General features: G+C 47.7%; 3 protein-coding genes across 4 annotated transcripts; 1 reads left to right on the top strand and 2 right to left on the bottom strand.

Moving 5' to 3' along the window:
- Positions 1-4927: 4927 nt before the first annotated feature.
- On the bottom strand, positions 4928-15591 carry CCDC116 (coiled-coil domain containing 116). The gene is made up of 4 exons (XM_051973281.1): positions 14563-15591; positions 10601-11197; positions 8809-10356; positions 4928-6471 (listed from the first exon to the last, which is right to left on the bottom strand). Exons 1-4 carry the CDS (start codon positions 15361-15363, stop codon positions 4981-4983), a joined length of 4437 nt encoding a protein of 1478 aa, XP_051829241.1. The 5' UTR covers positions 15364-15591; the 3' UTR covers positions 4928-4980.
- A 14095-nt stretch (positions 15592-29686) lies between these two features.
- On the top strand, positions 29687-32556 carry YDJC (YdjC chitooligosaccharide deacetylase homolog). 2 transcript variants are annotated; one of them, XM_051970138.1, is made up of 5 exons: positions 29687-30112; positions 30439-30598; positions 30698-30797; positions 30944-31121; positions 31442-32556. In XM_051970138.1, the coding sequence occupies exons 1-5, from the start codon at positions 29745-29747 to the stop codon at positions 31758-31760; spliced, it is 1125 nt and encodes a 374-aa protein (XP_051826098.1). In that variant the 5' UTR covers positions 29687-29744; the 3' UTR covers positions 31761-32556. The 2 variants fall into 2 exon arrangements, with proteins under 2 accessions (XP_051826098.1, XP_051826108.1); XM_051970148.1 differs by lacking the exon at positions 30944-31121 and having other exon boundaries at positions 31442-31558.
- An 8204-nt stretch (positions 32557-40760) lies between these two features.
- Positions 40761-98051, bottom strand: UBE2L3 (ubiquitin conjugating enzyme E2 L3). Its single transcript, XM_051973280.1, has 4 exons — positions 97943-98051; positions 73036-73131; positions 50647-50833; positions 40761-43375 (listed from the first exon to the last, which is right to left on the bottom strand). Exons 1-4 carry the CDS (start codon positions 97967-97969, stop codon positions 43221-43223), a joined length of 465 nt encoding a protein of 154 aa, XP_051829240.1. The 5' UTR covers positions 97970-98051; the 3' UTR covers positions 40761-43220.
- Positions 98052-113006: the final 14955 nt, after the last annotated feature.

Here is a 113006-nt window from a genome sequence, read left to right as displayed (position 1 = left end):
AATGGGATAGAGGTAGACTCTGAATACCTTAGATCTTTGCCCTCCCTGAATCATAAAAGAGGAGCTCATCCCCAATAGTCTTTATCTCCCTTCTGATAGTCAAGAACCAACTCTCTCTAGGAAGTTCTGGAAGGTAGAGGAAGGCGAGAGTTCACAGATTGGAGCCCTCTCTGACTTGACTAGGAGCTCATTTCTCCACAAGCATCCAGGGCTAGAATCTCTACTGGTCAGAGAGTAATCCATAGCGCCAAGCTAGGTAGAGGAGACAGAATCTATGACAGAGACCTATGAGGGCAAGGCTAGGGCCCCCTGTTCCAAACCACTGAATAGTCAAGGCAACTGAGAACCTGGTGTGTGTGTGTGTGTGTGTGTGTGTGTGTGTGTATGTATGTATGGTGGTGAGCCGGATTGAGACATGGGGGGTGGGGAGGAGTGGGGGAAAGACCAGGAAAAGCAGCTTTCTCTTCAAATGAAATGACCTCTGCACAGTGGATTTGTGGATCTCTCTGATGATGCTTTTCCTCTGTTGGTGCTGATCTCAGTTCATTCACTGTCTTCTCCTCCCATGCTCCTTTTGTCCATGTCCTCCCATAAATCTTGTGCAGGATGTCCCAGATCTACTCTGGTGCTCTACCTAGAATTTTGCTAGATCTTGGGCAGTCGTGATCGTGGACCCGTGATACTCAGATTGTTTCTTTTTGACTGCTTATTTTCTTAGCAACTTGGGTAGTTTTCCTTCATAAACTAAGTTCTTTTTTGTTTATGACTTTTAAAAAGTCCAATAATGACTAACTTATCTTTCCTTGATCTATTTTTGGTCAGTTCTTTTTTCTATGAGAGATTTTGCATTTCCTTTTAATTTTTTTCAGTCTTTTGACTTTGCTTTTTATAATTTCTTGAATCTCAAAGTCATTTGGTCAATTCTAATTTTCAAAGAGTTGCTTTCTTTATGTAGGTTTTGCGACTCTTTGATGAAGCTATTCTCTTTTCATAACTTTAAGAACTTTCATGTCACTCCCCAATTTTTCCTCTGCAGATAGTTTTTAAAATAATTTCTTTGCTCTTAAAAAAAGGAAACAACTTTTTGGTTCCTCTTGGAATTCGTCTTGGACTTGTGTCTGCCTTTTTCTTTGAGGATTTGCTTGTAGATGTTTTCAAATCATTGTCTTCAGTAAACTGTCTCTTGAGCTTCCCTGTCACCACAGTAGCACATTATTTTCAGATTTTTTTATTTGTTCATTTTTTCCAGTCTATTTCTTGACTTTGGACTTTATGTTAAAGTTGATCTTTTTTCATTTCTGAGGAAAATGTAGCTTTTGACTTTTTTTTTGTCCCGTTACTGCTTTCACAACTCAGTCTTCAATCCTGAAACTTTTCAGTGCTTACAAAATTGTGTGCTCTGTGGGGAAGGTCTGTCCACTCCCAGTCTGATCTTTTTGAATCCCTGATGCAGATTTGGGTCTGTATTTGAGTTTTGGTGTAAGCTCATTGGCTAGTCCAGGAGAAGGTTCTGTAGTTAGTTTTCCCTGGGTTTGGAATCACGCGTTGGAACCACTCCTGGGCTCAGGACCACACACAGCCTTGCTCAGTCCTTGGCTAGACTTCATGTTCTCTCACAACTGTTCCTCTTCACTCTAGATCTCTGATCATGTACTGAGTAATGAGCCAACATCAATGGTAGTAAAGAGGGCCTCAGGATCTCTCTTTGCTCTGGGGATTCCCATTTTGATGGTATCTTTCAGCTCCCTTCCTGCTTCTGTTTCTGGAATGTCCTGGTTGCAGCTGGTGGGCTGCTGGACAATCCCCACCCCAGTGTCCACCGACCTCTCAAGTTTGTCGTCTTTTGGTGCTCTTGGCTGGAAAAATGGCTTGCTGTGACTTTTTCCTGGCTTTCTGGATCAGAATTAAGTCCAATGCTTTTTCTAGATTGTTGCAGTGTACTGTGTGTTGGCTGAGTTGGGTAAAAGATACTTCTCATTCCACCATCTTGACTCCGCCTCCCCAGTAGAATTTCCTAAGAGAGAACAATGAAGGGAGGAAAACCTATCTGTTAGGTGATCCAGCTTCCCCATGTTCTTCTTTGGCAATGGAACCCAACAGATAAGTCCAAAAGTGCCTCTGACTTGAAGCAGCCCCATTACACAGGGCCTCATCTCACAACTCTCTTGAGCCTCCTTCCAGGCTGCCCAGTTACTTTTTGATCTATCAGCAGCAAGTTAGTGCTGAAGAAAAGGATTGTGGGCAGAAACTTGAAGAGGGATGTGAAGACCGAGTTAGCACCCTGGATAACTTAGAATCAGCCAGAGTCAGGATAAGCAAAAGTCCTTGGTCTTTATTCTTGGTCTTTAGGGGTAGGAGTGAATTGGATGGACACAATCTCCATGACCTTCCTTCTCCCTTATCTGCAGCCAAAGTGACTCTGGCTAGTCTTACTCTGCCCCCAGTCCCTCCTACAATTCTCTGTATTATCGAGCCTGCACAGAATAGTGGGAAGGGCCATTTTCCAAGCATATGCCCATAGAGTATTGTCCAATTGATAATTAGCCTTAAGTGCTCGGTTGTCTGACCTCAATGCACTTAAGAGTTTCAGCCCTTTTCAGGGGGAGATTGTGGTCTCTCCTCTTCTGGGTGGGTTCCCTAGTCTCCATCTGTGGCCTTACTCCTCGGAAAATTGATCCTGGGGGTGGGTAGGGGGCAGGGGACACCTAAATTGGCCCAATGGGTTAGTTGGGCAGATGCTGCTGGATCGTGGCCCAAGATGGAGTCATGCTTTTTTAGTTTGACCCTTAAGAACTTTGGGTTGTAGAAGGGAAGACAGATCCAGGGGTACCTTGGGGAGTGACTCCCTACTTCCTGCTTTTGGGAAGATAGCAATATTTGCCATTTTGAGGGGAAGAATTTGGGAGGAACAGGAAATACCCTTCGTTTGTGGGGGCAGGGGGCAAGCTGGCCATGTGATGAGCCCAGAAACCCTGTTAGAGAAATTCATTCAGGAAACATTTATCAAGTGCCTACTGTGTGCCGAACATCATCTAGACACTTTGGATACAAAAGGAAGCAAAAGGCAGAACTGCCCTCAAGGAGCTTATGATCCACCAGTTGAGACCCCAGGCAAACAAACGTACAAATCTGTCAATAGCCAATAAATAGGAAATCATGAACTGAGGGAAGGCACTGGAATTGAGGGCTTGGGAAAGCTCCCTGTTGGGACTTAGAGGAAGCCAAGGGCATCGATAGTTGGAGCAGAGTAAGGAAAGGGTTCCAGGCAAGGTCAGAGAGCTGAGAGATGCTCGTGTTTACAGGATAGCCTTGAGGTCACTGTCACTGGATTGATCACATGCCTGGAAATAAGGTTTGGAGAAGACTGGAAAGGGGGGAGAGGGCTAAGTCGGGGAGGACTTTGAAGGCCAATCAGAACCGCAGGGCAGCCACTGGAGTATGAGTAAGAGCCACCCGGTCAGAACCGAGCTTTAATGGCCCAATGGAAGATGTATGGCAGTGGGGAGCGATGGGAGGCAGGCCCTGGCAGCTTTTGCTATAGTGTGAGGGCTTGAAAGTAGCAGGAGGAGATGCTGCAAAGGTGAAGACAGGCTTTGGATGAAGGCAACTTGGATGTGGAGGATTAAGGGGGGCTCTCCATAGCAGGGACTAAGGGGCTGAGTGGCAGTAGAGTAAGACATGTCTCAGTCACAGCTGGGACTCCTCCCAGGGCCGACACAGGACCCAGGCCCTGAAGCTTAATGGTAGATCAGGGAGGCCCCTTCACTTTAGAGAGGAGGAAACATGGACGGCGGCTTGTCAGAAAGCAGGACTGTGGTGGACGAGACTGCGGTCTGCCCAAATGATGGGGGGTGCTCTCCCGGAGGCCGCTGCCGGGATCAGAATCAGGCTCAGGCCATGCTCTACTGTGTTCAGGATGAGTCTCCACATGTGGGGACTTGGACTTCTCACCCAGGCCCCAGGAAGATCATTATGGGGAAAACTTCCAGGTCCTGCAAGATCCCGCCTTCCTTGGGACTCCCCCCATCACCCTCGCTCCCTCTGTCACTACTCAGCTTCCCCTTGAGAGCCCGAAGTTCGGGCTTCTGATTTTCCACCTGGTTCCATACTCTGGGATTTCTTCTCTGCGTCCTACCTTGTTCCCCTTCTCCCTCCGATGGGTGAGCGCACTGCGCCCTCCGGTACTTGGATGCCCAGCACTTTGGACAGCGCCTAGCACAGAGTGGGCTAACTGCTGGCTAAGTGGGTGAAGGCCCGAGTAGTTTTCTGAGCCTTCTATGCTTGGCCATCTTCTGCCTGTTCCCTGAGCCCCGGCTTTTGGAGGCCCGGCCTTAGTAGCAAAAATGCTTGGCAACACTGCAAGCTGACAAAGCATGCTCCAGGTATCCTCACTCCCTCCTTACAAGCACCCTGGGAGATGGGCTTTATCCCCAGTTGGCAGAGGAAAACTCAGCAAGGTAAGTGACCTGTCTAGTGTCACACAGCGTGAGACAGAAATGAACTCAGCTTTGCTCTCTACTTCCATCCATCTGCGCTGCAGACCCCCTTCCCCCTCCCCACCAAGCCAGCCCACTTGGAAGGGCCCAGATGTGGGAGGAAGCAATCCAGAGGGGGAGACTGAAGCTTACAGGGGGAAAGGGATGTGCCCGCCATGTCCCACAGGTACTGAGAGAGCTCTGATCCTAACACAGGTTGTCTTAATGAGTTTTTGGGATCCCCAATACCTAGCACACAGCAAGAGCTTAATGTTCATGCATTATCTGTCCCCCTAAAATGGAACCACCTTGAAGGCATGGACCATTAAAAACCCAATCCCTGTGTGCAATGCAGTAGAGAGCACTTAATGCTTGTTTGACTCCCACACCTGACACTTTTCCCAAGGTCCCAGAGTGGTCTCCGACCAAGTGAGGAGCAGGGGAGTAACCTAAAATAACTTTATTAGGAACAGTGGGATGGGGCAAGGAGAGCTGGCAGAGACTTCTAGGCCATTTCCTGCTCGTAGGCCCTTTCCCGCTCAGTATCCTCAGAGGTCTGATAGATGTCCTTGAACACTATACTGTTTTCCTGTTCAACATCCTCCCCATTTTGCATATACAGGAAATCAAAATCCTCAAAGTCCCCCACGCCCTCAGGTTTACTTTCAACCTCAAAGTCATACACCTTATCTATAGTTTCTTCCTCTTCCTCATGCTCCTCTTCTTCTTCCTCCTCTTCCTCTTCCTCCTCCTCCTCCTCCTCCTCCTCATCCTCTTGCTCCACTTCATGTTCCTCCTCTTGCTCATGCTCCTCCTCCTCTTGCTCATGCTCCTCCTCCTCCTCGACGACCTTGTGTTCTTCCTCCTCACCCTCGTATTCCTCATCGTATACCTGATCGTATACCTGGTCGTATACCTGATCGTATACCTGATCATACACCACCTGATAATCTTCACCCTCATATTCTTCACCCTCATACTCTTCACCCTCATATTCTTCACCCTCATATTCTTCACCCTCCTCCTCCTCCTCCTCCTCTTCAGCCTCCTTTTCTTCATATTCTTGACTCTCTTCCTCACCTCTCTCTTGTTCAACACTCTCATACTCATCTCCCTCCTCATACTCAACCCCCTCCTCATACTCATCCGCTGCTTCATATTCTTCTTCATCATGGTCCTCAAAGTAAGTCCCTGTCGTTTCGGAGGGCCTGGAGACTTTGGATGATGTTCTTCTGGAGTAATCCACCGAGAGTTCTTTGGACAAAATCTTGGACTCCCGACTTTGGCTCTCGGAAACCGGAAGGTAGGACGACACGCTCGTGGTGGGAAAGGACATCCTGTGGGAGCTATCTGGCACCATGGAGGGCCTGGAAGAGCGGGGCGAGGCCCTCCGCGAGGGGGGCGAGGCCCTCCGCGAAGGGGGCGAGGCCCTCCGAAAGGGGGACGAGACCCTCCGTAAGGGGGACGAGGTCCTCTGCGAGAGCGGTGAGTACCGGCTGAGAAAGGGTTTGGGGGAAGACTTGGGGGACAGCCGAGAAGAATGGCGGCTGGACGAGGAGGAGGTGGTGGTGGTGGTGCCAGTGCCGGTGCCAGCACCGGCGCTGGGGCTGACACTGACACCTGGGATGCCAGTTTTCTTCTTGAGGGGTTCCAGGAGAGAAGCCCGCTCAGCTGCCTCCAGCTTGTCCAGCACGCAGGGCCAGTTGATCTGGGAATTGAGGTGTATACTTGGGCCCTTGACTTTCTTGAAGCCGATGATGAGGTCCATGAGGGTGTCGGCCACGGAGAAGGAGATGAAGCCGAGCCTCTCCGCCAGGGTCTTCTCGTAGTTGTACTTGTAGAGGAGAAGTTTAATGGCTTGGTCCATGAGGAACTGAATCATATACTCCTTCTTGGGGTTGAGGAGTGAGAAGTGAGACATGAGGGACTTGTGGGACTTGGGAGAGATTTCAGGGGGCAGCTTCTTGAGGGTTTTGCTCAACTTCTGGTACCTGGCCTAGGCAGCAGCCCAGGAGGGAAAAGGAGAGCTATTATGCCAGGGAGACCACACCAGCCAGGTGCCAGTCACAACCACTGCTGCCATACCCATTATATCCACCATCAAATGAGGTCTGGCGCAAGTGCTCAGCACCTAGCTTGCTCCTGACCCCCCCACCCCGGCACTCCTGCCGTGCCCATCCTTATCGTCTCACCCAGCACTGCCAGACCGTCGCGCTCTTATCAAGCCTACCCACTCCCAAGAGACGCACATGGCGCCACTCCCTGCAGTCACTGCTGCTGCGTGCCCATTGCTCCTGTCGCACTCACCACCTGTCAGCCCAACACATCCATCACACCATCCCTTTCATGCCCTTCACTCAATTCTGGGAGCCCCATTTTAGTGGGGAGAGTGATCACCTAGAGAACACGCAGAGGGGACAAACGGGGCAGGTAAAGGTCTTGCGTTCACGCCACGGGCGCGCTGATGGGAGTAACCCTGGATATTTACCTTGGAGAAGACTGGGGTGGGGTAGTTGTCTTCAAGTAAGTGGAGAAAGGACCAGGCCTGTTCTCCTTGACCCCAGAGGACAGAACCAGGAGCCGTAGGGAGAGGTGCAGAGAGGCCCACTAAGGCTAACAATGAAAACTTTCAATGTGACATGGGCTGCCTCTAGCATCCTAATAGCACCCACCTCCCAGCGTTGCAACATCAAATGAGATCTTTATAAAGTGTTTAGCATAGTACCTGGCACATAGAACATAGTAGATGATTAATAAATTCTCTTTTTCCTTTCTCCCCTCCCCTCCTTTTATCCCTCCTTCCTTCTTTCCCTCCCTTTCTTCCTTCCTTCTTCCCTTCATTTCTTCCCTTTTCCTTTTCTTCTTCTCTCCCTCCTTCCCTTCTATTCCTACCTCCTTCCCTCTTCCTCCTTCCTTCCTTTCCTTTTTCTTCCTCCCCCACTCTCCCTCCTTCCCTCCTCCTTTCCCTCTCTTCTTCTGTTCCTTCCTTTCTACTTCTCCTTTCCTTCTCTCCTTCCCTCCCTCTTCTTCCTTCTTTCCTTTCTTCCTTCCCTCTTCTTTCCTTCTTTCCTAGCTCCCTTTTCCTTCCTTCCTTCCTTCCCTCCTTTCCTCCTTCCTCTCCTTGTTTAGAGGTAGAGAATGTGAAGTCCTTGCTGGGGGCGTTAGAACACACAGCCTTCCAATTTTTGAGACTCCCAGGACAGCACTCCCAGGAGCAATCACAGCCAAACCCCAAAGTCCCTTTCTCTAGACCCTTCACTCCAAACACTGTTATATAGATTCTAGGTGTCACACCAATCACTCCTGCTATGCTGGACAGCGCCAATAGCCCCAGGTCACATCCCCACTCTTCACACACAGAACATGGCCCAAGGGGCAACCACTTGTGCGCTCTGACCTCTTGCAGACCCAAGTCCAGAGCCTAGTAAGTGTGTTAGGAGGACTGGTTTGGGGCCAGAAGGTTTTAGAACATCAGGATATCTGCTCTCTACATTTCTGCGCCCTTTGCGGGGAGAAGTACTCGATGCCCTTAAAAGGGCGTTTTCAATGCCCTCAGGAGAGAAGCCCTGCTTTCACTCCCGCCGCCCCCCCAGCTCCATTTCTCCCGAGAGACTGGACAGAGAGCAGCTTGACTCATCTCCCCAAGGGGCCCAAGACTCCTTCCCTTTGTCCGAGGAAGGGAACATGCCTAAGGAGAGCCCAAGGAGCTTTCTAGGGGTACAGCTCCCCGTTGAGTCCCACCTGAACGTCAGGGCTGCTCCAGGGAGCATTCACTAGAATCATTTGCCTCGATAAATACTTCCATCACCTCTCCCCACCCAGAAGCCCCGATGGCCTTGGCTCCAAGTCAGCTGGGGAGGGGGGAGAGGGACCCAGGGGATGGGCCAGTCACAGACCTCAGGGCCTGGAGCCTGGAATGGAAATCTTTAAAAGATTACAATTTTTTAAAAAAAAGTTGCTTTTTAAAAAAACCAAGAAAACCTTTATTGGTGTTTGTGAAGGCGGTGGGGCATGGCCTCCCACCGCCACCCCCCCCTTCAAGGCCGGATGGATTCTAGTCCTCCTTGTAGGAGTTGTGAGTGGGGAGGAGAGGGAGGGCTGCGGCCTAGGGGACTCCAGGACCCTGCCCTCCTCCCCTCAGCGACTGGCCTGGACACAGCAAAGGAGCCCCACGGGAGGATTGGGGAGCAGCAGGAGAAAGGAGAGAGGGGGAGGGTGGGGGGCATCCTGCCCATGGTGGGGAGGGGGAGGGAAGGCTGGAGCCGGGGGGAGGGGGCAGGCCGTTCCTTCCTCCCCCCCCTCCAGCCTCCTAAGCCTGGGCAGGCTAGGATACCTTTCTCATACTCTCGGAGTCTCTTCGGACTCTGGCTTTGATGTGAGACAGGGATCTGACCTCCTGGGCATGGGCCTTGGCCTCTGCCAGGGCCCTGGCTTCGGCCTGGGCCTTTTCCCGCTGCATCCGGGCCGAGGTGGCGCTGTGTATGGGCATGGTCACGGACAACAGGGCCCGCTTCTCCTTGGTGTTGAAGGGCTGGGTGATGATCGGTTTGGCCTCCTCCTTGATGGTGACCTCGGGGAGGTACCAGACGGACTTGTGGGTGACGTGCTCCCAGCGCTTGGGGTTCGTGGGGCTGGCCGCCTTCTCCTCCTCCTCCTCCTCCTCCTCCTCCTGCGGCAGCGGCTGCTGCTGCTGCTGCTGCTGGCACTGCTGCCGGGCCTGGCTGAAGTAGCGCTGCAGCGCGGGGAAGAGCGGGACGCCGTTCCTGCGCCGGGCCAGGCTCAGCCGGACCACGGCCTGGCTCACCACGTCCTGCAGGGCCGGGAAGAGCTGGTGCTCGGCCAGGAAGTCCAGCGTGTGGAAGGGCTCCTTGGCGCAGTCGTAGGCGGGCGCCTTCAGCGAGGAGGAGGAGGAGGACGACGACGACTTCGGGTTCAGGGAGCCCAGCAGCAGCTCCAGGAGCTCCCTCTCCAGCTCCTCCTTGATGAAGTCCAGCTCCTGCTCCATGCAGCTGGGCTTGTCCTTGGAGGCCCGGGTCTCCGTCTGCATGCCCTTTTCCATGACGCTGCTCCGGCTCACGGGGATGGGCTTCAGGGAACTGGACCTTTTGAAGTAGGCCCATTCTGTCTGGGAGGACTTGTTGGCCAGGCAGGGGAGTGACGGAGGACTGGGAATGGAAGATGGACTGGGCAATCGGACTGGGCTGGGTATCTGCAATGGGCTGGACACCCGGGGCGGGCTGGGTACCCGGGGTGGGCTGGGCATCTGGGTCAGGCTGGGCATTTGGGGCAGGCTGGGCATCTGGGTCGAGCAATCTATCTCAGGTGGGCTGGGCATCTGGGTCGAGCAGGATCTCTGGGGTGGGCTGGGTATCTGGGTCGAGCAGGATCTCTGGGGTGGGCTGGGTATCTGGGTCGAGCAGGATCTCTGGGTTGGGGGGGGCATCTGGGTCGAGCAGGAGATCCTGGTCGGGCCGGGCATCCCGGGCGGGCTGGCCATCTGGGGCATGCAGGGCATCCAGGCTGAGTTGACCATCCGGGACGAGCAGGGCATCCGAATCTGGCTGGCCATGTGGACTGTGCAGGGCATCCGGGGCGTGCAGGGCATCCGGGGCGTGCAGGGCATATGCGCTGGGCAGGGCTTCCAGGCCGTGCTGCTTGTGGCTCGCGGGGGCTCCCCAATCTTGGTCCTGCTGACTTTGTCCAAAGCGTTGAAGATCTCCAGCAGGCTGGGCATCTCGGAAGACTTTTTTCGGACGGGTTCCAGGAGCTTGGACAGCCACTCCAGCCTCTGTTCTTTGGACCAGACCATGTCCACTGGGTCCAAAGACTTCTTCCAGAAGAAGAAGTCCTCTCTGCGAGAAGTCACGGGGTTTTTCCCTTTCTGCAAGGGAAGGAGGAAAAGGTTGAGGCCCAACTCGGCTTCCAGCTCCCCTCCTCCCAGGTCATCCCTAGTTAAGCCCCAGCCTATAGACCCCATGATGTCTGGGATTTGAGCAAGGACCTTCTCGCCTCTTGTTCTGATCTGATCTGGGTTGGGAGGGGGGAGCAGGAGCCTGAGCTCTGTCCAGCTTCCTCCCAGAGTCAATCCCCCGAGTCCCCCCACCGGGGCCGCTGCCAAACGGTACCTTCCGAAAAACGTGCTTCAAATTTTTTTCTATCTGAAACTTCTCTGGGATGGGTGGGAGGTGGGCCAGAGGATTCCGCGGCTGAAAGCGGGAGACCTTGGTGTGCAGCCACGGAGGATTCATGAAGATTCCGCCCAGGGGACCTCGGCCATGGCCGTGAGAGTGCCCCTTGCACTCATCTCTGCCGTAGTAGAAGTTGGATTCGGAACTGGAGCTTGATGGGTAATTGTTAGGGAAGGCAGCATACAGGCGAGGGCGGCCCCTCCGGAGTCTCCGAGCGACTTCTATGGCATCCCTCTGCTCCCTCGCCTTCCGACTGGGGCCCTTATCCACGTCGAACAGGGGCAGACCAGTCTCTGTGTGCATCTGGGTCATTTTCTTGGTTGCCTCATCCATCACTACCTGGAGGCTGTCTAGGATGGGGCCCGTGGCCAGGAAGTCCAAGAATTCAGAGAAGGGTTCTGACTTGGGGGGCTTCTTGTGGCCGTGGGCCCGGGGAGGCATGGGAACGTATAATGGACAGGGGGGCCGCAGAAAACCATGCACTCTGCCCACGGGTCCCATATTGGCAAACGCCGGCCTCTTGTGTACCTGAAACTAAAAGCAACGAGAATAGTTACGAACGAAAACCGGCCTCTTGTGTGCCTGAAACTAAAAGCAACGAGGATAGTTACGAGCGAAAACCGGCCTCTTGTGTGCCTGAAACTAAAAGCAACGAGGATAGTTATGAACGAAAACTGGCCTCTTGTGTGCCTGAAAAAAAAAATCGAGGGTAGTTAATGAGCAGCTAGGGTGGTACTGAGGAGGGTGCTCTCCGGGGTAGAAAGAAGCCCCCCAGAGTTCTTATCCTGCACTAGGGAACCTTTGGGCCCTTCAGCACTCCATTTCTGGCAACTCTCTGAGATGAAATGTTGCTGAGCTGTTTTATTTAAGGAAGTTTCCCCAGCAGGCACTCCACCACAAGGCCTGAAGCAAACCTCGCCTTCTCCTCAGGAAGCTTACGTTCTAGCAGAATGAAACATTCAATGTTTCCCCGGCCATGTATTAAATGCTTTCTATGTGGCAGGCACCTTGCTTGATGTTGGGGATAGGAAGGACGAAAGGAAGGAGAGGATGAAAGAAAAAAGGAGGAGGGGAAGGAAGGAAAGAAGAGAAGAAAGGATTGAGGGATGAAGAAAGCAATAAAAGAAGGAAGGGAAGGAAAGAAAGGGAAAGAAAAGAAGGAAAGAGGAAAGACAGGAGGAATGAAGGAAGGAATAAAAAGGAAAGAAGAGAAAAGAGGAAAGAAAGGAGTGAGGGATGAAGGAAGGAATAAAAGGGAAGGAAAAGGAAGAAAGGGAGGGGAGGATGAAAGGAAGGAAGGAGGGGAAGGAAAGAAGGGAGTGAGGGATGAAGGAAGAATAAAAGGAGAAAGGGAAGGAAGGAAGAAAGAGGGAGAAAGGAAGAAAAAGAAAGGAGGAAAGGGAAGGGAAAAGGGAGGAAAGAAAGGAAAAGAAGAGAAGGAGGAAGAAAGGAAAAGGCAGGAAGGATTCAATTGCCTACTACATTCCAGGCATGGTGCTACCATTGGGCCAAAGGCTAAATCTTGGAAACCTCTGGCGTCCTGGGGTATTGGGATACTTGGACAGAAGTTAAGTTTCCAGTGGGTTCTCCAGAATCCAGAATACTTTCATTCTCTTCTGTGATGAAGCTCAGAACAAAACACTGCCCATGTGGGGATGCCTACGTCCACTTCTAACCCCAAAGGGAAAAAATCAGCAGCACCTAAGGAGCTATTTTAGATTTTGAAGAAGGAAGTCTGGCTGGGTGTTGGGGCAAGTACATGAACCATGTGCCGATTCCACACATGCACTGTCCCATCCATAGGCACACTAGAAAGATCCTTCCAGGATCCTAGATCTGGAGAGCGATGGGTGGGGACCCATGCTACTTCTTGGTAATGGGGAGAGGAACTCCCTAATTTCTAGGGCAATACACCATCACCCGAGTCCAGCAAGGCCCCCAGAGCTTCCATACTTCTTGGACCCTCTTTGATGAACATTTCCCCTCCAACGATGGTGACCACTCAACACTGTGAGGAGCCTTCTTTCCACCACCCCCCCATTTAGCATCCTGAGGTCTGTCTTTCCAAAGGGTCTCCCTGACTTCAAATCTTCATCCTTGCAAGGCTTGGGAGAACCATCGGCTCAGGGAAGCAGGTCCAGTGAAGGAACTCCAAAGTGCTTTTGCAAGCCACATTATAATGAAAGGGGAGCTTGTCAAGGATAGAGGCCGTTTTTTCCAATTCGCCCAGCACAAGGGCCAGCACAAGCAGGGATGGGCCAAAGACCTAGGATTTCCTTGGAATAGGAAGCTCCCAGGTGAGGAAATTCCCACCACAAATTTAAGTTGCAGGTTGTAGCTTCTCTACAGGCTATCATCTTAGACAGGGTTAAGTGTCACATAGGGTCTCCCAGTTATGAGTTGAGGTGAGACTTGAACCCAGGTCTTCCCAGTTTATACCATCCCACAGTAGGCAATAAATGTTTAAACAGAATTGATTGGCCTGTTGACCTGTTTGTATCCCCTGGAAGAATGTAAGGTTCTTGAGGACAATTAATGCTTTTTATGTTTGTCTTTACATCCCCAAGACCAAGCACTTAGCAGATGTTTAAACCAGGTTTAATTGAATTCTAGTCATCACTGTAGCTACTGGGTTGTTGCCTTTTTAAATGGCATTTCTCATATAGGACTTGACATTTTTTACTTCATTTGATGGATTGTAAGTTTCTTAAGGCAGGAACTTTCATTTTTTTTTTTTTTTTTTTTTTTTTGTTATTGTATTCCCAGGACCTTGGATAGCAACATCACCCCCTATCCCTCCCCACACAGCTGGGCTATATAATTGCATTGAATCAGGGAGCTCCTATTGGAGAAACTTCAATACAGACCAGGACAACTTCTTTGCATCTTCTTTGTGTCTTGAGGGATTCATAGACTTAAGCAGTGAAAGGTCCAGTGACTTTCGCAGGGTCACACAGCTACCTTATGTATTAGTGACTCCAAGATCAAGAGGGAGGATGGCTTCCTATGTGCTCTTTATCCAGCTTAATGATCGTTTCTCCCCTATGGCCCTGAGACAAAGAGCTGACAGTGGTCCTTTCCTTAAATGGTCAGAAAGATGACCGGACACCCCTCTGGTCCCAGGCAGTGAGTGGCCCAAAGAAGTGAAATTCTAATCCAGGTTTCCTGACACCAAGTCTAAGGGGATTTTCCTGAACCTCAGCTACTCTTCCCAAGAGGGCTGGCTTTGGGGGAAATGGGCTAGTTTTCAGAAGGGGCTGCTTGGCTTTAAAAGCCCAAATTCAGGCTTCCTGGTCCCAGCATGGGGCCACATTAAGGGGCAGGCTGCTGATGAGGGAATGCTGCCAAATTAAATCGAAGGGATTCCCAGAGTGGGAAGGAAGGTCAGGGCTCTTTTGGAAGAGGAAAGAGAATGAGTGTAGAGTGTGGTGGTCAGATGTGGAACCTGAGGCACTGAGGCCTGTAGGGAATCCAGGCTGGCCAGTCTTATGGAGTTAGGTGGAGTGGGGGTTGGTGGGCCGGGCTCACGTGGGAGTATGCCCCAAGACCTGGAACTCTACTGAAGTGTACAATGTGAGCCTAGAAGGGTGTGGGATCCCTGGATAGGGAGGGGGAAGCCTCTTATCCCGGAGCTCTTGGGTGCCCTGGTCCTCCAGAAGGCATGGGGAGGAGAATAAAGAAGCAAGGATTCCTGTAGAAGGTGTGAGCGGGGAGAGGATTGGAAACTGAGGTCCTGGGCCCGCTGGGGGAGGAAGAGCTAAGAACCTACAGCATCGGGGATCGGTTGAGATCGGGTTCCCAGTATGGTGGGGAAGGTTGTGTCGGGGGAAGCTGAAGGCCGGGTCTCTGCTGCTGCAAAGTGAAGGGCAGTTTTCCAGGAAGAGCCCAGCGCCTCTTACCTTCGAATGCTTCAGGGTGCCTTCATCGTCCGCCAAGTAACCTGAGTGGTGACGGTGACCGCCCCCAGAGCTCTTGTAGTAGACGGGGCCCAAGCCCTCGCTGCTGCGGGACGCCTGGGTCTCCAGAGTCTGAGCGATATTGTCGGTCTCGGAGGTCTGAGGGATGGAAGTCTCGGCGTCCTGGATCACGACGTTGCTCTGGGAGCCCAGAGGGAGGGAGGTCCTGACTGAGCTCTGGCTCAGGGAAGTCTGGGCCTCCGTGGTGAGGAGGCTCTGCGAGACCCGACGGATGGAGGTCCCTGAGCCCTGGCCACTGGAGCTCTGCGAGGGCTGCTCGCCTCCAGTCATAGTGGTGGTTTGGCCGAAGGAGGTCTGCGACTCGCGAGCTTCGGAGGACCGCGACTCGCGAGCCTCGGAGGAGCGCAAGGTGGTGACCGAGGATCGCTGGGCACCCCAGTCCACTGAGCTTCGCTTGTAGGAGGAGCCCCGCGGGGTCCACTGCTCGGAGCCCCGCGGAGTCCACGGCTCGGAGTCCCGCGGAGTCCACTGCTCGGTGCCCCGCGGAGTCCACGGCTCGGAGCCCCGCGGAGCGATCACAGAGTCCTTGGAGGTCCTCATTTCGGAGCCCCGCGAGTACAGGTCGAGGATGGAGCTTCGGAGAGTCTCCGAACCGCGCGCGGACTGGAGCAGAGAGGTGGCGGGCGAGCCCTCCACTTGGGAAGTCCATGACGACTGGGTGATGGAGCCTTGCGGTGTGTGGACCCCAGGGCTTTCCTGGCTCGAGCTCAGCTCGCCCTCCATCTCCGGTCTGGGCTCCCGGGCCGACCTTCTCGGGCTGCAGCTCGGTCTCCAGCTCTCGCTGGCCAAACGCCTCGGTGCTCGGCTGCGGCAGCTCTGCGGGGGGCAGCGGCTCCGGCTCGGCTGGGCCGGCTAGCCCGGCTCCCTTCCCACTCTTCGCGCTCGCCTCGCCCCGCTCCCGCACAGCCTGCAGAGGTTCTGAGACCTCCGCAGCGAGCGCCAGCAGCCTTGGCCCGCAAGTTCCACCACCTGCGCGCCGCACAATGAACGTCCGCTCCTTCGGAAGCTGCCGCCCCATTGGGTGAGGGCGTTCGGAGCCGCGCCCCATTGGTCTCCACTCTCCCAGCGGACAAAGGACAGCGAGACATTATTGCGCAAGACCGAACCCGGGGCCCCAGCCTTGGAACGGGGCCGCGAGGTCTGTCCCCGGACCCCGAGAGCAGCTTAGTTGATTTCTTCGTCAATTCCGGGGCTGACTGGGCCAAGACCCCAAGGCAAACGGCTTCCAGCCTCAGCCCCTTGGGGGCAGGGACTGGGCTTTGTAGTCAGGGCCGGGGACCTGAAAAATCCTCTGGATCTGGCTCCCGTTAGCCTTCCCGGTTATCTTCCCCCTAAGAATGAATCTAAGCTCCTCGGGCACAGGGACTGGCTACGGAAGGAGTGCTGGAGATTCACATCGTGTGACTTCTGTAATGCTAATTAATTAATGGGGAATCCGGAGAGGAACTTAACGCTTCGGGATGGTCATGGAAAACATTTCCATGTTAATATTGACCGACCACCTCTCTCCTCCAGTCTGTGCACGAGACTCCGCGGGGTTTTCTTGGTTCTGCTCTTTTCACTCCGCAAGAGTTGGTGTCGATCTTTCAAGGTTTTTTCTGAGAGCATCTTGCTCATCATTTCTTTTTTAATTTGATAGTTTATTTCCCCCAATTACATACAATATTCGTTTTATAAATTTTTTCGAGTTCCGAATTCTTTCGCTCCCAGAAAAGTATTTTGGTATAATTTATTCATATACAATCATACAAAGCATATTTCCATGTTAGTCACATTGTAAAATAAAACGCAAACAAACAAACAAAGAAACCCAAGAAACAAAAAAGTTCTTGATTTACATTCAGACTCATTCAATTCTTTCTCTAGAGATGGGAGAGCATTTTTTAAACATAAATCCTTCAGAATTGTCTTGGATCATTATCACCAAGAGTAGCTAATTCATTCACAACATCATCCGCTATTGCAATTACTTTATACAATGCTCTCCTGGTTCTGCTCATCTCACTTTGGATCAGTTCATGCAAATCTTTCTAGGTTTTTCTGAGAGCATCCTAATCATCATTTCTTATAGCACAGTAGTATTTCAAAACAATCATATACAACAACTTGTTCCATTATTCATCAATTTATCCCATCTCCTTAATATCCAATTCTTTGCCATCATAAAAAAAAAGCTGCTATAAAAGTTTTTGTACATATAACCCTTTTTCCTTTTTGTTTTTTATCTCTTTGGAATACAGACTCAGTAGTGGTATTGCTAGGTTCAAAGGATATGAAGGGTTTTATAGCCCTTTGGAAATACTTCCAAATTGCTCCATAGATTGGTTGAATCGGTTCGCAAAGCCATCAACATTGCATTAGTATCTCCATTTTCCCACATCGCCAACATTTGTCATTTTCCTTTTCTGTCATATTAGCCAATCTGTTAAGTGTGAGATGGTATCTCAGAATTACTTTAATTTGCATTTCTCCAATCAGTGATTCCATGTAGAGGGCCAATATTGAATAAGTCCTTGTACAGGAAGCATCCTGTTCAGGTGTTGCTTGAGTCTTGCTGTCTATAAGTGCTACATGCAGTTCAAAGCATTGACTCACCATCTTCCCTGAGTGATATTCCCTGACAGTGATATTCCCTAAGATAAACTTAAGATATCTAGGTGAACAATGTATGTAATAGGAGCAAAGCATCCCAAATCAATTTATGATTCTGTTTCAACAAATAGATTGTTACTGCTAGTTACTGTTTCCCCCACCCTGAATCAGTTGAGGTTAAGTGACTTGCCCAGAGTCACACAGCCAGGAAGTGTTAAATGTCTGAGACCTGATTTGAACTCAGGTGGTCCTGACTTCAGGGCCTGGTGCTCTATCCACTGAGATACCTAGCTGCCCCCTAGTTCTGTTTTTTTTTTTTTTAATCAGAAATCCTTGAAAGTTCTCTATTTTATTGAATGTTTATTTTATTTCCTGAAAGATTATATTCAGTTTTGCTAGGTAGATGATTTTTGGTTATCCAGCACCTTTGCTCTCCAGAATCACATTCCAAAACCTCTGATCCTAATGTAGAAGTTGTTAAATCTTGTGTTATCCCATGCTCCATGATATTTGAATTTCTTGTTTGTAATATATTCTCCTGGGAGCTCTGGAATTTGGCTATAATATTTCTGGGAATTTTCATTTGGGGATGTCTTTCGGGTGGTAAGCCATGGATTCTTCTAATTTCTGTTTTATTTTCTGGAACTATGCTATCAGGACAATTTTTCTTCATAATTTTTTAAAACATGACATTCACACTCCTTTTTAAATCATAAATTTCAATTACACTGATTTTTTTTGTTGTTTTATTAAAACTTTTTATTTTCATCTAGGGGAGGGAGTAGGGAGAAGGAAGGAAAATTTGAAACAGAAGGTTTTGGAAGGGTCAGTTTTGAAAAATTACCCATGCATATGCTTTGTAAATAAAAAGCTATAATTTTAAAAAAAGAAAGCAAAAAAAACCCCCTTTTTTTCAAAACATATACACAGATAATTTTCAACATTCACCTTTGCAAAACTTTGTATTCTGAATTTTTTTCTCTCTATTCCCCCCGTATAGAATTTTCTTTCTTCCCTAGATGGCAAGTAATAATCCAATATAGGTTAAACATGTGCAATTCTTTTATATATATTTCCACAATTATCTGCTGCACAAGAAAAATCAGATCAAAAAATAAGAAAATAAAATGCTAGCTAACAACCATAAAAGAGGTGAAAACACTATGTTTGTGATCCACACTCAGTCCCTACAGTCTTATGTCTGGATGCAGATGGCTCTCTTTATCACAAGTCTATTGGAACTGGTCTGAATCGCCTCATTGTTGAAGAGCCACATCCATTAGAATCGATCATATGCTGAGTGAAATGAGCAGAACCAGGAGATCATTATATACCTCAACAACGATACTGTTTGAGGATGTATTCTGATGGAAGTGGATCTCTTCGATAAAGAGAGCCTTAATTGATCAAAGATGGACAGAAGCAGCTACACCCAGAGAAAGAACACTGGAAATGAATATAAACTGCTTGCATTTATGTTTTTCCTCCCGGGTTATTTATACCTTCTGAATTCAATTCTCCCTGTGCAACAAGAGAACTGTTAGGTTCTGCAAACATATATTGTATCTAGGATATACTGCAACCCATTCAACATGTAAAGGACTCTTGCCATCTGGGGGAAGGGGTGGAGGGAGGGAGGGGAAAACTCGGAACAGAAGTGAATGCAAGGGATAATGCTGTAAAAAATTACCCTGGCATGCGTTCTATCAATAAAAAGTTATTAAAAAATTAAAAAAAAAGAATCGATCATAGTATAATCTTGCTGTTGCCATATACAATGATCTCCTGGTTCTTCTCACTTCACTCAGCATCAGTTCATATAAGTCTTTTTAGGCCTTTCTGAAATCAAGCTGGTCATCGTTTCTTACAGAATAATAATATTCCATAACATTCATATACCACAATTTACTCAGCCATTCTCCAGCTGATGGGCATTCATTCAGCTTCCAGTTTCTTGCCATCACAAAAAGGGTTGCCACAAATATTTTTGCACATGTAGGTCCCTTTCCCTCCTTTAAGATCTCTTTGGGATATTAGCCCAAGTAAAAATATTGGTGTTTGATACTTTTTGCGCATAGTTTCAAATTGCTCTCCAGAATGGTTGGATCCCTACAGTTCCAGCAACAATGTATCAGTGTCCCAGTTTTCCCACATCCCTTCCAACATTCATCATTATTTTTTCCTGTCATCTTAGCCAATCTGACAGGTGTGTAGTGGTATCTCAGAGTTGTCTTAATTTGCATTTCTCTAATCAAGAGTGATTTGGAGCACCTTTTCATATGACTACAAATAGTTTCAATTTCTTCATCTGAAAATTGTCTGTTCATATCCTTTGACCATTTATCAGTTGGAGAATGGCTTGAACTATTATAAATTTGAGTCAATTCTGTATATATTTTAGAAATGAGGCCTTTATCAGAACCTTTGAATGTAAAAATGTTTCCCCAATTTATTGCTTCCCTTCTAATCTTGTCTGCATTAGTTTTGTTTGTACGAAACTTTTTAACAATATAATCAAAATTATTTTATGATCAATAATGATCTCTAGTTCTTCTTTGGACACAAATGCTTTCCTCTCAGATCTGAAAAGTAAACTCTCCTATATTCTAATTTGCTTATAATATCACCCTTTATGTCTAGATCATAAATCCATTTTGACCTCATCTTTGTATAGGATGTTAGGTGTAGGTCAATGCCTAGTTTCTGCCTTACTAATTTCCAATTTCCCCGGCAATTTTTGCCAAATTACACTAATTCTTAAATTTTTTCTCCTCAATCTATTTTCCAGATCAGTTGTTTTTCCAATGAGATATTTCACATTTTCTTCTATTTTTTGATCAAAAAAAATTTTTTTTGCCATGTCTCATGGCGTAATTAGCTTCCCCTCCCCCAGTTCTAATTTTTAAGGGTTTATTTTCTTAATTAGGCTTTTGTATCTTTTTCATTTGATGGAGTTCTATTTTTTTTAAGGTGTTAATTTCTACAGAATTTTTTGTGATTCCTTTACCAGACTGATAACTCTCATTTCATGATTTTTTTGTATCATTCTCTTTTCTTTTGCCAGTTTTTCTTCTACCTCTGTGATTTGATTTCTTGAATCCTTTTTTTTGTTGTTGTTGAACTCTTCCAGAAGCTTTGGATATAGCAGTTTTGACTTGTCTTCTTGTAAGTTTGTGTTTTGATCTTCCCAGTCACCATGATAACTTTCTATGGTAAGATTCTTTTGGTGTTGTTTGTTCCACTTTATCCAGTCTACAATTTGTTTATCCATAGCTGTTTGCATAATTTTTTCCATTATACTGGGAACTCCTTGAGATCAAGCACAGTCTTCTGACTTACTTTGTATCCCTAATGTTTAGCACAAAGCTTGCAACATAGTAGGCACTTAATTTATTGACTGATCATAAACCAAATAAACTCCTTCATTGTGTCTTTTCTCTTTCTATCTCTGTGCTTCGGTTTCTTCTGTCTCTATCTCGCTCTCTGTCTTTTTTTCTCTGTCTTTCTGTCCTCACTCTGGCTCTGGTTCTCTCCCCCCCCCCTCTCTCTCTCTCTGTTTCTGTGTCTCTGACTCTCCTCTCTTTACTTCTCTCCCTCTCTCTGTCTTTGTCTCTGTCTGTGTCTGCCTGTCTCTATTCCCCCCTCTATTTCTCTATGTCTGTGTCTGTGTCTGTGTCTGTCTGTCTGTCTGTCTGTCTCTCTCTCTCTCTCTCTCTCTCACACACACACACACACACACACACACACACGTCCATCAGCTCTGGCAGTAGATAGCACATTTCATCATGAATTTTCTGGAATTATGGTTAATTACTGTGTCGATCAGAGTTTGTTGGTCATTACCATATTATTTTCATTGTACAAACTGCTGTCCTGGTTCTGTTTGCCTTGTTCTGCATCAGGTCATATAAATTTTATCTGGTGTCTGAGAGCATCCTCTTCTTTATGAGGTTGCATTGTGTTTGTTCAGGTATCAGATATGTGTCCTGGTGTTGCCTCTGAAAGAATGCAAGCTCAGTCTCTATCCAACTCAAGCAAAGGCATTTCAATGAGATTTACACATTCAGTGGACAGACCACGTTCCCTGAAGGAGCTAGCAGCCCAACAAAGCGAGACAAGGATTTTTATAGAACAAATGGCGCTCATCACATCACAAGATACATAATTTTTGAGGTTAAAGGAGGAGTTTGCTAACATGGCTAAGTCCTAAAGCTATGGTGGACACGTGGTTACCCAGAACACATATGGAAAAGCCCGTTGGGGGATATTAATTTATAGTAATGATATTGTAGCTAGCATAGATTCACCCAAGGAAAGCAAAGAAGGAGGAGCTATGAAGGTGCCATGATAGGGGAAAGATTTGTTGAGGGCTGCTATCCAATGTCCTGTTCTGCATCCTGTTGATGCTACTTTTTATTGGCTGATTTCTGTGTTATGTTTTGTGGTAACTCTCATATGGTAACCTATTAATGTGATTACAGAATGTGCTGACCTGATCATTGTTCTAGTGAAACTCATAATGATTTCTTTGTGGCTCAAGGGTGGGACCAGATTTGGGCTGAGCTGGGCTGAGGGTAACAGTAAGAATCCCATGACCATCACATCTGAGAAGCATGCTTTTCTATTCCCATTTAGCAATTGCTAGATAACTATCAGAGCTAAATATTCTAAATTTCTATTCAGGTTCTCACTTTTTTTTTTTTTTAGTAATATGTCTAATTTGTAAGAGGTACATTAAGCTCTTCCACATTTATAGTTGGACTTTCTATTTCTCTAATTAGACTAACTTCATTTAAATATTTAGTTGCTATAATATTGGGTGAGTATATGTTGTGTTGATATTGATTTTTGGTGTCTTCAAAGCATAATAAAAATAATACTTTTTCTGCTTTTCTCTTTTTATCATGTCTACAATTTAGCTTAGTCTGAAATCATGATTGCCACCTCTACTTTTTGAGTTCAACTGAAATATGATAGATTTTACTCCTGTCTCTAATTTTAACTCCATATGAAAGGGAGGAAAATGATCCTGGAGCAAATATTTTTAAATTTTTTTAAAAAGACATAAATAAAAATTTATTTGAAAAAGTTTTAAGGTGTTTCTCCTATAATTTTTTTTTACCACCTAATCCTTTCCTCTCCTTGAGTTTATAATGACTTTTCAATTTCCATCCAGTTTCTCTGAGTTTCCTCTCAGAAAGTGATTAACCCTTTAGTAAGAATAAAATATAAAAATGAAAAAAAATTAAAATAGGATTCTTGTGAAGGAGATTCTTTTGGAATTGATAGAAATTGTTCAAGTTTCTCATTCAAGTGTGCCTCAGGTCTTCACACTCAAGTATTGTCCTAATATTTTGCACTATTCGGCTTAAAGGAGGAAGGGGGAGGATTTCAGCATGCTTCTATGTCAACTCTGTGAAGCTAGAAATGATTCTTGCTGCTTATATTTGTATCTCCAGTTCTTGGCACAGTGCATATCACACAGTAAATGCTTAATACCAAGATTCCCAAACTATGTGCAGTCACTGAAGTGCTTCAGCAAACTTACAGGACATATAAAATTTCTCAGAGAAAAACAGTGATACGGAAACTGTCAGACACCATGTCTGGTTCCATGGGAATGGTTCCAAGGCAGTTCGTTTTTTGTTGCAGCTTTGGATTTCGATACATTTCTTTCTAGGTTTTCCAATATTTGAACTATAGGTGTCTGATTGCTGTTCTTTTCAACGACCCTCATAAACTCTCCAACATTCTCATATGTTACATTGTATCTTTGAGAAGTTTGATTTGAGTCGGGATAAAAATTGAGTACTTTGTAAAAAATCAATGTGGAGCAAGAAAGGATAGGGCGGGGAACGAGAAAGTGAAATAAACTATCATTTTTTTCCTTTCAATTTGTTTACGAGTATTTTTTTTTTCAAATAGCTACTAACATTACACTGTTGTGATCTATGCTTTTACTCTTCAGTCTGACACTTTGTGACCCCATTTGAGGTTTTTTTTGGCAAAGACACTGGGGCAGTTTGCCATTTTACAGATGAGCAAAGTGAGGCAAACAGGGTGATTCTGTCTGAGGTGGGATTTGAACCCCCGATTCTAAGCCCAACACTCTGTGTACTTTGCGCCGCCTAGTGGCCTCTGATCTTAGAATGACTCCAGCCCAATCTCCACTCCCTGGACCTCAATTTTCTAGACCATAAAAAGAGGGGCGGTCCTGGTCTTAAGAGTCCTTCCAGTTCCAGCCTTCCCCAAACCATTACCCTTTGGGTATGTCCTCCTCGATATTGTTCCCCAAATGTGGTGCCCATCCAAAAGTGAGCATAGTACCCCGAGGAGGGGGGATCTAAGAGGGGTGAGGGTTACTCTTGGGAGCCCGAGATCCCTCTGGCTCCCTGGGCAGTGAATAGAGCACAGTCGATAGGACTTGGGGATCCAACCTCAGATGAGAAAGGCACTTAAATCTCTGCCTCAGTTTCCTCAACTGTCAAATAATCCACAGTGTTGTGAAAAGTGAGATATTTATAGAGTGCTTAGCACAGTGCCTAGTATGTGATAGGTTTGTAATAATTTTCTTCCCCTTTTTGGCTACCCTATCACCCTATTGACTTACATTGGGGCCTCAAGCCACTAAAATCCCCAACCTATGGCTCATCTAGCCTCTCAGTCTTGCCCTTGTGACTACCAGGTGTGGGACTTTTTACTGCATAGTAGCCCTCTAGGGCCAAGATTTGGGCTAAGATTCTTTCTTTAGAATGCTGACCTTGGCACCCAGGATGTTTGTTAAGCTACCACCCGAACTGTGCCACCTGAACATTTGATAAGCAGGCCATCTGTTCTTCTACCCAAATCACTGGCAGCGATGTGAGCTAGCCCAGGGCCAGCCCTCGCTTGAGAAGGGAGATGGTCACCGAGTGATGACTCTGGGGCTGGAGGAAGGGTAGAGTCCTTGATAAAATTCAACTGCATCTTGGGTTCTGGAGTGTGTTGGAGAAGCTTGTGGATGGGTCTCTTACAATCCTAGTTTTAAGTGTGTAAAACAAACTATGCAGGATTAAGGTAAGCAATAATACTGACATATGATGACTTCTTTTTTAGAAAATATCACCCATTCCAGGGGGAGAGATGAAGAACGAGTTTTGTTTGGGACGTGTCTCCATGGAGATGATCATGAGGTAGTTGCTAATTAAAGATCCAGACTCAAAAGAGATGAGGACAGGAGGGACATCAAGGAAAGATGGGAGGTCCATAGATTTGTGCCATCTAGTTCAGCCTTCTTATGTTACAGAACAGGGAACTGAGGCTCAGAGAGGACCTGTTCAAGGTCACAGGATCTGAACTCAGGTCTTGTGATGCAAAATCTAGGGCCCTAAGAGTGCTGGGCTGGAGCGAAGAAGACTCTTCCTCCTGAATTCAAATCTGGCCTTGGACACTTAATAGCTGTATGACCTTGGGCAAGTTATTTCACCCCTGTCTGCCTCACTATTCTCCAGATGAACTTTATTCTTTTTCCTGGCTCTATAATTTCTTGGCAGTTTGGTATGGCACTGAAGAAATAGATTAATTTAGGTAAATTGTCATTTTTATTATATTATTTCAACCTAACCTTGAGCATTTGATATTCTTCCAATTGTTTAGATCTATCATTACTGCTTCAATTTTCTCAACTGCAAAATGAAAATAAAATAGTACCTACCTCATGGGGTTGTTGTAAGTAGTTGTTAAGCATATAGCACAGTTTCTGGCACTCAATAGGTAATTAATAAATGTTTATTCTCTTCCCTTTTCATTAAGGTATCGAAGTGATGTCCAAAGCTATTCAGAGTGCTCAAGGAGGAAAAGGAATGAGAAAAGCCCATTTGAATTTTGCATTTAAGATGTCTTTGGTGATCTTCCATCCAATGGAATGGAAAGAGAATCTGTAAACTTGAATGTCACCTATATTAGAACTGCAGTTATCTGCGCTGTTTGAAGCCTTGAGAAAAAGAGGGAAAAGCTGAGTGCTGGAGGGCACAGCCAAGGCCATGTGACAAAATACTGGTTTTAATACTTTTCTCCCCTAGGTTGAAACTAGGGCAGCAAAAGCAGGAAAACAAGGAGTGAAGGAAGAAAGGAAGGCAGGAAAGAAAGAAAGAAAGAAAGAAAGAAAGAAAGAAAGAAAGAAAGAAAGAAAGAAAGAAAGAAAGAAAGAAAGAAAGGAAGGAAGGAAGGAGGGAAGGAAGGAGGGAAGGAAGGAGGGAAGGAAGGAGGGAAGGAAGGAGGGAAGGAAGGAAGAAGAAGAAAAGAAAAGAAAAAAGGAAGAAAAGAAAAGAAAAAAGGAAGGAAGAAAGAAAGAAAAAGGAAGGAAGGAAGGAAGAAAAGGAAAAGAAAAAAGAAAAAAGAAATACATCAAATAAAAGAATAGTGATATAAGTGGATGACAAGTGAGCAGCCACTTTGACCTGAAAGCCCAAATCTGGTGAGGCTGGATGTTATTAGGGGACAAACACAGGCTTTGGTTTCCCTCTAGTGACCAGGAAGGGTATTGCTTCCTGTTGGAAGGTGGAGGGGTGACGGATGAGTCAGGCAACCAGTTAGTAAACCAAGTCTTTGCTCAGCATTTCCTCTTGGCAGGCTCAGTGCTAAGCACGAGGGACACAAATAGAAGTTCCTGTTCTTCTAAATCATACATCCTTTTAAAAATTAAAAAAAAATAGATTATACACGCATATTTACTTTTTATACAATTCCATACGAGTCATGTTGGTAGAGAAAAATCAGAACAAAAAGGAAGAACCGCGAGAAATTTTAAAAAGGAAAAAGGTGCAAATAGATCCACATTGTCTCCATAATCCTCTCTCTGGATACGGATGTCATTTTGCATCCAAAGTTTAATGGGCTTGCTTTACCGCTGAAAAGAACCAAATCTATCATAGCTGATCATTGAACACTGGGGCTGTTGCTGTGTACGATACCATGTACTGTTTTCCTGGTTCTGTGTACTTCACTCATGTTCATGTAAATCTTTCCAGGCTTTTCTAAAACCATCCTTTTCATCATTTTTTACAGAACATTACCATCATATCCCACAACTTTTTCAGCCATTCCCCGATTGATGGACATTTACTCGTTTTGCAGTTCTTTGCCACCGCAAAAAGAGCTGCTACAAACACTTTTATACATGTGGGTTCTTTTCCCTCCCTTATGATTTCTTTGGGATACAGACTCAGTAGTGAGACTGCTGGATCGAAAGGTATGCACAGTTTTATAGTCCCCTGAATATAGTTATAAATTGCTCTCCAGAATGGTTGGATTCATTCACAATTCCACCAATAATGTATTAGTGTCCCAGTTTTCCCACATCCCCTCCAACATTTATCATCATCTTTTCCTGTCATCAATCAATATGAGAGGTATAAAATGGTACCTCAAAGTTATTTAATTTGCATTTCTCTAATCAGAATTTTATCACCTTTGATATCCTCTCTCCCTAAGTAGAACACATGATTCAAGAGTTTACTCTGTTCTCTAAAGCTACTTTTCTTGTTTTTGTTTAAATAATTGTAACTTCCTTTACTGGCCAGCGACATCTGACCAATCTAACTTCACCTGATTATTTAAGAACAGAGTGGGGAGGTCTAGCTAGAAAGATCCATAGAGATAAAGGACCAAGGTTCCAGTCTTGTTCTCTTAAAATAGCAAGCTTTCTGGGGAGAGGAGCGTATGATTTTGCTTTGATTTGGGATGAATTTCCCCAAAGATATGAACTGGATCCAAGGCTTCCCTTCTGCCCCTTAGGCCAAAATGAATCAGAGTACCAAATTTTCCATCTGGAACGTGGCAAGGCTGTCGGGTCACATGGCCTTACTCCTTCGCCCTTCCCTTCCTCCTGCAACTCATGTGCAGAGGAAGAGCCCCTGGTGGCAGCTGGCCAGGAGGAACTGCCTGATTGTAGGAGGAAATAGAGGGTAGACCTCGATGACAATACCCAGATCCAAGGGTGGGAGCCACAGTAAGGGAGGGAGAGAGAGAGGAAGGGAGAAAGGGAGGGAGGGAGGGCTTTCCCCTTTCACTGCCTCCTCAAGCCTCTACAAAGCGGGCACAGAAGGCTAAGCAGAACTGCCTGCTCTTGAGTCTACAATTTAACAAGAAATAAGCCAGTCATTCTAGAAAAGGAGCCAAAGCGTTTCTACCAGATCCATTCAGGTCTGGCCACCGCTACTCCATCTGCTGGCTGCCTAGGGAATAGCGCTCCTCCCCATTTCCACTGGCTTCCCAGGTCAAGCAGCAGCTCCATGTCCTGCCCAACTCCCTTTGCAACAACTCTTGAAGGTTTTGCTCATCCTCTTCCCCGCACTGCTTCCCCGCTGGATTTTCCTGTATCTTTCCTTGTCTCTGAACTTGTCCGGCACCAGCCGTTTAGGAGAAATCTGTCCCCAGCCTCCCTTCTCCTATTTTTTTTTTTTTTTTTTTTTTTTTGCTGAGGCAGTTGGGATTAAGTGACTTGCCCAAGGTCACACAGCTACCAAGTGTTAAGTGTCTGAGGCCAAATTCGAGCTCAGGTCCTCCTGACTTCAGGGCTGGTGCTCTAGCCGCTCCTCTCCTAGTTTTTCATCTCCACCTTCCTCTCCCCTCCGTTGTCCTATATTTCTCTTCCTTCTGTCAACCAAACTCCATATAAAAAGCTGCTTCTACTCAATCTGCTCTCACTGGTTCCTCAGCCCTCTGCAATGGCCTTTTCTCCACCTGCATCCCTCCTGCCGTCTCCCCACTGGACATTCTCTTCCGATATTCTCTTCCACTACTCTTGAGCTCCTCCTCCTCCTCTCCTAATTGGTTCCCCTTCTTCGATGGCTCACTGTCCCCCCCCCCCAAGCATAGGAGTGTCCCCCAAGGCTCTCAGATTTCTTCCATTCTCAGTGACCTCCTCAGGTTCTTTGGGCTTAAATCTAAACTGTGAATGATCCAATGACTCCCAGGCACGTTTTAGTGCCCCAAACCCACTGATTGTCCTTCATCTTTGACCATCACCAAATGTCCCAGAGCCCCTTCAGATTCAGCATATCCAAAACTCAATATTTCTTCCCTTCCCCCACCCCTCTCCGCCTTTTGAGCTTCCTCATGTTGGCGGAGGGCACCAGAATTTTTAGCCACTTCAGCATTTTATTGGGCTTCTCCCCCCTCCCCCCACATAACCAAGCAGTTGCCCACACTTGGCGTTCTCAGAGCTGCTTGTGCTCCCACAGCCGGCCGCCTTCCCGATTCAGGCTTCCATTATTTATTATTATTTTTGCTGAGGCAGTTTGGGTTGTGACTTTCCCCCATCCTGCTACCTCCTCTATTTGTCTCAAGCTCTTTGGGCTTTTGGTGCCCTACTTGTCCCTCGCTCCACAGTCCAGCCAAACTGTTCTCCCTCTTCTGTCACCATGTCTTTGCCCTAACTGTGCCCCCTTCCTGGAATGCCGTCCCTCTTCCTTCGAGATGCCTCCTTCCCCCAAAGCCTTCCTACCTTCCCTTTGTGTAAGAGCCCGGACTTGCCAGGTTTGTGCGCTCCCAGTTGTTCGTGACCTTTGCAGACTTCAGTAATGAGCTGCCTAAGTCCATCATCAGGCATAATTATCAAATAAGACTCTGACGATTAGGATTCTGGGCCAAGAGCTGCCAGAGCAGGAGCTACCTCAGAGGCGGTGAAAGGAAGGCAGTGGGGGACGCCTTAGCCGCCCTGGGACCGCGCACAATTTGCCGCCAATCAGCCTGGAGCTGGACGGGGTTCTGTCCCAAGTGCTCGATGGAGCGACAAAGGCCAAAGCGGGAGGCGACAAGGAGCAAAGCCATTTGGTGTCTGACTGAGGCAATAACCCACAGAGGGGAGGCCCTGAATTCAGGGGGCCCGGAAAAGGCTTCCGGGATTCGGAGGGGTTTGAGGGGGACCATGGAAGCACCAGCGGGCCGAGGTGAGGGGGGACATTCCGGATGGGGGGATAGCCAGGGACAAAGGCCGAGGCTCGGGAGATCCTGTCCCGTGTTCGACTGGAGTGTGGGGCCTCCGGGGCGGCTCCGTTCTAGAAAGGGCCTTGAACGCCGAACAGGATTTCGTATTTGATCCTGGAGCTGAGAGGAGCCACGGGAGCGTTACATGGCCGTTCCCCTTTTGAGTCATACTGAGTTCAGGACGAAGGTGAGTCGCCCGGGAGAACTCCAAGGACAAGACTCTGGCGAGAGCGCCGGCACCGACCCCTAGGCCTGCCCCAGGGGAGAAGTGCCGAGAGGCTGAGGACGCAGCCGGGCTCCCCTGAGCCCCAAGGCCTTTGTCCAGATCGCTTCCACCTCCCGCAGGCCCACGGTCTACTGGCCACGTCCGCAGCGGCCTCAGGCTCCAGGTCCCGCCCCGGACCCACCAAGCCGGGCCTCCCGGCCCTCCCGGCCCCGCCTCCGTTCCGCCCCGTCTCGGCCCCGCCCCGCTCTCCCCACTACATCCCTCCTTCTGGCCCACCCCGCATCCTACACACGTCCCACCTCGGCCCCGCCCGCCCATCATGCTGCCATTGGCTCCACCCCGGCCTCGCCCTCCCGCCCCGCATCCTCCTGGCCCCGCCCCCACCTGGCCTCTTTCCTCCCCCCCAGCCCAGGAGACTGTTTCCGGGCCCAGCTTCGGACCGACCCTCGTTGTCCCCCCTCCCCCCGCACCGAGCGGCCGCTCAGCCATGGCCAGCCCTGCCACTCTCTCCTGCCCGCCTGCGGCGAACGGGCCCCGCGTGCGGCTCGTCGTCACCGGGGATGACTTCGGCTACTGCCCGCGGCGGGACCAGGGCATGGTGGAGGCCTTCCTGGCCGGGGCGCTGACCGGGGTCTCCCTCCTGGTCAATGGCGCGTCCGCCGACACCGCGGCCCAGCTGGCCCGCAGGTGGGGGGGGGCCGGCCCGGCCACGAGGGGGAGGGAGGAGCCGGGGGCGGGGCCCTGAGAGCGGGGAGCGTGGGAGGATGGCCGGGGGATCCAGGTCACCGGCCCTGGGAGGAGCCAAGATCATTGGGGGGTGGGGGTGGGGGGGCAGGGACGGGCCCTGGGAGGGGGAAGAAGATGCTGTGGGTTGGTAGGTGACCGGCCCTGGGAGGCGGGAGCGTGTTCAGACCTGGGTTGGAGAAGGGGGACCCCTCGGGGGAAGGGACTTGTCAGGGCCAGGGCTGGGCTGGGGGCTGCCCCGGCTTCCCCAAGAGCCTCGCTCCCCGCAGGCACCGCATCCCCGCCGGCCTTCACGCCAACCTGAGCGAGGGGCGACCCGTGAGCCCCAGCCTGGGCTCCGGGGCCTCTCTGGTCGGCCCCGGGGGCTTCTTCTTGGGCAAGATGGGCTTCCGCAAGGCGTTGGCCGAGGGCCGGGTGGCATTAGGCGAGGTAAGGCCGCCCCCCCACCCCGGGGGGTTGGCAGAGAGGGGGTGGGAGAGGCGAGAGAAGACCCCGCCCCAAGCCCGCCTCTCCCCCCTCTGGCCGCAGGTGCGGGAGGAGCTCCGGGCACAGCTCCGCTGCTTCCTGGACCTCTTGGGCTGCGAGCCCACCCACGTGGACGGCCACCAGCACGTGCACGTGCTCCCAGGTAGGAGGCGGGGCTGGGGAGGAGGTTGGGAGGCGTCCCGTCTGTGCCCCGACCTTGGGTGGGCCCCTCAGTGCCCCAGTTCCCCGTGGCCCCGCTTCCCCCTTCCCCCCCCCCCCAGGTTAGATCAGGGGCGGCCCTATCCCCAGGTGTGCGCCAGGTGTTCGCCGAGGTGCTGCAGGAGCACGGGGTCCAGTACACGCGGGTGCCGGTGGAGTTCGGCCTGCGCCGCTGCGAGTGGCTGGAGCCCCAGCTGCGGACCTTCGCCTTGGCGGTGGAGGAGGATGCCCGGGCCGCCAAGGAGGCGTTCGAAGAGCTGGGCCTCCGGTGAGGTCCCGGGGAGTCTGATCCGCCCCAGCAGGCCCCGAGGCAGCGGGGGCGCCCCGCTCGGGAAGGGAATGGCTAGCGTGGTAGAGGCCCAGAGACCTTGTCCAAGGGGCCGATGAAGGACGGCGGCTAGCCTAGAGAAGCTTGGGCCACTTATGGGAAGTCAGTCAGATTTTGGTCCAGTCGGAGGAAAACCGTGACTTGTTCCCGAGTGGACCGGGCCATAGGAGGTGGTGGGCGGCCCGCGGATGTCGGGGCCACCGTCCAAGTGAGGGCTGGCCAGGTAGGGGAGCCCCGGGTCACAGCCTCTCTCCCCGCAGGTGGCCGGATGCATACATTGGTTTGAGCACTATGGGCAAAGACATGTCTGTGGGCAGGATCAAAGCTGCCATTGACCAGGCCGTGCAGAGCGTCCTGGGCCCGGAGGACATCCTGCAGGGAGGCCGAGCCGTCACCCTGGAGCTCATGACCCATCCTGGCTACCCCAGCGTGTCACCCACCAGCGGCTGCGGGGAAGGGCCCGACGCCTTCTCCCGGTCCTGGGAGCGGCTCCATGAGCTGCAGATCCTGCTGGACCCGGCACTCCACAACTTCTACCGGCAGAGGAGCATCAAGCTGTGTGCCTTCGAGGACTTCTGAGGCTGGGGGAGGGGGGTGGGCAGAATGGCACAGGCCCCACCTAGGCCACAAGGGCCTGCGGTGCCATCACTCGAACAGTGGGAAATCCCGGACAGGCCCCTTCTGTCTCCTTGGCTGCAAAAGGGACTCAAATGGGAGGACTTGGGAGGACTTGGGAGTCCCCGTTTCCTTCTGACATCCATTGCGCTCACAGGGTGCACTACCTCTGGAATCTGGGGGCCTGAATTCAAATCTCTCCTTGTGACTGTGGGCAGATGCTTTGCTCCATGGGCAATGAGGGGCTCAGACTAGAAAGCCCCCAAAGCTTCCTTCTAGCACCATACTGACAGTCTCTACATAAACCATGGGGCAGGAGGGAAAGCTCCAGCGGAACTTGGAGGCCTGGGGCGGAGTCTTGGCTCAGGCTGTGACTACCTGTGTGACCCCAGACAAGTCATTTCACCAAATCTACCTAAGCTTTAAAAAAATGGGAATAACAGCCCCTACCTCCCAAGGTTGTTAAGAGGATCAAATGTTACAAATAATATTTGTAAAGTGCTTGGCATACAGTAGGCACTTAATAAGTGTTCCCCTTTTCCCTGTTTGCTAAGAAACAAACAGGATCCAGAGTGGAACCCTGGGTAAGGAGCGCTTTAAAGAACAGAAGATTTGATATTTGATCCTGGTGTTGGAGTAACTCCCAGAGGGACGAGTGAGGTGGGGTGAAAGGTCGTTCTGCACTTTAGCAAAATCATTTTGCCAGCTGAATAGAGACCGGATTGTATTTTTTTAATTAAAAAAATTTAACGAACAAAAATCTACTTAGTCTCCCACTCTTTCCCATGAGGGAAGAAATTCCCCAAATCTAACAAAAACGCATACACAAGCCCAACCAATTTGCCCAAACATGGCCTGCCTTCTCTGCCACCCTGAACTGGGATCGGTCTTGGATGAAAATGTCTTGAAGGCGTAGGAGTAGAAAAGGCAGGTAGGTGGACAGGGCAAGGCTGATGGAGGCAGGGTCCAGTGGCCACAGCTGGATATCCGACCCCTGGGTTTCTCTGGAGAATGAGGTAAATCCAGACAAGGCTACTGCCATAAGGGAGGGAGATCTGGAGCAGGAGGGGCTTCCTCCATTGTGGGGACTGTCAGCCAAGGAAGGTGGGCAGTTACTGGAACATTTTAAACAGCAAGCATATGACTAAGATAATGACTAATGAGGGCGTGGCCTAACCCTCCCAGAGTTCCATCTGCTGGTAGAACTTCCTCCTGGGCCAATGGGCTGGGAAGGATTTGTTCTTATAAAGGCTGCTGGGCTTTTGGATGCCATAATGGGATTTGTCAGTCGTCTCCAGAATGGTAGAATGAGGGCTTCAGCACACCTGGCCTGATAAACTCTAGTGGATCAGCAGAATGGGTTAGGTTCACAAAACCCAAACTACTCCAGCTTCTTTGATAAGAACTCACTAGTTGACAAAAATTGCTGGGAAAACTGGAAAATCGTAGGGCAGAAAGTAGACATTGCCCCAAATCGAGCATCCTATAACAAGAAAAGGTGGGAATAGGTTCATGACTTAGACATAAAGGATGATTATCAGAAAATTAAGAAAAGGAAGGAATTTATGGCCAAAGAACTAGAGAATATTATGAGATGCAAAATGGATAGTTTTGATGACATTAAATTAAAAAGCTTTTGTACAAACGAAACCAAGGCAGTCATGATTAAAAGGAAAGCAGGAAGCTGGAGGAAAAAAATTTTTTTGTAACCAATGTTTCTGGTAAAAGCCTCATTTCTAAAATTTATAGAGAAATGACTCAAATTTATAAGAATACAAGCCATTTCCATTTGATAAAGGATATGAACAATTTTCAGATGAAGAAATGAAAGTCATTTCTAGTCATGAAAAAATGCTCTAAATCCTACTGATCAGAGAAATGCAAATTAAAACAACTCTGAGATACCAACTCACACCTGTCAGCTTGGCTAAAGTGAAAAGGAAAAGATCATGATAAATGTGGGGAAACGGGAACACTAATGCATTACTGATGGAGTTGTGAACAAATCCAATCATTCTGGAGAGCACTTTGGAACTATGATCAAAGAATTATAAAACTCTTTGATCCAGCAGTGTCTCTACTGGATCTGTATTCCAAATAGATCATAAAAGAGGGGAAAGGACCCACATGTGCAAAATTGTTTGTAGAAGTCTTTTTGTAGTGGTGAGGAGCTGGAAACTGAGTGGATGCCCAACAGCTGGAGAATGGCTGAATAAGAGACTGACAGGAACTGATGCTGAGGGAAATTACTTTACGGAATAGGGGAGGGGGAAGATGGGGAGAACAACTTGGAATCCAAGATTTTGCAAGGGTGAATGATGAAAACTATCTTTGCATATGTTTGGAAAAATGAAAAGCTATTAAAAAAAAAAAAGATGAATTCTCTACAAGACCCTTCCTTGCTGTTCTCCAGCAGACCTTGTACTTAGTATGCTCCAAGGAGGTTCCTAACATATGGCAAAGCCTCAACTCAGACTGCTCTGTATGGAGAGAGACTTGTAAGAATATGGGCTTCCACAGGGTCATAAAGGGACTTAGGGAGAGACAGAAAGAAAGGGGGTCTTGCAGAGTTCATCTTCATCAGGCCAAGTTTTACAAGTCTCTACAGAGTCTGATTCAGCAAGGAACAGGGTGAAAATGTCCAGAAAAATGGGCTTAGTGGACTGGGTTTGTCGTCTCCTCACAACTCCTCTCACAGGGAAAGGCTGCTGCCCTGGTAGTTTAGTTCAGTATTGGAAAGAACTGAACCACTCGCAGAAGACCTGATGGTGAACAAAAAGGATTTCTTAGTAGCACAGCTTGCGAGGTAAGGCCGGGGAACAAGAATCCCACGGTGCTGCCATGGTGGACAGCTCCCTTACCTGGCTGGTCCATGACATTCTTTCAGTCAAGCATCAAGCCCAATTCGTGGTTCTTTAAATTTGGGAAACCAGAAAGCCATGTCAAGGATCTGAGCCCTAGTTCTCTGAATTGATTAAATTTCAGAGCCTTTGAAGGAAAAGCCGGCCCAATCTGCCTGGGAGTGGGGTGAGGGAGCTCCCCAACACAACCTGCTCCCCATAATCACACTGTTTCCAGTGCAGCGATATATTGGGTCCTACTCGAACAGCCTCAGGCTGTGTCCGTGGGCTTTCCTTGCCCGGTCACATACACAGGCAGGCCATCTGGCAGCAGGACAGGCAAATAGGGCTCAGGGGATGGGAGGTGGCTGAAGGGTAATGGGAATCTTCCCCGTCAGCTTTCTGAGCGGGGCTTTCCAAATGTGAGGCAGTGGACAAAAAGGTGACAGGTGACCGATGGTCAGCCTGTGAAGGCGCTAGTAAAACTTTATTTGCATATTCGGAATCAGGGCTTAATGAAACCACCGGAGAAAGTTAATGATACCTACAACCTATCGTAGATTAGCAGGAGCTGAGTAAAATGACGCCCATTGCTACTTCTTGCCCTCCTCCGTGTGGAGCCGGTAACCCGGAATTGGGGTTAACTTCAGGTGCGTGGAAGGTGGATTGTGGGAAGCATTTTCCAGTGCACAGGCTGAGGCTAGCCGGGGGTGGTTGGCTTTTATACAAGTTCGTTATATCGTCACTTTCTGAAGGCAGGGATATCTACTGACATATTGACAATATACTGTTGCCTGGGCTGGAGGAGGCCATCACGCTGGCAAAGGTCCTAAATTGCACGCTGGCTCATCTAAGACACAAGGGACAGGTCGGCCCTCAAAGAAGTCAAGGTCTGCTTCCTTTTGGCCTGGACTGGAAGAACACAGATGATACCGATTCAGTCTGCAAAGAGCTCCAGATAATTTCTCCCCAGACACCAAAATAAAAAGCCCCGAGGCTTCTTGAACTTGTCTGGGAGAGCCCGTATTCCTCCCTTGAGTACTTTGATGGCTCTTACATCCCAGGTCATTTGCAAATCTGCCTCTTTCAAGGCTGCAGCCTGCCCAGCACCGTCTCTCCTCCAGGCTCCTTTTGATCCTGTGGAAGCCCATATTCTTAGAGGTCACGGTCCATAGAGAGCAGTCTGAGTACAGCCTCTGACATATCTGGAACATCGCTGGGATGTACCGAGTGGAAGGTCTGTGGAGTTCAAAGTGTCATACCAATTCTCAGGTAAACACGACTGCACCCGGCCGTAAGCATAGGGCCCGCAATCCTGGAGGGGGAGGCGGTGAGGGCTGTTCAAGGAGACCAGATCCTAGAGGATTACTTTGTATTTATTAACGAGAGATCCCAAACTCCTGAAAGCTCAGGAACATCTATGGAAAAGACAGGAATTGGGTTCCAGACTGGCCCTGACCAACAGACTTACCTTATCTCAGTGATTTTTCTCCCCAGTTACATGGGAGAAGGTATGAGAAAATGGGGAGATCTGAACCTTAAAGCTACTATTGGATATACTTGGTTTATAGCCTAAACTAGAGAAGACTGAAAATTGAGAAGGATATGAAAGGCTCGCTATAAACTTGCTTATGATCTTGAGGCAGAAAAGAGTTTAAAGAAGGGCTCGATATTTGTTTGAAAGCGTTTGCCCCGGGGCTAAGAGTCCCTTGCCAGAGAAGGCTAGCGGCTTCAGCAGGCAAGACGGACAGAACAAGGCAGTGCGGGCTTTTTTGCTAGTCCCAGACTAAGTAAAGCAAGGGTTCTGCCTTCTCTGAGCTGGGAAAAGCCTGCGCATCTGGGCTTTATCCCAAGAAAGCCTGGTTATTGGCTCTTTCTTTGAGAAAGGGTCAGTCAAGGATTTCAGTGGAGCTGGACGCGGCTAAGCCCCCTCCACAGGCAGCAGCATTCGGCGGCGAGCACGGGGCCACCGAGAGGAGTAAGCGGCAGCCACGGGGGAGTGGAGCATCTTTTTCTCCACCCTGAACGTGTTTTCCTTGGGCGAGACCCTCCTTTGCTGGGCTCAGGCTGCACTTCTTCCCACATACACCCCTTATATTCCTGCTCTTCTCCCTGATGCTGTATTTACTGGGGAAATTTTGTTGCTACTTAAAACTGCTTCTCTTTAAAAGGCTTTGCTTTGAACTCACTGCATTTTCTGGCTGGTTATTACAGCCAAGGCACCCTGGGAGAGAATGAGCTTATCAGCAGCCCAGTTAAACCAGAGGCCCCACTCTCCCAGTTAGGGGAGACCTTCAGATATATACGTTGGGTAGGCTCACGTGTGGAGCCGTTTCCTGTTAAAGGCAGAGTCGTTTCACTTTTGGGTCTCCGTCCCCAGCACACAGTAGGTACTTGGCAAGTGCTTTTGGTACTAATGCAGCAGAAGTCCAGTTTGCTCCCCCACAGGACCTCGGTGTTGGCCAGTCCTTTCCAAGACCAAGCCTAAGAACAGCTTAGGTGTCAACCTGGTGAGGAATGACTTGGCTGTCGGCTGGGGTTAACTCAAGGACTCTCAGGACAAGGGTCAAGGAAATTCCACACCTTGCTGTTTTTGTTTTTATTGCTTTATTGATGTCCTTCCTTTTTACATGAGTCATTGCTGAACTTATAGCAACTCCCACCCAGAACAACCTCCCGTTAATAAAAAACAAGAACCACACTGACACGACCCTGGGCAAGGATCACAATGGCTGCCCTCATCTTGACCACCTCGGCCAAGAGGTGCCATCTTGGGGGCAGAGTCAGTGAGTATGCGGTTCTTTTGCTTCTACATCAGTTCATACAAATCTCTCCATTCTCTGGATTTCTCTGCTGCTTCTTTTCTTTTTGCACAATGATGTTTCATCACAGTCACAGAGCGCAGCGTACTCAGCCCACCCACATCAATGGGCCCTTCCCCCATCTTCTTTCCAGTTCTTGGCTATCACACACACACACAAACACAAATACTGCTATGGATATTTTGGTGCAATCTGAATGTTGTCTCTGTCCTTGGTCTCCTTGGGGCAGGGGAAGGGCTCCTGGCTAACAGGACAGGAACGGTTGGGCCAATTCACAGCCTTCCCAACTGTATTTGTGTGATTATCTTCCCAAAGATCTTCCAACACCGAATCTCATACCTCATTAAGGAGCATCAATGTCAGAGAAAAGTTCTCATCGGTGGGAAAACGAGAACATATGAAGAGAACTTCCCCATGGACCCAACGCTTGGGCACACCTACTAGACTTGTTTCCAAAGGAAAGGTGGGGGGACACAGAAGTTAGAGAGGCAGATTTGACCTCCCTAGAGGTCACTAAGTTCTTGTGTGGGATGCTGTAAAAGGGACTCTTGTAATTCTTAAATTCTTAAAATTCGGGAAAGTGTCTTCCCCTCCCACTGGCTTTCTCCTCTGTAGAAGGGGTTTATTTGAATCCTCCAAAATCATTAACTTTCTTTTTTTTTGTTATTCTCAATTTCATTATCTTTATTTTTTTTTATAATAACTTTTTATTGACAGAAATCATTAACTTTCTTCAAGAGAACCTGCTTCACATCATGTTCATATCTTAACAGAGAAGCATTCTGAGAATGGAAATGGAGATCTTTTCATCCACCTTATAAATTCCTGTTCTCTTTAGCTTTAGACTTGCCTTTAAAGGGAAAGTTTTATTCTGGGTTTAAAGTTTTTTCTTTACGTGTTCTTGCTTTATAAAATCAAACCAAAACCTAACAATCCCTTCCCAGTAATGCTCTACTCCTAAAAGAACTCTGCTTTCCTCAACTATACTTTTTTGTAGTTGTAAAAAGGAAAAGTGTCACCTACCGACTTCCTCTGGCAAGCAGAAAAGTGCCCATTTCATCACGCTTGGCTACTGCTTAGGGCCGGGAGCTCTCCCGTCTCTGGGCGCTGACTTTCTTTGCATTACTGGGGTCACTAACTACACTGCTCTCTTGCTTATATTTCCTTTGCTCTGTCGCATCGGACCTAGTCTTTTCAAGTGTCTCTGATTTCTTCCCGTCTGCCAACAATCGACACTATCAGCAGAGCCATTCTTGAATCGATGGGACCTTGTCCCACCACAAGTTGTGACAAAACCGGCATGGAGGCGTCCGGGCCAGAGGATCCAACTGCTAGCACATAACTCTGCTCCGACCGAGGACTTGTGGACCTGGAACCGTGTTGTCCCCTGCCTCCTCAAGCCTCCTGACCCAAGCCGCTCTCACCAAGCAGATTTAGGAAGAACCACCTGGTGCTTCCTCGCGTCCTCAGCCTCCTCTCGGCCCAGCGACTGCTTCCGTTCCTCTGCCCACCCAGACACCCTTCCCTGCACAGACGACAGTCTCCTAGCCAGGCTTCCTGCTGCAAAATGCTGGGTGGTCCATCACCACCTTCTTCCTGACTTTCCTGTTCCAACCTTTCAATGGCCCAAGTGAGATGAAGCCCTTACCTTTTGGTTTGGGATTCAAGGCTCCTCACCAGTTTAGCGACTTTTGGGACAGTTCCAAATGGCTTTCCAAAATGGCTAAACCAATTCACAGCTGCACCCATGGTGCACGGATGGTCCCAGTCTTCCCCTAGCCCCTCCAACATCACCTCCCTTTCTGTCACCTGCCCTGCTCTGCTGGGTAAACCCAAAGGTTCTCCGGGTCTCGAATTGTTCCTGTCTTGGAGCATTTTGCATATGGCTGCTGCGAACTGGATGTCTTCCTCTGAGAAGGCTCAGCTGAACTTGAATGCAAAGCCATCTGGGAATTGAGTCACTTTACCTGACTCCAGGACAGACTGGCTAGGACAGATGTGGATGGACGGAGGTGGAGGACACTAACCCTGGGCAGGCCAAGAAGCCTTTACTTCCCCAACCTGCCTTAGATATCACCTGCCCTGCTCCCTAGAGCTTCGGGCTTCTTGCCAGAGGGAACTACTTCCCTGCAGAGGCTGAGCCAAGCTGCCCAGATTCCAAACCCCGAGTGAGCCCTACAAGCCCAGGGACCTCACAGCCACAGGCGTGACCCCACAGCCACGGAGTGACCCCAGCAGTGGGAGTGACCCCACAGCCACAGGAGTGACCCCAGCAGTGGGAGTGACCCCACAGCCACAGGAGTGACCCCGCTGCCACGGGAGATGCTGCACAGAGTCCAATCGGGATTGAGGCCTTGGGGAAGACTCTCAGACTGGGACAGGGCTCCAGCTGCCAGCTATGGAGTCGGGAGCTGCAAGGTGGGGCCTCCTTTGGCCCAATCACTGCCCTTCAGAAGGGAGTCCTGCCAGGATGCTGGCTGCAAAGGCAGGGTTGTGGGAGGCTATTCTGTGCTGGTGACATGACTGTCCATCAGTGAGTCAGAACCTCTCTGAGCCCTTTTCCTTGGGAGTCAAATGAAGGGGTGGGAGGTGATTTCTAGTCTTTGGGGGATCTGGAGAACTCTTGTGATCTATCCCAGGCAGCTCCTACGGGGCAGAAAAGCCTATTTCAGCCAAATAAGGAAAGAGGGCAAGCTCTGAAATGAAAGGCTGTGAGTTCAAATCTCAGCTCTGTCACTTACTAGCTGGAACCATTGTCAAAGTCCTCCCCTCTCTGGACCTATTTTTTCATCTGTAAAAAAAGGGGTTTGGACCAGTGGAGAGTCCTAAATTGTGAGGAGCCCAAGGGGAGGGCTGGGGCCTGCTGGGTTCTTCTTCTGAAAAGAAAAGCACCTCGTGCAGGGTTCTATCAATGGCACAACCATTGGTAACCCCCACCCCCACCCCCGCCCCTTGTCATGTGTGTTTAAGGACTGGATTTCTCAAAGCTGCTGAAACCTTTGCTTCAGATGACCCGACTTCTGACTTCCTGCCTCAGGTTAAAGACCACAAAGCGAGGGCCTGGAAGGCAGCAGACCTTCAACTCAGGAGCCAGTGTGGCCACCCTGGGGGAAAAGACCCAGATTGGGCTCCTTCTGGGGGGTGGGGAGGGGAGATAGCAGGGAGGATGTAACCTCGGGGCATCCCTGGAGAAGCCCTCTCCAGACTCAGAGAGGCCCCTTACCCAGAGACTGAGACTGTTCCAGGGGTTCACCGTTTCTAGATCCCGCCCTCCGTCTGACGACAAAAAGCCAGGCCACAAAACCTTTGAGATCATTTTTATTGAGGGTAGCAGAATGGAATTGCAGAACCTTAGAAAGTCTACACCACGACGAGGTGGCGGGGGGAGGGGGGGGAGTATGCTGTATTGGGGAAGGGAAGGGATGCTGAGAATTCAGCACATTGTCAGGGAACAGTTAAGGAGCAGGAGTGAAGTCCTGAGTGATCCAAGGACAGCCAGCACCTCCTCATCACCATCATACACAACGATTTGGTTCTCACTATGGCAGCTTCTCCCCCCACCCCCCACCCCCTTTCACAACTCCCCTCGTCAGCTCTTTACAGAAAAGCCACAGTTTTGGAGGCAAACAACAAAACCCACTGTTCTACATCTGTTGCCCACCCGGCGGCCGGAACAGCATCGAGTGAGCTCCCGTCCGCACGCTTCCCGAGTGCCCGGCCACAGAGGTTCCCTCTCAACGGCATTAACCTGAGAGGCTGACAATCAGAAAAGTCTAAATACTATGAGAGAAGCAAGTGGTATGGAAAGAGGAAAGGACCAGACAGTTTCAGAGAAAGGCCACCATTTCCCGTTCAGAGGCAGTAACAGGGCAAACAGTGGCTTGGTCTAGGCAGGAGTCTGATGCAGGAGTTCAACACGCTTTTGTTTGACAGAATTTGGCATTTTATTACAAATCCAAAGGAGGGGAACAAAAGTCCATCCCAGATCTCAGCCAAGGAGGAGACGGTGGCGGTTGTGCTGATGACGTGCGCTCCTCCGCCCCCGGAAGACGCGGGCAGCTCCCACACGTGGGCGTGCACCCCATTTCCTGGAGAGGGCTGAAGAAGCTGGGGATATTTACAGGGCAGCGACGTGGTCACTGACAAATGAACATTTCATAAACCTCTCACTTTTGCACGACACAAAGCAGAGAACCCTACATATCTCAATGCCCCGGGGGGGTGGGGAGGGGAATGGCAAGTTTTGGAATCGGCCCTTCCTCCATGGCCCGGTCCTACTCGGCAACTAGATGAGGCTAAAGCTCTGAGAGCGTCTGGGACGAGATTTTAAAAACTGAGGAAAAAGGCGATCTTCCATCACCATAATGACCACGGCAAATATCTGGGTAACAACAAATGGATATTTTCTAGGCTCTCATTTATTTGTTTATTTATTTATTTATTGGGGGGGGGGGAGCGGTGAGGAGGGGTGGAATTTTTAAGAGACAGCAACATTTTAATCCTTTTAATTCCATATGATTGCAAATCTATAATCACTTTTTATTTCTACCAAAAAAAAAGCAGTCAAAATGTTTATAATATTAAAAACCAAACCAAACCTAAACAGCCATCATCAAAGGGCGGCCAAAGATCTTCCAAAATGAAACAGGCTTGTCTGGAAGGAGGGGCAATGCCTTGTTTCGGATTCTTAAAAAGGGGACTGGGGGGAAGGGAGGAGGGGAATGACCTTGACCCAGAACAGCGACACCTCTAGGGGTTATACAAGCAGAGTCCCCAACTCCAATTTTGTTCTCCAGGAGAATTGCAAAATTCAATATTAGGGGGAGGGGGGACTCTGCCAAAAATCTCCAATTCATTCTGATGCAAAGTTTTCTACTGGATGGAAAACAATGTCAGCAGAATCGGCTGGCCAGTGTCCCGGGGACATCTGCAGGTAGCATCGGGAGGCATCTGGGGGGAGGGGTGCCCTCGGTCTGGGAGCCCACTTCTTCTTAGCCCAGAGCTGGACGCTCACCGCTCTCCCCAGTGCGGGGCGGCCCCGGAGCCAGGCTGTAATTCAATCACACACACAAGCAGACAGTCGGGGCTTTGCCCATTTAATCGACATCATTTTGATAACATCAGCCAGATTTACACGCCAGCCGGGCTCCTTCCTCATCACAGGCTTCGCCCTTGGGTTTGGCCTCTCGGGTTTCTTAGATGTTACAAACTCACAACCCGTATCACAAAGCAGATACCGCAGGGAAGGAAGGGGAGAGGAGGGCGCTGCTGGATTGTAGGCCATTTTTTGGAGGGGAGGGGAGGTGGGGAAGGGAAGAAGGTAGGGAAAAGGGGAGTTCCAAGGCATTGTTCTGGGGGTAGGGAGTGTGATTAAAATGAACGCAATAAAATAAGAGCTACAAAGGGGAAGGGAGGGATCGGGAGTGTGCACCACTCACTAACTCTGTTTTAAACCTGAAGAGAAACCGAAGATTTGGGATAGATTTGGGCAAGAAAAGAACACACCATCCTTGAAGGTAGATTGAAGCAGTGATTTTTAAAACAAAGAAATCAGAACTAGAACATCTTAAATTTTTAATCCTTTCTTTACAGGTTTACCTAGACCACTTTTGATTAAGAAAACTGTAGAAAGTTAGTAACTGCCACAAGTTAGCGCCAGGAGGTGGCCCCTGTCAATTTCCCAAAGAGTCCTGGTGGCGGGGTGTTGGAAATGCACTGCTCCGGATCTCCGCTCGCCCTGCTTGGAGTCAATCACGGAAGATTTAGTCCACGGGTCGCTTTTCCCCATATTTCTTTGTAAACTCTTCAGCGTTCTTACAGAATTTTTTACGGTCCTTAGAGTACTCTTCAGCTAGGTCAGCCCGGAGGGGGTGCTCAGGCTGGGGGTCGTTCACCAGTGCTATGAGGGACTGGATGACTGCCAAGAAAAGGACAAGGGCGGTCAGTGCTGAGAACACGCGCCTTCGCATCGCTAGCCCGGCAGAGCCACTCCCCAGAGAGCTCCGCGCGCTCGGTCCCCGAAAACACCACTGCCACAAGAGGGCCGACGACACTCCCGCCCCGCGCCAGCAGTCGGGGACCGGGGACCGGGGCGAGTGGCCGGCCGAGCGCTCCAGAGGCTCCCGGAGCCCCCGACCGTTAGTGTGAGAGGGGACCTCGGGATTCAGCCCGGACAGCAGAGCCGGAAAGGGCCTGGGCGGTCACGGATTCCCAACCAACCCCCTCATTCTACAGACTCAGAAACTGAGGCCAGAGAGGAATGCAGCCAGCAGGTCAGGACTTGAGGAGGAGGTACTGTTCTGAACCACCCACTCTAAAGGGCCGTGATCCCGGAGTCCCACAACCTCACGGACACAAACAACGGTCACAGAGTCGCCGGCGCCAGATGGGCCGGAACGCGCCCGCCGCCCCTCCGAGGACCCCACGTTTCACTCTGCTCGGGGGAGGGACGACGGGGTCCGGCTCCGGCAGAGCCCGAGCCCCGGGAGGCCGAAGCAGGAAGAAGCAGGGAGAACAACGGCTTCCACAACCAGGCGACTCCCGCTCTGGGCCTCGAGGGAACGTCGCATATCCCAGTCGTCACAGTCAGAACGGGACGTGGGACCCGGGGGGCCAGAGAGAGTCTCTGCCTCGGACCCCGAGGGACGAGAAGCCCTGAAGAGGGAGAGCCCACCCCGGCCACAGGCTGGCAGAAAGGTCGGGCAGAGCCAGGCCTTGGCACGGGTGGGGGCCTGGAAGGGCACGGAGAGGAGAGATTGGAAGGTGGCACAAGGACCTGGCAGTTGGCATGAGGGTGCCCTCCACGGGGCCCGCCCAATGAACGTAATACATCAGAAGGACACGGCCGCAGATCTCAAGTGGGCGGCTGGATGGCTATCTGACAGTTCTTCCTAAGAAACATGGCAGGGAAGGTGCGGCACAATGGGCTCAAGGAAAGGCTCGAGAGCTTCTCCCGCCATCGTCCCACAGACCTCGACTCTGTAAGCTGGGCACAAGAGAGGGAGGCAGGAAGGAAGGGGGCCTCCCATCCCCACGGAGGGACCAACCCAGGCCTTAAGGGCCAGAAGTGAGAGCACGGGAAGGAGCAGGTCAGCAGGAGCCTGGCTGGAAGCAAGAGGAAGGGGGCACGAGGAGAGGACGGGGACTGGGGGGGGAAGGGGAGGGGTTAAGAAGGGACAGAGATTTCTAGAGCCCCCTGCTGGCCGTGGTCTCTCTTGCTTTCACTTGGAGTTTCAGCCCATCCCCTACAGTAAGTTAACTGGGGGGTGGGGGGTGTGGGGGGTTGGGAGGATGTGGATTTCTTTTCAGAACTCTTTATGGGAGAGTCTGCACGATGCAAATTTATGGAGAGTAAGAACTATCCGGACATGGCGGGGTCCTGCCCTGGAGGCCAGAGGAAGTGGGCCCCAGCAGGGGGTAACGGAGGGCTGGTGGGGGGGGGAGGGAGAGGAGAAAATGCAAATTAAAGGACAGCAGGAGAACCCGGGTGACCAGAGAGGGCCCCAGTTAGCGGCGGACTTGGAGAACCTCGAAGCACAGTGGCTTCCTCTGAGAGAGATCCGAAGCTGGGGGAAGGGCCCGCACTCCCATGGCGGCCACAGCCGGAGACGGAGGAACAGGTGAAGGGAAAAGGCGGGCACGTCACGAGACAAGATCAGACCCGGGAACAAGGAGTGAGGGAAGCCACTGGAGGAGGAAAGAGCCGGAAGAGGGAGCGCAGGCCAGAGCTGGAGGCCGGGCTACAGGAAAGAGCAAGGCCTCCAGAAGCAGGAGTCACTGACACTGACTGGTGAGCTGTGCAACCACTGGGGTCCCATTCGAACCCTCTGGACCTCAGTTTCCTCATCCGTGAAATGGGACAAACACAATGCACAGAATCTCAGAGTTTGCAGAACCCCGGGAAGCCCCACTGGAAGGAGCCTCCTCTTCCGCCACACCTGGCCTTGAGCTGGACTTGTGCAGCCGCCCTTCTGGACCCCAAAGGAGGAGCTGACATTTATCCCAGCAGCATGTGATCAGCCATCCTGCCCCAACCGGGCGGAACGTGCTGGAACGCGCGCTCTGCTGCCCCGGTCCCGTCGCTAGGTTCTCTCCCAAGCATTTTTCAGACGTGAACCCCGCATTGCTGCTCAATGTGGCCTAGTTCTAGGACCGAGCTCCCGGGTGCTCTAGGATGACTTTGGAAGCCTCCCCACCTGCTCCCTCTGCAGGTCTAAAATTTGCTCCCAGGGAAAGGGCCGGGGGTGGGGGCCCAGTCCCGCCCCTGCCTCGTCTTTGGCCACCAACAGTTCCCGAGCGGCCAACGGTTGGGGAAGCTGCCAGCCATGGGAAGGGGGGTGCGGTGAACAAAGGGTGCAGGGCCGCAGAAGAGCTGGGCGTCAGGTCCCCTACTTTCTAGGCAGATGGCCAAGGCCAAATGACCTCTCGAGGCCCTGCTCTCCTCATCGTGTACCCACAGAGATGCTGTGGAGTGGAGAGTCAGAGATGGGCACGACGGGAGCCAGAGACATTAAAGAAAGGGTTTCCATCTCGGTCACTTGCGCCCCAATCCCTGAACACAGCCAACCTCAGACACTCTCCTGTGAGCTTCACTGGTCCAGCCTTCGGGGTTCGGGGCGTCCTGCCATGGTCCGGAGGCATAGCAGAGGCCTAAGGGGATGTACTTCAGGCAGGTGTGCCCAAATTCAAGAGGCTGGGCATTGGCTGCCAGCTGCTGCTAGCAGAAGGGCCAGGGGATTGTTTTCTCCCCAATTAGCAGCCATTTAAAAAGATGGATGCCGTCTGTGTCAGAAGAAAGGGAACAGACGGAGATCTCTGATCCTTGGAGCAGAGCTGCTTTCAAGGAAATAAGGGGCATCTCCAGAGAAAGGGGGCAACAGTGGCAGAAAGACCTGCTCGGACAAGGAAGAATCGAGGTGTCTCCTCTTCCCACCTCGGAAGCCTTCTCTGCCCCAGGGGGCTCCTTCCTCTCTGGGATCAGACAATCCCTATTCACCAAGGAGCTTCCTCTTGGGAATGGCCAAGAGGGGAACATTAGCTCTCTCCAAAGCCGACCCTCATTCATCATCTCCCCCTTTGGGGTTTAGAAGGCTCAGCCAGAACGCCGTTTGGGGGAGCCATCTTCTCAGAGAGCGGAAGAACCTCAGAATATTCCAGAGCCGTCATGACGGTTTCTCCCCCCAGAACACAAAGGCCCCAAAGATGGGCTTTCTTCTGCCGACACCTTGTGGTCGGCATCGAGGTCCAGGAGGACAAAGAACCGGAAAGGTGCTTGGCCACTGGGCACTTGGGGAAGCTGGGGAGCAAGCAAGAAGTTCCCTGGGGAGAGGAGGAAGGACGGGCGCTGCCCAGACGTGACAAGGGCGCTCTGCGAGGTGCACACTCACTGCTCCCTCGGACTCATCTCATTGCCAGCCCCCACCTGCCCCCTTCCATCCGGCCTCCACGATCTCCCAAATACCCTTCCAATAAACCTGGTACTCGGGTCCCTCCTCTCGTCACAGACCCGGGCTAGATCCTGCTCTCGACACCGCCCCACTCCAGCTAGCAGGCTCACTCCCCCGATCACTGAGAACACGGCTCCGGATGCCTCCCAGCGGGCCCCAGTCACATACAGGAGCGCTCTTAGCCCATCTCTCCTGGAGGAGCCATCCACAAGAGGTACTTCCACTGCCTCTCCTCTCACCTGCTGCCCTCGCCTGTTCTCAGGGACCACTTAGCCACCAAATCCAATGGCCCTTTCTCCTCTGGGCACCACGGTCCATCGCTGTCTCTCCGAGATCTCTCTCCTCGTCCTTCTCCCACCTGTCTGACCTTGGCTCCTCCTCCGGGTCATGCGCCATCCTGGGCCCTCTGCTCTTCATCTGTCCTACGTCCCCTGGTGATCTCATTGGCTGCCATGTTCCAAATGATCATGTCTATGCAGATGACCCTCAAATCCCCACGTCTAGCTCTAATCACTCTGCGGACCTCCTCTCTTTCATCTCCACGTCAGTGTCCGGTAGACATTTTAAGTCAAAATACCCCAAACTTCGTGTTTCCCCCCCATCATTTCCACCTTCTGATTTCTTCTACCTGCCTCCTCCTCCTCCCTGACAGCTCATGTCCCACCCCATCTCTGGCCATCCTCAAGTCAGCCGTCACAGCGATCTCGATCTGTTACCTAGTGTCCCAACTTAGCCCCCTTCTACCTCTCCTGGAGCTTGCCACCTTAATGCCTCCTAGGTCCCCTCCAACCCAGGAGCACTGGCCTCTGCCAATGAACCCGAGGCGCCACTCCTGAGCTTTCTTCCCACGGCTTCCCCTTCGGTTCTCTTGTGTGTACCCTCCTTCTGACTGCGAGCTCCTGGAGAAGAGGGCCAGGTTTCGGCCTCTTTCCATCCCAAGGACTTAGCCATCCTGGAACAGAACAGGCGCTTCCTAAGAGCTACCTGACTAACTACTGAGTGAAGAGAGGATCAAGATCCCGCCTCACCTGGCTCCCTCACACCTTGAATGGCTCCCTCATTCCTTCAGGCCTCCAGCCTGGGCCCTGAAGCTGCCGAAAAGCCACGGTTTTCCCCAGGGCCCACCCGGGAGCAGCAGTTACTGTCTGTCTGTCCTTGTCTCTCAGACGACTGGCAGCTCCTTAGGGGAAGGGCTGGCACCCTTTTTATCTGTTTCCTGGGCACTAAGCACTACATCTTGCACAAAGGGCGAAGAGCATCAATGTTCCTCTCAGAACGGAGGGAAGAAAATGGGCAAAGTTGGCTTGGAGAGTCTGAGGGGCTCAGAGGAATCGGGGGACAGGCCATGACTCAGCAGAAAAGTCCCCGAGGTCTGGGGCCCCAATGATCACGACAGCGAAGACTGCGATTTCTAATGCTATGGTCGGTGTGGTTGTGTCTGGCTCTCCATGAGCCCACCTGAGGACTGCCCCAAGACCCTGGAGGGACTGGCCATCTGACAGATGAGGAAACTGAGGCAAACAGGGTAAAGTGACTGGCGCTAAGAAGTATCTGAGGTACGATTTGAGGCCAGGAAGATGTAATCTTTCTGATTTCAGGTCTGGCACTCTATCCACTGAGCCATCTAGCTGCCCTCAATTCATAAGTATATTGGTCCAAAGATGGAACTGGAAGCCTGATGAAGTAGCGAGTGCCCTGCCCATGAAAAAGCCGGATGGTCCATGTGTCAGGGATACCACGAAGCAGGGCAAAGGTCGAATGAGGGGCTCTTAATGTCCTCTGTGTCACGATCTCACTGCAAGTCTGGGAAAGCCTTAGGGGCCCCTTCTCAAAAAGCTTTAAAGCATGGAAAATAGTTTATGGAATTACAAAGAAAACCAATTACTGTGAGATAGAGTTAGCGATATGGTCCCTAGGTCCCTTCTTCCAGCTCAGGAGTCAAACATTTGGACACATGAAGAGCAGAGGGAATGGCCGAGGGGCAGGATGGGAAGCAGGGATGCCCCGCGTGGTTTCCTTTAAACTGTTAGCAGTCAGTCACAGGAGACGAGCCCGGAACCCTCCCGGCCGGGCAGATGGGCACAGAGGCCGGGCACCTGCTAAGGCTGAGCCCGCCTGGCCAGACACCCCGCAGAAGGTTGGGCTTGTGGTTTCCCTAGTGCCGGCTGAGGAAGGCCCGATGCCAAGGCCAGCAGCACCGGAGAGCCGGCCGGTCTGTGGCCCACGGGTCGACTCTTACTGAACCGGGGCCGGATTTCTTTCCAGTCCGAGTGGGAGGCCCTCCCGGAGCTCGTGGCCCTGGCAAAGGCTTGGAGATGGGCTCTCCTCATCCTCAGCTGGGACACAGGGATCACCCACTGGCCCGGCCCCTCTCCACAGGGGGCTTATGAGGGGAGGAGCCCAAGAATCGTGGGCTGTTGCGGCCCTGTCAACACTGACGGTCAGCAGGCTAACCAAGCGCAAAGCCAGGCCCTGCCTGTGGCCCTCCCGGCATTTACTCAGGTTTCCCTGCAGGCAACAGGGTGGAAGACATGCTTCTAACAAAGAGGCATGTGGCTTCTCAGTGGGGGAAGGGAGAAGGAAAGAATCTGGAAAGTTTTAAAAACAAATGTAAAAATTGTTATATGTGTAACTGGGGAAAATAAAACAAGGAAAGGGGATGAAGGATTTCAGGCTGTGCAGGCCTTGGCTCAGCCAGTGAAACGAGCAGGAGACAGTCTGCAGGCCCCTGACTTCTCATGCCCCGGGCGCCACGCCAGGCTGGAGGGGAGGAGCTCGGTCTCCAGGCCCTCGTCTCCCGGGGGCTCCCAACACACCCAGTTTTACTTTAAACAACATGAGCCCCAAAGACGAATCTACGGGAATGTTACAGCTCAAATTCTGGGGACTAAGGAAGGCTCAGTGATTCCGAAACGCCCGCCAGAGGTCCCGGGTCACTCGGTGCTGGAGCGGGAGGCCCTGGGGAACTCGGAGTCCTCCCCTCCAACTCGCTCACAGCGAGGGAGGGCTGGCATGGTGACGTCACCAGCAGAGCTGGCACGATCGGTCAGCTGACCCCGGCTCAAGCCTCGCTCCATCCACGGAGCAGACTGCTAACCGAGCTCCGGGGCCACTGCTTGGGCCAGCGCCAGTTCAGGGACAAAGAGGCCAACCTTGGAGGCCAAAATAGGAAACGGCCTCTTTGCCATCATCCACAGCAGGCTCTGGGGAAGCATCTGCATGTGCCAGTCGCCGTGAGAGGCAAAGAACGGCCCCTGCCTCGGAGGAGCTCCCGGGCCAGCGGAGGGAGACAAGCAGCTCAGGACCAGAGAGAGGGGACTAGCTCCTGAGGGAAGGCCTTGGGGGGAAGCCCACAGCCCTTCTGTACTTGGCCGGTCGGCCGGGAGGCCTGGCTTCACCTGCCATTCCCGTGGGAGTCAAGATGCCCGGGAGAGGGAAGACCAGGAAGAAATGGCACAAGTGCCCGGGGCCTCCATCACTTCCTGGGGTACCACCAGAGTCAGGCCTCTCCCCCTTCAATATTCTTGGTCTATACCAGATGTAAATAAAGTGGGTGCAAAATCCCCACTGTGGTCCGGCCAGATTAAAGTGTAATGAGTGTAATGAGGGGTGCTAAGCCCCTATGTGACAGTGGGGCCCTCCTTCTACTCCACGCGACACCGGGGCCTGGGCCACTCGGTGCCCGCATCCCGGCCGGCACGTTGGAGGGAGGGGGCCCACGGAGGAACTGAGCTGCTCTTACCTTGGTCAGTTTTGGTTGCTGGCTTCCAGTTTTCAGCACTAATGACCGGCAGACAGACCTGCCCTTTTTCATCGATGTTCGGGTGGTAAATCTTTGTTTTAAAAGTGATCTTAGGTGGTTTGAATGGATACTCTGCTGGGAAGTTGATTTCGATTCTGAAGGCTCCCTTGTCATACGGAGGGTTGTCCTGTGAAGAGAGACAGAGAGAATGAGGGAGCGGCCGGCCGCCAGACTCCACCCGACGGAGCTGACACGTGGGTGACAGGGGGACTTGAACCTGCCAGTGGGGAAGGCTTGGATGAAGGCGCTTTGAAAGCCAAACATTAAATAATTCAAAGGCAGCTACTTCATAGAAACCCACACTCACTGCCAGATCTCCGCCATCACGAGGCTCAAAGCGAAGTGGTGGAGCCACGGAAACAAGATCTCTGATTTTCCAAGTGTTTTCAAAACCAAGAGAGCAAGTGTTTGAGGGCAGGGGCTTCTGAGCAGTGCCAACTCTCTCCAGAAGATGCGCCGGCTCTCCCTGGCCAGAAGTTCACTGCCAAATACTTGCAGACCACCCGCTTGCAGCACTAGCCAGAGTGGATGGCGCTCCCGGGTGCAAGACCTCTGGGGTTTGCTGAGAGCTTTGGGACGAGCACCCGAGGAGGCAGGGCCCTCCCAGGCCCACGTCCATCCCTTCTGTTGCCGGCCCCCGGTCCCAGTACTAGGCCCCCACAACTGGGTCCTATTTCATGAATGGAGATCATTATGAACTTGAGCGGTCAAAACCAAGACAAGGAAAGTGGGGTGCCAAAAGCAAATGCCCTGTGTCTGTCACATAGTTAGTGAGCACTGCAGCCAGCACCCAAGCCCCAGCTTTTTTTCGAGGACCCCATCTTGCTGCCCTTATGCTCTGGCTTCCTAGTAAAGACTGGCTCTAATAACTCCACAGACACAACAGGACCCCAGGGGATATGGGTAGCCCGTGCTGGGGCCATCAGCTTTCCCCTCCCAACATGGGAACTCCCCTGAGAACCATTTTTCCCTCCTTCGGCCCGTGAGATTGGATGCCAACTGCTTTCTTTAAGGCATCCACCATCATGATCGTCCCATCTGGGAGAGTCTCCTCTCAGGGAGCACAGCTCAAAAGGAAGAACCCCGAACCCCAAGTTGGAACGTCCTGCAGTATCTGAAGGGCTGGCTCTGGGTTTGTTGTTACACCCGGCCCCGGGGGCTAGAACCAGGAACGTGGGGAGAAAGTTCCCAAGAGGCAGATTTAGGCTTGAAGTCGGGCAACACTTTCTAACAATTAGCATCAGCCCAGAGGGAAGCGGACTGTCCCAAGGAGATGCTAGGCTTAAAGCCTCATGATCATCATCTTGTTAATAACCACAATGTTAATCATAATTCCAAGAGTTTATTTAGTGCTTTATGGTTTACAGCTTTACAGATGAGGCAACTTGAGGCATAGAGTTAATGAAGCACCTCCCCCAGGGTCACCTAACTAACAGGTGTCTGAGGCCAGATTATGCTGGGTCTTTCTGTCTCCAGGTCCAGTGCTCCATCCACCCAACTTGGGAAGAAAGAAGGCTGGGTGACAAGGATATTGTCAGGGGGACGGGCTAACGGCTTCTGAGGACCCTTCCATCTCCGATTCGGTACGCCTGAGCATTTCCACTGGGTGAAGACATGGGGCAAGTCCTGTTCCCTCTCAGGATACCTGACTCCCATCTGTGAAAAGCCACCCTAAGGTCTCATCCAGCCCTCAGTCGCACACTCCCCTGCCTTGCTGTCTCTGAGAAAAAGCCAGAGGCTTGCAGCAGGTCTCCTCGGTTTTTCTGTGCCATCATTAAAGACAGCAAGCGGGGAAGACAAAATCCTAAGAACTCTTAAAAGCCTCGAGAGTTCTTCGAGCATTCGTGAATAAACTATCAGAGAGTAAAGCACAGTGTCGACGGAACAGTGTACTGCTGTGATAACACACAGAAGACACCTCACTCTGCATCTTGGATCCCGTTTCCAAAGTCCAAATTCCCGATTACGGGCCCAGATCCCTCTCCCGCTTTGGGGCGTCAGCGTGCGCCAGCGGCCAGGTCTGTCACCTGCCGAAAACCTGCAGGTGCTCTCTCACATCAAGGCGACAAGTCCACTACGTCCGGGCCTGGCTGGCCCGGGCTCTCACCCAAGGGAGCCCGGAGCACAGAAATGGCCTGTGGGGCCCAAGTCACCTGATGTAGCCTCAGGTTCTGCCATAAAAAAACCACTGAACTAGATGAATAAGCTCTGGCTGACCAGGTCACTGCTCGTCTCATAATCTTTCTGCTAAATGAAATGCCAATTCTTGGTGACGGCAATGAAGGCCCTCCACAGTCCGGCACCATCCTACTTTTCCGGCTTTACGGTGACGTTACTTTCGTATAGGAAAGGAAAGAAAGGGCACAAGCATTTATTAAGGCCTCACTAGGTTCCAGGCACTGTTATGTAAACTGGTCCCCATTTCATAATTGAGGAAACTAAGGCATGACTTGCCAAAGCCAGAGCCGGTCTGGAGGCCACACAGGAACCCAGGGCTTCTCGCACCCAAGGCCGGCAGCTCCTTAGCTAGCTGCCTCTAAGGCAAACCGGACCATCTGGTTCCCCTGATCTAGACGTCATGCAATAGCCCCCCTCCAAGCCTTTGCTCGCCATTTCCCATGCCCACGGCACATTGATGGAGCAAATGTTTCCACACGGTCCCATTTCCAGATTCCCCTCTCCACCTCCAAAGTTAGTCATGACCTTTCTCCCTCTGACTCAGAATATACAGGAACAGCCCCAGCAGAGTTCTGAGCTAAATGACAAATGGGAGGAGCAAGGCCACGTACAGCTGTGGTCTGAGGGGCTAAAAAGAGACGATCTGAGCTCAGCCAGGAGGGGAAAGCAGGCTAAATTGGGGGGAGGGGGGGAGAGGAGGAGGGGGAATCCCCATAACTGACCAAGTTCACTTTATCTGAAAAAGATAAAGGGGAACTGAGACACACACTCACCCACACCCACAAACACCCCTATTTGGGTAGAACAGTATCAACGAGGGAGGATAATGCCAGGAAACAGTCACAAGTAAACTTTCTGACCTGACGGGTGGATTAAGAAGAAAAAAGGGAAAACACGATGTCTATCTATGGAGGAATGGCTGAACCAACTGGAGAATACAATGGTAGATGGGCAATAGAATGGGTATGGCACACAGCCACCAAAATGATGGGGAAAAAAGCTAGCAGGGAATCCTGGGCAGTATTGACCGAGATAAAAAAAAAGGACAAGGAGGGAGCAATTCATACAAAGACAAGGAAAGTTGAAGCCCAAAGCCTGTGACTCCCCTCCCGAAACAGGGGGAAGGAACCCCAGGTAGACAGAGACACATACGTTTGGACACGGCCACCTCCTGAACTCTACTTGCTTCCTCTAGTTTTTCTCTTTTTTTGGGTTTTAAATTAGGGATGGGGGAGGGAGATGTTATCCAGATGATCATGCCAAAGGAGAGAGACTGTAAGAGACAGAGCCAGAAAAACAGATGGCACCAAAATGTTTCTCTTTCCTCTTGAAAAGGAAACAGAGGAAGTTCAGAAGGAGCACAAACAAACAGGACAGTTTTGAAAACAAGAGATCTAAATGCATTAAAAAAAAAAAAAAAAAAAAAAAAGCAGATTGCAGGGGCAGTAGGTGGCGCAGTGGGCAGAGAACCAGCCCTGAAGTCAGGAGGACCCGAGTTTAAATCTAGTCTCAGACACGTAAGACTTCCTGGCTGTGTGACCCTGGGCAAGTCACTTAACCCTAATTGCTTCAGCCCCCCCCCAAAAAAAATAAAAGTCGCTCATAAGACACAATAATAAATGATAATAGTAATTTACTGTTTGATGAACCTATAGACTCTAGCTTCTGGGATAAGAACTCACTATTTGATAAGTTCCAGCTAGAGAACGCTGGAAAAAAATAGGGCAGAAACTAGGTGGAGGCCAACATCTCGCACCCTATACCAAGTTAATATCAATATGGGTTCACAAATTAGACATAAAGGGTGACACCATAAGCTAAATGGGAGAGCAAGAGACAGTTTATCTGGCAGATCTTTGGAGAAGGAAGGAATTTATGGCCAAAGAGAGAACATTATGAAACACACAATGGATGATTTTGATTATATTAAATTAAAAAGGTTTTACACACACACAAAAAAAATAGCCATGATTAGAAGGGGAGCACAAAGTTGAGAAACAATTTTTACACAGTGTTTCTGATAAAGGCTCGTTTCCAAAATGTAGAGAGAACTAAGCCAAATTGATAAGAACACAAGTCATTTCCCAACTGGTAAATGGTCAAAGGATATGAGCAGACAATTTTCAGACAAAGAAATTAAAACCATCTCTATATGAAAAAGAAAGTCTAAATGACTGATGATGAGAGAAATGCAAATTAAGACAACTCTGAGATACCCTCACACTTATCAGACTGGCTAAAATGACAGGGAAAGATAATGATGAATGTTGGAGGGATGCGGGAAAACTGGGACACTGATACGTTGCCGGAGTCATGAAACAATCTGAGTAGTCTGGAGAGCGATTTGGAGCTGTTGGAAATTATCTTTACATGGATCTGGAAAAAGAAAATACGACTGAGAAAAGAAGAGGAAGTATTCTCAATGAACCCGTAACTGGTTCGAATTCTAATCTACGATACTAATTTCCAATAAGAAACATAACCAATAACTAATAAAGCAGGACTCCAGCTTTCTAGTATCATGACACTGTCAAATGTGTAACAATAACTGAGGGCCCCTCTCCCCAGAGAGTTTCCGTGTGGGTTACACTTGGTAGATTTGTGACATTAGAAATTAAAATGTCTTAGCATTAGCGTGGAAATAGTTCTGACCCCTGAAACAGTCTAGGGGAACACCCTTTGCCAGTGGCTGCTACCTGGAAATAATTTGCACATCAGGCACTAAGGGGAGAGCCAAGACAGACGGAGGAAGGGGACCAGGATGTCTGGAAGCTCACTACGTGTAACACAGAGGACTGGTTCTGCACAGTACCCGTGCGAGCCCTTGAGGTCACATGACAGACACAGAGCAAAGGGCATCTTCATGAAGGAAGTGGCACTTAAGGAGTGGAAAAATTCAGGGGACAGAGAAGCCATGAGCTCACTCCCCGTGCAGCAGCCCGACCAAAGGAACAATGGCTAACAGCCCTGCCTCTCGGAGGGGGACTGCGAGGACTGAGAGGGATTCCCCCCCCCCCAAAGGGAAGCCAAGACAGAAGCATCCCAGTGCTGTGTGCTTGTCCAGCAGAATAGGGGAGAGCCACGAGAGCCAGCCAGCTTGCCCCTGGGGGACCACAGTGATCTCTAAGGCCGGTAGGGTGTGAGTGCCGCGAAAGCACCAGCAGGGAGCAGCTTCTCCCGGTGGCTCTGCAAGCCCTTTGGTTCAGGGGCAGTCTCCCGGATTGCTGCTGCCTCTTCCTAGGTCTTGTGCTTCCTCCCTCAGTGTGGAAGTGAGAGGACTGGCTGTCTAAGGCTTCTAACTATGGGCCCAGCTCCAGGCCAGAGGAAATGCTCAGTGAATCCCGTTTCACTCCTTCCCTGCAACGCCCCCACATGCTCCCTATTCCCCCTGGGAAGACACAGAAGTCCTCTTGTCCACAGGCAGCACATCACCGGCCTAAGCCCTCTGTAATGCTGCCTCCCGACATGGCCGCTATCAAGGGCCATGGGAGCTTTTGGCAGGGAGGAACGGCCCCAGGACCTGGCCAGCAGCATCACAGGCAGAGGGGCCCACTTCCCTCCAATCAACATCCTCAAACTCATTTCCCTGCTGTTTATACCAAGGACCTTTGCATTCTCCCAAGACTTGGCTGGGCAGCACCTGGAAGAGCTTCAGTGGGCCTAAGAACAGCCTTCCATGCCCCTGGGTAATGTGCTTCCTGGAGGATCCCCTCCTCCCCAGAGCCCCACTAAAAGAGGGGGCCCAGGCCAGCCAAAGCTTCACTTGGCCCAGCTGGGCCTTGCCGCGCCTGCTCCCTTCCCCTCTCAGGCCCTACTCTTCAGCTTCCTTTTGTGTCGTCCTTTTTGGCCCTGTGTGGTCTGACATCATCGCCAACATCTTAGAAGGCGGTGGAGATGGTGGTTTGCCATGAAGGCGAAAGAAAAGGGGAGGATTTGGGAACCAGGCCGGAGAAGTCAGGGGTGCGAGGACCCGGGAACCAGGCCGGAGAAGTCAGGAGAGGACCTGGGAACTAGCCGGAGAAGTCAGGAGAGGACCTGGGAACTTGGCCGGAGGAGTCAGGGGTCTGAGGACCTGGGAACCAGGCTGGAGAAGTCAGAGGAGGACATGCGCATTTCTGCTGAGCTCTCCCAAGTCTGCCCTCCAAACAACTTAAAATTGTCTCCAGGTGAATTCTGAGAAAGGTTCCATCCCCGCCACCAAGTGACAGCACTTCTTTGTCCAGTTCTGGTCAGCTTTCAGGATGCTCAGAAAGGCCGGCCTGGTGACAGGAGCGGTAATGGTGGCGCAAATAGCCCTCGATCAACAAGGTCTTGGGCAGGGCCTCTGCCCTGGCGCTTGGGGCAGAACCAGGACCAAAACCAGGGCCGTTACTGTTACTCAGGGTGGAGGGAGCAGTTCCAGTCTGTGGCCACAAGGGGGCAGAGGCCCTCCCTGGGTAAGAACCAGAGCCCAGAGCAGGAGAACAGCAGCCAAACCTACAGGCCTCAATCTAGCCTTCCGGATATAACAGAACGTCTAAAAGCAAGAAATGAGCTGGAAAAATGAACAACAACAAAAATAAGGAAGCTAAAAAAAAAAAAAAAAAAAGCTAAGATGATAACAGGAAAACATCTACAAGTAAAACCTCAAAGAAAAGAGTAAAAATCAATCATTTACAGGCAAGCAATTAAAGGAAAGTGCCGATCCTGGCCGGCAGCCCCTTCATCGAACTTTTTGCTACGTTCTTTCCTGTTAAATTCTTATCCGATTCAAATGCCACAGCTTTTTTCTATTTTTCAAACAACAGCCTTTTATTTTCAAAATGCACGCCAAGATAGTTCTCAACGTTCACTTTTGCAAAACCTTGTGTCCCAAATATTTCTCCCTCTCGCTTTCCCCAACAAGAATATATGTTAAACACATACAATTCTTCTGTACATATTTCCACAATTATACTGCACAAGAAAAATCAGATCAAAAAGGAAAAAAAAGGAAGTAAAGAACAATAAAAAAGGTGAAAATGCTATGTTGTGAACCACCCTCAGTTCTCACAGTCCTCTCTCTGGATGCAGACGGCTCTCTCCAAAACAAGACCATTGGAACTGGCCTCAACCATCTCATTGTTGAAAAGAACCACTTCCGTCAGAATGATCCTCATACAGTACTGTTGTTGAAGTGTATGATGATCTCCTGGTCCTGCTCATATCACTTAGTATCATTTCCTGTCACTCCAGGCCTTTCTAAAATCATCCTGCTGATCATTTCTTACAGAAAAGTAATATTCCATAACATTCATATACCACAATTTACCCAACGATTCTCCAATTGAGTTTCTCAGTTTCCAGGTTCTTGCCATTACAAACAGGGCTGCCACAAACATTTTTTGCACATGGGGATCCTTTCCCTCCTTTATGATCTCATGGGGATACAGGCCCAGTAGAAACACTGCTGGATTAAAGGATATGCACAATTTGACAGCCCTTTGGGCAAGTTCCAGATTCCCCTCAGAATGGATCAGTTCACAATTTCACCCACAATGTATGTGTCCCAGTTTTCCCACACCCCCTCCAACATGAACCATTATCTTTTCCCATCATCTTAGCCAATCTGAGAGGTATGTAGTGGTACTTCAAAATTGTCTTAATCTACATTTCTCTAATCAGCAGTGATTCAGAGCATTTTTTCATATGATTAGAAATGGGTGTAATTTCTTTGTCTGAAAATTGTCTCAAATCTTTTGGCCACTTATCAACTGGAGAAGGGTTTGTATTCTTATAAATTTCAGTCAATTCTCTCTATATTTTAGAATCTTTATAATTTATAAACTTTTACCAGAACCCTTGGATGTAAACATTTTCCCCCAGTTTTCTGCTTTCCTTCTCTTGGCTACATTGATTTTCTTTGTGTAAAACTTTTTCAATTTAATATCAAAATGAACTATTTTGCATTTCATAATGTTCTCTAGTTCTTTGGCCATAAATTCCTCCTTCCTTCTCCACAAATCTAAGAGGTAGACTATCTCTTGTTCTCCTAATTTGCTTATAGCATTATTCTTTCTGTCTAAATCATGAACTCAATCTGACTTTATCTCGGTATGGGGTACTGGGTATTGGGCAGTGCCTAATTTCTGCCATACTATTTTCCAATTCCCAGCAATTTTTGGCAAGCAGTGAGTTTTTATCCCAGAAGCTGGAGTCTCCAGGTTTCTCAAGATACTAGATAATTGCAGTCATTGACTATTGTGTCTTGTGAATCAAACCTATTCCACTGAGCAACTATGCTATTTCTTAGCCAGCAGCAAATGGTTCTGATGACCGCTGTCACATCCTTCATGAAGTTTTTCCATATTGGTGCTAATGAATTTCCCATTTAGACTTCACTGCGGCCTTTGTTTTGCTCTTTCTGGGCAAGTATTCTAGTTAGCTAGCCGAGTTCTGGTATATCGTAGAACCAAAGAGCAAAGGAGAAATTGAAAGAATTCATCAATCATGTCCTGGAAAAGATCCCTAAGAAAAAACTCCCAGGAACACTAGATCCAAGTTCCAGCGCTCTTGAATCGAGAAGAAAATACTCTAAGCAGCCACAAAGAAACAATCTAACTACTACGGACCCACAGTCAGGATGACCCAATATTTACCAGCTTCCATGGTTAATGGAGCAGAGAGTTCAGATATTCTGGAAGGCATAGAAGATGATAGGTTACAACGAAGAATAATCTACCCAGTAAAACTGAGCTTAAATCCTACAGGGGAAATAAGAGCATTTAATGAAATCAAGACTAGATCAGCACATGGACACTTAATGAAACGGAAGACTTTCAACCATTCCTGATGAAAAGACCAGAGGTGAACAGAAAATCTGACCTGCAGACAAAAGACAAGAGAAGCATAAAAAGGGCAACATGAAAGGGAAATCATAAAGAACTTAATGTAAACTATTTACATTCCAAAGTAGGAAAGATGATACATGCAACTCCGAAGTATTTCTTTAGGGCAGCTAGGAGTCTGCATAGATAGGGAACATGGGTAAGAACTTGTCGGTTTAGATCATCTGAAAAAAAAAAAGAAAAAGGAAATGTAAAGGTAAGAAAGAAGCATTTACTGGGAGTAAAGGAAAAGGAGAGGAATAGCAGGAGAGTTCAATGGAGGCAAAAACTGGAGGAGCACACAAGATGGGAACCTCACTATCATCTGGACTAGCTCAAAGAAGGAACAATAAATACACCCTCCCCCCCAGATGGGTGTAGAAATTCATCTTACCCAACAAGGGAAGTAGGAGGGGAAGGGACAAATTAAAGAAAAAGGGGTAGTAAGAGATAGATTAAAGGAGGAAATGATCAAAAGCTGACTCAACACTTAACCTCTCCTGGGGCTGGGTATACTCATTTGAAATGGCGATTAATACCTACACTAATTCGAGAATTCCTGTAAAGACAGGGCCGGTAAACTGTAAATTGCTTTAGAAAGTGAGGAATCACGCCTTTTGCATCAGAGAGATGACATAAAGTGACCGTTAACATGTCATATGAAAGAGCAGGAATCTCAGATCATGGGCAGACAGGATATTACTTCTAAAATTGAAGGGAAATTGAAAGGTAAATGAAAGTTCATAAAATCAGCTACACAAACTAGAAAATGGGGTTAGTGTGCACATGGTTACCGCTTATTTGAACTGGAGAGCTATAGCTCCACTAAGTAGCTACACTCCACTAAGCCAAAGGAAAACGCTAAGGTGATTGGGAGCTCCATTCCCAGCTGCATCTGGAGGGGGGTGAGCAAACCTAAGCAATGGCAGTGTTCAGATGGGATTTTACAGTTTGGGGGAAGAAAAGCTTTAGAAAATGTGCTGTCTCCCTGGTCCTCACTGCAAGCCAATATAATCGATGCGATTAATCTCTTCATTTTATTAATGGAAAAACTTAAAGCTGAGAGAGCTACATTTCTAGTAAGTGGCTGGAAGGCAAAGTGTGAGTTTGGGTACCCCAGATCTGTGCTGCCTGGGAACCTCATGGAGCTACAAAGGACCTCATGTCGCCTTGGAGGCTCCACAGTCCAACTGTTCCATTTTAGAGATGAGAAAATAGAAGTACTGGGAAGGTTACATGACTGCTGACTAGTCACACAGGCAGAGAGTGGGAGAGCTAGGATTTGAATCCAGGTCTTTGATCTCAAGCCCAGTGATCTTCTCACTACACTGTATAAGGCAGAGGTCAAGAGTGGAGAGGGGAGAGACCAAAGAGCGGGGCTGGCACTAGGGTGGTGGCCAGGGGGAGGGACAGGAGGCAAACAGGGCCAGTGATGGGAGGAGTGAGGGGTTGACTCAACAGATGGCACTATGGTGGCAAATTTGGATGACAGAACAATGGCGGCAAAGCTGACAAAAACAGGCAAGTTCCAAAGAGAGTAGACTTGGGGTGAGAGACATCCCTACAAATACATGCGATACAGACCCTGCCACCCTCTCCAGCTGTGCTGCCCTGCATCCCTTTCTCCCCCTTTCCAGCCAAATCCCAGAGGAAACCATTTGTCCTGGCTGCTTCTGGTCCTTGTCCCTTCGCTGAGCAGAGCCCAAGCACTGGGGCTCCCCGCTCCATCACCCAACCGGAACCGCTCTTTCCAAAGTCCCCAAAGATCTCTCTAACATCCAGCCGACAGCTGCTCTTCAGCCTCGTTCTGTGAGGAGTTACTGACTGCCCTTTTCCTCCTGGATTTTCTCCCAGCTGACACTCCCCGTCCACTCCACTGCCACTGCTGGTTGTTCTCTCCCCTTCCTCCTGCCATTTGTGGACCTTCCTCAGTGCTCCTGAACCGTCCCTCATCATTCTCCCTTTGTGACCCGATGAGCGCCATCTGATCTATAGACCCTGACCTCAGTCTCTCCAGTGAGCCTCAGGGTCGCCTCATTCACTGCACACTGGACTGAGCTGTCAGCTGCTCTAGTCACCCTGAAGAGCTGCAGGGAGCTAGTTCTCCAAAGCTATTACCTGTGTGCACCTTTTGATGCAGTGATACCACCTAAAGTAGGGCCAGAGAAAGAGAAAAGACGCACATATTCCCAAACTCTGAGGGCAGCTCTGTGGCAAGTCTGAGGAACTGGAAACTTGAGGAGACGCCCATGGCCGGAGAAGGATTCTCCAAGTGAGGGTACAGCAACGTGATGGAACGCAACTGAGTTGTAAAAAATGATGGAGATGATGAGGACACTTTCAAAACAAAACACCTGGAGCTGTATAGCAATGACTGCGGAGTGAACTCGGAGAACAACCCCCACAGTAACAACAGTGACGGAAAGACAAGTCGCTCTGGAAGACTTCGAACTCTGCTCAATGGCCAATCTCCCCTTCAGAGGACTCATGACCTCCCAAGAGAGTTAATGGAGGTCAAAACCACACCTGCCTCCAGCTGCCAGGAGCACCCGACATCACTGTGAAGCCCCCGGCTCACGCCCGGCACATAACAAATACTGTCGATGTCTGTCGATGTCGTTCAGTCTTCTCAGTCACGCCTGCCTCTGCACGACCTCTTTGGGGGTTTTCTCGGCAGGGATACCAGAGCATTCTCTTTTCTAGTTCATTTTACAGATGAGGAAACTGAGGCAAATAGGTGAAGCAGCTTGCCCAGGGGCACGCTCTTAGAAATTGTCTGGAATCAAATTTGACCTCAGGTCTTCCTGGCTCCAAGTTTGATCCTCTTATTAATTTTAACTATTTGGGGGGCAGCTAGAGAGCACTACAGTGAATAGAGCACTGGCCCTGAAGTCAGGAGGATTCGAGTACAAATCCAGTCTTAGACATTTAACATTTCCTAGCTGTGTATACCTGGACAAGTCACTTAACCCCAACTGCCACACACACACATACACACACAGAGAGAAAAAAAAATTGATATAAAAAATTAATGTTAACTACTTTTAACACTAATTAACAATGTTATTGGACATGGCCAACCAGGAATTTATTTGATTGACTCTACATGCCTGAAATAAGGGTTTGGTTTTGCTTTTTCCCCATGTTTTCCTGATTGGAGGGAGAACAAAGAGAAGGCAGATCTTCATTTGGGGAAAAAAATTAATTAAAAAATTAACAGAGAGACCTGAGATAAACTGCATGAAGTGATCCAGAACAGAACTTGGAGAACAATTTACAGAAGGATATTGTAAAGGCATAAAAACTTTGAAAAACTTCAGAATCGATCAATGGTGACAATTCCAGATTTAAAAGAGCCTTCAGAGAGGCAGTGAATTCAAGCTGCAGTACAAGGCATATATTTTCTGGACACGGCCAAATACACGAACTTGAAGGTCATCCTCATGCAGGGGCCACACTGTTCCAATTTCAGTAGATGTGCTGCGAAAGCAAGCACCAATATGATCACTCTTTTAACTTAATTATACATATTTATTGCAAGGGCTTATTATTATTTTTCTTTTTTCAATTGGAGGGTCAGGGTAGAAGAGAAAATAAATGTTTGTCAATTGAATATAAAATAACATTTTAAAAAAATTGCCTTCCTTATCAAAAATAATTTTTTAAAAATTGCTTTCTCTTTTCTGGGCCCATTGATCTCCGAAGTCTGTTCCTGTGAGGATTCAATTCCAAGAAACACATGGCAAACACTTATTCCATCATTCAATGAATGCCCAGCTGGCCGACTTGGGTTCTCAAAGGGAATAAGAGATGTTTAATAAGAAGCAGAATAACAGACAGAAATAGGAAAATGGAACAAGACTACTCTAGAGAAAGGGAGGTTAGAGTGGAAAAAGGAGAGAGAGTAGGTTATCCAGTCACTGTCCAGGAAAGCTTCAAAGGCCTTTTGATCTGGGCCTCAAAGTCAGCAGGAATGGAAATAAATCAAATTGAGAGAGAAGGGTCACTGCAGGCCGACCAAAAAAAGGACATGTGAACCAAGTGGAGATCGCGAGGGTGGGGTGTTCCTGGGGAGCAGCAAAGTCACACAGGCCGGCCTTGGCTCACTCCCCACAAGCCACTGCTCTTCTCCCCCCTAGACCAACGCTAATGACTGAGGAATGCACAGGGCCGCTGTTTCATGCAGAACTCGCTGGTGGAGCCGGATTTGGGCCAGGAGGCAGGATTCCCTGGAATTCCTCTAAAGTGCCAATGAATCCTTTTCTTCCAAAGGGAACGACCTCATCCTCTCACTGGATTGTAAAGAGCACTTGTGTCTTTGCTATTACAAGGGAGGAGCACGGGGTTCTAGGCCCACTTCAGCCACTGGATAACTTTAAGCAAACTGTTGTCTCTCCACCCTCAGAGAGGAGATGCACTTGTGAGATCAAAGATGGCTTTCTGGCTCTGACCTGAGACATTATCAAGTCAAACAAGCCTGGTCAACCAAAGTAGCAGAATTGTCAGGGGAGTGGTGCAAGGGGCAAAGAGCAGGGAGGAAGGCGCTCAAAGGCAGACTCGGGGCAAAGTGCTGCTGGGCTGGGGTGGCAGACTACGTGCAGGGGTTCAGGGTGGAAAAAACTCTCTGATACCAGGACAGGGAGAGGTTCAGGATTTCTTCCAAGGTCAGGGGATTCCAGAAAGTGGACGGGGATGGGGGATAGAGAGACATCACGAACAGACCAGTTTTAATGGAGCCAAAGGAGCTGCTGCGGGGCTCTGAGTGCGCCATTCCAGCTGGGATGAAGAAGACGCTTTCCCTTCCCCCAGAGCAGGTTGCTCTTGTCTCCTCTGCCCAACCCGTGCTGCCCCTGATGCAGAGCTCAGAGCAAGTTCTCCAGAGCAGTTTATGGTGAGCCTTCCTGCTTCAGTAGAAGCTGCTCTTTCAGGAAGGAATTTATGACCAAAGAAGAATTAGAGATCATTATTGATCACAAAATAGAAAAATTTGATTTTATCAAATTCTAAAGTTTCTGTACAAACAAAACTAATGCAAACAAGATTAGAAGGGAAACAACAAATTGAGAAAACATTTTTACAGTCAAAGGGTCTGATAAAGGCCTTATTTCCAAAATATATAGAGAATTGACTCAAATTTATAAGAAATCAAGCCATTCTCCAACTGATAAATGGTCAAAAGATATGAACAGACAATTCTTAGACAAAGAAATTGAAACTATTTCTAGCCACATGCAAAGGTGCTCCAAGTCATTATTAATCAGAGAAATGCAAATTAAGACAACTCTGAGATACCACTACACACCTGTCAGATGAATGACAGGGAAAGATAATGCAGAATGCTGGAGGGGATGTGGGAAAACCAGGTTACTGACACGTTGTTGCTGGAACTGTGAATACATCCAGCCATTCTGGAGAGCGATTTGGAACTATGCTCAAAAAGTTATCAAACTGTGCATACTCTTTGATCCAGCAGTGTTACGACTGGCTTCTATCCCAAAGAGATCTTAAAGAAGGGAAAGGGACCCGTATGTGCCAAAATGTTTGTGGCGGCCCTCTTTGTAGTGGCCAGAAACTGGAAACTGAGGGGATGCCCATCAATTGGAGCATGGCTGAATAAATTGTGGTATATGAATGTTATAGAATATTATTGTTATGTAAGAAATGATCAACAGGAAGATTTCACAAAGGCCTGGAGAGACTTACACGAACTGATGCTGAGTGAAACGAGCAGGGCCAGGAGATCATTCTGCACTTCAACAACAATACTATATAAGGATCAATTCTGATGGACCTGGCCATCTCCAGCAATAAGATGAACCAAATCAGTTCTAATGGAGCAGTAATGAACTGAACCAGCTAGACCCAGCAAAAGAACTCTGGGAGGTGACTATGAACCACTACATAGAATTCCCAATCCCTCTATTTTTGCCCACCCGCATTTTGGATTTCCTTCACAGGCTAATAGTACATAATTTCAAAGTCCAACTCTTTTTGTACAGCAAAATAACTGTTTGGACGTGTATACATATATCGTATTTCATTTATACTTTAACATGTTTAACATGTATTGGTCAACCTGCCATCTGGGGGAGGGGGTGGGGGGAAGGAGGGGAAAAGTTGGAACCAAAGGTTTGGCAATTGTCAATGCTGTAAAATTACCCGTGCATATAACTTGTAAATAAAAAGCTATAATTAAAAAAAAAAGAAGAAGAAGAAGAAGAAGAAGCTGCTCTTCCAGCTTTGAGCCAGTAACTGGAGAAGGTATGAGCAGAAGGTGGAGCTTATACAGAACCTTATCAGATAATTTTGTTTACATTACAGTAAAAAGTTCTTTGCACAAACAAAACCAAATGCAGCCAAGATTAGAAGAGAAGCAGGAAGCTGGTAAACAACTTTTATAACCAGTATTTCTGATAAAGGCCTCATTTCTAAAATACATAGAGAACACAATCAAATTTACAAGGCTACAAGTTATTCCCCAAAAGACAAATGGTCAAAAGATATAAACAATTATCAGATGAAATAAAAGCCATCTATGTAACGTGGAAAAAATACTCTAAATCACTATTGATTAGAAAAATGCAAATTAAAACAATTCTGAGATGCCACCTCATGCTTATCAGAAAGGAAAAGATCACGATAAATGTTGGAGGGAATGAGGAAAATTTGGAAACCAAAGTTGGTGGAGTCGTGAATGGATCCAGCCATTCTGGTGAGCAATTTGGAACCATGCCCAAAGAGCTAGCAAACTGTGCACACTATATGATCCAGCAGTGTATCTTCTGGGTCTATATCCCCAACAAGATCAGAAAAAAGGGAAAAGGAGCCACATGTGCAGAAATGTTTGTGGCAACCCTTTTTGCAGTGGCAAGGAACTAAAAACTGAGGGGATGCCCATCAGCTGGAGGATGCTGAATAAGCTATGGTATATGAATGTTATGGAATATTATTGTTCTATAAGAAAGGATCAGCAGAATGATTTTAGAGAGCCCTGGAGAGACTTACATGAAGTGACGATGAGTGAAATGAGAAGAACCAAGAGATCTTGTCCATACTAACAACACTATGTGATGATCAACTATGACAGACTTAGCTCTTCTCAGCAACAGTGATCCAAAACAATTCTAATAGACTCGGAATAGAAAATGTGATCTGCATCCAGAAAGAGAACTATGGAAATTGAATATGGATCAAAACATACTCTTTACAACTTTTTTCCCCCCTTGTGGTTTGTATAAGCTAGATCTTACCTTGGAGAGAAGGGAGGTTAAGGAAAGAAGGGAAAAAATTTGGAACTCAAAATCTCACAAAAATGAATGTTCAAAACTATCCTTAGATGTAATTAGAAAAACAAAATCCCATTGAATTCAGAAAAAAATCCCTTCCCCATTCTCAACGTATTTCCACATTTATCATGCTACACAAGAAAAATCAGATCAAAAAGGAAAAAAGAGAAAGAAACAAAAAGCAAGCTAACAACAATAAAAAGTAAACAATTATGTTGTGCTCCCTAGTCAGTCCCCATAATCTCTTTCTGGATGGAGATGGCTCTCTCCATCACAAGTCTATAAGAATTGGTCTGAATCATTGTTGAAAAAAGCCATGCCCATCACAACTGATCATCCCATAACCTTGTTGTTGCAGGGTTCAATGCTCTCTTGGTTCTACTCACTTTACTTAGCATCAGTTCATGTGCATCTCTACAGGCCTCAGGAAAAAAATAAATAAATAAATTGAAGGAAGTAGAATCATCAAAAATAAAATAAAATAAAAATAGTTATCAAAATAATCTGGCCTGAGAAAATACAGATTTGATTTAGTGTGGTAGCAATGGGGTTGGAAAGAGACAGGAAACACTTCATTTTAAGATGAAAATCTGACCTCATTTAAACATCAACTATTGGTTCATTTCTTCAGAAAAAGATAAAAAGAAAGAACACAGTTAAAACCTTGATTACAGTTTAAATACTCTGGCAGTTACGATAAGTGGGATGATTACAAAGGTTTCAAATAATAGAAGAGAATGTGAGAATTAATTATAAAATTACTATCAACCAGGGCCAACTGATGTTTCACATGTCTAAGTTATGTCAGTAGCAGAACATGTGTATGGAGAAAAAAGCTCTGCTATGAAATGTAGAAAACGGAAGGGAGGAAACCTACTTATGGTCCTTGCACAAACTGGCCATCTCGTCAGAGTGGGGAATCTGTTCTATAACATTTGTGCAAGAATGTTTGGGGCAGCCTTTTTTGTGGTGGCAAGAAACTGGAAACTGAGTGGATGCCCATCAGCTGGAGAATGGCTGGATAAGTTATGGTATATGAATGTTATGGAATATTGTTGTTCTATAAGAAATGATGAGCAGGATGATTTCAGAGAGGCTTGGAGAGACTTACAGGAACTGATGTTGAGTGAAATGAGCAGGACCAGGAGATCATTATATACTTCAATAACAATACTATATGAGGATCAATTCTGATGCAAGTGGCCCTCTTCAACAATGAGATGACTTAAACCAGTTCCAATTGTTCAATGATGATGAGAGCCATCTACACCCAGAGAGAAGATTGTGGGAGCTGAGTGTGGTTCACAACAGAGCATTTTCACTCTTTTTTTGTTGTTTGCTTGCATTTTATTTTGCTTCTCTTTTTTTATCTTGTGTGGCAGGATAATTGTATAAACATGTATGCCCTATATTGGATTTAACGTATATTTCTACCATGTTTAACACATATTAGATTGTTAAGGGGCAGGTCAATTCTCCGAGAGCCTCCCCAGCTGTGGATCACAGCATCTGAAGGAGCTGCAGGGCAGCCTTTGCCGACATAGGCGTTGCGGACTGGGAATGAGATAAAATGGAGGCAGAGAGAAGAGAGAGGTCACACATGCAACAACCTCTCAGTCAGAGAGGTCAGAGAACAGCAACTGCCTCTCAGTCTCCTTGTGTCACCCTCTCACGAGAGGAGATCCATTCTGGGTTGATCTCCAGCAGCCACTGTCAGGTGGCTCCCGTGTATTCCGACATTAGACTACTTGCCATTTAGGGGAGAGCATGGGGGAAAGGGAGGGGGGAATTGGAACACAGATTTTGCAAATGCTAATGTTGAAGAATTGTCCATGCATATGTTTTGAAAAATAAAAAGTTTAAAAAAAAAAAAAAAAAGGAAAAGGAAAAGGAAAATGCTTTAATAAAACAATAACAACAACAACAACAAAAACCAGAGATCTCACACTCCTTGGAGCCAATCTGCTGTCAATCAGAGCAGGCATGCTGGTTTTGCCTGTTATATCTGTTTCATTAAATAAAACAATAATTCTAAAGCATTTGGCCCAATGCCTGGCAGACAGTAAGTACTTTATAAATTCTTTTTCTTCCTTTTTTCGGGGGCGAGGGGGGAAGGGGGCGAGGTAATTAGGGTTAAGTGACTTGCCTAGGGTCACATAGCTAGGAAGTGTTACGTATCTGAGGCTGGATTTGAACTCAGGTCCTCCCGATTCCAGGGCCAGTACTTTATCCACAATAGTGCCCCCTAGCCGCTCCTACTCTATACAACTAAAATGAACCTCCCAAAAGCCTTTCATAATCCCCCTGAATTCTAATGTGGATGGTTTCCGATTTACCCTATAGATCATGTTTGCCCAATGTTGTCTCCCCGACAGCATGAATTATGCTTCCCAAAGGGAGGTTCTGCCTGTCACGATGGAGGATCAGGGCAGGGTGCAAATGGAAGTGGGATCCCACAGGCGTAAGGACAGAAAACCGCCCGTGGCATGAATTCACAGAGAAAAGAGTTCAATATGACGGCCTGTGAAAGGGAAGGCATTAGCCACTGGAGGGACAGAGGAAAAAGCTGGTGCCCAAGCAACATCTTAAGGGGAAGACAGGCTCTCTGTGACAGAGGGAAGGAGGGAACCCGTCCCAGGCGAGGGAAGAGTCGGGAATAAGCAAGAAAAGGGCCGGCAATCGGCAGAAACGGGGAGCAGTCCTGTCCAATGAATCTGGAAAATGAGTTGGAGCAGGCAGCTAAGATTCAAAAGCTCCCAGAAGAGACTTCATCCCCCCACCCCTACCCCCTTTCTTCTCTTCCCAGCCCCAGGTCTGGAATGCTCTTCCTCCTCCCTTCCACTTTCCTTCAAAGCTCAAATCAAGCACCAGCTCCAACATCGTGCCTTCTTGAGGCTCAAAGCTGGGGGAGCTGGCTAACACTGCCTGAGAGAGGCAGCATCTGAGGGTCTCGAGAGGCTAATGCCCGCAGCTCAATGTAAAATGACACTCAGAAAGGACCGATTAAAGTCTTCTTCCATTTAGTACCAAAAAATCAACTCTGGCAGAAGAAGGTGGGAGAGCCGCAGGTCAGAAAGTAGTTGTTCTGCAAAAGAGATGCTGCCGGGGCTGCTACAAGCAAACGGAACAGCTGGCACTCGGGTGGCACTCTGCCTGGCTCCTTATATCGCGCTGAAGCCTCACGGCTGCCTTTGGGCTATTTGGAGTACCCCTATTTTCAGATGAGGAAACCAAGGCAGGCAGAGGTGATATAGATGTCACCCAGGCTCAGTCAGCTGCTACAGGTCTCTGTGACCCACCTTTCTGCCAGTCACCTTGTAACGTATGGATCCCAGTGCTCTCTACATGTAAGGAGCATCCATGAGAGCCCCCAGCCTACATCTGGCACATCACTCCTCATCCTCCGTTCCTTTCCCAGGTCTCCCATTCTCCAAATGCAGCTCACGTCACTTCCAACATCCTCCTGGGCTGCCCTTCCCTGCTCCAAAAGATCAGACAGCTCTGCCCTGCTGAAAGCCTTAATGCGCACCTTCTCTCTTCTACCAGGGGTCTTGTCCCCCTCCTTCCTCCCTGAGTCTCCAGGAGACCTATGCAAGCCATCTCACTTCTGAGCAGGGCAAGAAAGAGGCGGCCCCGGAGTCCCTGCCCTGACTGTATCCCCCAGATGCTTAGTACCTGCTGCACCAACGAGGCTGAGGGGAGGGAAGGGCTCTGCTAAATCCAACCATCAGACTGACTACTAGCAAGCAATTGGAAACCAAGTCAATGTCCACAGGCCAGGGAAGGTAGCTGGCCCACAGCCGGCATGGAGACAAGGGAGCAGAGGCCACCCCGCAGAAATGGGCATCGGTCGGGCCAATGGGTGGTGACACTAAAAGGTCTGGAGCTGGAGGAGTCTCAAGGCCTCGTGCTCCAGGAGGGGAGGCCCAAGCCCAGGGGCCCCTGCAGGAAGGAGGGAGGCGGGATGAAACCCTGGCCAGTGCAGGGCAGGCAGATCTACCTCCTCTTTCTATTTCATTTCCAGCTGTCCCCCTTTATCCAAGAGAAAGCTGTTCACTGAAATTCAGGTCTTCAAAAAATAGACATTTGTTTTTGTCAACATGCTCTCTGTCTTCTTCAACACAAACTGCCCCCGAAAATGAATGGGCTACCCTGAAAGGAGTGAGCTTCCGAGGAACAAATGTTTCCAGTGAAAGCTGGATCTCCACCTGCCAAGAATACCGTCCAGGGGCTCAGCCATAGGCAAGAGCCACGCCTCTCTGCAGTCAAGTACCACAGAAGGCAAACAAGCCCAACGTCCAGGGAAGAGGAGCGCTTTCTCTAAAGAATACCGAACGTGAAGCCGGGGAAGAAGTGCCCGGGGATAGGGCAGGGGGTCCCCTTCCCAGGGAGTGAGCAGGGCTGCTTCACCAAGCCTGGGTCTTGGGCCACCCTGGGTAGGCAGGACCAGGGAAGCCCTGGATCCTTCTCAGAATCATGATTTTAAAAGTATCAGAGACAGTACAGAGAATAACAAAGAAAAACAATTACAACGAAATACAGTTGTCAAGAGCTATCCAGAATTTTTCAGAGGTTTTATCCAGCTGTGGTTCCTCCAGAGCCTAGGAATGCAAACTTACTGGGGGAAAGGGGCCGCCAGCCTGTTTCAGATGGTGAATCTCAATACCAGGCCTATCACTAGTCGCCCAGGTGATCCCAAAGCCCCACATTCTGAGTCAGAAGCGCCCCCGGGGAGGGGGGACGAAATGTATCTAGAAGGGTAATGGGACCTCACTGTGTCATAAAAGTGAGAAGCCAACGCTCCTCGGTGAGGGAAGGGCTGAATAAGTCATGGGATATTATTGTTCTCTAAGAAATGATGAGCAGGATGATTTCAGAAAGGCCTAGAGAGACTGACAGGAACCGATGCTGAGGGAAATGAGCAGGACCAGGAGATCATTATACACGACAACGAGATTATACGATGTTCAATTCTGACGGACGTGGCTCTTTTCAATAATGGGGTGATTCAAGGCAATTCCAATAGACTTGGGAAGGAAAGTGCCATCCACATCCAGAGAATGAACTCTGGGGACTGAATGTGGATCAAAGCACAGTATCTACACCTTTTGTTGTTCTTGTCATTTGTCTGCTTCTTTTGTTTTATTTTCCCTTCTGATCTGATTTTTCTTGTCCAGCATGACGAATGTGAAAACATGTTTAGTGCACGTGTTTGTCCTGCATCCCATGGCTCACTCTACTGGGGAGGTAGGAGGAGAGAGAACAATTCGGAGCCCAAGGCTTTGCAAAGGTGAATGTCGAAAACTATCTTGCGTGTAACTGGGAAAACAAAATGCCATTTAAAAAACGAGAAAGAATTCAAGTGACGGAGACCAGAGGAAGCAGAATAACAAGTCATACCTTACACAGACACACTGCACACACACACTGTACGTACACACACACACACACACACACACACACACACACACACCCCTTTTCAAGATATCTGAGCTTCTGACTCTGTGCCAGCAAACTCACCCACTCGATCGAGGCTGCCCCATGATCCCAAAGTATCGGAGCTAGAAAAAGACCACCAAGCACCTCACCCAGTTCTCTCTTTTTGTCTTTTTTGTTTGTTTGTTTTGGACAAAAAACACAACCAAGGCCAATAGAGGGAAGAAGTGACCCTCGGGCCGTAGAAGCAGGACCCACAATTGAGCCCCACAAGATTTCTTGTCTCCCCCGGGTGTGCTGTGACAGGGCAGGAGGAAATGGGACAAGAAAGGCCAGGGGGTGGGAAAGGAAGGGGGAAGGAGGGAAGGAGAGAGAAGGAAAGCACCATGGAGCCAGCAGAGTGCTGCCCAACCCACCCCCCCAACCAGGCAGGAACCCAGCAGAGTCACCCACTCCAGCCCTCGGCCGCCGTCCTGTGAGCGTTGGACATGGCCGGGGCAGGAGGGCGCCCGCGGGCAGGGCCAGAGCTCGGACGGAGGTGGGCAGCCCCCGGGTATGGTCCAGAAGGACAGCCTCATACTCACAGGAACGATGAGCCCTTGCCAAGTCAATAAATTAGCTTCATCAACCTGGATGTTTCGGAAGTTTTTCATCCCACACTTGCGGATTTCTTCCAGCTCCTGCGGACCAAGGAGAGAGAGAAATCAACAGGAGGCCAACAGACACCCTCTGTGTGCCCTGATCTCCCCACCCCAGCCCCGGGGATCTGGGTGGTAGGAGGGCAGGGGCTTCTAAGACCCCCCACACAGCCGGGACAGGACAGGGCCTCATCTCTAGGCTTCCCGAGCAAACCCTGGAGTCCAATAACCCTCAAATGAGCCAGGAAGGCAAGGGAAAGCACCCTTCTGATGGGTGGGGGCCAGGGCAGTTAAGATGCCAGGAAAGGAAAGCACAGAGACAGGAGTTAGCGCGCAGCCGGCGGGTCCTGGTAGCCACGGGCCTGTCTGGCAATCACCGTAAGGGGGGTGTAATCAAAGACGGCCAGCAGATCGTGGCAGATCTCTACACGTCAAAATCCCTCTGACTCTCAAGAATGAATGTACCCCAAGCCAGACTGAGCCAGCGCAGAAGAGAAAACAGCGAGACGATCTCCAAGTGGTGACATTTTACTATGTTGCTCTAGAAGCCTAAGAAAAGGCCTCATGTTATTTATTCCAATAACGATCTATTCTCAATAAACGAATTGAAAACCTTCTGATGGAGCTAGCAGTAACAAGAGTAATTTGCAATTTTATAGCACCTACTATGTGCCAGGTATTGCGCTAAGTGCTTATAAATATTATTTCATTTGATCCTCAGGACCTCAAGAACATGTGTTTTAATTAAGCCCAAGGAGAGAGGTTAAAGACACATCCGGAATCACAGAGCTCGTGTCTGGGGCTGGATCTGAACCGAGGCTTTCTGGACTCCGGGCTCAGCTCCTGACCCCCAACACCATACGAAATCCCTCTTGTTCACAGTTAACTGGAGGTTGAGATTCGATAACAGATCTCCCGGCATTCTAGAAGAGTGAACTCCTTTCTAGCCCACCCGCAGGGGGAAGAACAGCCCGACACAGCAAATGCTGCCCTAGAAGCCCGCAGCCTTCAATAGCAAGCTGGCAGGGAAGCCTCGGGCGGCCTGCAGCCAGTCACCAGCCTCCCCAAGCCAGCGTCTCACCTGCTTGGGCTCCTGATCTCATGAGCAGATACATGCAAGTTCAAGGCAGGCCAGAAAGAGCCTTTATCCCACGTGGGAAAGACTCAATGCCAGGAGATCCTCAGCGAGGCAGCTTCATCTCGGAGCCCAGTTTTCTTCACCTGTCATTCGAGAATTCCATTTGCCCTAGCTATGTCCCAGGCCTAGCATGGATAAAATGCTTAGCAAACCCTTAAATTGGGAGGTGAATGTCTTTTAAGTGTGCAAGACAACTCAAAAAAACAAATATTTATGCTTTTCAAGCTCTCTGCTTTGTAGCTTGTTTCTTTCCTAGTTCTTTATCCCTGTTCTGGTCCCAGGTTGGCAAACCAGGTTCAAAATCTGGCCATCCTGACAAACAAGTTCTGTTGATGTCCCCAAATCTGCTTCTCTTCCCAATCTGTGCCTTTCTGTCTGTGCTACTCCCCTTGTTTTTCTGTCCTCGGGCCCTGGCCTTGCTGGGAAAGGAACATTCTTTTCGGGGGCCCCCTGAGCAGGGCTCCTCCTTCTGGCCTCGACATTCTATTCCCGGAGGCCTCGCCCAGCTTTTCCCAGCAGCCGCCTCTGCCCCACCTCGAGCTTCTCTGGCTGCAGAGAATCCCACCAGCTGCCCTGTCCTTCAAGCATTTCTCTCTTCCCTCCTCCTCACATTTCTGCAGTCTGCTCTACCACTCGCTCTTTCCGTGGGCCTCATCTCTGAAAGCACCACGCCAGTCTCCTCTCCACACCCCTGCCTGCCCAGTGAGCGTCCTGTGCCATTTGCACCCCGTCCTTCCAGGGGCTCACCAGCCCCTTCTGAATTTAGGACACAATCCCGTCCAGGCGTGCTAGCTCCCTGCACCTTTCCGGCCTTCTCCCGTCCAAGACGGACCTCTCTGACCTGCCTTCAACCAGCTCGAGTTCCATGCCCAGTGAGCCCGCCTCCGGAGCTCCTTCCTCAAAAGCAATCTCTCCCTTCTGCTGTCTCCTGCTTGCAGGATGCCCGATTCCCGTTTGCACTCACTCACTCATCCTGGGGCTGAACGCTTTGTTTTGCTCTTGCTTTTGAGGAGTGATACATTCTACAATCACCTCCCAGTAAAGGTTAGGCAGCCTCTCATTTAGAGATGGATTTAGGGAATTCATTTATAAATCCTTTATTTGGAATGCCGAAAACGATTTTCTCCTTAGAAATAAGTTGCAAATGGTAGTCAGGTTCCCAGAATACCTTAGAAAAGTATATGCTATAAGTGAAATTTTAAATTTCAATGAAAACTAGTCAAAACCTGTATTCTCTTTGGGGTTCCCACTGCTACTAAATTGTCCAGCAACCACCCAAGGCTGTGACCAGAGCAGCCTCTTCCAGGGGTCTTCCGAGTCCTTCTTTTAGTCTGCATTTCAGCTTCTACTGAGGCTAATATGGGATCATTTGTCTCCTTGAATGACCTAGAACCTGAGGCTTCTGATTCCCAGTGCCCTTCCAAGCCAAACCAGTACATTAATGATCACATGGCTGCTACATGAAATCAGCACAAGCAGAGTCGATATGAATTGTTTTTAAAGAATGAGAGATAAAATTTTTAAAACGAATGTTAAAAATTGTTTTTATGCATAATTGGGGGGGGGGGGAAATCCTAAATTTTTTTAAAATGAGAAAAAAAGCCACATAGAGCAGGATATACCAGAAAAAGAACCCCCTCCCTCACCTAATAGTATAAAAATTTATAGTAAATGAAAATTTACAACTGCCTCTTAAAAAGGTCAAAGCACTATGTCAGGAGGAGAGAAGCCGGGAAGGAGTGGAAAGAACCTGGCTCTGCTCTCAGAAAGTTTACAGTCTGGAAGGGAGGCTAAGCCATCGAGAATCAGATTAAACTACCATGTAATCAAAGGTATTTTTAATCCCTTATGATCCAACATGAATCTGGTCCTCCCACCTCCTGCTTTCAGCCAGTGTACTTAGCAGATTAGATTTTAAATACTCATCTAAGCCAACTAAAAAGACTCAGTGATTGGGCACACACGGGGGGCAAGGAGACAAAGCCAGGGGCCCGCTGGCCTTAATCAAAGAGCAGACGTATAGGAGGGCTGGGAGGGCAAGCCTGACTTTCATGTCAGACAAGCCCTAGCAGATGCGACACAAGCGGCAGAGTAACAATGTCCCGCAAGCAGCTGGCCAGGTAAGGCTGGGGCTCGGGAAAGAGGCCAGGATAAAAGACAGATGTGGGAATCACCGGAAACTAGTGCCAGGGAAGAGGGAAGAATGCTGAAGGGAACCGGAACCAACCCTCCCCCAGCCCCGCACCTGGGATGTCCAAAGCAGGGGTGTCAAATAAAATGCCAGGAGAGCCCAGAGACTTATAGCTTCCGCAAACGAACAAACAGAACGGGACGATTTTCTCAGGGCTGGACCCTGACACTGGCACCCTGCTGGGGTGAAAAGCCTTTCTAGGGCAACGCTGATGAGGAAGAGAAGAGAATAAGTATTTCTATAGCGCCTACTATGTGTCAGGCACTGTGCTAAATGCTTTTTACAAAGACTGCCTTTTGGAATCTTCCAATGATACCTAATTAGATGTGTTATTATCTCCATTTTACAGCTGAGGAACCCGGGGCAAACGGGTTAAGAAACGTGCCCAGGGCACACAGCGAGGGACCGCTGGCAGGCCCAGGATTCTAGCCATTGTGGGAATAGCTACCTCTGCAAGGAAGAGATTCTTTATTTACAAAGTCATCACCCTCACCCCAAATATTAAAATAAAAAGAAAGTAACCTTAAAATGGTCATCTAGAATGTAAAACAACTTTAGGCTTATACAACACTTTACAATTTTTAAAGCCCTTTCATATTTATTATTGAAATCTCTTTTACAAACAAACTGAGGATCAAGAAAGACATACCTAGCACATAGCAGGTACTCAATAAATAAATGTCTATTGATCGATTTGTCCAAAGTCCTACAACAAAGGGAGCAAAAGAGCCAGAAGCACAGTGTGGATCTAGGTTTCAAAAGATGGACAGTGGAATAGTGGAGGGAGGTCTTGGAAACAAGATGACCTGGGTTCAACATGTCTCTAATATACACTGTGTGACCCTGGACCCTCTCCAAACTACTCATCTGCAGAGTGGAGAGAGTTCCTTTCCAAACCAATAAAATCTCAGGTTCTACTTCCCTATCCTGGGGGAAAAAAAGAGTAGAAAACACAAAATCAAAGACATTTTACCTCTTTTCTATTATGATTGACTTCTATATTATCAGCTCTCCGGCGAGCCAGCCCTAGATCTTTCCTGGCTCTTATTCTGGGCAAATCATTTAACCTCTCTTTGCCTCCATTTTCTCAAGTATATAAAATGAGAACAGCAATAGCACCCACCTCCCAGGGTCACTGTGAGAACCAACTAAAGCAACATTTGTAAATGCTTAACACAGTGCAGCCCACGTTGGTGCTCAACAAATGCTTTACAAATCTCCCTTTCTCAATATCATTTACAATGGGGAAAGTGCTTTGATCTTTTCCAGTTTAGGAGTCTCCAGTGAAGGCTTCTCTAGAGTCAATCATTCTGCAATCCTTGGCTTCCACCAAGATGGCTATTGGTCATTTAAGGTCAGGGGGCAAGTCGCCCCAATAACACCCTCAGTGAGCCATAAGGTTCCTCTGGACACTAGATGGAGACTTTGTTTTCTCTTAATGATCTTGTCCACTCAGACTCAAGGAAATGCAAACAGGAAAGAAAAAAAAACAAAAACAACTCATCATGTTATTCAATAAAGTTAAAATGTTTATAAGCCCACATAGGAAAAAGATACTTGTAACTCTTAAGAACTGTATTTCTATTAGGACAGGTAGAAGGAATATACTGAGAGGGTATGAGTATAAATTGACTCTGATGTGATGATTAAAAAAATTATGGGGACAAAAAGAATTGTACTTAGAGGAGAGGAAGGAGGAATAGCGTAAATCACATCACATGAAGAGGCATGAAAAACCTATTACAACAGAGGGAAAGAAGAGAGGAGTGAGCATTGCTTGAATCTTAACTCTAATGATTCATCAGATTAAGCTCAAAGAAGGAATAACATACATAATCAGTTGGGTAAAAAAAAAATTATCTTACCCTATATATAGAAGTAGATGGGGAAGGGAAAAAGAAAAAAAAGGGGGGGGGGAGAAGAAACTGACAGAAGAGAGGACAGATTTGAGAGAAATGGTAGTCAGAGAAAACAGGATGGAGGGAAACACTCAGTTGGTAATCATAACTGTGAATGGGAGCAACTCTCCCATAAAGGAATCAGGATCTGAATTCAAATTTGACCTGACACTTGACACTTACTAGCTATGGGCAAGTCATTGAAATTAGATCTCGAAACTACAACAATAACCGAAAAAAAAAGAAGGAAGCAGACAGCAGAATGGATTAAAACCAGAATTCTACAATATATTGTTTATAAGGAACACATATGAAACAGACAACAATCCTAATCTCAGGTAAAACAAAAGCAAATCTTGGATAGGCCGAGTGAATAGAATAAAGATGACAATACTCCCTAAACTGATCTATTTATTTAATGCTATACCAATTGGACTCCCAAAAAACTATTTTAATGACCTAGAAAAAATAACAACAAAATTCATATGGAAGAACAAAAGGTTGAGAATTGCAAGGGAATTAATGGGGAAAAAAAAAATCAAATGAAGGTGGCCTAACTGTACCAGATCTAAAACTGTATTATAAAGCAGCAATCACCAAAACCATTTGGTATTGGCTAAGAAATAGATTAGATGATCAGTGGAATAGGTTAGGTTCACAGGACAAAATAGTCAATAACTATAGCAATCTAGTGTTTGACAAACCCAAAGATCCCAACTTTTGAGATAAGAATTCATTATTTGACAAAAACTGCTGGGAAAACTGGAAATTAATATGGCAGAAATTAGGCATGGACCCACACTTAATACCATATACCAAGATAAGATCAAAATGGGTCCATGATTTCGGCATAAAGAACGAGATCATAAATAAATTAGAGGAACATAGGATAGTTTACCTCTCAGACTTGTGGAGGAGGAAGGAATTTGTGACCAAAGAAGAACTAGAGATCATTATTGATCACAAAATAGAAAAATTTTGATTACATCAAATTAAAAAGCCTTTGTACAAACAAAACTAATGCAAACAAAATTAGAAGGGAAGTAACAAACTGGGAAAACATCTTTACAGTCAAAGGTTCTGATAAAGGCCTCATTTCTAAAATATATAGAGAATTGACTCTAATTTATAAGAAATCAAACCATTCTCCAATTGATAAATGGTCAAAGGATATGAACAGACAATTTTCAGATGATGAAATTGAAACTCTTTCCACTCCTATGAAAGAATGTTCCAAATCACTATTGATCAGAGAAATCCAAAGTAAGACAACTCTGAGATACCACTACACACCTGTCAGATTGGCTAAGATGACAGGAAAAAATAATGATGAATGTTGGAGGGGATGCGGGAAAACTGGGACACTGATGCATTGTTGGTGGAGTTGGGAACACATCCAACCATTCTGGAGAGCAATCTGGAATTATGCCCCAAAAGTTATCAAACTGTGTATACCCTTTGATCCAGCAGTGCTACTACTAGGCTTATACCCCAAAGAGATACTAAAGAAGGGAAAGGGACCCGTATGTGCCAAAATGTTTGTGGCAGCCCTGTTTGTAGTGGCCAGAAACTGGAAAATGAATGGATGCCCATCAATTGGAGCATGGTTGGGTAAATTGTGGTATATGAAAACAAAAGCAAAAGTAGATCTAATTAATAGACAAAGAAGAAAACTACATCTTGTTAAAAGGTACCATAGAGTAAGAAGTATTATCAATACTAATCATATATGCACCAAGTGGTATAACATCCAAATTCAAAAAATGTCAGAGGAAGAAATAGATAGCAAAATTATATTAGTTCTCTAAGAACTAGAAAAATCTAACCACAAAATAAACCAAAAAAAGTTAATGAGAATAGAATTTAGAAAATATAGAAATGACAGACTTTGGAGAAAAATGAAAGGGGGTTAAAAAGAAATATACCAGTGGTTCATGGTACCAATGCAAAAATTAACCCTATATTAGGGCATTAAAACCTCACAATGAAATACAGAAAAGCAGAAATATGAAATGCATCATTTTCATATCATGATTCAATAAAAATCACATGTAATAAACAACCAGGGAAAGGCAGATCAAAATTAATTGGAAACTAAATAATCTAATCTAAAAAATGAATGGGCCAAACAAATCATGGGAACAATCAATAATTCCAAAGAGAATGACAATGAGACTAACATACCAAAATTTATAGGACACGACCAAATCAGTACTTTAGGGAAATTTTTATATCTCCAAATGCTTACATGAATAAAATAGAGAAAGAGCAGATCAATGAATTGAGCATGCAATTTAAAGCTAGAAAAGGAACAAATTAAAAATCCCCAATTAAATAATTTAGAAATTCTGAAAATCAAAGGAGAAATTAATAAAATTTAAAATTAAGTGTTGGTTCTATGGAGGGGGGGAGAACCCAATAAGATAGATTCAAAAAAAAGAAAAAAAAAAAAAGAAAATCAAATTAACAGTATCAAAAATGAAAAGGATGAATTCACCACCAATGAAGAGGAAATTAAAGCAATAATTGAGAACTATTTTGCCCAAGTGTATGCCAATCTAAGTGAAATAGATGAATTGTCCAGATTAACAAAAGAGGAAATAAAATACTTAAATAACCCCATTTTAGAAAAAGAAATTGAAGAAGTCATTAATAAAATCCCTAAGGAGGAAAAAACCTCCAGGGCCAGATGGAATTACAAGTGAATTCTACCAAACATTTAAAGACCAATTAATTCCAATATTTGAAAAAATAAGTAAAAAAAATAGGTGGAGTCCTACTAAATTCCTTTAATGACAAAAATATGATGCTGTTAACCTAAACTAGGCCGGGTTAACGGCTGTCTTTCTTTCTCAAGAGGACCAAAATGACATCACTATGTTAGAGCTGAGTTACGGTGTGTCCTACTGTGGCTGATCAGATCAATATGAGCTCAGAGTGCTCTGCCAAAGATTGGACACAAATAATGCCTAAGAATCTCACGTTTCTTCTGAAAAGTCCATCGCTATATGGTATGTCAGTTTCATGATGACATTCTTGACTGGGTTCTGCACAACAGACAAGGCTCTCGAGCTTTCCCAGTCACCAAAGGAGTGAAACAAGCCTATGTGCTTATTCCCATGCTTTTTAGCATGACGTTTTCAGCCATGTTGGCAAATGTCTTCAATGAGGACAAATGTGGTATAAAATCAGCTATGGAAGTGATGGTTAAATCTTCAACTTGAAAAGGCTACAAAACAAAACTAAAACAGAGAGAGTATTGATACATGATTTTTTGGTCTACACATGACTGCACTCAATGCACCCTCTGAAGCTGAGAAGCAACAAAATCCGAATCGATTCTTTGCTGCTTGTGCTAATTTTGACCTAACAGTTAATACCCAAATCGAGAAGAAGTGAAACAGAGACCAAAAGTTAAAAATTAATTTCCTTAATGAATGTTGATGCAAAAATATTAAATAAAATATTAGCAAAGAGATTACAGCAATTTATCACCAGGCTAATATATCACCAGCAGGAATGCAGGATTGGTTCAATACTACAAAAACTATTAGCATCAAACATATCAATAATGAAACCAACAGAAATCATAATTATCTCAATAGATGCTGAAAGAGCTCTTCACAACATACAGCATCCATTTCTATTACAAATATTAGAAAGATGAAGAAAATGGGAGTTTTCCTTAAAATGTTAAGTCATAGCTATCTAAAACCATCAGCAATCTGTCTGAAATGGGGATAAGCTAGAAGCCTTCCCCATAAGATCAAGAATGAAACAAGGATAACCATTATCACCAATATTAATTTTTCAATACTGTACAGAAATGTTAGCTTCAGCAACAAGAAAACAGAATTGAAGAAATTAGAAGAGGCAATGAGGAAACAAAACTATGACTTTCTGTTTATAATATGATACTTAGAGAATCTTAGAAAATCAACTAAAAATACTTGAAATAATGAACAACTTTAGCAAAGTCAAAGGCTATAAAACAAATCCACACAAATCATCAGCATTTCTATATATTATTAATAAAGCTAGCAGCAAGAGATAGAAAGAGAAATTCCACTTAAAATAACTGTAGAAAACATAAAACATTTGGGAGTCTACTTGCCAAAACAAATCCAGGAACTATATGAACATAATTGCAAAATCCTTTTCACATAAATAAAACCAGATCTAAACAAAGAGAAAAATATTCATTGTTCGTGGATAGGCCAAGCTAATATAATAAAAATGACGATTCTACTTAAATTAATTTACTTATTCAATGCCATATCAAACTACCAAAAAAATTATTTTAGAGAGCTAGAAAAAAAATTCATCTAGAAGAACAAAAGGTCAAGAATATCAAGGGAAGTTTTTTTTTTTTGAATGCAAAGGAATGTGGTAGGCCACACCAGATCTAAAACTAGTATTCTAAAATGGCACTCATCAAAACTATTTGGTACTGATTAAGAATCAGTATATCTGTGGAACAGATTAAGGACACCAAGACACAGCAGTAAATGACTATAGTAATCTACTGTTTAAGAGCCAAGGACTCCAGCTTCTGGGATGAGAACTCATTATCTGATAAAAACTGCTGGAAAAATTGGAATAGTATGACAGAAATTTAAAAATTAAACATAAAACAGTATCTCACACCTTATACCAAGATAAAGTGAAAATAGATATGTGATTTAAAAAGTGATACTATAAGCAAATCAAAAGAGTAAGGAATTGTTTACCTGTCAGATTTATGGAAAAGACAGAATTTGAGAACATTATGGAATGCCAGAATGGATAATTTTGATTACATTACAGTAAAAAAGTTTTTGCACAAACAAGATGAGAAAGAAAGCAGAAAGATGGGAAACAACTTTTACAGCAAGCGTTTCTGATAAAAGATCTCATTTCTCAAATATAGAGGAACTGAGTCAAACTTATAAGAATGCAAGTCATTCCTCAACTGATAAACGGGTCAAAGGATATGAACAGGCAGCTTTGAGATAAAGATAGTTATGTAAAAAACTGCTCTAAATTACTACTGAATAGAGAAATTTGGATAATTTAAACAATGGCCCCTGCAAGGGACAAACCACTTCCCCACAATTTTCTTCAATGACCTTCTCGACAATCCAGAGACATTAAGCAGAGGAAGCCTACTCTTGGGCTTTAGCAGGAAAGTAGTTTGTTTAAACGAATTAAAAGATGTCAAAGGTTGGAAGGGACTTTCAGGTATAGCTGTCCTGCAACTCAGGAGAAACCTGAGATCCAACCAGGCCATCAAGTCCAAGTCCAAGAACGTAACTGGAAGGAACTAATTAACCCGGAGAGAAAACAGCTTGGGTGGCATCAGGGGAACATAAGCCATCTTTAGGTATCTGAAAACTTGTACTGGCAGAGGGGAGCCTCGTTCTGTCTGATCTGAGAAGCAGAGCAAGGGAAAGAATGAATGGATGTTGCTAAAAGACAGATCTGGACTTGATTTAAGGGGAAAATGGTTAACAATGAGAGCCCCCCCAAAGTGCAGGAAGCACTCTTCCATTCACTGGAGTTCTCAGGACTTCTCAACACAGATAGATGGCCACTTGGGCACATTCTATTTAAGGCAGTGCCATCCAGCAGGATTCCGGCCCTAACTCAATTTCACACTGAACTGACCCTCCCTCTCACACAGCCCTTAAACACTAGTTGTCAATCTTGTTCCCTCCTCTCCCATCCTTCTTGGTTGCTTTCTTTCTATCTCTCTGTTTCTGTCTGTCTCTCTCACACACAAGTATCTGTCATCCTCTCTCCTCTCCACAGCCTCCCCTTAGTTCAGACACTCATATCTCTTGCCTGAACTATATTTGGCCTCTGTCTCAAGGCTCACCCTTTCTAATCTATTTTCTGCATAACCATCAAAAGGCTTTTCCTAAAGTCCCCACTGAGTCATGTCACTGCCCTGCTCAATAAACTCCAGAGGCCCTCTAGACTCTAGAATCAAACCTTTTTTCATTTTTATGATATTATAACATGCATAATTATTAATTCAGTTTTCAAGGCATGCCACTTATAAATAAATAGACAAATATTGGGGAAAATAGACGGTCTTTTTATTATTGGGGTATGTGAGAAATCCACAGAAAGCTTCAAATCCCCCCCCAAAAAAAGAAAGCTTCAAACCCAGGCATCAGGGTCTTCATCCAGCACTCTGAAAATACCCTAAGTCAGAGGTGCCCCAAAGAGAGTTAGCTAATCGGGTAAGAAAGAACAGCTGAGCAATCACTGAAAGCTTTTCTGCCGATTTCAAAAGAACCAGGAGGAAAAAAAAGATAATTTTATTTCTAAAACCACACGATTGCTCGTTTTAAATCTGACCTAGAGTCAGGAAGAACTGAGCGCAAATCTGGCCTCAGATATTTGCTAGCTGTGTGACCCTGGGCAAGTTACCTAATCTATATTTCCCTCAGTTTCCTCATGTGTAACTGGGGAAAATAATACTACCTACATTAGGAGGATCAAATGAGATAATTATAAAGCACTTAGCATAGTACTTGGCACATAGATACTATAAATTCTTAATACCTACCCCTATTCCCCACGAGAAATCCTTCAAGTCCCTCTCTCTAGATCAGAGCTGCCCCACTACCTATTTTTTTAAATTTCATTCATTCATTCATTTTGTTGAGACTTTGTATTTACAAAGCACATACGTGAGTCATTTTTCCAATACTGACCCTTGCAAAACCTTTTGTTTCAACTTTTGCTCTCCTTCCCCCCAAGCCCCTCTCCTAGCTGGCAGGTAGTCCAATATATGTTAAATCCAATATATGTATACATATTTATACAGTTATCTTGTTGCAGAAGAAAAATCTTAACAAGAAAAAGAAAAACTGAGAAAGAGAACAAAATGCAAGCAAACAACAACAGAGAGAGTGAGAATGCTATGTTGTGGCCCACACTCAGTTCCCCAGTACAATTCTTAAGCACTATAACCAGCACTGGAGTGGACAATGAGGAATATGGCATATCCAGGTTTAGGAGGAAGAATTCACTTATAATACGAAGACTAGGGGTCCCCCCCCCAAAAGGACAGTGGGAAAGCTGGGTAGTTCTAGTTAGAAGAGGAAGAATTCACTCATAATACGAAGACTAGGGGTCCCCCCCAAAGGACAGTGGGAAAGCTGGGTAGTTCTAGTCAGAAGAGGAAGAATTCACTTATAATACGAAGACTAGGGGTCCCCCCCAAAGGACAGTGGGAAAGCTGGGTAGTTCTAGTCAGAAGAGGAAGAATTCACTTATAATACGAAGACTAGGGGTCCCCCCCCAAAGGACAGTGGGAAAGCTGGGTAGGTCTAGTCAGAAATAAGCAGACAAGGAGAACTAGTGGGGAAAGAGTTTCTGCTAAAGGCAGCAGCTCTGGCTGAGAGAAGCAGAAATGGGGAGACAGCTGGAAGAACAAGCTAGCGCCCCAAGGAATATGAAATAAGCAGAGCTTGCAATGGCAGCTGCTGTGGTGAGCAGCAGAGGATACCGGCCGGCACCTCTAAAACTCCCGGCCCCTAATGAATTTCCCTTGGCTGAAGGTTTAGAGCTAAGGGACGATCTTCTCCAGGAGAAGCAATGAGCCAATGCACGAGCGATGCTGTAACAACAGGCTTGACGGGGTACTCAGGAGAGACCCTACCAATCTGTGATGGCGGAGTCAATGCAATTTCCCAGATTTAGAGCTGGAAGGGGCCTCAGAGGCCCCGGAGCCCAAGCCCCATTTTACAGATGTGGGAAGTGACCCAAGGAAGGGATGTCTTCTGGCCCAAAGTCACAGGGTAGGAGGCGAACAAGATCTCTTCCTCCCAGTATTAATTCAAATCGTGAGCACTTCAAAAAGCAGCAGCTTGTGACATGCAAAAGAAGGCTGCTAAGGGCCAGGCAGGACAACTGTTCCTGCTTAAGGAGAGGAAGGCCAAGGGGAGTCTGCAGTTTCTTCTGATACTAGATTGATCTTCCCCCATGGCCCTTTCTCCACCATAGTTATGACTTCAATGACATTCAAGGCTGTCCTTAGTGGACCCAGCTAACAGAACAGCCTCCCCCAGACTGTGACCCCCTCTCCTTTTGTCCCTATCTTCACCGATGCCCCCCGATCTGTCAGAAGCAAAGCCCACGGCACTCTTTCATAAAAGTGCCCATAAAACGACCCACGTAAGCTAATATGTGTACCAGGTGAGACAGACAAGGGAGAGCCCCTTCCCTCAACAAGCCAGCGTTCTGCTGAGACAGCAGCAAAGCGAGAGGAGTAAAAACCAGCTGTTTGTGGATGGAGGAAACTAGGAGGGCAAGCGCTCTTGCTCTTCAGTCACTGCAGCCCCGACTCCCGGTGGGGCTTTCTTGGCGGAGATACTAGAATGGCTGCCATTTTCTATTCCAACTCATTTTACAGATGAGGAAACGGAGGCAAACTGGGTGAAGTGACTGCCCGGGGTCACACAGCTAGGGAAGTGTCTCAGGCCAGATCTGAATTCGGGAAAATGAGTCTTCCTGAGTCCAGGCCTGAAACTTGGTCCACTCTGGCCCCAGCTCACTGGCAAGCTCTTTGCTGGAGGACTTAAGGAGACCTCGGACAGATTACAAGAATTCCATGGATTTTTTTAATGTTAATAGCTTTATTCCACAAAATTAGTTTACTTTGCATGTTTTATTTTGTTTGTTTTTTGGGTGTGTGTGTTTGTTTGGTTTTTTTGCCGAGGCAAGTGGGGTTAAGTGACTTGCCCAGAGTCACACAGCTGGGAAGTGTTAAGGTCTGAGGCCAGATTTGAATTCTGGGCTGGTGCTCTAGCCACCGCACCATTATTTATTTGGAAACGTTTTGAGGAGGGCCCAGGTTTCGGCAGATTTCAGGGCGTGTGAGACTTGGAAAATATTAAGAACTCCTGTTCCTGAAGAGCAGGAAAGGCTTCCCACAGAAAGTGGCTCATGAGCTCTCCAAGGGGAATCAAGAGAATGCCAGGGGAAGGGAAAGGAACCCAAACGCTTCACCCAAATCATCTCCTTTGACCCAGGCAGTAACAGTAAATTTCTCCATTCCAGGGAATCCCCGTCAATGTGCAGCTGACCCAGAATTCCTTGATGCCAGGGACGCTGCCCCCCCCCCCCACTCCACCTCTGGACAGCTCCAAGTTTCCCAACTAACCAGTGAAAGTTTGCCCCCACTCCCACCAGCTCTGACAGCACTTTGCACCTAAAGCACAAGCCACTTTCCAGAGGAAGAAGCCGGGGCTGCCTCAAGTTACAAATCTGTAGAATTTGAACCCTGGTTTTCAGAAGCCTACATGCCCCGCAGAGGTCAAACAAAAAGAAGCTTAAGCTGAGCTTCCAGCTGATTTCTCCACAGAACAAGCACCCTCTCCGCTGCATTTAAAGAAGTGGAAGTGGGGGGCTCACTGCCCAGCCAGCTCCTGCTACAAAGGCCTGCCCAGCAGCAGCATTTACTCAGCCGGGGCTTCCCAAGCCCTTGGGTTATGGGGCACAACAAGCAGGTGCAGTGTTTGGTGACCGAGTAAATGGACACCAGTCTAACTCCTCAGAAGAACTGGGCTGCCAGGAAGTCACCTCCAGGACTAGCCCTTTCCTCCCCAAGGTCAAAGCCAGCTTTCCTACCCAGGGCTGGGCCTTCCACACAGACCCCCAGGCCACTCTGACTCAACCATGGAAGAATGGCAACTGATCTGATTTCTATCAGGAATCCTTTCCCCAAGGGAAAAAATTCTGGTTCCCTCAGTTTCTTCATCTGTCATACCAGCAGGGACTGGGAAGGGCTATCAGGAGGTTCCAAGAGGTAAGAAATGCAAAGCGTTTGCGAGCACTGGATGACTATTTTCACTTTTTCTATCAAGACCCAGTAGCCAAAAGCCCTCCAAAGACTGAAGGCCCGAGGAGCTGGCCTTAGTCCTGGCGGCTGCCCTTCCCAGGCTCAGCTGGACCCTGACTGTCTATTGTAACCACTTCCAGGGTTTTATTTAACCCTTTTATTTAAATATTAAATTAAATTAAAAATAATATTTTTTATTTAAATAAAACCCTGTGAAGCCCCCATCAATCCTTTACTCAAACTCTAGCGGCTTCCTATTGTCTCGACACTCCAATATAATAAACCCCCTGCCCCGTCCCCCCCCCCCCCGCCCCCGTCTCCGTCTCCCCGACTTGCCAGTCTGAATTATCCCCCTTTCTTTCCCAAGCACTTTACTCAGTTCCACTTGGACAGCTTCCTTTCCCTCCCAAGACACCGCCACAGGCTCCCCCACCTTCAGGCCTTGGCTCCGGGGCCTCTGGTGTCTGGGACGCCCTTGCTCTTCACCTCTCCCTCTCCCTTCTAGACCTTCCCCAGACCCCTGGAATCCCTTTTACAGAAGCCTTCCATGTACAGTCATCTCCCTTGTTGGGCTGCAAGCTCCCATGGGCAGGAGCCCACGTGCTTTCATCTATTTCCCTGGCACCCGGCACAATGCCTGGTACACGGTAGGTGCCCTGTAAAGCACTCCAGAAATGCTGGGGTTGTCGATGAATGCTCACCTACAGGCCCCAGGGGCACAGGCCCACAGAGAATTGGCCTGGAATTCAACTCAGAGAGGAGTATCCCAGGGAAGGGCTGACCTCCCTTCTCAGCGGGGCTCTAGAGAACTCAAGGCCTTTCCTCCCACCCCACGCCCCTAGTATTGCCCCCAAGGCAGGCCCCACCACCCTCTCACCTGGGCTCCAAACCCCGGGCATCCTGCTCACCACAAAGTAGGCGAGCCCTCACCTGCCACCTGCTGGGCTGGGGCTGCTGGCCTCCAGCCTCTCCCGGATCCAAGGCATCCTCCCTTCAGGGCCTGTCCGGAAGCGCAGGGCTCACTCTGTATACTCCCCTCTCCCTTTAGTACCTTCCGATGACCTTCAGGATCAAATATAAAATTTTCTGGCTTTTAAAAACCCTTCACAATCTGCTGGCCGCTTCCTATGTTTACAGCCCTCCGGGCCCAGCCGTGAAGGCCTCACACAGGACAGGGCACGGTCCGAGGCTGGCTCTCCCACGCATGGGGGGCTCCCTCCTCGCTTCCCTGACCAGTAACATTCAGCTCCAACCTAACCTTCTGCCAGACTGGTCCCGGTCTCTTCCCCCAACCCTCTGTAGCAGCACTTTCCTTCTGATATTACTTCACAAATGGCTATCTGTCTCTCCATCAGGGGCCAGAGGAATAGGATCCTCCGCATCCCCCGGGCTTAGAACGGCGCCAGGCACCCCGAAAACGCTCAGTAACTGCTAGGGGACCGACTAAGTGCGCCGGCCCTTACACAGTCAGGAAATCTGGAAAATCAAGTTCAGGAAAGCAAAGGAATGAAACATGACCAAGTCAAAGCTTCCTGCCTTCCTCTGAGCTACACACTAAGGTCTCTTCTGCCACCAGTCAGTAAAGATGTTATGAAGTCCGGGGGTTAGGCTTGGGGCCCACGAAGACCAAAACGAAACTGCAGCTCACTCTTCACAGTGGAAAGGTAACCTGCACAAGAACAGTGCTGGGAGGGGAGGCAGCTGTGGCTCTGGCAGGTTCTGTACTTAAGCGAGCCTAGGACATCAGGCAGGAGTGCGGAGAAGGAACTCCAGGCCCTGGGCAACAGCAGGTGAAAAGGCAGGCCCAGGGGGGGTTTTCTGGGAGGTCCTGATGAGTGACAGAGGTGTCAGGGAAGTGAAATCACCAGAAGCAGTAGGGGTCAGAGGAAGGAAGCAGGAGTCATTGTGGCTCTGCCACAGATGGTGGCTGAGCAGATCATTTCCAAGCCTGAAGCCCAAGGCTCCTTCTGGTCATAATATCCTACACTTTATGAATATAAAGCCAATGAAGGGACACAACAAAAAACTTCAGAAAGACAGCAAGGTATGTTGGGAGAAGACATGAGCATGGGGAAAGTCAGTTGATTCTCGTTTAGTCTCCTACAGCTACACTTAGAAGAAGTCACAAAACTCCCCAAGGAACTCACACCAAGAAAACCAATTAAATCATATTTATTTTTGTGAAATGATCAAACTGTGCAGACCCTTTGATCCAGCAGCGTTTTACTGGACTGGTTTCCCAAAGAGATCTTAAAAGAGGGAAGGGATCCACATGTGCCAAATGTTTGTGGCAGGTCTCTTCGAAATGGCCAGAAACTGGAAATTGAGGGGATGCCCATCAGCTGGAGAATGGCTGGGTAAATTGTGGTATATGAATGCTATGAAATACTATTCTGTAAGAAAGGCTCAGGAGGATGATTTCAGAAAGGCCTGGAGAGACTTACAGGAGCTGATATTGAGGGAAACGAGCAGAACCAGATCATTGTATACCACAACATCAATATTATACGATGATCGATTCTGATGGACGTGGCTCTTTCCAACAATGAGATGACTGAAGCCAGTTTCAATGATCTCAAGATGAAGAGAGCCATCTACACCCAGAGAGGATTGTGGGAACTGAGAGTAGATCATAGCATAACGTTCTCACTCTTTTTGTTGTTGTTCATTTGCATCTTGTTTTCTCATTCGTGTACTTTCCTTTTTGATCTGCTCTTTCTTGTGCGGCAAAATAATTGCACAAATATGTTTACATATATTGGATTGTTTGCCATTGTGGGGAGTGGGGGGAAGGAGGGGAACATTTGGAACACAAGGCTAAGCAAGGATCAATGTTGAAAAATTATCCGTGCATATGTTTTGAAAACAAAAAGCTTTAATTAAAAAAATATTTATTTTTGTGGGGGCTGGTTTGAGAGCTGGGTCCCTGCTCTGCTGAGAGCTCGCCATGTGAGCTTGGCTTCCTTAGCTATCAAAATAAAGACAGAGGGTGGAAGAATTCTATCATTTCAATAATGAGATTAAGCACAAGCATTTCTCTAGCACCTCAATTTTGGAGTGCTCTCCTCCCAGCAATCTTCAGAAATGTAATATTAACCTATTTTACAGATGAACAAAAAAGGCACCCATCAGAGCTGGATTTGGGTGGCAAGGGGGTGCCACAGCGCACACAATGCCGGACCTGGAGTCAAGGAGATTATCTTCCTGAGTTCACATTTACCTCACAATTCCAACAGCTGTGATGGATCTGCATCCAGAGAGAGAACTATGGAGACTGAATGTGGATCAAAGCATAAGATTTTCATTTTGTTGTTGTTGTTTGCTTGGGTTTTTTCTTTCGTGGCTTTTTTTTTCACCTTTTGATCTGATTTCTCTTGTGCAGCATAATGAATGTGTTTAGAAGAACTGCACATGTTTAATCTATACTAGAGTGCCTGCTGTCTATGGGAGGGGGGGAGAAAAATTTGGAACACAAGGTTTTGCAAAGATGAATGTTGAAAATTATCTTTGCATTTATTTGGAAAAATAAAAAGCTATATTAAAAAAAAAAATCTAGCCTCAGACACTTCCTAGGTGTGTGACCCCAGGCAAGTCACTTCACCCCATTTGCCTCAATTTCCTCATCTGTAAAATGACCTGGAGAAGCAAATGGCAAATCACTCCAGTATTTTCGCCCAGAAAATCCCCACCAGAGTCAGCCGTATCTGAAATGGTCGAAGAATACAAAAAATTAGAGCCGGGGTCCTACACCCAAGACTATAAATGAGAAGCTGGACAAGCTGACCCAAAGGCACATCCTTGCTCCAAATCTAGGCCCGGAATGGCTCCTTTTCAAGCACGTCAGCACCTGCTCTTTGCCCCTCGTCTGGGCTCATCCTTCTCATTAAACAACGTCACCGGCAACAGGTAATAAACATCTGAGGGCTATCGGGGAAGTCATTCCGCTTTGAGGGACTTCAGCTGCATCTTGAAAACTGCAAACTGCCCACATCCCTCAGATTTGCCAAGAAAAGCATCTGGTCAACTTGAACATAATGTGGGTGATCGGGGACCAACTCAACCAACACTTATTAGTAAGTGCCTCCATCACAAGCCGCTGGCTGAGAGCTGGGGAGACAAAGGCAAAACAGTCTATGCCCTTCGACAGAAATTACTCACAAGAGCATTATTCATTGTCGGCTGTTCATATAATAGCTGATGCTTATAGAGGATGTGAGGTGAGCGAGGGGCATTACTGACAATGTAGTTTTACAAGCTGTTAGACCCATTTGACAAAAAAAAAAAAAAAAAGTCATCCTAGGAACAGAGCAGCTTAAAGGTTTGCAAAGTACTCTGCAAATATTACATCATTTTAACGTCAAAACAAACCTGCAGGAGAGGGGCTGTTACTATCCCCATTTTATAAATGAGGAAACTGAGGAAAACAAAGGTGAAGTGACTTGCCCAGGATCACCTGGCTTGTGAGTTTAGACTGCCTAGAACTCAGGTCCTCCAGACTCCAGGGCCAGCCCAGTACCCAAATACAGTACACACTGCCTGCCTCCATTGTACCACACTGCCTCTCCAATTAAGGCCTAAGGGATAATGAAACATCCTCATTTCATAAGAAACAAGAGCTTCTCATCCTTTAATCAGAGCAAACAGAAAGAGAAAGTCACTTTCAATTGCCCCCCCCATGCACCATCCCCATCCCCATCCCCCAAAATGCTGAACCAAGTGTTTTCATAAGGAGAGTTGGCAAAGATTTGAGATCAGATGGACCCAAGTTCCTTTCAGAAGCTGGCAAAGGAGACTGCCGTTCCTTCTAGTAGCTATCCCAACATGAGAAAATGTACAGCAATGGCTCATACCTGCTTTTGGCCTACCCAGAACCCCTGCTTCAAAAAGGTCAAGGAAATATGGAAAGATCAGTAGAATGGGAACTAGAGATATACACATGTGTGCACACACGTGCACACACACACATCCCTTGACTACATACAACTACACCCATATAAAGAAAGAAAATGACCAAAGTTGTAGAGTGTCAGCTGAACCGGGGGACAGACAAAACCCATTTCTTGCTAGTCTGTTCATTAAGTCTAATGGGAGAGGTGCTATGGATCAACATAAGCTTTTTTTGGTTTTGGTTGTCTTTGTTAACAGTTAAATTGATCAGGGTTGGTTTTTGAAACGCAGCCCAGGTAATGATGGTGAAATACGAAGCCTAAAATGTACCTAGCAATGGACTGTCTCTTTTCCAAAAACTAGACCAGGCCAGGGCTGAGGGGCCGATCCTCAGAAGATCAGCCATCAGGTCATTGATGTCTTTTGGATTCCTGAAAGCCACCTGCCCCTTTCAATGTAGCCCTGGACCCCAAAGTACTGGGGTGAATAGCCCCTGACATAGTCACATGACAGGGAACACCAGCTCTTAAGGGAAAAGCAAGACTTCCCTGGACGTGGGGGGAGATCTCCCCACTAAATCCCAGCTTCGTGCACTGATATCAAACAATCCTGTCGCAGACAAGGGAGACCTAAATGTCCAATAATGAGGGAATGGTTCACTAAAACGTGGGGGTCCATTAACGTGACGAATTGAGAGGTACGAGGACTAAAAAATCCTGAGAACCGTTTACAGGAGAATGCAAAGGGCAAAGAAGCAGAGCAGAGACTAGATGAAAGATCTCAATGGTAAAGAGCAATCTGCAAATATACTGCAATCATTGACATTAAAGGTACTGAAATAAAACTAGTCGCTAAGCAAGTTTAACTACGTGGCTGGATGGTTTAAGTTTTAACAAACCATTAAGAAAGTCAGATATGAATGCCTTCACTAGTTTAATTAATAGGTGTCTCCATGATATGGTAGATAAAGTGCTGACTTGGGGTTAGGAAAGCCCGGCTTCCGATCCTGTCTCAAAAACGTAATAGACACGTGAACCTTGGCAAGTTTGCTGAGCCTCAGTGTTCTAACCCATAAAATGGGAATGATAATAATGGCGCCAACCTCCCAGGGATGTTGTAAAGATCAATTGAGATACTGTAAATAAAGCAATTTCCAAACCTTCAAGTGTGATATAAATGTTAGTAATTACAATTATTATTATTGTTCATTACCTGCATTTACCAAAACAAAAAACAAACACACACCAAAGTAATATTAAGGTACAATATACTAACATTTTCAGGACTACTGAGTTACAAAAAATAAAATTCAGTCGTGGGCCTGCTATGTGAAAGGCCCTGAGTTAGGTAAGAAGTGAGAGGGTTAGGACAGTGCCAGCTTCTCCTGAAGATGACATCTGATGTGGGCCTTGATGGATGGGTAAAAACTCATGGCAGAAGTCTCATTAATCCATTTCTTCTCAACAACTTGGTGAGACAGATCATAAGCCCCCCTTTTTAAGCACAGTCAAGTTCCACAGAGGTCAAGTTACTTGTCCATAGCCACACAGCTAGAACCTAAGCCCTATTTCCAAGGCTAGGGTTTTCTACCTTTATCCTTCAACTGGCAATGCTGTAAGCAGCCAGAGGAGAACAATGCAAGCTAAGGCACACTCGGGCTCGGAAGATCACCAGATACCAAGCTAAATTGAGCCTTATTTGTTGGGTGAGGAGTCATCGCTTTGAGAGAGCGGCGAGGTCACCCACCCTGACAGAGGTTCAAAATAAATTGGAAATGGGGAAGACGGATGATGGCAAGGAACTTAGTTTAAAAAAATCAATTGGGGGGGGGGGGGAGAACCATAAAAGTAGTGGCTTTGTGTTTATAAAAAACTGAAAACAAACTAGGTACCTCAAAATTCGGGAATTCTGAGACAAATCCTGGAATATTAATGCAACGAAATGATGTTGTCTCATAAGAAACAATGAGTACAAAGAACACAAACATATAGAAAAAGATAGGAGAATCTGAATATGCAAATCGGCGGGGGGGGGGGGGGACACAGAATAAATAAAGAAAAAGGATAGATTATAGTAAGAAAGAGAGAGGAGGGGGAAGAGTGGAATAAGACAAATGGAGAAAAGGAGAAAAGAGAGGGAAGAAGGAAAATGGGAGAGAGAAAGGGAGAGGGATGGGCAAAGACAGAAAATGAGTAAGCATAGAGACAAAGAGGGAGGCAGAGAAAGTGGAGGGGCAGCTGGGTGGTCCCGTGGATAGAGCCAGGCCTAGAATCAGGGAAACTCATCTTCCTAAATACAAATCTGGCCTCGGACACTTCCTAGCTGGATGACCCTGGGCAAGGTCCACCATCCTGTTTGCCTCAGTTTTCCCATATGTCAGACTGGTCCAGTATCTCTGCCGAGAACCCCAAAACGGGCCACAAAGACTTGCATGTGACTGCAACGACTGAACAAAGGTAACTGAGTGCAGAGTGCTGGTGCCACTGACAGGAGAGGGCCGGGGGTGCTCAGAGAGAGCAGAGCAGCAATTTAGCACGGGGCGTGTTGAGCCTGAGATGCCCAAGAAAGTCGAACGTTAGAAAATCCTTTTCCCAGGAACCCACTTGCCAGGAAGCCCGCCAATGTGTCCAACTCACAGAACCTCTTATTTCTACCAGTGACCGCGGGTCACTGGAGCTCACTTGACCTCATCAGTCTCTCCATTTGCACAAAGGGGCAGGCGGTCCAGGGGGAAAGCCAGAAAGCACAGACAAGCAGAACACCTTGGAAAGGCACAGGCCGAAATGCTGGACTTAACAAGCAAAGCGAGCTGTCCACGACCCAGATCTGCAGTTCCCCAGTCGACCCTTTCCTGCTCTCCTCCCTATCCCGAAAGGCCCATTTTGGCTGCTTTTAAGTCCAGAATAAAAATTTAAATTCCAAATGAGGGGGTTGGCCCACAAGGCCCCGTGGGCCCCTTTCCAACTCAATCTCAAGCTCCCATTCTATGAATCGAGTTAGCAAGATCTAACTGTAGCTTTAAAAAGATACTACCCATTTTTAAAAGTCAGTGTTACGTAAGAGAGAACCACAAAACCCCAGAGGTGGGAGTGGCCATGGAGTGCAGGAGTTCCCTCTCCCAAACTCCGGGCAAATGGTCCGGGAGGCTCTCCCAGAAAAGCCCTCCGAGCGCTCCTTCCATTTTTGGCCTCTGTTCCGCTCCCAGCCAGGGCCCAGGCCTCCTCCTTCGACTCCTGGCGCAGCCCCCCCTTCCATTCAATAACAACAGTTCTTAGAAGAAATGGGAAGCCAGAGATGAAAATGGAAACTCGAACTGAATTTCCCCGGCCCTACAGCTCGGTGGCATTTTGGATTCTCTGCTTTCAGTTTCTAATTTAGACACGAGACTTCTGGTCAGCCTTTTCTTTTGTCATCAAGGAATAGTCAATCTCCTGATTCTCTGGAAACTAAAAGACATTTAAAATTCTCTCTAAATCCGAGGCTCGGTAAAGCCGGCCCGAAAAGGCCCGAGCATCGGCTGGACTCGCCCCACACTCTGGGGGAGACGTTAGAAAATCTAAAATGTCAACCTGATCTCTGAGAAGCGCCTCAGACTAACAATCCCGACCCCTCCCCGCAGAGGAGCCCTCTTTTAAATGGGTTGTTAAAGCCCATCCCGGTGCAGCTTTCCTTTCTCCGGATTTTTAAGAGAGGAAAGGCTTAGAGGAGCCCAGCAGAGGCGGCAGTCCCAGCCGAGCGCCTTGCGGCGGACCGCCCAGCACAGCGCTCCGGCGCGGCTGTCACACCAACAAAGGGGGCCACAGCAACCCGCGGGGGACCCCCGAGGACCAAGGCGAGGGAAGCCACGGCCCTGCTCGGCCGCTTCCGAGGCCCCCACCCGAGCAAAAGCTACCTCGCCCCTCCTCCCCCCCCTTCCTGAATGGGGGAGGGGGCCTGAGGCTCCAGAGAAGCCGGCAGAGATCTGGGGAAACCCCAACAAATGAAGCGCCTTAACTGGGCCTCGATGGTCACTGCCGGGCTCCCAACAGCCCGGGGTCCCCTCCACCTCCGGGGATCCCCCACTCGAAGAAGCCCAGTTTGGCATCTGCCCCGCCCCCTGCCGTCCGGGAGTGGGGAGGGGGAGCCCCCAGGGCCCCGCCCCCAGAGAGGGTCCTCAGCCCCTCCTCCGGCGCTGCCCCGCTAAGGCCCGGCTTGGCCCCCGCCCTAGACGTCCGGGACCACCCGGGGCTCCCGGTCACGTGGAGGGCAGGGGGTGCAGCCCTCCCCACTTCAACAGCCACTTGGGGTGGGGAAGCCCCGAGTTCCAAGACTGCCTCACACCCTTCCCGGCGGCGAGTCCCCGAGCACGTCATTTCCCGCTGCCTCAGTTTCCTCCCCTGGAGAGTGGGGGCAGGGAGGTCGCGGGACCAAACGCGATGACAATCGTCCCCTCTGCCCGCTAGGCCCGGGGGTCCCGGGGCGCGCCCTACCCGCGAAATCACGGCCTCGGGTGGGAAAGAGCGATGGGGGCGGGGAGAGGAAGGGAGGGGATGGCAGGGGCGGGGGCTGCCCGGCGGGGAGCAGCCCCCCGCCGAGACCCACGAGTGCCTCAGTTTCCCCGGGGGGGGCGGGAGGCTCGCGGGAGGCTGGGCCGGGGCCCAAGGCGCCGCTTGTTCCGGCCCGGCCGGGCCTCAGCCTGCCCTCGGCCCCGGGCCGGCCCCTCAGGCCCGGCCACGGAGCCGCCTCACAGGCGCCCGGAGGCCCGGCCAGGCCGGGGCGAGGCTGGGGGGAGGCCTGGTCGGGGGCGTGCGGGGGTCACGGGCCCGAGGCCCGGCCGGGGGGTGGAGCGGGAGCCGCCGCCGCCCCCCGGGCTCGGGCTCGGGCTTCGCCTCGGGCCGGGCCCGGCCCCGCGGAGCCGCCTTTACCTTCATCAGCCTCCTGCTGGCCGCCATCTTGGGTCTGGTGCTGCTGCTGTCCCACAATGCATCGCGGCCGCCGGGCGGCTCGAGCCCCTGCACTTCCTGCCGCGCGCGCGAGCGCCGAGGGGCGGGGCTGGGGCTGGAGGTGAGGTGGGGGGGAAAGCGGGGTAAAGGAGGGGGAGGAGAAGGGGAGCGGGAGGAGGGCCGGGACACGGGAGGGGGAGGGGGGTAAGAAAAGGGGAGACGAAGAAAGAGGGAGGGGGGAGAGAGTGACAGAGGGGTGGGGAGAGGAAGAGACAGGGGGGGTAGATCGAGGGAGGGGGGAGAGAGAGAAGGGTGAGAAGATCGAGGGAGCGGGGAGAGAGGGGTGGGAAGAGTGAGGGAGAGGAAGAGAGAGAAGGGTGGGGAGAGGGAGGGGGAGGGGGAGAGAGAAGGGTGGGGAGAGGGAGGGGGGAGGGGGGGGGGGAGAGAGAAGGGTGGGGAGAGGGAGGGGGAGGGGGAGAGAGAAGGATGGAGGGAGGGAGGGGGGGGAGAGAGAAGGATGGAGGGGGAGGGGGAGGGGGGAGAGAAAAGGATGGGGGGGAGGGGGAGGGGAGAGAGAAGGATGGGGGGGGAGGGGGAGGGGAGAGAGAAGGATGGAGGGGGAGGGGGAGGGGAGAGAGAAGGATGGAGGGGGAGGGGAGAGAGAAGGATGGAGGGGGAGGGGGAGGGGAGAGAGAAGGATGGGGGGGGAGGGGGCTGCTCGGGGCCTGCTCCCCACCACGTTCCAGTCCCTCCGAAGAGAAAACCCTGATTTGGGGGGGCTAAAAGTGGACGGAAGGCGCAAAAGGGAAGGATGTCGCTTTGTCCTCCCGCTGCAGTGGAGGAAACCGAGGCACACCGGGCGGGAGGGGAAAGGAGGACGGAAGGGAACAATTGACCTGGGGGAAGTGGGTGCTACCAGACCAGGAGGATGCTCTGCGGGGCTGCTGGCTGGGGAAGTGCAGAGAGCCCTGGGCCGGGAGCTTCCTAGCTGGGCCGCCCTGGGCAGGGGCCCGAAGCCCCGGGCTCAGTTTCCTCCTCTGTAGAATGAGACAGAGCAGCCCCTCCTTTCCAGGCTCGCTTCCCCTCTGTGGAGCCCGCACCCAGTAGGTGATGGGTAAAAGGCGCAGGGCGAGGAGACAGGCCCGCCCTGTCCGGGCTGCTCTGCCAGACTGAGGGCCTTCAGAGAATGTTCCCTCCGGCAGCCACTGGGCAGCGCCTGGAAAGGGGGGGGAGAGGGAAAGATAATGGGAGGGAGAAGAAGTGGATTCTGGAAAGGGGGGAGCGATGGAGGAGAAGGGAAAGTCTGGGAGGCTGGAGGGAGAGGAGGAAGACGGAAGCCGTCGGTAAGGCCCACTTCGAAGGCCTGTACGACACCGAAGAAACCGAGGCGAAGGAAGCAGCGCAGACACCCCAATTCCATCCTGAGCACGCGAGGCTCCCCAGCTTCTGGCTCCATGGCTTGGTCCGATTCCAGGGGTTCCCAAGTATAAAACGTGCCGAGCAGCAGGGCTGCTGAAAGGGCTCCTGGGCCGGCTTGGGCAGGTCTGGTTCAAATAGAACACGAGCTCTGTCAGCAGCAAGAATGTACTGAGCACCTACTCTGCGCCAGGCAGCGCGCTGAGTCCTGGGGACACACAGAACTACGCGGAGCTGGGGGGGTGGGGAGTCCCACACATACGGCGGGAGAATAGGGCACCGGCCTCCTCGGGAAGGGTTCGGTCCAGCCTCAGACGTTAGTCGGGTGACCCTGTAGACCTCAGTTTCCTCATCTGTCAAACACGCTGGAGAAGGAAATGGTAAACTGCCAAGAAAACCCCAAATGTCCAGAAAAGTTGGACGTGACGGAACAATGCCAATAGACGAGCAGAAAGACAAAGCAGACAGCCATAGAGGGATGTGGACAGAGAACCCATTCACGGTTGAGGCTTGGGCCCCAGCAGGAGAGGGATAAGGTCAGACTGGCCGATCAGACCCCTGGGAGTTGTGCTCAGAGTCCAGTTTTTTTCTTTGGGGGGGGGGGGGGAAGACTTAGATAAGGAGACATTTGGAAGTGGATGTGTCTTCTGCTCCCTTGGCTAGACCAGAAGCTTCTAGAGGGCAGGAACTATTGCTCTTTTGTCTATCTCCTCCTCCTCCCCCCCTCTCTCCTGCAAAGCGCCAGGTCCGGCTGCTCAGGTGGGGCTGGGGGCTGGATGCTTCTGCTAGAGGGATCTCCCCCCCCCCTCCATTCTAATAGTATTATGTCTTCTTAGGTCGCAGCTGCAGCTCAGGACTCCCCAAGGCAGCTCAGTCTACTTTTGGGTTCGTGCTGATAGTTAAAAAGTTGCTGGGATCCTGGCAAAATCTGCCTCCCCCTGTGGCCCCACATGGTCCCCACTTATGCCCCCTGGGGCTAAGCCAAGTTCCCCGATCTTCCTAAAGCCTACCCCAGGAACCCCATTTTGCCCCTCACCCCACCCCGGCCGCCCTGGGGAAGGCTTCAGGCCAAGGCAGGCTGGCCTCTCCCAGCTGTACTGTTTGGGGATTCCAGCTGTTCTGGGACCTTCTCGGAGATCCCTGGCCATTCTGAGGAGCTGGGATTGGCCGAGCCGGACATCTGCCCGTTCTGGCTGGAGGACTTTGGGATCCTTGACATTTGTTTGTCTTACCCACAGTACCCTGGTCAGTGACTGCCAGAAGCTGGGTGTCCATTGGGTCTCACAAAGCCATTTGTCATTGCTTGGAAGGCTAATTACAAATGTCATGATTGTGATGGGACTTTAGATAAGAGAGGCTGGGCAGGTGACAGAGATGAGTCCTTCCTTAGGCCTCTCCTCTGCCCACATCCTTCTGCCTCTCTCCTCTATCCCTCTCTCTCTGTCTTTTTGTCTTTGTCTTTCTCTATGCCTCTCTTTGTTTCTTTTTCTACCTCTGTCTCCCTCCTCTCTTTCTTTCTTCTTCCTTTTCTTCTCCTTTTCCTCCTTCTCCTCCTCATTTTCTTCCTTTCTCCTCTTCCTCCTCATTTTCTTCCTCCTCTTTTTCTCTCTCTGTCTCAGTCTCTCTGCTTCTTTCTCTTCTCTCTCCTCTCTCTCTCTCTCTCTCTCTCTCTCTCTCTCTGTATATATATATATATATATATATACATATATATATATATATATGATCTTCCCACTTGTTTATTATTTCCTCATCCCATATTAATTCCCTCATCGCTTCCTCATTAAAATATAAGCTCTTTGAGATCAGGGACCACTCAGTTGCCTTGTATCCCCAGCTGCACCTAGCCAATGATAAGATTTAATGAATATTCTCTGCCTTGATTTGACCTGGAAGAGAGAAAAAGCCAAAGGTATCTGGAGTTGGGAAGTGCTGGGGCCCCCCAAAGGGGGAGGACAGAAGAGCTGATATACCAGGTTTTAGATAGCTTAAGTTTAGCCTAATGACTGAAGGAAGACGAGCAAGAGAAGGGAGAGACCAGGAACCAGTGGTTGTCTACACTGTCAGATCCTCTTCCAAGGTCCAGGTGGATGTAAAGGAGTAGAGCCAGGAGGCAGGTGGCAGAGAAGGGAGAGAGAGATCGGGAAGGAAGTGGAGGCTGCATGTGTCCAGATCATCTTTAAGGAAAGAGAGGGGATGAGAACTAGGAGGGAACAGGTTCAAGAAGAGGCTGTGATTGGGACTGGATGGGTGAGGGAACCAGAGGGCACCTGTCCAGCAGAAAGCTGAAAGAAGGTTCCAGTAAAACATGGAGACACAGAATGGGCAAAGAAGGAATGAACCCGGAAATCTGGACTCCCAGAGGAAGGAGGGTGGAGCTTGAGGGAAGAGAACATTTGCATTTTCTGGGCTAATATTTTTCTTTGGTGCCCCCTTGGCAGGAGGCCCTGTAACTTACATGTGGACAGCAGCCTCTTGATAGGGCTTGATAAACCAATGATCTAGGAAGTATGAGTAACAGAGAGGTAAAAACATCCAATCCAGTTGGTGAATTATGCTTTAAAAAAAAAACAAAAAACACCTAATTAGAATAGCAGACTGGGCCTAGCATGGAATAGTAAAAATAATAAAATATCAGCATTTTATATGCACATTAAAGTTTGCAATTATTGTTCAGTCGTTTTATTCGTGTCTGACTTTTATTGATCCCATTTGGGGTTTTCTTGGCAGAGATACTAGAGTAAGTTGCCATTTCCTTCTCCAGCTCATTTTACAGTTGAGGAAACTGAGGCAAACAGTGAATGACTTGCTCAGGATCACACAGCTAAGTGCCTGAGGCCAGATTTGAACTCAGATCTTCTTGTCTCCAGACCCACTTGACACTCTAACATTATCTCAGCTTCTCACAATAACCCTGGCATGCAGGTGCTGTTATCATCCACATTTTACAGATGAGGAAACCGAGACAAACAGAAGTTAAATGACTTGAGCAGGATCCCTCAACTAGTAGATGCCTGGTTTGGAACTAGATCTAACTAGATCTTTCTAAATCCACTCTGTCCACTGTTCTACTTAGCTCTCTCCAATAAGCACTTAAATTTTTATTCAGATAAATTGCAAATTACTAGTTATAAGCAAAGCATTCTCTGATTTAGGGTAATATTTAAATAAACAAAACAGCTCCAATTTGTAGGTATAGACCTGGAAGGGATCTTATACATCACCCAAAGCAACATTTACCATTTTGCAGATGAAGAAATTGAGGTGCAAAAGAGTTCCTTCCAAAAGTCAGGCAGTAAATGGCTAAAGCAGAATTGGAATCCAGCTGCTCCATGGTGGAAAACTATCATGAAATCTAGGTTCAAATATCATGGCCAAAAGCCCTGTTACCGTAATATGTTGCTACAAATCAAGTACCTTCCAACCATTCAGTCACGTACGACTCTCTGCGACCCCATCTGGTGTCTTGACAAAGATGCTGGAGTGTTTTGCCATTTCCTTCTCCAGCTAATTTGACAGATGAGGAAACTGAGTCAACCAGGGTCAAGGCACTTGGCTAGAATCATACAACTAGTGTCTAAGACTGAATTTGAGTCCAAGTCTTTCTCACTCCAAGCCCTCTGCCTATCCACTGCACCACCTAGATGCCACTGTCAAAGGTGAGTCTGGTTCTCAGGCACCGACACAGCCTCCACTTTAGTCCTGACTTGGAGCCTTTTCAAGTTAAATAAGTTACCATCAGTGCATGAGCTGACTTTGCTGCCATGTTTGGACTCATCGAAGACTTCTGACAACATGGCTGAAAGCATCAGGCTCGAGAGCGAGCCCACAGCCTTGTTTCACTCCATTGGTGACCGGGGAAGCTCGAGAGCGCTGTCCGTCGTCCAGAACCCGGGCAAGCGTGCCATCGTGAAACTGACGTGCGATGCTAATGAACTTCTCTGGGAAATTTTTGACATAATTATCCCTCAGCCCCCATGACTGACAGTCTCAAAGGTCAGATCTACCAAATGTTGTATACAGAGCTCTGTTCCGCCTGGCATTTTTCCTGGAGTTGTCAGGCAATAAACACCACGGCGACTGTTCCTCGGTCCCTTCTGAAGCCATCCTGGCTCCCAGGTAGATGACTTTTTTCCCAGCTGGAGGGTGAGCCTATTAAAGAGGAGTCTGGCAAGTATTTTGCCAGTAATGACTGAGAGAGTCCCCCCCCCCCCATCCGCTGTGATTGTCACAGAAGCAACTCATTTTAATTTTTTCTTACAAACAAAAAGCCTTCCAGAGTTTGGTTACAATTCCACTTTGGACACCAGCCATGGAGGGCTTCGGTCATTTTGAACAGATCGTTTTTACTAGCTGTTCACAACTGACTTCCTGGACATTCATTCAGGAAAAATGCTAAGACTAATTTAATCCCTGAGAGTACGATTTGGGTCTTACTCATCCACAGGAACCAAGCACACTCGTGAACGCTGCACAATGAATATTTGCTTCATTTAATGGAATCCAGTACAACCAGGATGATCTCAGCTCGAATCCTTCAAAGACAGTGGTATTCATTGGCTAACGGCCAGCTGCATCACTGGAAGAATACCGATGATGAATTCACGTTCAGGGGATTTTCTTTTATTAATAACATCACAGATTGACAGCCGAAAAAAGGAAGGTGACAATTGTTGGGGGATAATAGACACTCTAATGCCCAGCTGGAAAATAGTCCAGCCCTTCTGGAAAGCAATTTGGAACTATGGCCCAAGGATCACTGAATGAAACGTTTCTTTAACTCAACACCGTTCCTATTAGGCATAAAATCCAAAGAGAGCCGAGAAAGAAGAAAGCACATAGATACAAAATATCCCTAGCTGCTATTATAGTGGCAAAGATCTGGAAACTAAGTGGTTAACCATCAATTGGGAAATGGAATTATATGAATGGAGTAGAATGTTACAGTCCTATGCAAAAAGAAGGCTGGGAAAGATTCACAAAAATCCAGGAGCACTTGTAGCAACTGATATCGAGAGAATTGAGTGGAACTAGGAAAACAATTTATATAAATAATAGCCACGTTATAAATTCAAACAGCTTGGGAAAACTTAAGAATTCTGATCAAAACAATGAGCAACTCAAAAGAATAGGTGAAGAAACATACTACCCTCTTCTCCTCCCCCCCCACAGAGAAGTATTAGCTTCTGGATAGAGAATGAGACATATATTTTCTTTTCTTTCTTTTTCTTCTTCTTCTTTTTTTTTTTTTTTTTTTTTTTTTTTTTTTGCTGGGACAATTGGGAATTAAGTGACTTGCCCAGGGTCACATAGCTAGGGAGTATTAAATATCTGAGGTCAGATTTGAACTCAGGTCCTCCTGATTTCAGAGCTGATGCTCTATCCACTGAGCCATCTACATTTTCAAACACCATCATCATGGGAATTTGTTGTTCCTGATTATATTTGTTACAAGAATGCTGTTTTCTGTTTTGTTCCCTTTGGGTCTGATTTTTCTTGCACATGACAAATATGGAAATATGTTTAAAAGAATTGTACACGTTTAACCTATATTAGATTACTTGCTGTTTGAGTGGGAAGGTAAAGGAAGGAGGAGAAAAAAATTTGGAAAACAAAGTCTTTTTTTGTGAGGCAAGTGGGGTTAAGTGATTTGCCTAGGGTCACACAACTAGGAGATAATAAGTGTCTGAGGCTGGATTTGAACTCGGGTTCTAACTCCAGAGCTGGTGCTCTATACACTGTGTCATCTAGCTGCCCTCTGGATCACAAAATCTTACAAGAATGAATGTTAAAAACTATCTTTAAATGTATTTGGAAAATAAAATACTATTGAAAAAAATTAAATTAAGTTTTTTTGGAAAAATTATTGCAAATTAAAACAACCATGAGATACCATCTTACACGTATCAGATTGGCTAAGGTGGCTAGAAAATATAATGATAAACATTGGAGGGAATGTGGGGAAACTAGAGCACTGATACACTGTTGGTGGAGTTGTGAAATGATCCAGTCATTCAGGAAAGCAGTTTGGAACTATGCCCAAAGGGCTATAAAACTGTGCATACCCTTTTAATCCTTTTGTCATTACTGGATCTATATCCCAAAGAAATCATAAAAAAGGGGAAAAGGCAACACAGGTACAAAAACGTTTGTAGTTGCCCCTTTTTAGTGGCAAGAAACTGGAAAGTGAATGGATTCCCCTCAATTGAGGAATAGTTGAATAAGTTATGGCACATGAAGGTAATGGAATATTGTTCCATAAGAAATGATGAGCAAGTTGATTTCAGAGAGACATGGAGAGACTTCTATGAACTGATGCTAAGTGAAATGAGCAGAACCAGGAGATCATTATACACTTCGACAACGATATTGTATGAGGAAATATATTTTAAAGGATTGCACATATTTAACCTATATTAGATCGCTTGTATCTTGGAAATGGAGGGAGGAAAAAATTGGAACACAAAGTCTTACAAAAATAAATGTTAACATATTAAATTACTTGCCCTCTGGGAAAGAGGGAAGGAAAATTTTAGAACACAAGATTTTGTAAGGGTGAATGTTGAAAATTATCCATGTGTGTATTTTGAAAATAAAAAGCTTTCATTTAAAAAATGAATGTTAAAAACTATTTTATATATAATTGGAAAAATGAAATATCATCAAGAAAAAAAGATATAATTATTTTAAAATAGAATAAGAAATGAAAAAGGCTGATTTTAGAAAAGCTTAGAAAGATTTACATGAAATGATACTGAATGAAGCGAGCAGAACCAGGAAAACATCATGTATAGCAATCGCAAGATCGATAATGATCAATTATGATAGACTTGTCTCTTCTCGGCAATTCAGGAATCTAAGGCAATTCCAATAAACTTTGGGTGGAAAATGCCATCGGCATCCATAGAGAGAACTGAATGCAGATAGAAACATACTATTTTACTATTTTTTCTTCTTTTTTTTTTTCCTGTAGTTGTTATGGGCCAGAACTCTGAACTTCAAACAAAGGATTCTTACAAGGCACTAAGTCAGTGGGACTGATAGAGATAATAGTTATGTAATTTAGCATAGTTCAGTGTGATCGATTTAATCCTACAAGGAGATGTTCTGGCCAGAACTTGAAACAAGGCACTAAGTGGAACTGAGAAGACAGTGGTTAAATCTAGTTTAACATCGATTTAATCCTACAACAAACAATGGTTTCCTAGTGATGTAAGAATTGGTTTGTACTCAGTGTGGAGTTTATAAGTTAGAAGCCTCAGGCAAGGAGATTCAGAGACATTCAGAAAGATAAGCAGACAGAAAGCTGGAGGCTGAAGGCTGGAGCACAAACCCTTGGACTCAGACAGATTCATCCCATCTCACACCACCGTGGTGGCAGGCTCTCCTCCTTCGCTTCTCCACTGAAACCAAGACTCCGGAAGGCCCCTAGAAAACTAGCGGAGCCCCGAGTGAAGGAGATAGGACTTTGAAAGAGACAATAAAGGATTTGGACTTTAACCCCTAGTTGTACTTGTGATGATTACTGAATTGAAAGGAAGGCTGCCTCCAGAGAACCCAAGAAACCCTCAACAAAGAACATTACATTTTAAAGGGAACATTAAATGTAGTTTTTCCCTTTTGTTCTGATTTTTCTCTCCCAATATGACTTATATGAAAATATGTAAAAACTGAATATGTGTACAACCTAACTTTTAAAAATTAAAACTAAATACAAAATTTTAAAAGAATGTTGTTTCTTTTTTCCACTAGGGAAAAGAAGAGGAAGGATAATGACAAGAGCCCCAAGAAAATACAAAAAAAAAAAAAATTATGAAAGCATTTTGGGAAAATGTACAGGAAAAAAAAACCAGAAGAAACTAGTTTTGCAAGGGCCAATATTGAAAAATTATCCATGCATATGTTTTGAAAATTAAAAAAAAAAGTGTCAGGGTATGCTCAGTAGTGGGAAAAGCATGAGCAAAGACTGGGAGGTGGGAAAGGTACCAGGAGGATCCATTGAGTTTGGATGGAGCAAAGGACTCATCTGGGAGGATTTGGAAAAAAAGAGGCTTATCGTTGCAAAATCTTAGCATTTCTAACCCCCAAATAGCTTTCCTTTGTGTCCCCTCATACAGTTCACCCTTCCTCTAGTTCAGACTCTCATTACTTTACTTTTAGATCATTACCATAGTCTTCTAATTTGTTTCTCTGCCTCAAATCCTCAAGTACAATTTTCCTCCATCCAATGAAATTTGGGAGCTGAAAAGTGGGGAGGGAGGGAAAGGGAGGACTCCTGGAGTCTCCAGGGTCAGAGGAATAAAATAAGCAGAGGAAGGAGCCTAGCAGGATTTGGGGATCCCACAGCAGAGTCCAAGCTTACCACAGGCATCTTGTTAACTGCCTTCCTGCCCAGTACTCTCACCCTCTCTACCTCTAGATCAGGAAAATAAGCAAATCAGCATGAGGACCACCGCTTCAAAGGGTGTGAAAGCTTACTCTCCTGGAGCAGTCCTTGTAACATCTACGATTTAGATTGCCCAGCTCCCTTCCTTAGATCCACTCCCTTCTTTTTCCTTCTTATCCATCTCAGCCCTGTGGCTCCCAGTGCTCCATCCAATTCCTCTCCTTCCATTGTATCAAAGTAGTTTAGTAAGCTGACTATCCCCTTCTCCTCCAGGTATGGTCCCCAAACGAGCAACTCCAGGCTGTGGATTGTACAACCAATTGTCCTCTAAATAGGGAAAAGGGAAATAGATTTCCTCAAAAGAAAAAGAAGAGGGGCAGCTAGTTGGTTCAATGGATAGAGCACCAGCCCTGAAGTCAGGAGGACCTGAGTTCAAATCTTGCCTCAGACACTTAACACTTCCTAGCTGAGTGATCCTGGGCAAGTCACTTAGCCCCAATTGCCTCAGAAAAAGAAGAGGAATCCTCTTTTGGCTTTATGGGCCAGCAACACAGGAGGATAGTTTCCAGTCTCATAAAAATATGTCAAAATCATGCCCACACTTTCTATAAAAAGGTACTCTGATACCCCAAAGGTTCATCAACTTGTAAGCTCATCCAGTGGTTTAACCCCTACACCCTTACACATATGATCTGGGCTTCATGACAACCTTATTTTATAGATGAGACAACTGAGGCTCAGAGAAATTAAATGCCCCAGAACTATAAAGCAAATAAGTGCCGGAGAAACAGCCTGGGATCGTTTCTCAGCCGAAAATAGCCCTCTTGAGCCGCTGCGTTGCCTCCTTAAAAAAAAACCACAACCTCATGGCAATGAACCTCTCTAGACTAAGCATAGAAAACAGAATCGGGGTCTAGTAGCCAAAGTCACAGATCACCATAGAATAGTATTGTGCTACAAGATGGATGATTTCAGAAAATCCTGGCAAAACTTACTGACTGGATTGATGCAAAGTGAAGCGAGCAGAATCAGGAGAGCATTGTACACAGTCGCAGCAATATCACTCAGTGAAGAGCAGCGAGGATTTAACTGTTCTTAGCAATACCATGATCCAAGCCGATCCCAAAGGACTAATTATGAAGCGTTCTAGCTGCCTCCAGACGAAGAACTGATATAGCCTGAATACTAATTCAAGTAGTCTATTTCACTTCTCTTTTTTTTTCCTTCGTTCTTTTTTTTTCTTTGATTCAAGTCTTCATGTACAAAATGACTAATACAGAAATGTTTTACCAGTTGGCACATGTAGAACTTTATCAGATTGTTTACTGTCTCAGAAAAGGGGAGGGGTGGAATTTGGAATTCAAAACTTAAAAAAAATGTTTAAAAATAGTGCAACGTAATTGGAGGGGAAATAAAATAATATATATATAAACACATACGTATATGTATGTGTATATATTTGTGTGTACGTGTGTATATATACATTACATGTTTATATATGTGTGTGTATATATTATATGTTTATATGTGTGTATATATGTATATATAGGCTACACAATAAAGCCCAATTATATATTATATTTCATATATAATTATATATTATATATAATTATGTATATAATTGGGCTTTATTGTATATTGTATATATGCTTATATATAATTATATTATATAAATATAATTATTAATTCTATATTATATATAATCTATTAAATCCATAATTAATAAAGATAAACTATATTGTGTGTGTGTGTGTATATATATATACATATATATATATAATTGGACTTTATTGTGTAGCCTATTATGTACCCTTGCAGAATAGCCTCCGAATGCTAAGGGCCACCTCTGTGAAATACTACTGTCTAAATAAATGCTACAACTCTCAGAACGAGCCTTCTGGTCCTTTGAACTTGGCTGGCTCCTCCTTGGAGAACAGGCTGTGAGCCATGCTGGGCCCTGTCACCCTTTGCCCCGGGAAGGCCTGCTGGGGTCACCTGGGTGCCACAGTAGATAGAACGCTGGGCGTAGCATCAGGTTCACCTGAGTCCCAAGTCTGCTTCCTAGCCGTGTGATCCTGGACAATTCATTTATTCTAAGTTTCAGTTTTTTCCTCTTTAAAATGAAGATGTTGGACTCAAGGGCTATTGGGGTCCCAAGATCGACACCGTCTAAGCCGGCTCCAAAGAGCCACTGAAAGATCTTTGAGGAGACAGCTTGAGAAGCTGAGATAACAAGAGCTATAAATTGAAAAAAAAAAAAAAAAAAAAAAAACCCTGTGTGTACGCCACAGACAATTAGAGAACAAACTATATATAATAAGGTGCTAATTATGGGCTGCAGGTGAGGAAATGTGGGCGAATTGGCCACCTTCCAGTGGAGCCAGGAGAGTAATTACACTTGTATCTGCACTCCCGGATCTACGCAGGGCCAGAGTGTCAGGCTCCGGAGGGACGTCAGAAGCCATCCAGCCAAACCCAGTCATGTCACAAAGGTGGAAACTGGCAGCCAGGGAGGGGCAGGGCTCGGTGCACATTTCCACCCAATGCTGTGTACCTGGATCTGTGTTAAAAGTCAACATTTTAAATCTGTGACTTGACAGTAGTCTGAGTGGGATGGCCCAGTCCAAAGAGTGTTTGTTAACTGGTCAGTGTAAGTGCAGCAGGAGGTCTCTATTGGAGGACCCCAGACTAATCAGTATTTAGCCTGCAAAGTTCCACATTTTGATCATTAACTTAGTGGAAGACAGAGAGGGCACGCGCCAGACACAAATTGGAGAGGGATACTTAACCTAGAGTCATCATCCCAAAGAGATGGGATGGCTGGTAGAGTCTTATACTTGAGCTAAAAAAATAAAAACAACTTCACAAGGACAAGATGAGGAAGACTCAGGAAACCGTTTGTCTGTCGAAGATCCCAGGGCTTTAATGGACAGCAAGCTCAATGGGAGTCAGCAGCATGGGATTCGATTCATTTCAATTCTACCTGTCCTTTCCTGTCGAGTTCTCATCCTCCTTATCATTTCACCAATTGTGCCTTGCCAAACCTTAGCCTTGAACTCCTCCCACCATCTGCCACCTTCATTCAGTACTTTGCATGTACTGTTGCTGAATGTAGATGGAGAAAATCACAGGCCATCCTAAGTGGGTCCAGGGCAGATTTATTCTACCACACCTCAGATGGTCCCTCACCGTTGCTTGGCAATCCAACTCTACCTTCCTTACCAACACACTATCCCATTCTCCACTGAGTCCCTTCCCATCACTCTCTTTTCCTGCATTAGCTTGGCCAAGAATCCTGAGAAAGTCAGATTTTACAGATGAAATTGCAGCCATTCATCATGAGCTCCTTCTTTTTGCACCTTCACCTCCTTTGTACCTGTCTCACATGAGGAAATGGCCTCACTCCTTACCAAGACAAATCCCTGTCCTTGTTAAAATGATCCCAGCTCCATCCCATCTCCTGCAACAGATATGGCTCCTCTCTGTCACCCCCACTTTTGCCTCTTCCATATATCTCCTCTCGAGTGGCTCGTTCCCTACTCACTACAAACCGCCCATGTCTCCCCTGCTCTGGAAACTACAAAACACAACCACCTGATCCTTCCATCCCCAGCTAACTATCTTCTATCGACTCTGCTCTCTGTAGTTTAACTTTTTGGAAAGCCGCCTGAACTAACGGGCCTCCACTTGCTTTTCCCTCTTTCCAACCCCTGGTTTCCAACCTTATCATTCAACCAAAGTTGTTCGCTCCAAATCGACCAATGATTTTCTAGTTGGTTTTTCCTCCATCACTCTCTCAGTTTCCCCCACACCCTTCTGCTTCTTCTCCTCCCTCTCTGACTGCTCCTTCTCCGTCTCCTTTGCTGGAAGCCCCTCTAGATCACTCCTAGGCGACCCCCAGGGTTCTGTCCTGGACCCTCTCCTTTCCTCCTCGGTTTCCATGGATTTCATTACTCTCTCTGCTGGTGATTCCCCAGCCTACCTATCTTGCCTCAATATCTCTTCCTACCTTCAGTCTCACTTCTCCAACTGCCCTTCAGAAAACACAAACCGGATGTCTTCAACTCAGCATCTCTCCCCCTGAATCCTCCCAGCCTCCTTCTTTCCCTATTACTGTGAAGGGCCTACTCCCTCAAGCTCTCAACTTAGGAGGTATCTTCTATCTTTCACTCCCCCCCCCTCAAGGCCCCCCATCCAAACTGGTGCCAGGTATGTGCAATTCACTTTTGCCCCATTTCTTGAATCCACTCCCTTCTCTCCCCTCTTGCTGTCACTCCCCTGGTACAGATCCTTATGACTTCGAGCCTAGATCATTGTTACCATCATTGTTATCACAACCTATTATTATTATAACCTATAAGTAAGTCTGCAAAGATCCAACCAATAAACTAGGGGTTCCCTCTCACCTGCAAGAGCAAATACTGCTTTTTCTGCATTCAAAGCAGTCTCCTTATACCTCATTCCCTAATATGACTTCTTTGATCCAGAGCTTTAGACCTCCTGGCTACTCCATGAACAAGCCCCTTCACTTTGTGATTGCAAGCACCAGAAACAATGCTCTCCCTCCTCATCTCTCCCTCCCGGCTTCCCTGACACCCTTCAAGTCCCAACTCTCATCCCACCTTGCCTTTTCCAACCCTTCAAAATTCTGGGATCTTCCCTTTCTTATTTCCTTCTAGCTTGCATAGATCACTTACTCTGCACTTATTTGTTCCTGATGTTTTCTCCCCTATTAGAGTGCAAACTCCTTGAGGGCAGGAGCTGTCATTTACCTCTTTTAACATAGTACCTGGCACATAGTAGGTACTTAATAAATGCTTGTTAACTGACTGAAAAAGCTACAAAAATAGACTTTCTCAACTTTGGAGCCTTAACAGCTAAATGGCTCAATGGATAGGGAAAAGGCTGCCAAAATAACCTTTCTTAGCTTTGGATCCTCCCCAGCTACGTGGCTCAATGGATAGGGAGCTGGATGGAGCCTGAATTCTAATCCAGCCTCAGACACTATGTTACAGAGAAAGCCACTTCATCTTTTCTGCCAGTTTCCTCCTCTGTAATATGGGATGGTAATAATAACACCCACCTCTCAGGGTTCTTGTGAGGATTAAGTGAAATAATATTTGTAAAGCACGAGCACAGTATCTGATACATAGTGAGCATTCTACAAATGCCCTGTTATTCTAGTGGATAAAGTCCAAGCAGAACTGGGCATCCAGGAAAGCTGGCTAGGGCTGAGGCAGGAGA

The sequence above is a fragment of the Antechinus flavipes genome, chromosome 1 (genome assembly GCF_016432865.1).
Source record: "Antechinus flavipes isolate AdamAnt ecotype Samford, QLD, Australia chromosome 1, AdamAnt_v2, whole genome shotgun sequence".
Classification (NCBI taxonomy): domain Eukaryota; kingdom Metazoa; phylum Chordata; class Mammalia; order Dasyuromorphia; family Dasyuridae; genus Antechinus; species Antechinus flavipes.
This window is presented reverse-complemented; position numbering and strand designations above follow the sequence as displayed.

Bases quoted from the DNA above. Each gene is read 5' to 3' on its own strand.
- CCDC116 (XM_051973281.1), bottom strand. From the start codon at position 15,363: ATGGAGGGCGAGCTGAGCTCGAGCCAGGAAAGCCCTGGGGTCCACACA. The intron at 11,198-14,562 runs GTAAGAGGCGCT...CGTTGCTTTTAG, and splicing joins GCACCCTGAAGCATTCGAAG to TTTCAGGTACACAAGAGGCC. The intron at 6,472-8,808 runs GTATCCTAGCCT...GCTGCTGCCTAG, and splicing joins ACTCCGAGAGTATGAGAAAG to GCCAGGTACCAGAAGTTGAG.
- YDJC (XM_051970138.1), top strand. From the start codon at position 29,745: ATGCTGCCATTGGCTCCACCCCGGCCTCGCCCTCCCGCCCCGCATCCT. The intron at 30,599-30,697 runs GTAAGGCCGCCC...CTCTGGCCGCAG, and splicing joins GCCGGGTGGCATTAGGCGAG to GTGCGGGAGGAGCTCCGGGC. The intron at 31,122-31,441 runs GTGAGGTCCCGG...CTCTCCCCGCAG, and splicing joins TTCGAAGAGCTGGGCCTCCG to GTGGCCGGATGCATACATTG.
- UBE2L3 (XM_051973280.1), bottom strand. From the start codon at position 97,969: ATGGCGGCCAGCAGGAGGCTGATGAAG. The intron at 50,834-73,035 runs GTGAGTATGAGG...CTCTCTTCACAG, and splicing joins GGCAAGGGCTCATCGTTCCT to GACAACCCTCCGTATGACAA. The intron at 43,376-50,646 runs GTAAGAGCAGCT...TTTTCTTGGCAG, and splicing joins AGCAACCAAAACTGACCAAG to TCATCCAGTCCCTCATAGCA.